The sequence below is a fragment of the Python bivittatus genome, unplaced genomic scaffold (assembly GCF_059951505.1).
Source record: "Python bivittatus isolate LINGU-HERP-01145 unplaced genomic scaffold, Pbiv_v1 ctg000330_np1212, whole genome shotgun sequence".
Classification (NCBI taxonomy): Eukaryota; Metazoa; Chordata; class Lepidosauria; order Squamata; family Pythonidae; genus Python; species Python bivittatus.
In genome coordinates, this window is record NW_028277058.1 from 33,102,891 (window position 1) to 33,235,541 (window position 132,651).

Sequence of the window (132,651 nt, forward strand, 5' to 3'; positions counted from 1 at the left end):
GGGAAGCCACATTTCTCACCCTTCCTTGCAAGAATGCAACTGCCAGAGCCAGTTCTCTCCAGGTGCAAACTGCTTGCAGGGGAAGCGACTTTGCTGCCTGCACGGCCCCCTTGCAGGAATGCTGCAGCATTGAAGCTGCAGCAGGGGCTGTAGAGGGAGCACCGGTAAATTGGTGCATCAAGATGACATGTTTCTAGTAGATGTCTGAAAGCCTGCTGGACACATGTTTGGTTCTGCAGGGGGCAGGCAGCTGTGTCATAAGGAAGGGCCTCCCCAGGCAGCAATTCTGTGATAAGATGGATCTTCCATGCGGGAAGTGGGTCGTTTTTGTGCTGGGAGAACTGGCACTTGCCCCCCCCCTTTCTATATATCACCTGGACATTACAGTAAACATGTTAAGACCATGGTGTGTGGTTATTATGGCAATCAGGAGACTTTGAACATCCATCTATAGCAGCCTCAGCCTGGAATGTGATATTAAGCAGAGTGATTTGACCCAGCCCCTTCAAAACCACTTCCGTTCGCTCAGTTAGGGAACCTGCTAGAATGCAGTCTGGTTGGATCAGTAGATGTGCTGATTAGAAATGGGCTACAGTTCAAACAGCTGCATTGGGTTGTTGGAGAGGGAGGATGGATCCTCATGGACTAGAGGCACCCTAACTCCCTCCCCCAATTATTGTATATTGCTCTTGTACAAGCCCCCCACCCTTGTACTTTTTGTCTTTTCTTGCTTTCTGTATTTGTTGATCGGCTAATGGCTGTAATGAACTGAAAGTGAACAGAATATACTACATTTCATCAGCATAATACATTTAATCACCCTATACTGCAGTGTAATGCACTACACAACTCTGTATTACAGTGTAAAATACAACATTATGCTATATTTCAATTTAATAGACTACATTATAATAATTGAATACTGGTATACACAAAACAGAATAATCGTTATACATCAAATAGATATTTAACATAAGCTGCTTTCCTCAAGTAGAGGAGGCTCCAGGCATTAGAAAACAAGAATTCAGCAATACAGATGCTTTTATTTTGAAATAAGTAGAATAGTTATGACTGGCCTAACAAAAAAGGTTAGCATGCACCCCTTTTCTAGCATGCATATTTGGGAAACATGCAGTGCCTAAATGTGCCATGTTTCATCTATTTCTATCAAGGACATGGCTGTCCCCAATGTTCCCGATGCAATAAATTAGGGATATGAACAGTATAGTATGTTACTTATAGTCTTGTTAACACGGATAGATGTACTGAAGTGCTTATTTTGAAGGATGACCAGTTTAATTGATAATGATATGGCAAGAGATAAATTGCTGCAACTTTTGTCCACAGTCAGGTTGCTGTCCAGCTACAGGACCTGGTTCAGGCTGTCTTCTGTTGCCCTTTAGTCCAATGACTGTGAATTCACACAAAAAGAGTGTATTGCTGGGCAACCATTCAGAGGAGAGTCATCTTTGAACAACACAGCTTTGAAAAATGTGACGGTAAACTACCTTTTAATTTGATTGGGAAATGCACAGAAGCCTTTTTCTGGTGTATTTAACTCTGCTTTCCAAATGCTTCCTTTATCCAGTATTATGAAACGCCATCAGTTAATTGATGATACAGTGAGTCTAAGAAAATATTCCACAAATGGACAAAAATCAGTTCTCCATCCTAATTGTTCAGAAGTGCTTGATTAACAATTGTTTTTAATTGTTAATGAAACACTAGCATCTTGTCCCAATAGATCAGGAGAGATGATTTCAATTCTGCATATCAAGCCTGGAAAGTGAGAAAAGGGATCCCTGGAAAAACTAGGGGCAGGCACAGGGAAGGAACTGCTAAAATATTGAGCAATTATCTCCCAGTTGTAATCACACTGATTCAAACAAGTATGTTTTCCAAGCTGATATGCATAGATTCAAAGTCCTTGCCCTCCTTTATTTAGGATTTTAAAAAAACAACCGGCACCACTCGATAAATAAACCCCAAAGAGATAGGCAAGTTGCAATGTCCCTGGCAAGGCTGTTGTTATTTGCACAAGAGCTGTGCAGTTCGTCTGGCAAAAGCAAGGGCTCATTTTAGAAGTGAATCCTAGTAGATCACCATCTTTCAATCACAAGCTCCTTTGCTAATTAGCTGATAATTAGCAAAGGAGCTTGTGCAAATTTAGACCTAGTCTTTCATCTTTCCAGGAAAGAAAGTTAAGCAAGTAGGAAGAATTCTGCTGAACTAGCCCAAGAGTTCTTGTAGTTCAGCCCTTCTAAACTGGTATTTTCCAGTTGTGTTGGGATTGCCATTCTAGAAGGACAATTCTGGGAAATGTCATTTCAACGCAATTATAGGTCACAGGTCAGGAAAGGCTAGTTTAGTTCAATATCCTTTTTCTGATAAAAGTCCACAAGAGTACATGAGCATAACAACTGTTCTTTACTGGTTGTTTCTCTCTGGGTGTTAAGAGGATACTGTTACATTAACATGGAAATGTCTTTTAGCCATTTCAGCCCCAAAGCAGATGATTCTGTTGCTCAGCCTATCTTAGATAAATGTACTTGGGTAGTGATTCTGATGTCTAAAATGTTGAGAAAAAAAGTACATTTTTAAAAATCCTCTACACATATAATTTCTAAATTTCTATCCTATTCTACTCTGTAATATAAAGGCTTTGCTTAGCTTTTCCTACCCATAAAATGTTCCACCTCCTTTCTAATCGTTTTAGCTGTTCTTTTCTGAATTTTTTTCTTAGCTGAATGATTGCATTTGTTATTATCCAGCTGGATTGTTTTCCAGCTGGGTGATTTCAACTATTCACAACATTATTCTCACACATGCACACACACACACAGGCACACAATGTGTTTGTGTTGCCTATTCACCAAGATATTTTTGGAGTGCTCAGCCATTATTTGAATATTCCTAATAATTAGATGTGATCTACAAACTTGGCTATCTCATTGTTCTTCCATGAACTTTAGTCATTTATGAATAAATGGAACAGCAGAGATTCCAGTACAGATCACTGGGGGATTTTAAACCTTTCCCACGCTGTATGAAATATTATTACTGCTTCCTGGATGGTTTCAATATCCTTTTATTGTGCAATTCCCTATTTCATTCATGGAATTTTATAAGCCCAAGACAAACAAGCCCTTTGTTTTTCTGCCACATTTGCCATCTTCTTTCTCTTCAGAGAAAATCTGTTAAGGAAGAAAAGGTAGAATTGTTTTACCCATTTTTTCCTTTGCTAGTGCTAGGAGCTGTGTGGCTGGATACTTTGCTGCCTTCTAATCAGGAGGTAGCACATAAGAGATGGTTATTTCATTCCATGACTCCTACTTTCATGCAAACATTTTTAGTAAGGATCAGAAGCTCTTCTCAAAAGTCTAAGAATATCAGAAACTGTTGTGATACACTGAGATCATCAGAGAGGGCAGGGCCAAATTTTTCAGCCCATGTTTTGGTTTTTCTAAAAATGAAATTGCCACATTAAATCTAGTACAAACTAACACTCTTATTTTGTTTTTAAAAACCTGAAATCACAAAGCTGAATTCCAGTGGTATGATCTTGGGAGGGAGGCCACAGAAAAAGCAGTCTGTCCACACGCAGCCAGTGAGTTGATCATCTCTGAAATAGATCATGGGTACTAGGCCATCTTATTTTGGTGATGCTCAAATAATCTTAAAATAATAAGAGAGTGCTGCTTATTTTTCACCATAAAGTCATGTTCTAATGCTTACATGAGCTATGGTTTAGTGAGTGAAATGATACAAGATCTGAAATAGAGACTCATCAGAATCTTTATTAAGCTAATGCTCCTGGTTTTATATATGGGGAATAGATGATAGTTGCAGTAGTACTAATCAAACATATATTTATGATGTAGTGAAGTCCAAGAAAAATGGCTGAAGAAACCAGTACCAAAGAGAAGGAACTCCTGCCAGGGCATGGAGTGTCTGCTAATCTGTTGGGAATACATTATGTGCTAGAGTTTCCTAGTGCAAAAATTGAGATAATATAACCCATAGTACTGTGAGAAATGTGAATTTTCTGTTACTCCAGGGGATACTGTGATGGCCAGCTTAGACTCAGAAGAATCCGAGATGGAGGAAGTTGCTCAAGGTGTCTCGGACCAACACCAGCCTCAGGGGGAGCCTAGCAATCAGGCACATGTGGCTGACATGGTCAAGGAGCATTTGAGACAACTGCAGGCAGCTAAAGAGGAGGGGCTGGATCCATGCCACTTCCTCCCAGCCTTAGAGCACATAGGGCTGAGGGTAGAGCAGAAGAGAGGAGATCTCTGAGTCCTCTTGGAAGGCAAGAGTGTTCCTTCCCTGGACAGCCTACATATGGTGCAGGGTCCATTTAAGAGCCATTGTTGCTCAGCAGTTCTCCATTGGAAACAACTGGTCCACTTGCTAGAACTCTATGCATTTGCCTCCTGAACCTTCTACTGGTTCACTCTTGCTGCATCATGTGCTGGGAAGTTCTAGCCTGATGAGGGAGCCTGACAAGAGCAGAACTACTGAAACAAACCTGAGGATGCGTGACTATGTTAATGCAAGGTGTGCCTCAGAATTTTGCACTGGGCAAGAGGATGTACATATTAAAATGATCATTATTTTGTTTTGTTTTTTACATGTATGTGACAGATTATAGGTATATACAGAATTTGAACGGTTGGGTTCTTGGTGTTCTCTAAAGGGAAGAAACAATACCCTAATCAAGAAACCATCACGTAGCAAGCCACAACCCCACCAAGACTTGCAGGTCAAGCTACTATATATAAGAAGTCAGCAAACCCCTTTCTCCCTTGCACTGATGATGTTATCTAGCCTGGTAATGAAACATCAGCATGAAAACAACCAAACTCAGAGAGCACCAAGGACCAACAGTTCAACCCTGAGCTACAGATATTCTCTTCTATTAAAATATGAGCTCTATGCTCTGGGCTACTCATTCAAAAGATGGAAAGATCCATTTAAAATAGATAAACCAGAAATATATTATTTTGCAAGGGAAATGCATGGTAAATGCTAATTAACTTGATCAAATCGTTAGAATTTTATTTCTTACCAGGTTCGTTTCTGAGCCAGGATCAAAGAGACAACAGGCAGTTGCATGAAATTAAGTTCTTTATTCTTCACTCAAAAGCAAAAGTGATGACAATAAGCTGTTAAGTGGGTAGCCGCACAGGACCCCCTCCCCTCAGCACAATATATACGTTCCATTCAGCTCCTCCTTTAGAATACCAGCCCTTACTCAACCACTCATTTCCCACCTTAGCATCATTCCATATTAGGAACTTCCCTCTTTCTTTTCCAGGCCCCCTTGACTGTTAGCTAAACACCCTTTTTCTAGGAAGACACTATCCTTGGAATGTACACTTTATCTTGTTTCTATAGTGGAAAAAGGCCTCCAAGCTTACAAACTTGAAGAAAAGAATAAAACAGGATTCAGAAATCCTTAATGGAAGTCTAAATGCTTCAATACTAAATATAAGAATATATATATGTGTGTGTAAATACAAAATATGAAATATATTTGTATGTATTTATATAAAATCTATCAAAACAGTGCTACTAAGCTTCATGGTTTTGTTAAAAAGCATAATTAAATGGTAATCTTCAATTTTTTTAAAAAAACAACAACAAAGGAAGACAAGTGAAGCACCAAACCATGTACCCAAAATTCCTTCACCTGGAGGACTGCTGCCAATTTGCATACTGTAATTTAGCTTATGAATGAAATTTGCATTCAAATAATATGAGCATGACATCAGGAAGACAAGCTACTCATTTTACTTACGTCAGAAAGTTTAAGGCAGGTTAAGAACCACAAGAAAAAAATCAAGCAGTCGTTGAGACTATTGTTTTGCAGAGCACTCACCAATTTCTTCTGCCAAGATGTTTAAATATTCTAATGCTGTCTTTGAAAAATACAGCAAAATGCAAGCATCCTGCATTTCAGTCCTGCACTGCATCACTCACACAAGAAATGGAAAGTATACCAGAAGAATTCAGCAAGACTGTGCAATACAATGTGCAAGAATCAAGTATCCAGTGCCCTAAATCAGAAACGACTTCGATAATAAGCAAATCAAAGATCCATTTGATCCAACATTCTGCTTATAACTGCAGTGAGACAGTAACTTTGACGCTTACAAGCAGGACATTACAAGCCCTCCCATCTTTTGTTCCCAAGAATTATCCTTTTTCTCAATTGACAAGTTCCATTTATTTTTGCTTAATCTAGCCCTTCCAGCCTGGAGCTGGAGTGAAATGTTTTGTGTTTCCCTAACCCATGTATCTGCTATCTAGAATCATGCTCCTATTTCTGTTATAAGCACTGCAACATGAAGCAGAAAGCCTGTCAGCCACAAGCACACTTTTAAATAGAAAATGCGATTGTAGAGCCTCAGATTTTGCTTTTTTAATAGTTTTGACAACTAAACTATTAATCTTTTCAACTAATTTATTCTTATGATAGAGGCAATTACACCCTTAGAAATGTACAAGCATTTTTTTTTAAAAAAATGGATACTTAATAAGAGTTCTGAAATCCATATTTAGATGAGTAATTGCATAGTTATTCAGATGCTGACAAGCCTTGGCAAAAGACACTGGGTGTTTCGTGGCACCTATGTAATAAATATTCCCTTGTCCTGCTGCAGTGGCATCAAGGAGGTGTAAAACAATTCCAAGAAGCATGGCCAGAAGCAAACCATGGGGGCTGTTGGTCACCAGAATTCCACTAAAGAACGAGGCAAACAGATACATTCATATTCCAAGGGTTTTCTGGGAACAGTCCAGTGGTTATTAGGAGCAGGAGCAAGGGTAGAAACTGACCCACCAGATGTACTTCTCTGTTGGCCCTGAACCTTCCTTCACCTGTGATCCTTGAGCTGGGTGTTGCTTCGGTCTCAACCTCTGAATCAGGCATTGTTCCAAACCTGGAAAAGCAGCTTTTGATGGATTTGGACTGCTGGCTTCAAACTTGGGCTACCTGAAGTTGGTCACTGTCCCAGAGCAAAGATGAAGACTCTTGCCAGTGGAGGCATAGCATTTATTTATATTCTTTAACATATCATAGGAATTGAGGAAAGAGGGATTTGTACTGAGATTTTCCATCCCTCATTCATTAGAAGAGAGAGAAATGAACATAATTTAGCGAAGGATCATTCATAGAACACAAACAGAGAAATGTGTGTGCATGCTACACATCTTCAATCGTACTATGTACATACATAATCCCCCCCCAAAAAACATTGAGTATATTTTTATTACCTTTGTTAAAATTGAGATTTCATTAAAAAAAACCCTGCACAAATCAAAGATGCATCAAACAAGCAATATAATTATATGCATTAGAAAACAGAAATGATGCTATATGATATGGCAAAATAGGGAGGAGATGTGAATGAAAAAGTAGAAGATGAAAAGTTTCTTACTTCTGTAAGTCATTCACACTAATGCCTTCACTCTCTTGATCAGTCTTCCAAGCCTGGCATCATCCTCCAGTTGTGCTGGGAAACTGCAGTTCCGCCATATCTGGAAAAGGTTGCCAGACTGGGGAAGGCTGATCTAGATATGCTCCACAGAATCCTGATGCAGAGAAAGTCCAGAATTACAACAACGTAAGGCCATTTGAGACATTAGTAACCTGCTCAATTATGTTACCCTAGTATTTCTGTTGTAAACAATTATCAGACCCAGGGAAGGATCAGAGTTCTATGTCAGAACATTTGCTATATATTCAGAAAACATCAGGTTTTTCTGGCATATTTAAGTCAGATTGAAAACCTGTCTGAATTTCTGGAATGCTGAAAGACAGTTTAGCAGTCAGACTTACTCAAAAACAGCCCCCTCGTGTTATCATTTCCCAATAATGAAAAAAATCAGCAGCAACCGAGGAACTGCCTTTTTCAGCTTTTTCTCTCCTGCTCTTTGTCATCTGGGAAAGCCATCGGTGGCCTCACCAAGAGACATTTTTTGGTGTAGTGTCTCTTACCCTGCCAAGTTATCAATACTTTGGGTGACTTGCATTTTTAAGTCAGTAGTCAAGAACTTTCTTTTCGGGCAGGACTTTTTCAGTTGGATGTAGCTTTATTTTCAGATGTGCTTTCATCTAATCCTAATCAAATACTTTATTTCTCCTTATTGTGATTACACTGGTATTTAATGTTCATTTTTTGAGAGGAGTTTTAGAAAGGAGGATATAAATCACCAAATAAGTAAATCTGTTGGCTGGGAAATAGGAATACTTGCCTTGTTGAGAGCTGTTATTCGGCATGTTGTGCTGTGGAGGTACTGGTTGTGCTACTCATAGGTATGGTTTAATGTGGGACTTTGGCGCGGATGTCCAAGGCCTCACCACTTATCCAGTATATCTACAAATCACCCTTTTTTCCCCTTTTGCCTCAATGGTGCTCTGAACAAGTAATTTTCAATTTTCTGTTCATTTATTTCTGCACTGTCTTCCCTTCCAAATGTAACTGCATATTTTTTTTTTTTTTTTTGGTGACTCCAAGTGAATGCTTACTCCTAGCGACTCCCTGGATAAGCCCCTACACACTGCGTCATGTTAAAAAGTTGTATCTCAGGAACAAGAGTGTGTTCTCTTCCCTAGAGTGAAGGTATCTCCCTTATAAAGGCTTTAAAAAGGAGGTATTTTATTCCTTGGACATCTGTACATCCCCATAGTATCCAATACTAGTCCTTCCCAAGGCTGTTACACCTGGAGATGTTAGCCATTGTCAGGATTGTAGCAATTCCTATTCAGGTTAGCACAAACCAAGTAGAACTATAACACTGGAAATAACTATTTTAAGTTTAAAGAGCAGTTGTTTGGGAGGATTGTGAATTGCCCAGTCAGGGTATCATCAATTGCTGTTGTTGACATCTATCATGGGCATCTCAGGGGACGAATGAGGGCATGTTCATGATGATGTCATCAAATGTCATGATGCAAGTATGTAGTTGCATGATTATGTCATTGTGGGTTGTTACAGATATTGCTGCCACCTATTGTAATAACATGAACTAAGGGGAAAAATTGCTGGTGTAGAGTTTAGTTTGGGTGTTTTTTAAGGTTTGGGTTAAGGAGAATTGACCAAAAAAAAGATAACTTGGGTTTATTTGAATTAATATTTGGTCTTCTCATAATTCAATAATTGGTCTGCTCACATGTTCTGGTGCTATAAAAAAACCCATTTCTTATGGTTCACTCAGTGGAGTTTAAAAATATTGTTCTTTGTAGAAGGCACTGTATTCTTCCTATTCTGTGGAGGATAGAAACAATCTCAAGAAATTTAATTTATGTCTTATGAAATCAATGGCAAATACAAAAGAATTTTATGAACGTGCTCATTAAAAAATAAAAATAAATGCTGGGTAAATCTCTGCTTTCCATTGCATCTGTGGATATTCTCTACAGTTCTTTCAAGAAATTGGGACAATTTTGCATTTTTATTTTGCTCACTTTTTCAACAGCCAAACCTCATTGCGCCGCCCATAGGGTTTCATGGGGGGATCGTAACCATTGCAAAAATAGAAGTCTTTGTGGAAGGTTCCCGCATTTCCTAAAGCAGAAGTTAGCTTGGCGGCATAATTCACATAGTCTGCTTCTTTTGCATAGCCTCCAAATTGCCTATGAAGAAAAAAAGAACAAAAAAGCCACAGTTCAAGCCATGTTTGAATGAATCCCAGGGAGATGAATCTGAAAATGAAACTATCAGAGGTGACAGTATTTGCAGTATTTGACAGGAAAAATGAGTGAACGACTGAAAGTTATCTGTAAGTAGTGAAAAAATTAGAGCAAGCAGATTAATTTGTGCACCTTAATAAAATTTTTACTGAAGGTGGAAAAATGTTAAGATATGCAAATGCTGGTAGAAAGATAGTGGGTAGTAGGTAGACTTTGCAAGGAATGAACATTTCTTGCAAGAAGCAAAAATGGTTGTGTATAAGAGATGCTTCTGGACACTTTGTTACATGGAAGTTAGGTATATCAGGAGAATCAAAAAAAAGTAGGCTGAAGTGAGAATGGAGTACTTAAGAAATGAGTATATTATAACAAGAACAGATAAGATCAGGAATTAATGAGTGCTGAATGCATGTAGGTTGAATGTACGTAGGCTGTCAATGACCAATACAAAATAAGTATTTAGAGGTGATATGGTCATATAGATGGAATGAATAGGGATTGAACCACAAAACAAATACACAAAGGAAGAGTGAATGGATTGAGAGGAAGGCCAAGCATACTGTGATTGGATAGGATTGATGAGATCCTGAAAGAGAATTGTGAGAAGTTCCAAGAAAAAAATCCAAAGCATTAATCAGTGTAGGAATGTGGTAGAAACAAGGAAGATAGAAACTTATAGATAAATAGTAAGTTGCTTGGTGTAGGCTAGATTTGCTTATACACTGAAACCTTATTTCAATGGACCTTTTGAGGGGCGGGGATATGCCTTAGTCCAAAATGTCAATTAAATACAAAAGTAGGCTGTAGTGGTGATTCGTGTCAATTGTATAAGGACATTGTTACACAAATGAGATAAATTACTGTGGATGTTGTAAAATTAAAGTAAAATTAATATCAATTATTGGGGGGGGGTGTCCAGAAAGAAATTTGTTCCATTGCATCCAAAGTTTGCTAAATGGCATCTGTTAAATTGAGGCGTCACTATATTTCTACTTGAAGATGTTAACCACTAAAGCACTGAAGATGTTACCTAGCCGGGTAATGAAACGTTTGCAAGAAAAGAACCAAGCTCAGAGAACCCCAAGGACTCCACAGTTCAACCCTGAGCTATACATATTCATCTCTATTATTATTTATTTTTCGTTTCCTGCATTTTTCTTAATGTTGCTTACCCCATAAAGGACTAGTGTAATATGCAGGTATGCATGAATGTCTGAATCCAAAACATTTCTCCTCAACTAAAAGTGGCAGGCAGAATTCATTCAAGTTCTCTTAGCTTGCTTCAGAGAAATCCCTACATTAGGAGTGGTAGCCTATCCATTCTCAAGACCTTTATTTGGGTTGTTTCACATGTCTTCCATTTCACTTCATGGCTCCACAGAATCTGAAATAGCCCAAGTTCAAGATCCAGTTTGATCCAATGCACGCCCCTGATACTGGGTCTTAATTTTGTTGCATTGTCAGCATATATAATATCTTACAGAATTATATTAGCAAAATTAAAATTAAAATTTTAAAACACAACCTCTTGCCTCAATTAACTTAAAAGCTAATGTTTCAACAGTATAGCTATCATTCCCATTGAACCCTTGCATCCATTAGAACCATGCCTTGATGCACAGATATTGTCTTTTCAAATATTCAGCAGCTGTTATAAAATTAAAACTATGTTTTTGTGTTGTGCTAATAAGAAAATGCTTTGCACCACTACATGGTGAAATAAGCATTCAGGACAACTCATTGACCTAAAATCAACTATGAATATAATTTGCTGAACATTAAAAATTAACAAAGATAATAAAATCTAAAGTATTCTTAGAAAACCTTGTGCTCCCCAGTTGTTCAATCCCCAGAGGCCCCAGTAGGCAAGGTCACTAGCTTTGTCGGCAGAGGATGATAAATTTGATGTTCAGTACATCTGGGGAGCACCAATTTAAGAGACGTTAATTGCAGCCATGGACAAATTTACTAAGTCCTTCACTCACAACTCGTTCAAAGAAACTTACGTAGAGTAAACAGCCATTTCTTCTCTTTCTTCAACCTGGATGCTCTCATCAGTCGGTGAAGGTGGGTTGTCCTGGAACTGGCTTGGAATCCGTAGCAGGACTTTCACTTTGTGCTGCAGTGACCCGTCCTCTGCAGGAAACACTGTGCTACACACTGGAGCCATCATCCCCATGCCAGCTCCTTAGAGTAAACATAAATAATTGGTTCTACTTCATTGAGAAACAAAATGATGTTCACCTCTAAAGATGTTTTTAAGTGTTGCAAATATATAGTTAAGCAGCTGGGTTATAAAGAGAGTCATGAAAAGTCACCTTGATTATTGCTTCCTCCAACATATTTAAGAAGCTTCAGCACTGCTTCACGTAAGGCCTCGTCAAAAGGCTTTCCAGTGAGCTCAACAGTGGCAAACTTCCCACCTTCATATGTCCTCTCCTCATAGGCTACCTCATCCTAGTATCACAAGAGATTTAAAAAAAAAAAAAAGACCAATTGATGCAATTGCTATAAATATTCATAAGAAAAGGGCAGCTCATTGCAACAAGCAATATATCATATAGGTTGACTACTTACCTGAGGACTAGAAAACCCTTCAAGAAAGATAATGAATTATCCACAAACAGGTTTACTATTCAAAGTGTAGTTTTGAAAAATAAATCCCATTTAACCTTTACCCCACCCCAACCATAACATCATTCTCCATGTGATATTCTATAATTATTGAATGGTCAGAGAGTAAGGCAAGCAATAACCAGCCAAGATGTCTGTTCTAGCCTGATTCCCACCCCCTGCCCCAAGGCTCTTGCCACCAACTGTCCAATGGGTGGTATAAGGTGCTATAATAATTGCAGTGTAAATATTTATACAACCTAAATGTAAACAAATTAAAGAATGAGATAAGCACATGCAATAAGTAAAGGCTGCCATTAAGCAAACAGGAAAACTACATATTCACAACACAACATCCACTAAGAAGTAGAGAAATGGCCCCAATCACTCTAAGACTGAACTCAGGGAATAAGTGTCAGAAATTTTGTATATAACTGAGAAACAAAAGTGAGATATTAGCATGTGCAGTCAGAAGTTTGCAAAAATACCTCTTAACTGTGTAAAAAGAAAATCTGTAGCAGTACTCCAATGTATTACAAGCCAATGAGGAATGAGCTTGAGGAACGAGCTTGCTTATTTGCCACAACACAGTTAACTGGGAAAAAATGTAATCAATGGGACAGATGTGGAATTGAGTATCCGAGAGAAGGCCATGGCTGATGGCTGGCAGGCATACAAAAAAGGAATGGCCCCATTGCTGCATGTTTGACTGTTTTCTTTATTTGCATATGTACATACAGATCTCCTTTATGAAAATGTTTATTATTTCAGTTATCCTTTTTATTCACTCTGATATTGTTTGTGAAATAAGGTGTTTGAAGCTGCATTCCAAATCCCAATGAGGCCATTCTATTGCCCTCCTCCACACAGCTTGGCAAAGGCTGCTGGTATGGTAGAGCACATACTTTGCAAGGAGAATAACCCTGCAAGTGACTGGGCACCCCTCATTCATTCAGGCAAGTGATAGCAAGTGCTTCCCTTCTCCCCACTCAACCAGGCAGCCCATACACAAATCCCAGATGCCTGAGCAAACAGGCAGGAGAATCCACAATTATTTTAAATGCAAGTACCTACACCAGGGATGATCCACAGGCCCTCCCTCTGGACCAGAGAGCACAAAGGCTTTGGCATTTTGGGCATCCTGGCTGGGGGTGGGAGGGGAATTGTGTCTAAGCCCTGCCTCCCCTTCTCCATTTGAAAAACCCTTGCCTGGGGATGAAGGGGAGAGAGAGTTAGGAGTTGAGAAAGGACTCTCTGGAGGAGACCAAGGAGGAAGAAGACCTCTGAAAGATCTAAGCAAGATGGAGAATGGAAATAGCCACATGGTTTCACTGAGCTACTTTAGGAGAAGCAGAGAGAGAACCAATACTCAGGCAGAACTGTGGTACGGATGAATCTGAACTTATCTGAGACTGGAAGTGAGGGCAGCTGTGACTTGCAACTGCCACTGAACTGGTGTCTTCAGTAGGTTACCAAGCAGAAATGCAATCACAAAGAATGCCAAAGTAATTACAGCCAATTGAGACCAGGCCTATATTATATTACATTACATTATATTACATTTATTATATTGTTATAACTTTTTAAAAATATGCTAAGTAGCCTTGCAGATTATGTATTTTATTTGCTTTTATTATTTAAATGCTATGTGTAACCAGTATAGTATCGATTGGTTTGCCAGCTGCTGCTGTCTAAGCAGAGTTGTCATTGTTCCAGAAAAACCCAGCTGGAATGGTAGCATTTGACAAAAAGTCTTTTAGGCTCAGTCTCATGGGACATTTTCCTGGGGAGGACTGAGAATCTGCTAAAGAAGAATGAAGAAAGAAGACGGACAAATCTTAAGAACTACGCTGATCTGAACACAGAAATCATGGGAATAAACAATCCTTCTCTCATTGTTTAACAATGACAGTCTATTACTGCTGTATATTGTGTCTGGGGCTTTGTTTCATTTTAGCATCTTGCATCAAACCAGTCATTATTGTAAACCATGGTTTTGACCATGCCAAATCATAGTTCAGTGAACTATATCACCCAAACAGTGAACCAGTATGGTTTACTGGCAAACGTGCTAAGTTTGTATCCAGGGATGACTTGAGCTCACTAAATTGTATTATTACATTCAGAGTAATGTAAGACGTAACACTGAACTCTGATGGATCAGATGTAAAGTCCAACTTGTCCAGAACAGCTTCCTGCAATGGCCAATCAGACAAACTCAGCTGTGAAAGCAAACAAGTTCTTACCTCTCTGTAGCTCAACAAGGAGGGGCCTGCACTATGTTTATTGGTGACCCCTTACGGATTTTTTGTGTAAAAAAAGAAAAAAAATGAACTTGTGGTTTATGGTTTTGATTAGATAGTATAGATTATAGAAAGAAGATAAAAATCATGATGTAATTTTAGAGAGAGAGGTCAGTTTATAACTATACTTATAACTACTGTAAAGAAGATTGGAGGCCACTTCTTTATATCTTTTTTCTATTTTTCCGCTACTCTTTTTCTTTTTGCACCTTTTATTTTTTAATGTTTTCCTTTCCCTTTTTTGCTCTATTTTAGTTTGTATTAGTCTTATTCTTGGTTTAAATTTTTCAATATAATTATATGTTTTAAAAAAACAAACAGCAAGGGACATGCAGCCCTTGGAGCTCATAAGCTTGTACTGCGAAACTTTGGCAACAATGTTTTTCAGCAGCACAATTTTGGGCCATTCTTTTAACAGCGGCTGAAAACAATTTGTATTAAGCCTTAAGTAGAGGTGAAAGTTTTGGCCCTGTCCCTGTGAATCCTTAAATAAAAACAAGTAACAAAGAGAGAGAGATTTAAGTATGGCTGTGAAAAGATTTCTCAGCCCTGCTATAGCTTCTTTCCTGAAGCACGGTCATGTTGGCACTAGCACAACAGATAGGAGAAACATGGCTGGAAAGCGGTATTATGTAATTATAAGCCCAGAGTCATGGATGGGGGAAAGGTCACCACTCCTCACCCATGCCTCCCTTTTTCTCCTATGAGTAGGTTCACAACTCCATGCAATTAAGGCAGATTTTTAGTACACAGATGGAACCCCTGTTCCATTTCATTCTCATCTATTTTACAGGTCTATTTTAGGCACTAAACAAACCATTCTAAACTCCTTAGGGAAAGGTGGAATACACATTTGACACCTATATGGTAGATTTAGAACACACAGATTCATGATGAGTACTAGGAGAAAACACTAGCAGCTGTGAAACGGCAAGTGATCTGCCTTCTTCCTTTCACAGAAAGAAAATGTAAGATTCTGACTAGCATATAGGCTGCTTGTTTTCATATCACGTGCCTGTCAGTGCAAGGAGTGGGTTGTGCATGTATTATTCTTCAGTCTGTAATTAATTTCATGCAAGAAAGAAAATGTTCACATTATATACAACTGGGAGCTATAAAGGATTTAAGATATGCTGCTTGCTATGTAATGTAAAATACCTCCAAAAATTGCAAGGTCTCTCGGCAGGTAATTTTGCATCTTCATCCTGGGCCAAATGGGATATGTGGTAGAAGTTGTGACCCTGTGTCAGGAGGCCATAAGGGTCAAGATGAAGAGAAAGAGATTGAGGCTCAACTCAGGGAAGACAGAGTAGTTGTTGATTGTGCAGACCATGGATTCCAGGATGGCACCAACTTGAGCTTTACAAGGGTTGTGCTCCCCCTGAAAGAGGTAGCCTGCTATCTAGAGTTCTCCACTCATACTCCTGTTAGAAGATCAAGTGGAAGCCATAGCCAGGAAAGCTTTGCCCAGTTCTGAATGGTGCACCAATTACAGCCTTTCTTGGAATGGGAGATGCTATCAATGGTTACTCATGCTCTTGACACCCTACATTTGGACCACTATACAGTAACTCACTCAACAAAGGTCTGCCCTTGAAGACTGCCCCAAATTTCAGCTACTGTATACAGAATAGTTACTCACATGCTAATAGGGAAAACCCATTACTGCCATATTACAGTACTACAGCAGTGTGCACTGGTTGCTGGTTGGTGTCCAAATGCAATTCAAGTTGCCAGTTAGAGTCGAAGGCTTTCACGGCCAGCATACGATGGCTGGTGTGGGTCTTCCGGGCTGTGTGGCCGTGTTCTGGAAGTTTTGTTTCCTAACGTTTCACCAGCACCTGTGACCGGCATCTTCAGAGTGCAGGAGCACAGACAGGAGCAGTTCTCTCTGTGCCCAGGGTGATGTGACCCTTTTGTGGGTATTTATAGAGATCGAGGATTGGGGGGGTTGGGTTACTGAGTGGCTGCTTGTTTTGGTGTCTGAATCTGTGTGTATCTTCCTGGGAATTAGGCAGGGTTTTTTCTTCTATTGATTTGTAAACAAGGGGCTGCTGGGGATGATTAGCAAGTTCATTGTGTGAACTGTTCACACACGTCCTGGTGGTTGAGCTGACAGGAGCTGAGTTTGTTGACCTTTTGCAGGCTTTATTTTTCAGGATTGGTAGCCAGGTTTTGTTGATTTTTAAACTCTCCTCTTTTTTACTGAAATTGAGATTCACAACCACCAGCACAGTTTCAATAAAAAAGAGGAGAGTCTAAAAATCAACAAAATCTGGCTACCAATCCTGAAAAATACAGCCTGCAAAAGGTCAACAAACTCAGCTCAACCACCAGGACGTGTGAACAGTTCACACAATGAACTTGCTAATCACCCCCAGCAGCCCCTCGTTAACAATTCAATAGAAGAAAAAACCCTGCCTAATCCCCAGGAAGATACACACAGATTCAGACACCAAAACAAGCAGCCACTCAGTAACCCAACCCCCCCACCCCCAATCCCCCCCTCAGATAGGGCCACATCACCCTGGGCACAGAGAGAACTGCTCCTGTCTGTGCTCCTGCACTCTGAAGATGCTGGCCACAGGTGCTGGCAAAATGTTAGGAAACAAAACTTCCAGAAAACGGCCACACAGCCCAGAAGACCCACACTAGCCATTGCCAGTTATAACTTATATGGCTTGGGGTCTGATTATCTTCAGGAGTACCTATTCCAAGTAGAATCAAACAGCTCAAGATTTGTCGGCAGAGGATGCATGTTAAAAGCACGCACACACACACACATACACTTTGCCCTGTGAGGTACAACACAAGGAAGGTTGGAACCAAGCATTCTCTGCTGGCCTCCCTTTATGGAATAGTTTCCCCCACATGAGAATAGCACTTGATTTTTCAGAAATGGTTGAAGAGTTAGTCCTTTGGGGACTGAGGACAGTATTAAGTATGTTATCCTGGGATGAGATATGAGCGTGGTAATAATTGGATTATTGTATTTATTGTGTTATTTTTGTATGTTTAAATGATATGAATTTTTATTGGTTACTTATAATTCTATCTGATGATGATAATCCTATTTACTACAGATCCTTCAATTCTGTTTGTTTGATTGAGGTAGTATAGAAGCCCAAGTATAAGTTTTCTACAAATAAATAAATTGCACCATCTCCAGCCAACATGACCCTGCTGATCAGAGATGATAGCTCTCTTCAAAACATTTGGATGGTATCAGACTCAGTTTGACTGAATTAGGGGATAGAACAACATTTCTCCTTAATAGGCAGCAATAGGAAATATTGATCATTCTAGCAGTCACTCATTTATTAAACTACCGCTTGCTTAATCACATTTGGTTAAGCCACAATTGACTGGGTTTGCATCACACACCACATGACAAGGCGGATGAATGAAGCCCCCAGGTGGTCACTCCTTCCTGGCCCTCCTTCTGGGACGCTCCACTTCCTTGTCCAGTTGTGTAGGCCAGGGTTCCTCAACCTGGGCAACTTTAAGACGGGTGGACTTCAAGTTGAAGTCCACCCGTCTTAAAGTTGCCCAGGTTGAGGAACCGTGGTGTAGGCGGCGAAACCAATTCCTGCGGCCCTAAGTAGACCCCGCCCTCTTTCCTACCTTCTCCCCCTTGTTCAGGACTCGGCAGGGCCAAGTCTCCGCTGTCCCAAAAATGGAATTTCTGATCATTCCAAACATGCTGAACAGCTGTGACGGATAATCCCCTCGGCAGGAACCAGCACTCCGCGGCCGACTGCGTTTCTCGCGTTTCCGCGCAAAGAGGCGAAGGGAGCGCAGCCCTCAGCTCCGCCCTTCCTGCGCCCAGCAGCTGCAGGTCCCGGCGAGGGAAGGGCGAAGAGGGGAGGGCACCGAGCAGCAGCGGCTGGATAAGCCGATCTGGACCGGAGGACGAACAGCGCAGCCGCCGGTTTCGCTGTTCCTGCAGAGACCAGGAGGTTGCGCCAGGCAAAAGGAGGAAGGCATTTGGGCGGGATTTTTGTTGTTGGGGAGAGGAAAAGGAGAAGCAAAGCTTTACTTCTGTGCCGCTATCAGCAGTTCGAAGGGCAGGAATAAAAGCGACGAAGCTTTCCCCATGAGTCGTAGAAGAAGTTTCCTGCTCGGTGGAACGAAGTACAGCAGGAGCATTTAAAAAAAAAAAAAAAGTTGCTTGCGAAACAAGAGCTGCTAGTGTTAGAAAATGGCAACACGCAACAGCGTGGGATGGGTAGAAACGAATTTATTTTGCTGCAGTCATGTAATCAGGTGTTGTAGCCAGACCTCTAACGCCAGTGGCTTCTTCTGATCTAATGATATGTGACTGTTCCGTGTGATCCGTGGGTAGGTGCACATTAGATTTAATGTGCATTTTAAAACGGGTCTGTGATGTAGCTCAAAAGCATCATGTTTTGTTCCATAACTTCTTTCCATTGCATGAAGTAGATAAAATAGTTTCTATTGTTTAAAATGCTATCTGAGCATCCCTTCCCTTCTGTACTCTCATCAGAATGGAAGTCAACTGTTTGACAGACCATAAGTGTAAACAGAATTTATTGTCATAGTTTCCTATTAAGAATATAAACAGAACTTTGGTCCAAGACAGTTGTTTCTCTGGCAGATAACTTAATACAATGTACATCAGTTAACCTTGACCCTCTAAATATATTGTATTATAATTCCTATTACCTCCAACCAGTATTGTTGGGTGTGATGGGAACTGTAGTTGAAGGGCACCAGGTTGGGGAAAACTGGCCTATGCTGTGATTCTGCAGAGTGTCAGGCTGGATAGGAGTTGGAGATGCCAAGGGCTGAACCTTGGATTTCCTGCAGTTCTTATTCCATATTACTTGAGTCATTTTGTAATGGATAAAGTATCAAGAAGTAGCTATAATTATGCCGCTGAGTTTACCAAAACTCATACTTAGACCTTAAAGCAGAAATCTGATTCCAAGACTTTCTTCTAAAGCCTGGTTGGTTGGTTGGTTTTTTTTTCAACAAAGGGACAGGAGAAGACTTTAAAGCAATTTGGTCAATTTGGGGGGCAGATTTTTTGGAGTTGTATTATTTATGATACAATTTTCCAGGCCTTTTTGTTCATGTTGTCAGCTCTGTTATAGATGTGTATGTATTAGTGTGTGTATCAGTGTATTCTTTCAATTAACTCAAAATAGTACAGTAGGTACAATACATACATAAAGTCAGTGACACCAGCCTCCTAAGGCAGCTGATAGAAGTTTAAGTTTGCTTACTTTGAACATAAAACATATTCAGAGTTATGCCAGAGTGGATTATGCAGTGGTATCAAGAGTGATGGAGAAGGCAGCGGATGTAGCTGCAGGTCAAGCATCAGAAGGGAAGTTTAATTGCATCACTCAACCCTTTGGAGAGGGTTGGGGGTGGAAAATTCTTAAGAAATGTGATCTTCTCTAGAAAAGAGAAAATTGCCTGAATTACTTGAAGCTGCTCACCAGCCCTTGGCTAGCTCATGAATAGTCCCAAGCAACAATTAAAGCAACTGTGCAAAATAAGAGTTTCCATATGAGATGGTCTCTTTCACATCTAAATTCTGAATCAAGTAAATTTAAATGCCACACTGAAAGTATCTCCAGAGAAATAGAATGAGCAGAGTTCATTTAAAGTTTTAAATATGTTTTAAGCTTCTGATGATTGACTATACAGGTAGTCCTTGCTTAACAACCATTCATTTAGTGACCATTTAAAGTTACAACAGCACTAAAAAAGTGACTTATGACCGGTGCCCGAAGTTGCAACTGTCGCAGTGCCCCTGCAGTCATGTGATCATGATCCAGGGGTTTGGCAGCCAGCTCACACTTATGATGATTGCAGCATCCCAGGGTCATGTGTTCACCATTTGCGATCTTCCCAGCCGGCTTCTGGCAAGCAAAATCAATGGAGAACCATGTGTTTCACTTAACGACCACAAACTCAACAATCGCGGTGATTTGCTTAACAGCTGCTGCAAAAAGTCATAAAATTGGGTCCAATCATGTGACCATTCACCTAATGATTGCATTGCTTAATGACCTAAATTCCAGTCCCAATTGTGGTTGTTAAGTGAGGGTTACCTGTAAAACAAATTCTCCAAGCAGCAGCAGGTGGAGACACTGTTGTTCACATCCTCCTGAATGAGTGCTGGGGAAATGGGTCTGTGCAGATCTTCAGTGGAGTGTCTTGATTCAATAAAGTTTTAATCATTCACACAAATCTTAAAATCATTGAAGCGTGTTGAAGGTGCCCAGTTTAATTCTATGCATTAAATTACTTCGTTGGTTAGATGGCCTTTTTTTACTTCTACTTTAGTCCACTCCTGGCTTTGGCTGAATCTACTATAGTGCTGTAACCACTTCCATATCTGGGCAAAGCTGTAGGTGAGGGAGGATTGACTTTTGTGACAACTCTCTAAAATTGATATGATTAGCTGGACCTGCTTTTCCAGAGCATACTTGCGGCAGGACTTGCTTTTATTTGTTCTGACCCTTATATCCTCCTAGCTAGAATTTATTCAGGCAGATTTGTTTGGAGAGAAAGAAAGAGATTGTTGTGGTTTTTTGGTTGTTTCTGTTTGGCTGTTGAGTTGCTTTTGTGATCCTCAACCGTCCCCCAAATCCTATTTATATCTTCATTTTTCTGACACGTATACCCCTTTACTTTGCAAGTGTTTTGATTGTCTCAGCTTTTTCAATTGCTTTTAATTCTCATCCCCCCCCCAAATAAAATAAAATTCTCTAAATGGAGGGAGTTGTGAATAAATAGTTCTGAGATTGTCTGTTTGCTGTCAGACTTATTTATTTATAATTTAGATTTAGATGACTCAACTCAGTTGGTCTGCTCCAGTAACATGGGCCACCTTCTAGTTCATTCACTCTTTCTTGCCATGTGTCTGTGTACTCACTACTCCCAATGTGGTACCTTCTTTTTTCTTCAGGCCCTCCTCTTTCCTTCTGTGTTCCTCTTTTTTCTGGCTTTCATGGAAAGCTCTCTGTGCCATATCTGGGTGATTTTCACCTTTTCTGATGAATCTTAAAAAAGAAATGCTGGCTTCCCATACTTACACCTTCTCTTCTAGCAAGAAACATGCCTGCATTTACAAAAGATGTAATTAGCATGCTCCTCAGGTAAATACTTAAACCTGGCAGATAAACTTCACTGTTATGTCAAGGTACATCATTTCAACAGATACTAAGACTGACTTGTTTGTTCCCTCTCCCTTGCAAAACTCCCTAATTTTTGTTTGTTCTGTTGCTTCTTGTTCTGGTTGAAAGCTGTCCTCTTTCCAAAGAGTGTTAGCTAAGAATGAGCTGCTAGCTGAGGAACTTGCTAATCATCTGATCAGTGAATCAGCTGCAACTATAAGCTCCCTCCTCAGACATATGTTCAACATACAAAAGTATACTTCTTCAGCCAGAAAACTACACAGTCCCACACAATCAGCCAAACATTCCTCCCCAAGGCTCAGCAGATCAGCTTCACAACTGTCTGGTTCCTTTGCAAAACTCCTCTGCCCTCTTTTTGCTCCTTCTTCTCACAGCAACCAACTCTCTATTCTCTTTCTAAAGAATGCTGACTTTTAGAATTATTTTTTTAACTTGAATCTCAAAGCAAATCAAGATCAAATCAGTAATCTTGAAGTAATGAATTGAACTCTGACACATCCAAAGTCTGAATCTGAATTGGATCAGGGCTGGTATGCACAGCTTATGTGTACTGAAAACTCAACAGTAAAAGTGTTTACTCAAAAAGTGGGAAAGGAGACTTCTTGAGACTTCACAGGCTACATGGGCCAGCCCTGAAGACTGGAGATTTCTGTTTATGTTCTGTAGACATGGGACTTAACAGGATTGAATTTAGCTAGATATGAAGGCATAGGGCTGAAAACAACAGTTGAAGCGGAAGGAGGAATTATTTTTCAAATAACAAGAAATCACATGTTACAAAGCACTCATGAGGAGAAGCATCTTCAGTGAATCAGCATTAAACCTATGTCCTTTTAGCCAGTCTTTTATTGTGTGGTTTCCTAAGAATCTCAGGAATTGCTAGTCTTCTTCCTTCATGAAAAATAAGCTAATCCCTCTGAGCTCGCCTCCGTGCATGTGTCCTCTTCACTGCTAGCCTTTGCAGCTGGAGGTTACTGAGCTTCTGACTCCTCCCGGCCTTGTAGCGGATAGGAAGCAGAGTCCTGCTCATGATGCTGAGCTTCTCGTTCAGCTCAGCCAGTCTTGTCTTTATTGAATTCACTTGTTTCAGGAGATTTTCAATGGCTTCTGAAGCAGGCCGGAGGCTGCAGATTAAAAAAAAAGGTCATGAAGTGCTCTACAGACCATATTCAACTTAAACCATAGCAATCTGTTGACAAGCAATGGCATACTGCAGCCAAGTGTATGTCACAATTTATGATAAAGCATCAATGTGGTAAGGGCAGCCTTCCCCAACTTGGTACTCTTCAGATATGGTGGACTGTAATTTCTGCCATTCCCAGCCAGCACAGCACTTTGACGTTTTAGATACGGAGATGAAATCCAACACCTCTGGATTACTAGTTGGTTTTTGATAGGAAAAACTTCCAAGCTTTTTGCTGGTTAGGTTAACCATACTTCCTTCCTCTGAGGTCCACCAAAGCTCACACTGGCTGGGTCCTTTGATTTGTACCAGATTTAGACATCTTTAACACTGAGAAAGCAAGAAAATCTTTTGAAAGGCGGGCAACATTGTGCATTAAACTTACTTTAGAAGCATGATATAGGCAAATATTTCAAATATTACAGGTTAATATACAACCATATACTAGTCTACAAAATCTTTTGATACTGAAGCACAAGACACATTAACTGACAAAAGATGAAATCCCTAAATAATATTGTGTATATGAGCGTGACACCTGATGTTTTACACTGTCCATGACATTTTACAGAGTAGCCTACAATCCAAATTCAGCAGTAAAGATGTCTAAACTACCAACAATGCAAAAAAATTCAACACTGCAGAGTTATGTCATGAACTGCAGATACATATATTAGTATAAAGCGTTAGAGTTAGAAGCTCATGATGATAAAATGGAAAAAGCACATTCTTCTCCTTCATATGATTAGTATTAGTCATCTGAAACAATTCTCAAAATGGTAATAACTGATAGAGGGTTATTTGAATAATATAGACTAACAGTATTTTAACTGCCATTCTTCTGATGTTTATTTTAAAGAACAAGCAAAAAGAAAAAAATATGTTGATATTTTCCTAAGGATCACAATTGCCTGAAGTAGTGTCTGATAAAAAAAATATTTTACGGTTCAATTCTATCCGTGTTTATATAAATGCCTACCTACTGATTTCAACCAGCCTGGGTAATGGTATAGTCAGTGTCTGTGTGCAAGGGCATGTGAGAGAAAAAGAAAGGGAGAGGGAGAAACTTGTGCTGAATGCATTTCTAATCTTTGGAAAATGGATTAGAATAGGCATTTTATTATGTATTTAGCATGACATTTAAAATCCTTTAGAGACTCCTGTACACTTAGTTACCACTTTGCATTCACTTTAAGAGCATCTTTTACACAGTGGAGCATTTCATGCTTACAACTGGCACCATAAATGTTTCAGAATATAAGCAAATAGCACTCATCTTTTCCAACATTAAAAATCCCATCTCTGTTATTTAAAAAGAGTTAAGTTCAATAATTTATTTGCTGTAAATAGGAACCAATCCTCCTCTTTCCTCCTCATATAACCTGCATCCCATCCTACCTACCCTACCATACTATCTCTGTTTCTATTTTTCTCAGAATTTTTGTGCAGCTACTCTTGAATTATGAACAAAAATGTCTTGCCTTCTGGCGGATGGACCCCCTCGCCCCCTGATCTTTACAGGTCTAATTCACTTGTTAAGCTGAAGTCTCACTATCCAAGCCAGCTTAGATTTATCTATAGGAGATGCAGCCTGAGCCTTCCTGCATTTACCCGGAAGTAAGTGCGATGAGTTCAAAAGAACTGTCTTGCTTCCTCAGTCCTGTGCCTATTCTCTTGTAAGCAAATCTTACAGAGGTCAGTGTAATTCTAAATATCATAGCACACATTTCTATAATAGCATTACATCTGTTATTTTTATTGCAAGAAAACACATATGCACATACACACACTAACTACGGAGTATTGTAGTTCCAGCAAAAGAAATGATATTGAAGACTGTAACTCATTTTGTCCGCATGGAGGTACATATGAGTGAAATGTGTCTTGGGCAAGTGGAAAGTGAGGCCTAGCACAGAAACAAAAATCCGAGCTTCTCATATATGGAGGAGCCACTGACAGCCTCTGACAGCCAATGGCAAGAAAAGGCAAGAGCTGCAGTTCAGCAGCAACCAGTGGGCCGCAGGATCCCCACAGCTACATTAGTCCAATCTTCCCCACAGAAGGGCAGACTTTACAGAACAATCTGCCGTCTTCTTATTCTTACCTAGATAATTCTGGCAGCAGGGTGTCAGGGTGACTCAACAAAGAGAACTTTATTTGCCAAAAGATGCTGTTCCCCCACTTCTCCAACAGGCGTGTGATGCTCTTGGTCCCTTGAACGTTGACCTTGTCAGCTACAGTATCAGAATTGACATGACAGTGCAGGAAAACAATACTCAGAAACAAAATAGTTTTCTTATCAGCTATCAATACACAGCTGCCTTTATGGATTAAAGAACAGACATAAATAGTGCAGTCTGCATAGAAGCAATACATTCTATTGCTTATGGCCAATACGGGGAAGGGACGGGGGAGCGAAGAATGCCAGATGAGATCTAGGCCTTTAACTTGACCTGGTGTGTCTCTTGTCTGTAATTGTCTTCATGTCTATGTGTGAGTTTGCTTTCAGTTTCATAAGATTAGCTTTTTAGAAAGATTTTCTAGACTTTATAGAGATGTGGGCGGCTGATAGACCACAAATCATGCACTGACCACAGCCTCTCTTCTGTACTCCTTCAGACTTCCCAGTTTGTCCTGCTGGTTTCTGGGGGCAAGAGTTCCTGCCAAGTTTTGGAAGGAAGTAAGGGGAAATAGATATGTCAAACCTGCATTAGGCTTTAATTTCATTGAAAATGTTCACAGCCCCACCAAAACCCCTCACAAACCACACAGAACAAGTCCCCCGATTGATGCTTTATTGCCACCATTTAGAAACCTACTAGCATTTAATTTTTTACTACAATTATGAATTTTGACTACTTCTGAAATATCACTACCACTATTTTTTAAATATTGTCTTAATATGCATGCTCTTAAACATTGCTAAGTTTAAATTCCAGTTTAAAAATCAGTGTAATATTATGCTTGGATTATATTTTGATATGCAGTGCTAATTTCTTTATGCTTACTGTTGTTGTTAGTCTGATTCTTGGAAAAGTGGGAACTATGACTGCATATAGAGATAGGATAAGTTAAGTGAGGTAACCAGAAGCTGGGGCTACAGAAAAACAGGTTTGTTTGTTTTTTTAGCCCCTCCCCAACACTTAGGTTTTTATCTTTAGTGCTCCAGTATGTTCCAGCACTGCTATCTCAATGTCTGCATAAAAGAGGCAGAAAAAAGCTGGCCCAATGAGATAGTCTGTACTTCATTGCTGGAGACGAGGAGTCCACATATTTCAAAGAACAGAAATGGAAGAGAACCAAAGTCCTGATTCGATACTTTCAAAAGTGCTACATAAGCATGGATGGGAATGCCTGAGCCTCTAACCTTGCAAACCTATACAGTATTTTAATCAGAAGAAACTATTCAGTGGGGCTTGTACTCAAATGAATGTGGTGGATTGTGCCTAAAATACTAAATAGTGAAAATATATCCCAGTAATAATTGCACTCATTCAGTTGCAAGATACTGGGGATATTGATTGATTGATTGATTGATTGATTGAATTTAGACACCGCCCATCTCACCAGAAAGTGACCATGTGATATCCCAGAAGAGGAATGGAAATCTATTGAGGAAAGGCAACTGTTTCAGAAAAAACAGTAACAAAAACAAAAAATAATGCTGGGGCAGTGGCTTAACTGTTATTGTAATTATCCTATGAGAACTTTCAACATTGCATTAAAATAGCGCCGGGAAGAGAAATTCTTTGGATCCCCCCCCCCCCACCATCTGTTTCAGTCTGATAAAAGAAAACTTGATTTACAGATTATTTCAAAGGAGCATTTTGGAGAAATACTCATTGCTGATGTAGTTTTTTGGCACTTATTTGATGAGGGACCCAGAAAGTGATTAAATACCCTGCCATTCTCTGTACAATTGTCTTTCCAGATTCTGCAGTCAGCTTCCCTTCATTTCTAAGGGAAGGTATAATGAAATATTTCTTTCATTGTGGTCCAGTGAGTGTGAGACATGCTCTTGAGAAATTGTTGGAGTTCTTATTTCCCCTGGAGAACTTTGGAGAAATTGACCACCCACGTTTGGTGGAAAGTTTTGAAAGGCTGTGTGTGCCCCTCATATTACATTCTAGAGTTGTGCAAATCAGGTCAAATCTCATTTGAATGATGGATCTCTGAATTGAATTGTTGAATCAAGTTGATCCAGTCTGAAAAGCTGATTTGATCTGGGAAAAGCCTTTGTGTGCAGGAGAAAAGGCTGTTAAATTGGCAGATAAATTCAACTTGATTCATCTGTTTTATCTGACCTGATTATATGATTTGGAAAGCTGATTCAATTTAGAGGTTATATTATATTGTTACTATGTATTATATTGTTATAATCCCAGAGGTATATGGGTAACATTTTCATCTTGCATTTATTTGTAGTTCAGCTTCCTGTACTCAGATTATAAACACAGTGGAGTCATTCAGTACCTTACAAAAACATTCATATTTGTACTAATACAGAGCCATCTGTGCTCATGAGTTCTTTAGAGAGTTAAACAGGCAAAGACAGATAAGTTCCCACCCTCAAGAATGTGACTCATCTAATGTTCCCCAGTTGCTCCTTTCTTGCCTTACTTGTACCACTTACCTCCTTCTCTGTAGTCCCACTCCTGAATCTGATCTAGAAACTCCTTCTTACAAAGGCTGCTGGGCAGGGAGTGGAAGAGGAGGAGAAGTGGGAGAACACCAAGGATGGGCTTGGTCAGGGTTTTCATCTTCTAGGTCAAGAAAATATAATCCAATTCTGAGTTTCCTTTTTTTAAAAAAAGAAAAGAAAAGAAAGCAAGCTAATTCAAAGAAGCAGAAATAACACCATATACAGTCCTTGCTAGGCCATACAGTTATAGTCAACAGATGAGGAATTTTATTTCTGGATATTTTTTGCCTTTGGAAAAGTAGCAAGTTGTAGAGATGATTTCTACTTGATACGTTAAAGAGAGAAAGAATGAAACTCCCCTAAAATCTACTACATGATGCCAGATGTAATTTCTCCGAGCCCCATAATTTTGCCCAGGTTTGGTGAAATTTGATCTTACTGGATCAAGGTCATTAGACGATTCACATATTAGTAACATAGCAATCCCATTTGTTCTGTTAGTCCTCACAAATATGGCTCTAAACAAGATGCATGAGGCTCAAATTCAATTTAATTCATTTTATTTGATTTGGTATTGCCATCCACTCCAGAAGACTGCTAGGTTGTTGGCAACATCCTTTTTTAATGAAAATATTTGGTTAAAAATAGGAAAAGCACACTTTCCATTTAAAATAAAAGCTGGCTAAATAAATATTTGCTTATGATATAAATAAATAATTTTATTGCAACAAATATACTTAAGAAAGAATGTTCAACATTTACTTTGGAGCAGATACTGCCGCGTTTCATATTATTTTGGAACTGCTTAAATTCTAACTATCAAGTAAAAAGTCCTATTTTATTGTTATAATATGAATGTTTCTAGAATAATATATCAGTTCATCAGAGGGGAAGTTGTTTATTTTTTCACTGAAACAGATTTGTATAGTAAATCAGTCAGCCTGAGGTGTCTATTGGCTAAAGTAAAAAAATCCCACAACTGTATACTTTCTTTATCTCTACAGTACTATTGATGTTAGTGTAAGAAAGAGAAGAAATTTTTCCAAGTTCATTTGTTTGGGCTGTTTCCAACGAAAACTAATTTAGTGAATGCCACAGCATACATAGCTAAAGCAACACCATCTATGACCAAGAAAGAGATATCAGCAGGCTTGGGGGAACCCCTGAGATTTGCAGAAGAATATATAAAAAAAGACTTCCCCAACTTTTTCCTAAAACAGGAAATGACTTGAAATCAACGCTCTGCTAAAATTTTCCTTCCAGGATTCTTCGCCCGGGAAACAGGTTTTAGTCTCATTGTCAGAGTGCATGAGAAATTTGAATTTCTCTTGGTGAAATTTTTGAGCTTATTTTATTATTGGAGACAGTAGAGGTTGCTACTGCTGGTGTTTTTTATTTTTTGTTGTACATCTTTCCATCGCTCTGAAGCCTTTTTGGCTGGGTCAATTTTTAAAAGTCCCTTAGGAGTCCAGTCTTCCCCTGAAGCAGAGGACGCTAAGGAAGCTGTGGATTGCTGGAGAGATAGTTGTAGAGTGAAAGACAAGACATTCAGAGGTACCCCATGTCCTCCCCTTAACTAAAAAGGGCAAGCATATTACGCTCCAGCCTTGAGAATTTCACTGTCATTCTCAGTGACTCACTGACCTATATAGAGAGAGCAGGATAAATTTCCAAACTGACAAAACTGGAAACAGCCCAAAGTTCACTAGATGTGGGATAAGGAATATTTTAGGAGAAAGAGCTGAAAATGGAAGGAGGGGGAACAAAAATGAAGTGCTTGGAAATCCTTCCATATTGTTACATTTTGTTGCAGATCTTAGTAGTTTCTTCCCATTCCTTAACTTCCTCGGAGCCAATACAGCAATCTGTGCCCTAATAAAGAACTAATACAATTGCAGAGGAAGGTTGATTCTTCCCTATTTCTTCCCAGTTGACACAATTATTAGATTGGAAGGCAAAGTGCCAACCATCTCTAATCCTATCCTGGTTGACTGATTCACTGCAGTGAGTCAAGGACTAGAATTTGAGAGAAGTGAGTCAAAACCCAGCATTCTCAGGCTAGAGCTGGCAGTTACCTCTACACCAAAAAAACTGCTCACTTTCAAGGTCACCAAGCACAACAAAGAACTGAGGAGCACAGTCTGGGATAGATTTTTTGTACTGATGTCACAATGATGTACACAAGTATGTAAGAGATGGAGCTTGCATTATGAAATAGCGTCTTTCACTGTGGGAAGAAGCCAGTTCCCTTCAAAATCAGGATGTCCTTAAGCACTCAACTATATTGTAATAATAAATCCCAGATGATCTTTTGCTGTTTTTTCCTCAACGGATTAACACAACTGTGCTTGTGAAAATGGCTACTGATCATTCTGCATCTCACATTTGACTTCTATTGAGCTGGGTGCATGGCACAGCCGATCACAGCAGGTGGCAGCACCCAGCCAACCTTGGCCATTTTGAAAAAGGTGAGCAGGGCTGGACCTGGTTATACTTAAATAAGAACTATGAAGAAATCCCCAGACTTTAGGCTACACTGGGAAGTTAGAAAAACACCCCAGAAGAAGACAATGGCAAACCACTTCTGTATTGATGCCAAAACAGCTAGATGGTTAGGTGTGTTCATGTAGATTCCAGGAGTTGAGCTGTGGCCCATTTTGCATTACTATGGCTATCTGATGATTGCTACAATACGGCTTCTAAAAGTCAGTAAGCAGTTGTGCTAAATTGCAGAGGATTAAAAAAAAACAAAAAACAAAAAACAGTACTCTCAGTTATTACTGGCAATCATTCACAAGGTTTGTATCATTATTAGCTAAGTTCTCACATGAGAAATGAAAAAGTAGGTATTTCATGTAGAATTCATGTGTCAGTTGCTTATGGTAAGTTTTAGATTATCCTTCCAATGATTTTCATTACCTTATTACCTAGAAATCATCATCGGCTCTCTTCTGTATACTCTTAGGAATTATTGGGAATTGACTCAATATGAATAACAGTGAGCACATCTCCAAATTTAAAGCACGCTGTTCTCTGATATTCATTTCTAGCTATCAGGTAACCATCAGTAATATCATAATTAAGCACATCTTTTAAAAGATGAAACCTTTTATTTAAATACAGAAGAATGGACAGCCTGTTTTGGGTTAAGGGTCTTGTGGAATGTGTCAGAGGCCTCATGTAGGTGAGGAAGGGGAAAATGGATGTGGTCAAACCAAATTTGGGAATATTAAAAGTAAAAAAATATCAGTTGATTCCCTTAACCTAATATCTCCATTTTATGCACCCCTAAACCCACTAGGTTGAATTGTAAGTTATGTATCAAAAATCAGTAGAAGCTGAGAAGGGGGTTGGAAAGTGCAGTTGTGGTTTAAGATGATTTAATGCTTAATGGAACATTATAATTTATTTCATGCTTCCCCATCCCACAAGTGCATGGTGGAAGTTTGACATTTTTTAAATTATTGATGTTATACCTCTCTGTTATTGTGACATTTTGCCATCAACACTTGCATCCTCTTCTCCCCAGCCTTTAGAATATACTCATGCCTCAAATTTACAATAAGTAATACAGCACAATAAGTAAAAAGGAAAGAAGTAATTAAGGGGCACTGGGTTCAAAAAGAAAAGGGCTGTTCTGCGTTTGCATGGTGTTTTGTGGATTGCATTCACAAAAGAAGCAAGTGGAATCAGCACAAAAACATATATTAGGTTTTAACTTTGGGTGATTATACCTGGTCCTGGGCTTCTACACACCTCTTATACAATATTTGAAAAATCTGAAAAGACTCAACTTAATACATTAATTGTAGAGAAAAGAAACAGAAGGAACAGCTTGTTCAAAAGAGCAACAAAATACACAGAACAATCCTAAATCACAATTACTAGAGAGTAAGCCCCACTGAACATAGTGTGAGCTCATTCTTCTGAGTAAATATGCAAAGGATTGTATATTTACTGATTTGTAAATTTACATTTGTATAAAGATGTTGTCCTCTCCTTCCATGTTACTTTCTTATTAAATTTGTGAGCATCTCTAGCACATGAAATATAGACAGGCTCACTGGTTCTCTACAAGCTGCTGAAGTTTTTTCTTAATGTAACTGTTGTACTATATTTCACTAGTAATATCCTTAGTGACTTCCTCTGAAAATTATTAATAATTGAAAATTCTCCTTTCTAAATAAACAGCTATCCCTATTTATATTAAATTGGTAATGAAAATGCCTGGTTATTTTCTCCCCGTAGAGACAGACCCAAATCTGCTTTATCAAAAGCCTGAAATTTTCTAGGTCAAATATATGAAAGTAGAGGCAATCTAACAGCTCCCATCCCTTACTGACTCAGTCCTATGAGATTAAGTATCTTGGATCTTTGTTCACAGAGGATATAAAAGGCAGAAATAAACTCCCTTGTATATGAAAAAATCCAATCTTCTTGACTGTAGGTTCTATAAAATGTAAATTGTGAAAATTGAAACAAAAATTCCACATGTTGTATTTTCAGCATCTTGTAAAACCAATCTCTCTCCCCAATTTCTTTGTAACAACACACTTTCAATATCTACTGATTCTAATATACTGTCATACCTGATTAGGTAATTGTGTTTAGATTAATATACTATTTTCCTTCTTTATTGTTCATAATTTAAGATTGGAGACTTTTTAAAAAAATGTGTTTGTCTTTCAGACAGCAGGTGTTGGTACAATAAATTTATTATTGCTCAGAATATCTTATTTTCTCCCATCTAGTCTTCTTCAGATAGTTGAGTGTGACTCCATTTATGACATCACAAAGAGAGGCATAGGAGACCAGCAGTTAGAGCATGTAAATCCACTGAAATGGAGCTGTCCAGCAAAATTCCAAGCTGTGTTGGCAAAAAATAGTGATATAAGGAACTTCCTTACTGAACTTACCATCAGCATCTGAAATGGAAGGGCTAAGAAATTTTAAAACAAACTTGACTTGCCATTCCCTTTCAAATAAAGCTACTAGATTTATTGTAGTTACAAATTTCTCTACCTTCAGTATGACATTTTTTTCAAGTCCTGATGATACAAAAAATTGAAAACATTAATTAGAGAGCCAGGAAGGAAAGATGGTAGTTGGTATTCCCATGTAAACTGAACTTCACAGCTTAGTGGTACCTCGAGTTACGAATTTAATCCGTTCCGTGACTCTGGTTGCAACTCGAATTGGTCACAACACAAGGCAAATTTTCCCATAAGGCTCAATGTAATTACCGTTAATCTGTTCTGGCGTGGAGGACAGGGAGGTGGCTATTGCTTGGAGGGAGAGTCAGGGGCGGAAAAATGGCCGCGGACCACGTGTCAGGGGCGGAAAATGGCCGCGGACCACGTGTCGGGCGGAAAATGGCCGCGGACCACGTGTCACAGGAGGGAAAATGGCCGCGGATCCGGTTCGTAACTCGAGGTGGTTCGCAACACGAGGTAAATTTTTGGGGCCGGAGCTGGTCGTAACATGAAAAATTCATAAGCAGAGGCGTTCGTAACTCGAGGTACCACTGTATTTGAATGGGGCCTGAGTGAGAGGATGCCCTTCAGGCTGCCAAGGGGCTCTCTTCTCAGATCCTAGGCTCTTGCAGTGGGCAGGATAATGGTGGAAGATCTAGAGATGGCATAAGAGACCCATCAGGAACTATTGGTTCCCTCGTCTTCTGTGGCAGGGTGTCAACTAAGGTTAACTCTCTCCAAGTTACCATGGATCTTGCTATCACACAGCATAAACACATGCTCTGTGTTTACCTTGAATATATAAAGAATATACAAAGAATGGCATGGAGCTAATTTTCAATGTTTCAAATATCCTAAAATAGCTGTTGTCCCTGATTTGTACAAGCTTTTCAGATATACCTTTACAACCTTTTTAAAAACTATCCTGGAACCAAACCAATTCATATTTATCTAAACTATTGACAGTAATAGAGTTGTTTATCTTCTTCACTGACCTAAAATTATGTTCTGTTTCCAGCTAGCAAGATAAAAACAGAAATAGAAAAAGCAAAGGTGACAAAGGGAGTGCAAATGTTGTGGTCTTTAATTAATTAATTAAACTCATTATCCAGGTCATTGTGTTGGTTTATCATTTGTATTTCCACTTTGATTTTCAAAGCTTTAACCAACTTTTTTTACATATCCAGTAGAAAGTCCTTATCTGGGTCATTCTCTTGGCTTGTCATTTGTGTTTCCACTTTAGCTGCCTTCTCTGTCTTATAATCCACACTTCTTTATTATTATCCAATGTTTCTGGTTCTAATATTTCTGCATCAGGCCAAATTTGTTTCCCCTCTGTCACTTCATCAACATCTTTTAGACATAGTATCCATAGAAGCAGACATCATTGCTGACATTGTAGTTACTAATTTCTGGCCCCATTCTTTGAAAATCTCCTGGAGGATTTCAAATGTTATAACGTTTTGTGTCACTTTGTAAATCTCCCTACTAATCAAAAACCAAAGGCAAGGTTCATTTTCTTTTTCCTTTTCTTTCTGGAGTCTTTAGTCCCCTCTAGAGTCCAATTTGTGAAATCACAAAGTCTCAAATTTCTGTTATGACTTTCAGATAGACAAAATATTTGGTTCCCACAAAAAGCTGTTTATTTTATTAAATTTATTAAAGTCTCAATATTCCAAATTTGTCTGGACCCTTAATTTGTTTGTAACTTTCTTGGATCAAAGTCTTATTTAGCTTTTTGCCCTTTATTTCCAATTCTTTAAATTCTTAAACTTATGGTTTATTTTTCTTTTGTTCAAGAAGGAAGGTAAACTCACCAGGTGGCTTTTCAGACTTGTCATTTTGAAGGGCTCTGATAGCTTTAGAGATAAGATAGTTAAATAGACAATTTCCAAAAGTGATTAGAAAATAAGGTTAGTGAACCCAGTGTCCTTTAAAAGGCTCCGCCATGGTTGTGAGTATGATGGCTGATCGCTTTGTCTCCCGGTGCTCAAACCCATGGAAGACCACTGTCCTGTGGTCTCCTCCTGAGGAGCAGCCATCAAGAGCACATCTGGATAATCTCCTATCCTCTCCTTGTCCAGAGAGATTCTGAAGAATTGGTCTACTTGCCAGTTCTTCAGTCTTTGCCGTGGTTGTTGCCTCTACTTTTTCACAAGCTTAGTTCACCATGCCTCACCCAGAAGTCTGGGCACCATCATTTCCAGAGGCCTTCCCCTCACCTTAATGAGGGCATTTTCTCCTTTGCAATGAGCAACTGAATTAGCAATTTCTTGCTCCAGAAGTACAAATGCTCTGGAAGGTCCCTTAACCAGCATGATATTCACAATCAGCAAAAACAGATAAAGTCCTGCAGTCTGATTGAAATATGAATGGACCTATGACAAGAATTACTCAACTGCAATAGATACATTCTAGGATGAGCTGCTTGTTTCTCAAAGAATCATTTCAGGCAGCAGTAATGTTGGTTAATTCTGTGAAATGGATATCTTGCTTGTTTGCCTGCTATGTATTATTTTTTTGTTACATTCTTCTTTTAAACATGTCATTTTAAATAGGTTTTCTCTGTCTCTGTGAAGGAGGCTTCTCTTCTACCTTATTTTTAGGTAGCTTCTTGAGCTTAGTGTATTATCTGCAGTAGAGGAAGGTGCTACTGTTGGTGCTGACTTCTCTTAGGCATCTTACCATCACTCTGAAGGCTCCCTGGCTGCACATATATCCCATTCTGAGCAAGCCTTGATATCTTGCTTTGGGACTTAATGGAAATGTGGGAACCCAGGGAGGTAACAGACCAATGGAAAGATGACTGAAGAATAAAAGAGTCTCAGTCTCTCTCTCTCTCTCTCTCTCTTTATTATAACTGGATGAGTGCTGCACTCCCACACGTCCAACCATGCATTAGCATTCTTGTCTCCTTCAAATAAATTATAAATGCAAATTCTCCTTCATCAAATTGAAGGAGAAATAATAGGGGGAAAGCTGTGCATTAGTTTTAATTAAATGTTAGTTGTTGAGATCTATCTGATGGAAAGATGGGATAAACACTTTTATTAGATATACATGGATGCTTATTCTGTCCTCATAATACAGCCAGAAATAATCAGTCAGAAATAATTGACATCAGTTGCCTCTCTCTTTTAGCATGGATCTGGGGTCTCTAAAATACTCCCTAAAGGAGTCTGCAGTTATGCTTCCCTTATCTCTGTTTTTCTAATCTCTCTGCTCACAAGCTACTAGTTTATTGCTTTACCCCATGTGATAAAAAAGCAATTCCTGATATGCCTTCATCTTCCAACATGTATTTGAATTATGCTTGCAGATAACCTGAATTTTAGGCTCTGTCACGTGCAGTCAGTTTTTCACATTCTTCTCCAATCACCTTTCCTTGTTGGCTTTCAACATTTGCTCCCCAAGACACTACATTTGCAATAAGTATTAATTTTCTGTATGGAGGATAAACACATCTGACAAGGAGATGATGCTGTGTGCATTTGACTAAAATCCTGCATCAAGAAGATACACTGGGCCCCTCCCTCAGCGTCAGCCTCCTGCACGATTCTGCAGCTGCAGATAGTCAAGGTTATTAGGTCCCATTGCCGAATATGACTTTGTCTCTGAGAGGCCACTACCTTCTCTAGCTTGATGAGAACATCCTGTATTTAATATAAATGTGTGAAGTGAGCTCTGCTTTTATTGCCATTGATTGTATTTATTGAAGGGAAAAAAATTCTCAGGAAAATGTGATAGTGTCATGGAAAAGAGCTACATATCTTTAACCAGATTCTGACTTACTCAGCAAAGTACAGTATATTCTGATATTGTTGATATTCAAACTACAGGTAGTCCCCAGTTTAAGAACACGTTCCGTTCCCAAGGTCTGTCCTTAAGTCGAATTTGTATGTAAGCCGTAACAGTATTATTGTATAATACTGTATAAGTAGTATTGTGTAATTAACTGGAACCATTGTGTATTTAACTTGAATCATTGTGCATTTAACTTGAATTTTGCTATAGTAGGCTCCATTCCTAACTATGGGTCATCTGTAACCTGGGCATTCTTAACCCAGGGACTCCCTTTATGAATGTTTAACACCAAACTACCCATTTTCTTTTTGGGAAGGCCATAATCTTTCTACAAGAATTTGGAGATGAGTGTTTGAAAATAGCATCCACAATTGCTTTTGCTGCGAAAGCATCAGTCATTCTTACAACGCCTGTACCATTAAAACTCCTTACAGCATATTTATTAAATATTCCCATTTAGAACAACTGCACAAAATTCAGCATGAACAAGAACCAATCCTTACAAATTTGACTTCTGCTATATTGCAGATATGTTGCATGGTGATTCTATAAATATGTACATTACAGCTTTTAATGAATATGGTATTTGATAGCCATAGCACAAAGGTGGACAAACTGAATTCCCACGCCACAAGGGTTCTCAGAAAAATTTGAGTGTGGCCTTGGGTGGGGTAGGGGTTGCCATAATACTTCATTTATTAATGTAACAGATGGTTCTATAGCTGAGGATAGATTTGAACCCAGGTCTCCTGGGCCCTAGTGCAATAATTGGCCTCAGTTGCACACCATTATCATATTCACAAGCATTCTTAGTAGTTGGCGATATAATAAACTAAATAAATAAATAAATGTGTGTGGGTGTCTGTGGATGTGTTTAAGCTTGTGCTGCATGTACTCAGTTTGCAGATAGAAATGGTAGTTTTTGGGCTTTCAAACAAAACTGAGACAACTCTTTATATATTTCAGTCATAAAGAATGTTTCACTGATAGTATTTGATACAATATAATTATAGATGTATCTCATCATCTGATTGCATATTAATTTATGTACTTAATTTAGTTGCAGTGAGTACAAAATACAATGGTGCCTTTTAGTTTTCCTGCTATATTTATTGCTTCTTAGGCTGCAATCCTATGCACAGTTTCCTAGGAGTGAATGTTAATTGATAGTTGCCTTTCATTATAAATGCTTTTATTTTTAGATTTGGGAAATGGACTTCCTTACATGAAATGAAGAAAAAGAGAGGAAATTTAAATAAATTAAAGTTAAATAAATAAAATAAATTCTGGTAAACGTAAGAAGCAATAAGATTCAGGCTTCTACAACTTATGTATTATTGAGTATATGTTGATAAACAATAAGTTGCTTTGGAAGAAATAAATAAATGGCTGCAATGAGTTAAACTTTATGATTGTTGTCCTACAGACATGTCCCAACAGATGTATAGTTATTTTATAACCTAGATAAGCAGTTTATATATGTCCAGAATCTAAATGCTTACGTATACAACAACTACGCAGAGATTCTCTCTCTCCCTCTCTCCAAGCACTGGAGCTACTGTCACATTTGTAAAGAAGCACATATACTTTCACATTTGCACAACTAGACCCATTCAGAGAACTCATAGAATGATTACATGTCACATAATACCCATTGCATATTGGACATATACATTATTTCCTGGCTAAGGAAAGCATGTGAGTAAAAGTTACCTGGACTTCACAGGACAATGCTCTCAAGAAGTCTCTGTTTGCTCTTCTCCTCTCTCACAGACACCCTTCTATCCTCAGCTGGTAAGTGACGTATCCTATTACGTACAACTGTACTCCTTATTCCACACGTTTCTCCAAACTGTGTTTAGAGCTTCTTCCAACTTCTCCTTTCTCAGCCTCCCACCTCATCCATTCAAGCTGAACATCTCTCCCCCAGTACAGGGGAATAGTAGAGAACTGCAAATATCACTAACAGGCACTTTTCAAACTCGCTTCTCCTGTCCAGCACTACCTTCTGATTCATCTTTCTATTTCCCGTTATATCCCCACAATCATTTGGCAACCACAATAATGATATAACCCCACTTGCTTTCCACAGTAGTTTCTACTACTCTGTTGTTTTCCTTTGTGGAAGACAGAATTTCTAGCCAGCCATGAATCCGTTCCCCAGGATGATCCTGCTGTTTGCCAAATTAATTCTTCGTTGATTACTTCATTCAGGACACATTAGGCCAAACCTTTTTTTTTTGTCAAAGTAAATAAGGAAAGTAAGGGTGTTTCTGTTTTTTGCTTCTTTTTTTGGTCATGCATTCCCTTACTCTCAGAGTTCCTGGACTGTCAAATTAAACAAAACCAGACTTACTCAATGGTTTCATAACAGCACAATCCTAAACATGTTTACTTAGGATTAAGTACTATGGAATTCAATGAAACTGCAGTGAAAGAACTTCCAAAGAAATATATGGTATGACAAGAAGGGGTTTTAGTGGCTGAGCCTCTGTATTCTTGTTCATCTTTCAAAAGTGAACTGGCAATTAAGAGGTTCCATAGAATAAGTCCTATATATCAGTCCTTTATTTATCAGTCCTTTAAGGTAGGCAAGGTTAGAAAACAGAAGTCATTAGGAGTCCTGAAATGTACTTTAATGTTGTTAAAGTATTGCAACAGAAGTAACAATACTTACAACAATAAGTATTGCAACAGAATCTTGAAAAACTGTCAGAGCTGTTCTCTGCTTCAACATATACCAAACCCAATCAAAGTGGAGTTGTTTAGAATTTCTATTCATGCTTTACTTTCCTAGGACTCAAGTCTATTTTCTGTAATGGCTTGGCACTCCTCTCCTTCTCTGAGTCAAACCTACCTTCACACTACCTTCCACAAGAGAGGTCTGGCAGCTCATCATGGGCAATAGACAAGTCTGAGATGGAAGATTTAAGTTGTTGGAATGCCCACCCCCTATTGCCAAGCAACACCAACTAGAGAGACTGAGGTGGCAGGAAGCAAGGAGTCTTCATGCTGGTGTTCATTGTCCAGCAAATCTGAAGACAATTCATGGAGATGGTGCTTGCATGGATGATTCAGATGGCATTGCTAGACCAGTTGTGATGCATGTAGTACTTCCCAGGGATAGACATTCCAGTGAATTAAATATTAATGCCTCCCCTTCTTACATCTAGAATAATAAAAAAAACCCACTCCACCTTGTATTCCTCTTCCCTGTCTAAGAAACTTGACAGGGGAGGAGAAGGTGCTGAATATGAGGGACATCTGCTCTCACCCTTGGCCACCAGAACCCTCGGAACAAAAGATGCAACCTGAACATTCCCTGATGTCCTCCTATTTTAGTATTATGGCAACATTACAATATATTTTCCCTGAGAGGAAGAGGACCATATAAGTGACCATAAATGGTCACTCAACCTACTACAACACAACCAACACAAGCTAGGAAAAGGATAACATTGCCATAGATCAGAAACATCTCAGAAACTACCAACAGACTATTACAACCACATGGCATCTCTGTAGCACACAAACCAAAGCCCTCCAAAACATCTTAAGCAACCCAAAAGACCCAGTAGCCCAAGAAGAAAAAACAGGAGTAATCTACAACATACAGTGTAAGGACTGTAACAACCACTATGTAGGACAGACAGGCAGAAGGCTTGCAGAGCACATCCATGAACACCAACCAGCAGTCAGAAGACATGATGAAAACTCCTTAATCTCACAACACATGGACAGACTTAACCATAGTTTTAACTGGGAAACTGTCAGCATCTTAGACCAAGCTAAATCCAAAAATGCGAGGGAATTCCTGGAAGCTTGGTATTCAGACAAGGCAGCCATCAACAGGCACATAGAGATAAACAACATCTACACACTATTCAAAAGAGACAATAAAAAGGAAAACAAAAGACCAGAACATCTCCTCACCAGCAATCATCACCTAGATAAGCAGAGATTAACCCCAAGATTATCACCAGACATACAATCAGCAGTAAACAATACCCTTATCAAGGAACTACCAGAGGGAAAAAATAAAACAAAATGAAACCCACACCCCCACCAACACTGGCAGGGCATGCCACTGTATATAAACTGAGAGCAAACCTCATTCCATTCTAGCACTGAAGATGTTACCTAGCTGGGTAATGAAACGTTTGCAAGAAAACAGCCAAGCTCAGAGAACTCCAGGGACTCCACAGTTCAACCCTGAGCTACACATATTCTCTTCTATTGAAATCCCCTCATCTCATTGTTGGGATGCTGCTTTAATTATCAGCAACTCTTTGATGAAGATACAATAATTCCCATCAGCTGGGAGAAAGTAAGGTGAGGTAAGAGGGCCTTCTCCCTTTCCACTGAAGCCTGGAGGAGAATAGCTTCCAAAGCAGAGTTCATGGTATCAGTTTGCACAACAAATGGGGATCTGGATGTCTAAATAGTGGCTTGGATGAAAAGAGACTCAAGTCCTGAAAGGTGTTTTGCTCTGGCGTGGACATTTAAATTGACATCCTTAGTTAAAACGTGTGTACTGCCAAATCAGGGATGATGCTTCTATAAGAACTGGCAACGGCCAGAACGTTTTGGAGATCTTTAACATAGGTGCCTGCATGTAAGTATGGAACAAACCTTTATAGGATCCATCTGCACATTGTTTATAGAGATAAATAGTCTGAGAAAGATAAAAAGCACATTTTTCCAACTTGGCATACTGTTTGTTTTCATGTAGGTGCTGTATCCCATTCCTTACATCAATCAAACATAGAGAAGGGTGATCCAAAAAAAATCTGAATGTCACCCAGATAAATTACTACATAATTGTCCAAAATATCAGAGAATATCTCATTCATTAATCTGAACATGGCAGGGCAGGTAAATACACTACACGGCATTACTGTACATCCAAATTTGCCATATCAGCTCTCAAAGCTGTTAAGTATTCATGTCCCTCTTTCATCCAAATGAAATTGTAAGTTCCTCCAATTTAATGAAAATGCATTCTTTCTGAGGTGATCCAGCAGATCTGAAATAAGAAGCAATGGGTAGTGGGTAATGGGCCCTAATAGTCACAGAGTTTAGAAGCCTATAATCATGGACAGGTCTCAAAGAAAAATAATCTTTCTTTTTATAAAAAATAAGTGTGGAGATGCAAGAGGGAAAGAAAGGTGAATGAATCCTTTCTTCAGACTGTGATACAGAAATTATTTTAAAGTGGCTAATTTTTGAGTAGAAGTGGAATATTGCCTTTTGACTGAGATCTGGGCTCCAAGTATTAAATTGACAGTACAGTCAAATGCCTGATTATGAGCTAAGGTAGCTGCTTCCTCTTCCCCCAAAACATCATCCCCCCCAAAATCTGCATCATCTGAAAAACCTGCATGAAAAATATTCATAATAAGAAAGGAGCTTCAGGCAGCAGTATAGGAGGGAGGAAAGGAAAAGAGCTGGACACCTGCAAATGATGCTGTTGACCACTCATCCTATTTTCAGAGATACTTCTGGGGTTCTTCACAATAATTTTGGGAGTTTATACCTTGAATCATTTTGTATCATCCATAAACTTGGCCAACTCACTGTTTACCCCTGAGTCAAGATCTGCTGGATAGTTGTACTGATTGCTTAATAACAGCTCAATGTCAGCCTCACTAGGTAGACCAGACCACGAAATGAACTCCACAGGAAAGCTAAAACTACTTTCATTGAGATTGGCTAAAATAAGAGAATCTTGCAAGTCGGATTGTGCTGTACCTGCTCCTCCTCCTTATAGTTCAGTGAATTAGGGAAGCATCTACCTGAGCCACTTTCAAATGTTATCTCTTTGTCTGGACTTCTAGCCCCTTGACGCACATCACCATTCCCTCCTCAACACACATACCCAGATGCAAGATCCCTGTGTCCTAAACAGAAATGCTGGAAGAACAGAGAAGACCCAGGACTTTCCCTTTCATTCTAACAATCTGCTTTATATTTCTGGTTTCTGCTGCCATTTGGCAGAGTGGGAACCAAATGACCTTAATCAGAATTGCTGAAAAGAAAGAGGAAACCACATGACTTTCCTGGTTTTCCCAGCAATCTTGCTTCAGACGGCTAGGTTCACACTGCCATTTGGTAGACACATTTGGCTGTTGGGAAGCACGCATTATCACTCTAGAGACTGTTCCCAGAGCGATCAATCTTTCCACTTTCACAACTGAGCTGATGGATGAGGTTCCAGGGACATCTCCTGTGGTGGGCTTCTGAAGCAGTCTCCAAGAGCCACAAGTAGCCTGAGGAATTAGTATTAAAAAAGTAACGTATAAGATCAGAACAGCATTAAAAGCAGCTTCCAAACCCATGATTGTCAAGATGCATTCCCTGCTTAATGGGAAACAGCAATTCTTGCTGCCAAAACAAAAACCAAGAAAAACAAATTGTTTTAAAAGAAGTTCAAACAATAATCTATATCAAATGGGTTTCTTGCCATTGTTTTCGTCTGAGAAGGGCAAACACTGTGCAGTTTTCTTCATCGCCATTCAGCAAAATGAAATTCCTGGAAACATCTAAAACCTGAACAAGTGAGATAAGGAACACTTAATAAAGCTGTGATGGCAGAAGGTTTCACACTGAACAGCAATTCCTATACTTCTAAGATTTACCCATGTGAAGCATTTGTTGTTAAGGAAGTATGAATTTTGAAATAGCATTGGCCAGACGCATGACTGAAAATATGGAAAAGAATAATTAGCAGCAGTATTTAAATAGCTTGTCATTATCCAGTATGTTTTCAATGAACAAATATGATTAAATTTGGGAGATCCTGCAATAGTAATGCCATCATTTTGATGTTATCTAATATATCTTGGGCAATGTGCTACAAACCCATAGCTTTACACAAATTAACACAAGGATCTGGTCTTGGGACATAATCCCCAAATCATTAGCCAGCTGGCAAAAATCTCAGACTGCAGAAGTCGTTTATTTCTCAAGATTGGATAGACTTTTGAAGGTTCTTTTGAAGAGAGTTTTGTACTCAGGGAAAATTGGGAAAGAATTGCTCCATCTTTTGTAAATAAAAAGGTGGAAAAATCCTTTGATGTCAGATTTTTCTATGCTTCATTCATTCAGTATAATGTGTGGAGAATAATATACAATATTCACATACTCTAGATTCTGTTGTTTGGGGCCTATCCCTATACTGAGGCACTGAAGCCAGAGAAAACTGGTTCATGTCAGCTTTGCTGGAACAAAATAAGAACTCCAGGAAATTATCAAAGAGCAAAACAGTCTAATTTGGAATCAACATTTGAAAAAATATTATTACAAATAATTCCTATGTGACTTTAAAAATGCAGAGATAGCAAGTCTTGTGATATCTTAATAATCAACAAATGAATTATGATACAAATTTTTCTGTATAAGGAAGATCTAGGAACAATTTGTAATAAAAGTAAACATCATCCCAACAGCCTTTACTTAGAAATAGGTTTCATAATATTCTGTATACTTTAACAAGGGCAGTTTACATAGTATGCTTTATTTATTTTACTACTTCAGTTTATATGATTGACTACTTGATATGCAACTCTGGATATCTAACAGTTCATTAGAAAACAAATAACCATAATAATAGCAAAACAATTAGAACAATATACCATGCATGAATGATTCATAAATATACTATCACATCATCAAAGAGGGGTTCACCCAACAGCTTAGATGTTCTCCCTAACCTGCGGGGAAGAACAGGTTTTCACCCCCTTATGAAAGGTCAGCAGGGTCAGGGCCATCTGAATCGTAGGGGATAGGAAGTTCCATACAGCAGGTGTTATGACAGAGAAGGCATGCTTCCTGGGTCCCATCAGATGATATTGTTTGATAGAAGGGATCCAGAGTATGCCCATCCTATCATATCTCATGGGACAGGCAAAAATAATCAGAGATTGACAGTCCTGCAAATAACTGGCTCTGTGTCATGAAAAGCTTTATAGGTGATAACCTATCATCTTGAATTCCATTTGGAAGCCCACTGGCAGCCAGTGTAGCTTACGAAGTAGAGGTATTATTACATGGATATACAGAGACACCTTTGTAACTACCCACACTGCTGCAATCTGCAGCTTCGGAATGGTTTTGAAGGGGTAGCCCCATGTGCATTGCAATAATCCAGATGGAAAGTGAACAAAGCAGGAGTGACATGGATCAGAAACACAGGTGGTCAAACTAAGGATCCCAAGTATTCTGTCCATTTCCTTGGGACCAGCAGGCTCAACCTCGTCCCATGCTCCAGTCAATTTCACCAGACATGCACAGTTGGAGTCCAGGTAAGAGTGGATCTGAGCAACTTTATCTGTCAGATGCCTTGAATATTCTTCACAAGGACCCTGAAGTCTGCTTCTGGACTTCCAGGGGAGGCATAGCAAACTGAAAACATCTCTGCGAAAGCAGAGCCAACGACTGTGGCAAAGACTGAAGAACCAGTGAGTAGACTGGTTCTTCAGACACTCTCCAGATAAGGACAGGATGGGAGATCACCCACATGTGCTCCAGACGGCTGCTCTTTATGAAGAGACTACAGATTGCTGTCTTCCGTGGGTTTGGGTGCCAGGAGACGAAGGGATTAGCCATCTTTCCTGCAACCACAGCAGAGCCTTTTAAAAGACATTAAGTTTGCAAGCCTCACTTTCCAATCACTTTCAGAAATTGCCTATTAACCATCTTAAAGTTATTAGAGACTCTTGGAATGACACATTTGAAAAGTTACCAGGTGAGTTTAGCTTCAACTTAAAGAAAAATTAATTACAAGCTTAAGTACTTAAATAATTTGAAATAAACAGCAAAAAGCTAAATAAGATTTTGATCTAGGAAAGTTACAAATGGATTAAGGATCCAGCTAAATTTGGAATATTGACTTTTACCATAAGATTTTAGAGTTAACTATAAAGAATAAATAGCTTTTCATGGGAATCAGAATTATTTTGGCTACCTTGGCTCATAACAAAGATAAGTGACTTTATGATTTTAGAAACTGGACATCAGAGGGGACTACAGATTCTAAGTAGAAGAAAAAAAATACAAGCCTGCTTTTGTTGTCGGTTAGTACTTGGACGTACAAAATGATACAGTATCATAACATTGGAAATATTAAAGGAGATCTTTGATAAACAGAGCCAGAGATTAGTAGCTACAATATCAACAGTGTCAGTAATGATGTCTGATTCTGGATAGATTATGTCCAAAAGATGTTAATGAGGGAATGACAGATTTGGACCAATTTAGTCTAACAAGACAGAGGAAATACTGAAAGTGGAACTGCAAATGACAGGCCAAGAGAATAGTTTGGAAAAGGACACTTTATTGGATATACAAAAGAAACTGGCTAACGTTTTAAAAATTAAAGGGGAAATACAAATGACAAACCAAGAGAATGACCTGGAAAATGTTTTCTTATTGGTTCTAGAAATGAGGCTTGTTAAACCATTAAAGAAGTCTGTGTGATGGGATAAAGAAGAATTGAAGAGAAATCAAGTTCTATGACAATATTTGAATGAACTAAAGATTAAGAGTGTTAGAAGTAAAAGGAAGAAGTATAAACTTGGTTTATTTGATCAAGGTTAAAATAAGACTCAGCTCCAGATCATGTCACCACTGCCTGAGACAAAAATCAGATCAAATGTGTGACCTTCACTGTGCATTGGGCCCTCAATGATTTGAGTCAGGTTCACAGTTGCCATAGTGATCATGCAGACCTGATCCCTTCAGACTCCATACAGAGAGAAGGCAGGTTGAAATCTCTCAGTACCATAAATCTAAGTAACTCCCTCACCAACCCAGCCATAGAGTTGAGCAGCTCCATCAGGGAAGATGCTAAGCAGCAAAAATAGTATAGCAGTAGCAGTGGCAGCAGCGGCAGCCCTACCTGATCTCTAGAACCCAATTTCACAGACAGGGTTTCATATCTGTTTATCTGCAGAGCAGCACCCCTGAAAGCCACAAGAGGCAGGATGACAATAGACACACCCCTGCCTCTACCCTGGGATTGTGGCTGATCCCACACACAAAAATCAGGTGAGCATATTTCTGACAGGGGCATTCCCTGCCCCCCTTCCCGTACCCATCCATGTCTTGGTAATGCATTCAAGGCCCTCTCATCCAAGATTAAGTCACTGATGAGGGAGGCCTTATTACCGGCTGACCTGGGATGTGGTAGCAGCAGCTGGAAGCTGCAGTCATATACAACAGGGCACGGGAAGGAGCCCAGGGGCTGGAATGTAGTATCAGCCTAAGCCATTGAAAAGAAGCTGAAAATCTTTCTGCCCAGCCATCCTGGAGGCCCTCAATGTTGTTCCCTACAGCAGCTGCTGGAGCCTCCCTCCATGTCTGCCAGTGGGGCAAACAGCATCCAGAGATTCTCTGAACCCACTCCAGTGTCTACACAGCTCCTGCAACATGCTTTAACAACAAACTATTGTCACTATTCCATCCTGGCACCATTGTGAAAAAGAAAGGTTTTTTTGAGCAGGTCAGATCATTGTTATACTATTTCTCCAGAGAGCAAAAGAAACCTGAACAAGAACTTGCCCCTTGGCAAGGACAGCTAAGCTGTTAATACAGGTCACATTTAACACAACGTGCATTCACTAACTTGCCTGCTCTGTAGTTTGTTTGTTTTTAAATGGGCATTACAGTGTCATTACTCCCTTTGAAAAGCTATTTGTGATCCAGGTCAAAAAGATGGCATCACGCATATTCCCACAGATCGTTTCAGATCAGGGTCAGCTTTGTTCTGCAGGCTGTAGAGGTTGCTAACGGGAGCCAAAGTCTACCTTGGCTGCAAATCAAAATTATGTTGAATATTGAGGCATTAATGTTTATATAGCTGGGACTACAAATATTGATGATGCTATTTGCAGAGTCAAAAATGTTGGTGCCAAGAAGAGGTGCACCACAATTCCTCAAGGGAAAGGACGAAGCAACAAATTCCAGTCACAGAAAAACATCCTGAACCTGAGTGTAACTTCTGAGCGGAAATGCCAACGGAGAATCCTGATTGCAAAGCTCATTTTCTTTCTCCTATCCGGCTGCTGGCTAGGGACCAATACACTTGAAAGGTGTTTCCTCTAAAGATGCCATCCTAAGGGCCCTATTGTCCCCCACTTTCTAGCCTTCTGCCCCCCCATGAATTAAAATACAACTCCCATAGCTCCCCAAATGGGAACTGTAGTCCCAATATATTACAGGGAGAGGTGTTCTGTTTGGCCTGGCTCTCTCTGCAGGGAAGCAGGATAAAATAATCAGACCGCGAAATAGCAAAACACTTGTTGCCAACTCTTGTCTCTTTCAATGCCTGCCAACTGTCTTTTCCGAAGGAAGGGAACCTGCAAACTGAAATCCTTTGACTGAAAACTCTGATTTATTAGAGTTACTGGGGTGGGGGGGTGGGGGTAGGGAGTGGGAGTCCTGGTGCAAAACTATGCACCAACTGAATATTAATTATCTTTCAGAGTCCCACTTCCAATATTAGCAAAGTTTGGCCACATCTCTTTAGTGCCCGAGCTGGAAAGGATGCTGCAAAGAATTGGTACCCAGCATTTTAGGGTAAGCTGAAGCGGATCACTTGAATCATATCATACGATCCAGCTACGTAGAACAACAAAATATCTTACGCTGACCCCTTAAGGCGCTCTCAGCTGTAAAATATATACAGTTGCAAAGCAAATTACAAACGCAGACTGTCGGCTGTGTTCCCATCTGCGTAATTTTCGTGCAAACACACTAAAGATCATTAACACCTTAACTCCGGCTGTCCGCAAAACTACACTTCCCAGGAGGCAGAAGAGCTGAGCGCATGCGCGTCTTCTATCGCCAGCATGGCTACGGTGCTGTCACGGGCGCTGAAGCTGCCAGGTAGGGGTCTTGACTTGCAGCGCGTCAAACGCGGGTAGGAAATGCGGGGGGTGGGGGGTGGATAAGGATGACACATCTGGACTATGCAGGGCTGGGGCGTTTTAGACCCAGATTTCTTAGTCCGGCAGAGCATCCGGGTCCCATCTGGGGAAGAGACCGACCAACCTCCTCCGCTCGTATATCCGGGTCCCAGCAGGTGCCTCTTATCTCTGACCATGAAAAAGAGAGATGGGTGGATTGAATGAATAAGGATCATAATAGGGGGTCGGGTGGAGAGGCGAGTGAGATAAGCCTTGTCTATCTTTGTTAAGCGTTTGTGGATGCATAGTACAGTGACGGTGCAGAGATGACCCACTTCTTTTGCCGGGAGGAAGGCTTAAGCGTTGCCGACCTTGATGGCAGAAGAAACCGAGGCAGGGCTGGTCCCAGGGAAAGTGATGGGGCGAAGCTTTGAGATAGAGGAGTGAATAGGTACTGTCTTGTCTTGCTGCTGCAAAAGAGATGGGAAATAGGTCTGCCTGTTTGTGCAATCTGCGTTCCCAAGAACAATTTGGATCAGTGTTGCTATCCAGCATTTTTGTAAATATTGATATTTCACTATGAATAACTTGTTTTGGAAGTTGAGAAATTATTTGAGAACACAATAGACAGTGATAATGAGAGCTGGATACTTTCTGACTATGATATTATGTCATAAATCACCTTCAATTTTAATTCAATTTAAATGGAATTTCAAGGGGTTTAAATAGTGTTTTTTTGTTTGTGAATACTTTGTTTTTCTACTACTACTTAGCAGAAAAGGGGAAAAAAGCAGAGTAGATAGAATAATTGTACAATCCTTGTTTATTGGAAGTGGTAACAGCTGTCTATTTGGAATCTGTCCAGTTGTTAGCGAAAGTGCTGGGCGGATTGTGGTTGATTTAACTGTGAGCTTTTGTCATCTCTTTAAACTTCAGGAGATATACCTGTAATTAAGAAAGTCTTATTTTAAACTTTTCATGGTTGAGTCAGGTTGTATATCAAGCTGTGCGCCAAGGTCAATGAATAAAACATTTCTTTCTACAGCTTGGCATATGTTGCCCAGGATTTTCTGTTGGGCCAGTCACACAACTTAATTTGCTTGTCTTTTTTGCATTTTAATAGGTCTAAAGCTTGTAGCCTTGCAGAAAGACGCCTAGAAAAATATTTTCTATGGGAGGTGGAGAAATCCAATAAAATAAATAAATAAATAAATTTAGAGTGAATTGAACAGTGAGCTGTGCTCTCCTTCTTAGGAAACTGGGAAATTCTGGAAAATTAATTGAAAGATTCCAGTTCAGTGCAGATTGAACAGGTGCATTAAGGCACATAAATTGATTTGGGGAGTGAGAGCCAGAGAAATTCCAGACAAAAATGAGAACATACATCTAAGAAGCTAACTTTTTCTTTTGCGTGTTAACATCTTGCTGTTAGCTAAACATTTGGAATATTCTTCTAACTTGTTGTTTGTAACTAGGGAAAGAAAACCAAGTATCCTGTAGCAATGTAAAGAGAGCCAGTTTGGTGTAGTAGTTAAAAGCACCAGGCTAGAAACAGACTGAGTTCTAGTCCTGCCTTAGACACAAAGCTGGCTGGGTGACTCTGGGCCAGTCTCTCTTTCTCAGCCCTAGGAAAAAGCAGACAGTGGCAACCACTTCCAAAATCTTGCCAAGAAAACTGCAGTGACCTGTCCAAGCAGTTGCTGGGAGTCAAGGCTGACTTGAATGCAAAAAAAAAAAAAAAAAAAAGCAGTGTAAGTTGAAGAGGAGAAAGGCCTGTCACCTGTTTCGCTGGAACTGGATTAATAAGCTGGTTGGCTCCAAATTCTCCTTTTCCTTTCTCTTGTTTGTTCTGGCATGAATCTGCAAAGTCCGGGAAAGGGAGAACCCTGGAGGATGGAGGTACTGCGCTCCTGATTGGGAATTCTCTCAGCTGCTTAGCCACTCAGTAGGAAACCTTGTTCATTAGGAAAGAAGCCACGTTTCCTTTTTTTCCAGCATTTTTTTCTCCTTTCTATCAAATGCAGCCTTGTCTCCCTAGATATTAGCTTTTTTTCTTATGGAAGTTAATTAATACAATCATGCAGTGATTGTCCCATAGTTTCCTCTTTTTCCCAGGAACTGAAAGTATTTAGCTCCAGTTAAGTTTGCATAGTATATTTTTCTTAGAATTTGATATTATTTGTTAGATTTTTGTTACTGACATTTTAAAATGTATTTTTAAAATTCTTACTGCTATTTTAATCTCTGTAAACAGTAAAAGATTCATGGGGATTTAGGTAGTAGATAAATGGCATAAAATTAAAAACAAGCAAACAAACAAATAGTAGGGGTCCATAACATTTTCGGGGCAGTGGAAATGTGACAGTCCCATGGCTGCCACAGAAGTAAGTTACACAATATTCAGGTATCAGAAAACAAAGTAGTGAGGCTGTTCCTGCTGCAATATCTCTGTCTTCAGGTAATGTTAATCTTTCTTGGTAGTAAAGATGATGCCTTAAGAGGGACCTTTGTTTTGCAATAGACTAACTTCTCACTTAATTTTGTTTTAGTTAAAAGGGTATTTAAACACAACTGTGGAGTCCTTGGGGTTCTCTGAGCTTTTCCTGCAAACGTTTCATTACCCGGCTAGGTAACATCTTCAGTGCTGGAATGGGCTGGGGTTTGCTCTTTGTTTATATACTCTTGCATGCCCTGCCAGTGTTGGTGGGGGTTTTGTTTTGTTCCTCTGGTAGTTCCTTGATTAGGGTATTGTTTGCTGCTTGCTTGTGTGCCCTGTGGTAACCTCTGCTTATCTTGGTGATAATTGCTGGTGAGGAGCAAGGCATGCAAGAGTATATAAACAGAGAGCAAACCCCAGCCCATTCCAGCTCTGAAGATGTTACCTAGCCGGGTAATGAAATGTTTGGAGGAAAAAAACCAAGCTCAGAGAACCCCAAGGACTCCACAGTTCAACCCCAAGCTACACATATTCGCCTCCATTGGAAACACAACTTTAGATGAAGCATGGAGTCTGGTGGGCCACTGAGTGCCACTGAGCACTTTGGCAAACATAGGTGCTATTTTTTGGATCCAGGCTTTAGAAATTATTTTTGTGTGGGTTTGTCAGTTTTACACTGCCTATCCAAAGCAGGCAAGAGAAAATGACAATTCAGTTGTTTGGTGAAATTGACATTATGATTGTGTGAGTGTGTTACTGTGTTTTTTTTTTAAAAAAGTATTACAGTAACAGAAGGTATAATGCTGCTTGCTGTAGTAAACTGTTAGATGTTGTTCATGGAACGATAAAGTGTGATCTCAAGCATATTTATTGAGAAGTAAATCACACTGTAATAAATGCTTACTTCCAGGTAATATGCATTGGGTTGCACTGATAATAGTCATTTAACATTTCTCTCTATTTGAGCTATGGAGTCAAAATGATTTGTTAATCCTTTTTGTATTTTGAACACTGGTATTTCTTTAGGAAAACTCTGAAAAATATTGCTTTGATAAATTTATAGTTCTAGGCCTCAGCCTATAAAATCAAATGGGTTGAAATTATCGTGGCGTCTTCATTGGACATGGGGAAAAAAGCTTATTCTAGTGTGATTCTTCATAATCAACCAAGTACAGTGGCAAATTGAAATACAGTGATCAAAGAAAGTTGTTTGAGATGCTATTTCGTTACATAAACAAATATTAAACTGATTAGTTAATGAAAAAAGATGAAATAGGCAATTACATAAGAAAATTAGGCAATTTTTAATTATTGTGCTTTGAAAGCAGGTGAGAGAATTTTTTTAACTTCTTGACCAAAAAGATGGTTAAGAGGACAGAACTTTGGCATGCACAGGTTAACCATGAAGGAACAACACAGTAGCTTCATAGAAAATTGTTTCTCATTATAGAAATGAAGGCGTTAAAAGAAATTAGGTAAATCCCATACCCCTGTTTCTTAGAAAAACTCTGCCTATATTGAAATTTTGAAATATAGACAGGCTTTTTCTTCTGTCTAACAGTGTCATGTCTGTGCTGCAAGCATGCCCGTTTGTGATGAACTGGAATGGAGGAAGGGGGGTGAAAACGGTGCTCTCGTCTCCAGAGCAACGCTCTGGAGATAAGCGGAGAAAGCTGGTGCATCCCTAAACATTCCAGAAGATAGTAGAGAGTTGTGCCTGGGAACTACTGGTCAGTCTGAAAAGATTTCTGTAAACAGGTGCTGGCAAATAAACGTTGCTGGTTGAACCTGCATGGTCTCCAGGAGTTCTTTGGGCTAGGCCTGACATCGTTGTCTTATCTAATGAATTACCTCCCTTTCTTTTAGACCATTTTTAGAGGGCCTGAAAATGCCACAGGTTCTTTAATTACCCATGCCTATCAACCATGGTTAATTCTCACTTTCCATCTATCTTCTCAGGTAAGAAGAGTCCAGACCTTGGGGAATATGACCCTCTCACTCAGGCTGACAGTGATGAGAGCGAAGATGACCTGGTCCTCAATTTGCAGAAGAATGGTGGAGTTAAAAATGGGAAAAGTCCCCTAGGGGAAGTGCAGGATGTGGACTCAGATGTGGAAGCTGGGATAGCCAAGCAGCATCTCTCGGAGGGTATGACAGAAGAGTACCCAAATGAAATGACCAATAGTTTGGAGCAGAAGACAGCCAGTTCTTTGATGCCTTATTTGCGCACAGCCATCTTTTTATTCACTGTGGTTATCTCCATGATCCTTGTGCTGGTGTGTGCTTTTCTCATTCCTTGTCCACCAAGAGACTTGCATAATACTTGGATTCACAACCTAGGTCAAGTGGCAGGTAAGAAACATCTGGAAATACAACATCTACCTTAGATTATGAAATGTATACTCCAGCAGGAAAGATATTGAGAGTTTTGGTTGAAATTATAAATAGCTTTAAGTTAATATTTGTCCATCATCCATAACAGAAGATGCCTATAGGTTGAAATATCAATCAAGAGTGAGTAGAAGATGGAAAAGCAAAATTTTGGATCAGTAGATGAAGTGGAACTTCCTGCAGTTTTTCCCACTAATGTTCTATCAGATAGCCAATATGATGTAATGGTTAGACTGTCACAATACATCTAAGAAGGTTCAGGTTAAAATTGCCACTCCATGGAACTCATGGATGAGTATGGCTAATCAAAGCAATGTACAGTAATCTATCTCACAAGGTTGCTGAAAGGATAACAATAAGTATAGGGATAATGCACAAAGTACTCGGAGGAAAGGCAGGAGATCAAGTTAATTTAAGGCTTTCCCAAACTTTAAGGCTCGTAGACATTAAAACTTGCAAAGGTGGGTTCTACCAAAAATGAATGCCAGAAGGGAAGTGGACTCTATTACATCTGTATAGAAAAGGATTGTCAAAAATAGCATTTTGTTGGAGATGTAATAAGGACAATGCCTCTTTAAAGCATATGTTTTTACAGTGTCCTATACTTACCAAATTTGGGGAGAAAGTAGTAGACTATATGAATATGATTGTGCAACAAAAGCTAAAATTTTCAGAGGATAGTATTCTTTTGAACTATATACCTAATACATGGAATTTGACATTTGGACAATGTAAATGGATTCTCTGGGCCCTTACTATGGCCAAAACACTGATACTGCAGCACTGGAAAGATAAATGTATGGCTCCATTTATTCAATGGATTGAAGACCTGATTGCGCTTGCCACTTATGAGTGGACTACCTATAGATGTAGACTTTGTATGCACAAGTATAATGAAATATGGGACTCATTTATACAAAATACAGTAGGTTAGAAAAATGATAGTCATAAAAATCTATTACAAATATATATATATATATATATATATAAAAAAATTTTATTTATTTATTTTCAAATTTGTATGCTGCCCATCTCCCCCAATGGGTGACTCTGGGCGGCTCACAATAATAAAAAAGAAAAAACATAGGACTCTCCAGACATAGACATAATCTATAAATAGTTAAAAAACATATAAAAATGGCCTAAAAACCTCCTATAATTTGGCCCTAAAAACCTGTAAGATGCTGGGGGGGGACAACCCCTCACCCCACCAGCCATCTCCACAGGTGCGGGCCCCCCTCTGGCCCCCAGGCCTTCTGGCAGAGCCAGGATTTGATCTCTTTCCTGAAAGCCATGAGGGAGGGGGCACACACACGCACACACACACACATATACTTGAATAATATTTGTATTAGATAAGTAAATATAGAATTGAAATTATTTATTATGATATATTAACATTTTTTCCTCTTTGTTGTACTTTTTTCACGTTTTTGTTAAATCACTTTTATGAGGGTTTTTTGTAATTAAAAAAAATGCCAGAAGGGAAGTGAATAATCTCAATCTGTGTTGTGAGGGGTTGGCTAACCCCCCAAAAATAATTGTACACAAAACTGTATAAAAAGAGATCGGATCAAAACCCAAACATTAGTCTTCTAAACGCACACATACACATATATACACAAAAAGATATAAAACCCACAACACCTCCCCAAAACCATAACTCCCTGATATAAAATATATCTAGTTATATTTTATTTGTACCATATTGAAAATTTTATTTCAATTTAATAAAAGCTATCTTAGGTTGTACCCAATTAAGCAATTGTATTATAGTCCCAAATTCCACAAACAAAACACGTTAAACCTTATTTTTAAACCAGTTACATAAACATACCTCTTTGTTTAATTCTGTGGTAATTACACTATTCAAAGATTTATTTTCTTTGATTTTGAGTATAGCAGTTACATATATGTTGGACCAAATGTTCTATCCAACTGAACATCAGTGTCTTTTAATGGCTAGATAATTAATGTGAATGTGTGTATCTTTGAGTCATACGTGGGAATGTTAACTGAATTTGACCTTTGGACAGAGAAATAAAACTGGGGGCTTAAATTTAAGCAAGTCTGCCATTCCAGGAAACAAAATAATTATCTATCTTTATTTCTTAATTTGCTTAACTTGTTTCACTACCTATTTCTGTAGCTGGAGATGCCATTTTTAAATGCTATTTTTTATATCTTTGGATCTGTTTGTTGCCCACTTCAGAATTATATGGAAATGGTATAACTACTTTGATATTTACTATAGTACACTTATCTGCAAGGAGCTGTTATGTTCTAGAGTAAAGAGCAGGTATTTGTAGTATCTTGTAACCACAGCATGATAGGAAGCAATCCTCAAAATAGTTTTACTTCAGTAACTGATCTTTGACTGCTATTGCTTAGATTCCAGTTTTAAGTTTGAGCTAGTCCTAACATCATTTTTTCCCCACTTTCTCTTTTCCTCATATTGAAATGTTGTAGAACTTATGCAAGGTACATACTGTACTTGGATTTATTAGGTTACCTGAACTCTCCCTTATATTTGTAGCAATTCATGGTAGTAGTGACACTGAGTTTCAGGATGGGGGCCAAAATGTGTTATAGCCCTCTCAGGAACGTAGCTGTGTGAGAGGTTAGCTCAAGTGAATTGATTAAAATGGTCCATAAGTATGTCTGAATGGCTAAGCTACAGAAAGTAGTGGGATCACATCTACCACAAGTTTTTTATGATAGCTGTATCAATAGCCATCCTGAATATGCTTAGGATGGATGGGAAATGCATTCTAGAAAAGTAACTTATTCCACTTTATTCTTCAGATGGAGTGCTGTTTCCACCAGAACTTTTTGATGTAAATAATGATGGTCTCCCTGATGTCTTGCTCTCCTTCACAGCTTTGAAAAATGCTAGCGTACTGGGTAAGTATGCAGATCCTAATAGCTAATTTCAGAATTGAGAGCACAACTCAATTGTAGCATGCTAGCAACCTGCAAACCCAACCTTTTCTGTAACTCCCTTGCCTGCAAGGTACATGGACACAATTTCTCCATATCTGGAGGACAGCTTTTAAACAAAGTATTTAGAGTCTTCGATGTCTTACTGCACAATCACTTGCTTTAAAAGGGAAAAGGAAAGCAAGCACATACACATTAGCCTTATACCTGTATGGTCATTGTCCAGGGTGCAGTCCAAATTGTCTCTTTTGTTCCTGTGAAATTCACATACAAAGAGCTGCATGTGGCCCCCAAGTTTTAGTATGGCTGCCAGGTCCTCCTGAACTTTTTGGCACATACTGCATGAAAGAGGGTAGGATAACTGGAGATGGTAGTGGTAGAATAAACATATGAAAAGTTAGATTGGGTATTAGAAAGATTGGTACCTCCCCACCTGAAACATTTCACACAATCCGTAGGCGGCTCTCAACCCCTAAAAGCTTGTGCACCTCTGACAGATTAGCACAGGAGACTCCCTGGGGCTTTGCGGGAGATAGTGCAGAAAAGGATTACCCAAATGTGACAAGAGGCTAACACTTTGAGGAACTGCTATAACCTTTGCAGCTTTATAGTTCAGAAAAAAAAGGTGGTAGGCTGTTTAAAATTGTGTAAGTTCCCTACCCTACAAATTATTATTTGGGTACATTTTTGCTGTTGTCTCACTTACGATTTACAAATGTTTTCCCCAAATGGTCTGCATCACATGGTGTACTTCCAAAGTGTAGGCTGCTAGTGCTACATTGTGTTGTTTCTGTAGTGCTATGAAAGACGGTGTCTTAACCGATAGAGGAATTGATAGCAAACCCTGGGAACTTGAAAATGGAAGACAGCACTGTCAGGGTTTTATTCCAGTTGGTTTGGTAAATGTTTGAGGAATGAGGCTGGCCGATACAGGCAACATCTTTTTAATTTGGACTGGGGGAGAATGGAGTGGTGAATAACAGGCTAAGCCATTTTACTAAAGGAAACAGCTCCATTCTTGTACTTGCCTTATGTTAGCTTGATATGGTACTTTATAATTCAAGGGTCACTTTTGTGTAGCTTGTAAAGTATGGACATTCAAGAATTTTAGAATAGAAGAGGGGAAAAGGGTTGTCATTTCAGGCCTTTGCTTCACTTAAAGAGGGAGAGATGGGTGGAGGGTGAAAGAGTAATGAATGCAGGTTCATTACAACGGGGCCACTAGTCTCATTCCCCAGGTTTTTGCATAACATCTAGATGCAAGTCTTTGAACAGAGGGTTGTATATATGTTTAGCTGAATATTTTCACTTCAGATCTTATTCCCAATGTGTTGGGGGTGCACATGGGAGAATAGCAGAATGGTGACTTGGGAGCAGGTCCCGAACATTTGGCCCATCTCTTTCTCCATGCATTCTTGGGACAAGTGAAGTACCGAACAGAAGGGAGAGCAACTACAAAGTAACACAATGCATCGAAAGAGAAGGAACTGAAATGTGTGGTATCATTGCATTTAAATTACAGTTGTCTGAATATAGAGGCTAGAAGTTAGAGGCATTAAGTGGGGGAAGGTTGATGCAGAAAACGGCTGATTTTATCTTGTGCTAAGAAATGGCTTGCTTTACCACCATATGTTGAATCAACTACAATTGGTTGGGTTCACATATTGTACTATAATATAGGCACACAGGTTTTCTCCATCAAGAGCCATTTTGGGCCATTGAGCTTGAAGGGGCTGAAAGCAATGGGTAGTACAAGAAAAAACAAACCTAAATTGATTTCATTTTATTTACATTTAGATAAAATTAATTGTAATTGATACAAGTATGCTAATGTATTTCCTCTTTGTAACTTTTCTCTTTGGACACATTACAAATTCCAATTTGGTAACAAGTTTGAAGATTTCTGAGGATTACACCCAAGACTTTTGGCCTCAAGTTGTACACCTTTGTACTATGCCTCAAAACATGATTTGCAATCCATAGTATTATATTCAGATGGCATAGTAAATCAGACACATGCATCATTATCATTTAATCTGATATGTGAACCCAACTATTGTGAGTTTTTAAAAAACAAGACCCTTCGTTGGATAGGGCTTTGGCCAGGTAATTGGGGTAGGGAAAAGCATATGCATGGAAAACAATCTGTGCTACCTTTTAGATCTTGAGTAAGAAATATTGAAGCTCTATTTCGTTTATATGATTCTTCAATATGATGCATGTTTAAACACTCCTAACATATACTCTTCAATAAAGAGAACATGGTCAAGTAACAAAGGAGAGAAAACTGAAATAAATCTTGTTCTGACTGATGTGTTAGAGGGTTTTCAAGGAGGATTATTTCTTGGGCCTTGGATGCTAACCTAAGAATAAAGAAGTTCTTTTTTTCAATTGTCCCATAATTAACACAGTGGAGGTGAGCTCTGTTGATAATGAAGCTCAAGCTCAGATACTTTGGTCACTTAATGTGAAGAGAGATCTCTTTGGAGAAGACCCTGATGCTGGGAAAGATTGAAGGCAAAAGGAGAAGAGGACGGCAGAGGATGAGATGATTAGATAGCATCACTGAAGCAATGAGCATGAAACTGAGCAAACTCAGGGAGGCAGTGAAGGACAGGAAGGCCTGGCACGATATGGTTCATGGGGTCACAAAGAGTCGGACACGACTTAACGACTAAACAACAACAACAGCAAGCTCTGAAAACAAAGTGAAGTTTACAAACTGCTGCATACTGGAAAAACTTGGAAATGCTCAGTTCCATCTTGCGTGTACTTATAACAGAATCAGTGTGCTTAGGATAGCAGCCTGAAGCTGTGATCCTTTGTGGATATATCCAGGAGGTGAATCCCATTGCAGGACTGATTTCTGAGGAAATAGTTTAGGATTAGGCTGTTAAATGGACATTAGGATTGAATTAATCAGTTGAATTAATTAGTTTACTGGGATGTGTTGCAATGTATTCTTGGAAAAATTTGAAAGCAGCAGAAACCTCCACAACAGTTTTCCCCTTTTCATTACAGAAAGATCAATTTACTTCTTTTATGTTTGTTGTCAGGTGTCTCCACGCCATGGGTAACTATAATGGCACTTTCAGGTATGAATGGCAGCATCTTGTGGTCCAGTCATGTTAAAGAAGAGATTCTGAGTGTGCAATGTAAGAATTTAGACTCTGTATTCTCAGCAGAGCCTGTCTGCCTTGTTACTGGGACCTCTACATTCCTCAGTCTTCTGAGTGCCTCATCAGGTAAGTTGAACTGGTGCAGCTAATAACGCACACTGTTGAAAATGAGGAGGAGTTTGGTACCACCTTTTCTGACTTAACATGTTATTAGAAGGAATAAGTTTTTGTGAGCTGCAGTTCACTTCAACAAATGCATAGAGTGGTTAAATTGATGTAGAATTTTACAGGGTTAGGGGGAAGGGAGGGGAAGACAAGTTGTTTATGCAAATACAGGTTACATGTGAATCGGATTACAATTATTAATTGATAAGGTACTTAAAAACTCATTGTGTTTGTTTAGACTTTTGAGATGGGCAGAAACATTTGATGTATGAGAGTTCAGCAATCTCTCAATCATGCTATTAAAATTTCATTTTTTCAAAATGGTCTCTTTGAGAGGGGTTAAATTGGTCAACAGAGCTACGAGGTGAAGCTATGTGTGTGTGTGGTTGCTGCTTAGATGCAACTGCTGATTGAAAGCTAGTAAATGGAATTTTGATAAGATGGAATTGTTGTAGAATTAAGGGAATCATAGCGGGTGGCATCACATTTCTGCTGAAGGAATGAGTGCCTAGTCTGGAAGTACTTCTTAATTCTACCTATTGCTGATGGTTTGTGACCATGGATTATTTCCACAAAGAGTCATTATGACAGTTTAACCAGGAGAATGTCACATTTTAGATTACTGTGAAGAAGCCATGGGAAATAATGCTGAGTCAAAGCTGATCTACACATGTTTCACTAAAGCATACCGTGATTAAATAAGGCATGCATTATGCTGGTGAAATACTTGTAAGCTGTAGTAAGTCGAAGGGGAATGCAGAAGATCAGAGTTCTAAGATTTTTTTCAGAGCAACTTATTGGAATATCAGAGCAGCTGACAGAACTTCCTTTCTCAGGTGTGAATAAGGAGATGACCAAGATTTACAGATGATGAATAAAAAAGGCAATAATGTTTTTTCTTTTTCTTTGATGGTATTCCTACTAGCAGTTTAAGTGGTAACACCTCATTGTAAGATAGTTTGCATTCGGGATCAAATCTAAAAATTGTATTTCAGTTCAGGTGAGGTCTTATTAAAATGTAATAGTTTACAAGTTGAACCTAAGCCATTAGTAATAAGCACCACTGAATCCAGATTTACTTCTTGGTAATCATGCCTAGTATTTTGGATATGCCTCATATGCTGAGATCATTTCAGTGGTTTCTTTGGTTTAGAATGCCTGTATTAGGGTGGAATTTTTAACTGATGGGATATTTAGTTTAGATAATAGCAAAAAAGCCCTTCCTTAAGACATGGTTTTGGTTTCTTCCTAGGGGAAAGTTAAGTGTAAGACTTATTATGATAAGGTCTTGCACTTCTGATGGATAACTACTATGGTCAAGATGGCAACCAGTTCAGCGCAGTGTATCTTTTCTTGCCTTGCAGAAGTCTTTGCTAATCTGAACTGGCAGACAGACAGAATTTTTCCCTTGGAAAGCCTTTGGTCATTTATTCAGTGTGAAGTGCATAGGAAGTTGGCCTTTTGTTAGATCAAACTATTGTCTATATCATTTAGTATTGTTTACTCGGAATGATAGCAGTTCTTCAGGATCTGAAGGGCAAGTGATACTGTAGAGCAGTGTTTCTCAACCTCAGCGACTTGAAGATGGGTGGACTTCAACTCCCCAAAGTCCCAGATACTGGCTGGGGAATTCTGGGAGTTGAAATCCACCCGTCTTCAAATTGCTGAGGTTAAGAAACTCTGCTGAGGAATGATATAACTGGGAATTAGAAGGTGGCAGTTCAGTCTTTGGTTTTTTCCTCCCTAAACCCTAGGGATTTGTTGCTAATAAGTGATACCAGTACTGGGTTAATGGGCAATGATCTGATTCCCTGTTGGATAGCTTCTTTTGTTTCCATCACCTGATCTTTCAGATGAGTGGTGTCAAAGGTGTGCTGTGCCACTGAATTGTCAACCTTTATTCTTCAGGGTTAACCTTATGGATTGCTTTCAAAATAAATAATGTAATCTTCAAGGCTTGATAACTTCATGTAAGACACAGTTTTGGAATCAGGCACATTATTGAGAAATTTGTAAAGTGACAAATGTTTTGCAGGTCAAACCATGTGTCACATCTTGTTCAAACCCCAATACAGACAAATCTCTTGAAATCCAAAGTAGATTCAGAAAAGATTTCATTTTTTGGAGGATACATGTAGCTCTAAGCAAAGCAGTGCTAAAACTAAAGCCCGCGTAATTTTCCCTCTACTTTTACCCCCATAGTCCCCCCCTCATTCTAGGTGCCACTTTTGTGCATTCCTAACCCTGATAACACGTCTTCTTCCTGGCCTTCAATCTTCCTCCGGCTCTGTCTTCTTTCACTTCCCCCCCTCACCGCTGAGAATGGCAGAATCAAAGCAAGCTAAGAAAACATTCCCTAAAATCAAAGTATACAAATGGTATTTACTATACTAATAAAACAGTCCTCTAGTTGATATATATCTTGATTGCTGTGGGTTCTGACACCATGTTTTACTCTCCCTCCCGCCAACTTCCCCACCCTCCCCCTCAAAAAAAAAAAAAGGTAGAAAAAGAGATTACAGTGCTGTGAAAAGATGTTCAGTTCCCTTTACATAGGAAAGCCTGTATCTAAGATACCTTAATGAACAACTCTCTGATACTTCTCACTATGCAGTCAGGAACTTGGGATGGGAGGATTTTATCTTGTTTCCTATCAAGATAAGGAGGAAGACGTGGTAGTAGTGATTGGATAGTTGAGCAAGAAGGGTGGAGCAAGAATTTGCCAGTAGGCTGAAGCTATGCATTATTATGAAAACCAGGTATTTTATAGTGCTGTGGGCATTATTTCAATATTGCAGCTTGCTACAACCTAGCGCTGTAGATGTATGAAGACTGCACATTCCCAAATTCCCAGAAAGCATGGTCAAATCAATGAGGACTGGGAATTCTGGGAGGTTTTCTTTCCCCTATAGTTTTCTCTTTCTTTTTTCTCAGTTTGTGTTTTATAAATCTTTACTAAAATAAACAATCAAGTAGAAAAGCAGGAAAAAGAAGGTAAGAAAAACAAAAAAGGAAAAAAAGAAAAGAGATTTATAAGCAATATAAAATTAATAAAAAATTGAAATGTCATTAGATTAATGGTGTATATTAAACTAACATATATCAATTTAAGACTTCAGAACAATTTAATTTAATTAATTTGGGCATCAACCGACTCCAAATATACTCTGAGTAGTATACAATAAAACTAACACTATGAAAATAAAATACAGTAATTATGAAAAACATAAAAAAGAAATAAACAACAAGAACTGATGGTGGATCAGGCTATCCATACCCACATACAATCTGACAGTATAGCCAGTATAATATGAATCATATGTCAGAATGAAAAGCTAACAAAAGTTTCTGCCTAATCTAAAAATTATATCCTTATTTCATGAATCAAAACCAACAAACACCCTAATATAATAAAATCTTATGTTAAAAAAAACCTAAACTCTGGTTGTGATACATATTCATATGCAGAATTGTAATCCATAAATTGTTTCCAACAAGTTAAATTCTACATCAGGTTTATTTTTCAGTTATGAGGTTATTTTTGACATTTATGCATACTCCCACAACTTAGCTTGCCATTTTTCTATAGAGGGAGTTATATATCACTTCCAATAAAAGGCACAGAATGTCTTGGCAGCTGTTGTCAGGCATACAGCCAACTCAGTATATTTTGTGGGAATATAAGGTTTGGTAATGTTTAACAGAAAAATGTCTGGCTGGTAAGAGAATCTTTAAAAATTGTTTCATTTTGTAATAAATCATCTTTCAGAACTGTTGTGCTTTGCAACTTTGTCCCCAAATATGAACAAACGATCCAAGATAGAGGTTTCCAAACTTTTTCAGTTCAAGGTATCCCTAGCGGTTCCCAAACTGTGCCCAGCAGCACTAAGAGTTCTGTTTATTAAGTAGTAAAATAAACCGTGGCATTCCTGTGGGTTTGCTGCGGCAGCCCTGGGGCACTGCAGTGCACGATTTGGGAACCATGGATCTGACCTGATTAATGCATTTCCAACATTTTTTAGAAAATAAATTATTGGAGTTGCAATCCTAACACACCTGGAAGGTGCTAGGTTGAGTATTCGATAGATGTGACCAACTTTTGGTTGAAATCTGCTCAACTGCTTTCTCCTTCCACCCCACCACCGGTCAAGCTCTGTAAGCCTTCTGTAAACTCTAACCAGTTTGTAAGCTGCTGTATTGCTGATACAGATTTTATTGTATATCATCCTTTAGGGAAGCCAGTTTGGACCTTTGATTCATCCCAGTTTCCTAATGGAATCTTGGCTGCTCCAGCTGTTATTATACCTGATGTGGATGGAGATCGGGTCAGCGATTTGGTGGTCTTGACCATTGGAAAAACACAGGTAGGGTTCCTTTCCCAAACCTGTGGCAGGAAGGAGGGAGATCTGAACACACTATTTTCTTATAGTTTATTCCAGTCTTTCCCAACTGGGTATCCAAGATATTTAGAGAGCACCAGATTAGGCAAGGCTAGAATAAATGCCTAATGAATGACTTCCACAATGCGCCAGCCTCCTTTTCTGAAGCAGAAAAATGTAAAAAGTACTTTTGTTAATAGGGAAACTGCTGTAATAAGCTATGCTCAACACTCCCCATACCATCTGACCCTCAGATAGGTTGATTAAATAAGGATCTTGATAACATTTAGCAGGATGCAGCTAGAAAAACAAAAACATTTTTCATTCAATTTTGCTGGATAGAATGAGATTGGACTTCCATCTTCACATTCCCTATAACTTTTTTTTCATATAGCCAGAGTTAAGCTTTATCCTGGTATCGGGTAAAACTGGAAACCCCGTGGGAGGACCTGTGAAGTACAGTATCAGCAGAAGTGGAAAACTGATTGGTCCACAAACTTATATCACGAGCCACGGAGCAGTCTACATCCTGTTTGGCTTTGGTAAAATGTCTAATTGCTTTCTTATTCTTATTTCTAAATAAGAAATAACCCTGGCAGCATCACCTTGGTCCTGATGATGAGAGTTTCATGGGTTTCACCTTCAGGATATTCGTTTAATTTATAAACTGCCAACATGATATGAAACGTAGCGATTTACATTCCTAAAGGATATCTAGTTGGCTTGGTGGTGAAAAATGAAATCACTATGGGCATGACTTTTTGTAAAAGCTGACCATATCCAGTACCTTTTTACAAGTAACCAACCCCTTTTATTTAATATATACTGCATAACCAGCACAGTATCTATCCCTTAGAAAGGTACTAATTCCCTTCACATAAACAAATGGGTTAAAATTAACAACAACAACAACTATCCCAGGTCCTTGGGAAAGACTCGATAGGTGGATAAAAATGCCAAATCCGGTCTAAACATCTGGCTGACTCCGACCAACAGTAATAATAATTTGGACAATATGTTACATTATTACCACTGCAAAAGGTCTTATAGGAGTATTTTATATGTGCTAGAAATGTGTCTTGAACCATGCCTTGACCTGTAGTGCAAAAGCAGCTCATGTGTTCACTAAGGGAGTCCAGGCCTTGCCATGTCTTTTCTGGGGAAGCATGACGACTAGATAGAAAGGTTTCTAAGGGAAAGATACACTGATCCATTGTAAAGACTCCAAGATCCACTGAACAGAAATCTGGTTATTATACAACAGCTAGAATTTTTGGCTGTGTACTTGTAACGGTCCTCATTGTGGATGGGATGTCCCTACTGCAACCTGAATGCCTTTAGTTTTCTAGCTCCTGAGTGATTTCAGACCCGCTTTATCAAAACACAACAGAATGTTAGACTTTGCATTTCCTTTCTGTTTAGGTCGGGTCTATGCGGTTGCCTTACGGGATATCTTTGCTCAGGCCAGAAATCATGATAATTTCCCCCCATTGCTGCAGCAAGAAGAACCAGAGTGGGAGAAACACAGATCAGTCAATTTGTTAGAGTTCATTGATATTTACAGGTGGGACACTATCTTTTCTCTACAGTGAAGTTTGTGAATCACTGAGTCTGTATCACATGCATGAATCTTCAGCTGGATAAAGATTCAAGAAATGAGCATGATGATATAGTTTTTTTAAATGGTTGCAACTGTTCAAAGGCATGTTTTCCCTTTCATTGTGTAGACCATTGAGGTTGACTGTCAAACTGTCTTTATTGTTGTGATCCAAGTCCAGAATATGTATAAAACTAAGACTAAACTAAAACTGCAATTGGGCAAGACCAGTGCAGAGTGCACTAAAAGCATAAGCACTAAACGTGAACAATGTAAAACTATACAAAACAGAACAAGTAAAAAACAGCAAAAACCAACTAAGAACATAAAAACCCGAGCCATAAAGTAGCTGAAATTAGCCCTAAATCTAGTGGTGGTAACTAATAAACAGTAAGAACTATCTAATTTGAAAATGGAGATTAACATTTAGAGGTTAAACCTTAGAATTAAAGGGCTGGGGAATAGGAATATCTGTTTAAGATTAAACTGCTTATAATATTTATGAGTCTGGGCACAGACACCTCTATAACACCAGTAGGGTGGTTGTGCATGAAGATATGTATACCTAATGCCATTTCAGGTCCTGGATAAGTATGTAGGGCTGTGAAGCCTAGGACTCTATCGACATCCTGAAGTTGGCACAGAATTAACTGCAGGCTGCATGAATGTAAATAATGGTCTGCTTAGGCCTGACTTAGAGTCTGTCAGGGTCTGCTGTGTTCGCTCTGCTGCTGCACCGAATTTTGCATTGCGATCAGTAATAACAGGGAGGTTGACTGTCATGCAGCATTGAACATTTGACATGCTGCCTCTTTGCTTTCTCTCAAGGTACAGACCTGGGGCCTTAGCCACACATAGCCTCTGAAAGCTTTGAATGCAGCCCTCAGAACTCCCCCCAAAGTGATTGCTGAATTCTAATGTGTAACCTGGCAGAAGGGAACATTGTTCGAGACATGGGCTGTAATCATATTAATTGCTTTTAGTTAGTTTAATCTAATTTAATGAAATTAAATCAGTTGGATTTTCCTGTTAGGCCTGTTTTCTGAAAGAAAAACAACAACAGGTATCTAAAACACTTGCATACTCTCGATTTATTCCTTAGCAAAGTGCAGGGCTGTTGCCAAACCCTACCCCAAACAAAATTTATATTGGAATTAGTTTTTGTTATTCTGTTTGAATTATGCTGCAATAATTCTGGCAGGCTTACTGAAGTCTGATGTGTTTCTCACAAACTCCCAGCAACACACCAATTGTTTAGATGTTGCCCCAGACTACCTATAGAGCCTTCTCCTTTATATCAATTTAACAAGCAATCCAAATCTTGGTTTGATAGGGATTTGCCTCAGTAGTTACCTGCAATCAGTAATCCTAGCTTAGAAGAATGCTTGCACGGTAATAACTCTCCTTCACATGAAATCTTTTTTCTATTAAAAAAGGGTTGTAAGAGGTTGCATAAATGTCTGGCTCAGGTGCTCTCTCTCAGCCTGACATACCCAGCATGATTGTTGTGAGGAGAAAATTAGGAGACTCCAAGGATAGAAACCACAAGGACAGAAAAATGACAACATACATCCAGTGATGTTGCAATATAAACTGCACCCTTTTGTACTTGTGTTCCAATATTGGATCCAAGTACTGTATGTCAGTTGCAAGATTTGCATTGCGTTGTTATGATGCACATTTTGTCGCTTCCCCCTTCTGCAGATGCCCTGCCTCCGAATATGCCACCTTGAACTTTCAAAGAGAAATTGTCCTTTTTATTCACCTGATTTTGTTGACCAACATGCTGGTATTTGCAGGGTTATGGATACTTTGTGCTTACCTGCGTATGTACTCTTTAAAGAATCCTTGATGCACTGCAGAAGGGATTACGTCAATTGTAGACTTGAGTACTGTTTGAACAAAAAATGTTAGCAAAGAATCCATGCGTGGAATTATTCAGGCCAAAAGTTATAAATGTATGAAGTGTAACAGTGTAAATTGGAGCTAACTGAAATTCATTGGGTCAGATTGATTTTTGACTGGGAGATTTCAAGTGGCAAATTTCTTTCCAGAAACCTTCTGAGGAATGGTGTTATTCATCCTGCATATCTTCTTAACTTCCCTTATTTTTTTTTTCTATTTGCTTTGAATGTTGGTTGATCCAAAAGTTGATGGTAGCCCAATTTCTAGAATATGCATTATTCATACAAAGCACCCAGAAACATTGGGTTAATTTTAATTTCTTAAGATCTTTGACTGAGGTTGACGTGGATCTTGTTTGCAATCCAGGCTACAGAATTTATAGTAGAGATGTCATTAAGGAACTCTTTAGAAACTGTTCTGGGCCTTATTCTATCTGGTTTCATCAGCTAGTACCTTAAAATAACATCCAGCTGGATGGTAGCACTAACCCAGCCTTGGCTAATCTTGAAAAGCTAAGCTGAGTCAGACCTGGAGAGACCACCAGAAAGTTCTAGGCTTATTCAATATATATTGAAAAAAACACATTGGAAGAAAAAAATGGGAAACCTTTTTTGGTTTCTGTACTGCTGCCAAGTTAACAATGTGTCCATGACCAGGAAGGCAGTAGGATTCAAGCTATACTAGAAAGATAATTTACATTACTGTACTTTGTTACCTCTTGTTTGCTCTTTGTATCCTGCAGTGGTGGTGTTACATTCCTACAGGCAGTGAAATCTCCTGATAGCAACTGCAGTGACCTTTTGATTACCACTGAACATGGTTTGACTTTACTGCGAGGTCAGGATTTGGAACAGCGTTGGAATCTAGAACAGACGGATATTGACAGGTTACTGGGTTTGGGGGAGTGTGGCCATTTCTGCTTCTCCTTATGTGTAATGGCAGATTAGTGCAGAGCAATTCTTGTTAGTATTAATCTATAGCAGCTTCCTCTCAGCTGTGGAATGTTTTTCTCTTAAATCAACTTTCCTTAATCTGGTTAGACTGGCTAGCAAGTGTGGGAGTTGGCATTCGGTGCATCTAGCGGGTCACCAGGTTGGGGCTGGGTGATCTAACCTTGTGAAGAGGCATTGGAGAACATCTCTGAGCAACTGAAAACTGATATATTCATCTGAACGTTTGATGGCTGTTTTTTTTTAAATTATTCCAATAATATAGTGTTCCTATTTGTAATAAGTCTTAAGTTGACTCTCAAAAATCAAAATAAGTTAAAAAGTAGAGGAAAATAATTACTGCATCATCATCTGTAAATATTATGGAAGTTGTTTGGCTTGTTTTCATTATTACCCTGATGCTAGATGAACAGGTAAATCTTTGGTTTATGCCAAAAGCTTACTAGATGTGGTGTCAGCCCTAATTAGATGAGAAATGATATGACACACATTTAAAATAAGTTACCTATGACTATGATAATATTTATGACCCTGCAATTGAAACAAGAAGCTTTGTATTACTGGCAGCATTGAAAGAGGTTTTGGTTTGAAGTGCCCAAGTCCAAAGGGCGGTGGTGGGCTGGGGAAATCCTACTCACGTTAAAAGGATGCACAGAAGGGTCATGAGGGCTGGCTGTTCTTGTATTACTTGCATGCACAAGACTCATCCCCATGCACTATACTGAATAGGGGCCTAATGGACATAAAGGACATAAAGCTTCAATTGAAGTGGAAACCTAGGCGAATCAGATTCTACTTGAGTGGGAAAAAATGCTACTAGAAAATTTCAGGATGTGGCTAGGGCCCAGAATCAATTCTTATTTTTCTTTTGACCTTCCTCTGATTTAACAACTACTGGTCTCCTGGCTAGGAGAGCAGATTCAGTGGACAGTCTGAATTTTTTTGACAAAGCCTGGGCTTGTAGAAATGCAGATGTGCTCCAATGAAGGAAAAGTTACTTCTCCATGCATGGACATAAGATGCTTCCTTTGTCCACTTTTCAGTCTGACTGCATTCTTCATTTTTGCAGCCAGCCTTGCCCAGGGTACTTCAATGATGATCAAACTTTGGACTTCATGCTTCAGGCACAGCATGGAAACATCTCTAGAAAGGTGCATTCACTGCTTTCTTACAGTACGATCCTGTGTATTCTAACTATTCAGGCAGATAGCTCCAAAGTAAGCATTTATAGCACTTTTCCTCAACCCAGTGCTGGTTGGAAATTCTGGAAGTTGTAGTCCAATATTTCTGGAAGGCACCAGATTGGGAAAGATTGGCGTAGCTGCCCAATGTGCTCCCTTACATTTGATCCATTGTGTCAAGCAGTATCAGTTGAATTCTAATTGAAGATAAGCCAGATGACCCACCCCTGGTATTTTGGATTTTAATTCCTACAAGTTGTGGTTAGTAAAGTTAGTGGCAGCATATTGCAGAATGTGTAGTCCATGCCATTTAAATGTGTCTGTTGAGACAGCCATGACCTTTCCCCTAAGCAGTGGCCACAACAAGTTGACTACGACTGTCATGCGATCTTTCATTCCTGAGAGTGAAGGGCCAAGCTAGACATTAAAGGCATCCTGGCATTTAATGTGCATCTCTTAAGAGTGGTAATTAAAGGGACCACAGCAGATATGGAAAGAGTGTTTAATCCTTTCTTTCTGTTCTGCAATCCTAATGAAAGCTCTTTTTTAGTGTAGCCCTTTTTACCCTAGTTTACTACATGCAGGAAACTTTATATATGAGAAAAGCACTTGACATTTGGATAGCTTGGAGCTTAGCTGCCTTGTTTGTAATAATGCCCAGAAAACCTCTTGATTCCACTTCTCCCTGCATCCCCCCTGAAGTTTTATCTTGCTAATTCTGGGTTTCTCTGTTTTCAGATGCTGGTTGTGGATGGTAAGTCAGGGCTACCAGTTTGGAGCTATGAGCTGCCGTATCACATGAGAAAATCAGATGCACTGTCAGTGCTGACTTTGGACAAAAAATCTGTTTTTCTTTTCTGGGCTAATGAGAAGCAATCTGTCTTCAAAAGTTTGGTGAGTGTGGAGCTCTTCAGTTTGGAGGAGGCTATTTGCCCTGAAACTGCACTATCTAATTCTTTATGTTTGGGAACAAGCTGCAGTTATATAAGGGCATGAAAAACATTTTGCTCATTTTATCTTCTTTTTCTGTTTTTATGTGTTTCCGGGACTTTGAAACAATATTTTTGGGGGAAATTATTTCTATTTCTGTGAATGTTTTCCTGGTCTAGTTCTTTATTTAAATACACAATGTCTGTCATCAGCCTGAATCAAAGACTTCTTCACTGAAAGTTATGGACCATAATCTACCATGCTGTGTAGATTGGATTGGTAGATAGAGGGATTTTTTATTTTCCTGCCTAGGGCTGAGAGAGAGGGACTGGCCCAAAGTCACCCAGCCGGCCTACAGGAGGACTAGATCCTTGTGTCTCCCTACTCCTAGTCTACTACCTTAACCATTACATCCATCTCTCTCTTTCTCCCCCCACACGTATCTGTACAGTTTAAGAACAACTTCCTTTGGCAACATGCATCTTCCTTAGTGCAGTATAGCAGCTGTTGATGCAAAACCCAGAGCATTATGCATTTAACAGCAGTTTGAAATAAAAGTGTTTAAAGGCCAGTAAGGGTATGTGGGTGTGCATCTTTTTCTAGGAAAGGAATTCCACATGGGGCTTCTATTTCTCTTGTACCTGCCGGTCTGAAATGTCTTAATAGCAGGTCTACAAGCAGGGCCAGAGTAATATAGATACAGACAATCCTTAAATATATTAGTCTCAGATTATGAGATTATAAGAATCTAAACTGGATTTGATAGCAAATTCCATTTCTGAGTAGGCAAGCTATTAATTCCCATGTATCCTAGTTAGCAAAGCCACTGGCAAGAATTATGGAAGCTACAGTCCAAACCATCTGAAAACATCCCTCTCATTAAAATCTCAGACCAGCTGTTTTGAAAAGGGTTATTATTACTTTTCCATATCTGGAATGTTGATTATTTTTCAAATGCTAGCCAGTTCTATAAAACTTAAAAAATCAAAGTGGCCTTGAGCTGGACCTGTTTGTCAGATCACACATGTTGGAAGATGTAGCCATATTTGTTTTGAACCTGTGTTCAACCTGGCATGCTGTGGAATCACTGCTGTCCTAGATATAAAAGAAGCTAGGGAACTCACCTTACTTTTTAGGTGAATTCTTTAGCAATTACAAGAACTTGAAGGTCTTTGGAAACAACAGTATTCATGCTTTCATCTGTCTTTTAGTAAAGGGGCTTATTACTCTGTCAGTGAGCAGTAGTTGTAATATTTATTACTGCAATGCAGCATTGAGCAACTTGAAATAATCTTCATGCCAAGCTTGCATAAACAACCTTTAGTCAGCTCAGCCAAGCTATAGGAGCTACACACAGTAAAAGAGAAGGTATAATATTGACCAAACTCTTAATGCTGTGTCTGATAAATCCACACAGGCATTACATATATAAGGAACTGAATAAAATATATTTAATAAACTTGAAGGGCTAGCATAGTAGTAGAGAAACTCAGTTATGCTGGTACTCATATGTTACTCTTGTGTTTCTCTCTTCTCTTCATAATGACTCTTCTTCACCCTGTCTGTGCTTTTCCTCCACTGATAACACATAATCACTAGAATACCTGAAATGAGAAGAAAACTGTAGAAGGTTAAAAAGCAACCTTTTTTGATTATTGTTTTCATTTTAGTTTCCTTCATATCACATGACTCTTACTGGACTGTTAACTTCCATGAGGCAATACAAACAAACATATAAAATGCAGTCCTGATTCTGCATTAACCTATGGACTTGGGCAAACCACTGCTTTCCCTCCCCTCCTCTTCTCCTGGAAGGGGAAAAAAATAATTTAAAAAATGAAAAAGAAAAAGGCTGACTCTCAAGAATTTCCTCAAGGAACACTGAGAATTATAGTGAATGTTGGCCATTTAACTTGGGAGCAATACTGAGGTTAGTGGAGGAGGCAGCAAGATGAAATAGTGATAACTGACATGCATACGCAGACTGATTTTAATGGGAATTTGAAGATGGTAATAACTGGAATTGTTGATGTCCTGACTGCTGTTTGGCCATTAGAAGCTCTTCTCCCCTGCCATCCATGTTGCTTTAGTCCCTTTTTATTACAATAGGCAATGTTGTGCCCTCCAGATGTTTTACAGTATAGCTGTCATCACCCTTCACCACTGGCCATGCTGGCTCGGGCTATGGAAATTGGTCTCAGATGTCTAGTTTAATTCCATTGAAAGGTGTAGGATGAATTAAGCAGGGGCCCTTTATGACTGCTACTGTTGTCGCTGCTGTTTTAGGAACCCAGGCCAAGGATTCACCATCTTTATCTTCTTCATCCTACTTTCCCTTCGGTCCTTTTGGACTTGAGTAATACGACAGACCCAGTGATTGCTTCATCCAGTGAGTATGCAAGGGAAAATGGAAAAAGAAAAGCCAAGGATGCTTAAATAAACGCTGAAAGCTGTCCTAGTTCGTGATGGCTAATCACGGCTCAATTCCCTTTTTTGCTAGGCTGTTTGTAGCACTTAAGCCTCTTAGTTAAATATTGATCTTTCCTTCCAATGCACAAGGCAGCTCATTATTTGCATATTTTCATTAAATTGGCCTTGGCTGTCAAGGATCTAAAATACAGAAGGTGTGTTTTTCTTGGCATCTTGTATTCTTCTAATGAAATTGGCTGCATCTTTTCTTTATGGGTGTTAAATGTTTTGTTGCAATTACAATTTCTGCCGTTGTAAACGTGCTAAGATTTCAGAATTATTTGTTTTTGCTTGTTTGTAATTGTACAACCAGAAATGCTGTATGTGATTGTAACCTTGAATCAGTTCTGCAGAGCTATTTGTATTCATAGCTGTTTCGGACCACTGATCACTGTGCCTAGCTTTTAGCTATAACTAGAAGCCAAACCTGAATTCATTTAAGAACAGCTAATAGAAATTAGCTTTATGAATCTGAATGTGATTTATTGTTTAGTAGTCACTGGTTGTTGTTTTTGTTCCCCTTTGCATCTGTTAGTTGGAATAAATGATCTTCAAAAAGATGCCTTTTATATTACTGTGACAACGAGTCCCACTTCTGAACACCAGCCAGGGGTTCTCTCCGTTAGTAAGCTCCGCCTGCGGTGGGCTTTGATGACCCAGAGCCGGGACATACCTCTGAAAGACACAGATCCCAAAATCAATCATGGGGAACTGAGACGGATTCTTTCCAGGATCAAATTTATTGATTTTGCTCAGAAGGTGAGATTCTTTGGGGGTTAAAAATGTGCATGTAAGAGGGAGGAGAATTGATTTGGCTGTTCTATTGAAGAGGAAGCAAAACTAATGTTCTGGTAAATTGCAGAATAAGAGAGTCAAGAAACTGCAAAGCCGCATGATTTCTTTGTTTTGATTTGGGAAGAAGGGCCTTGATCATGCTCTGATTCCACAGTGGCTCACTTATATTATCTGGAGAATGCTTAAGTGAGGCCTCAAATAAGCCATTGCAGATTAAAGTTTAATGTTTTGATTTGTCTCCCCCTCATATAGAGGTTAACTCTCTTAACTTGGAATGTGGCATAGTAGCTAAATTTAGGCAATGCGGATTTTTATGTTTTTTAGTTTGATTACTTTCTGTAAAAATACAGATGGGAACTGAATGCAAAGCCTCTGATAGATGAACTGCTTCCATTTTCACCTTTAAATATACCCCAAACTTTAAAAAAATGGCCCAAATTTCTCCCCTACAATTTAGTATTGTGCTTTTGGGATCAAAAAGTGAAAATAAGAGTCCGACTGGACATTGAGACCTTTGGAGGTGAATAAATCCTGTATCCACTGGTCACCTGACCAACTCCTCAGATGCACAAAAAAAGACCAACAATTTTCAGTGGCATCACAGCTGCTATGTGGGAATGTGGTTGAGACTCCCTGGCCAATTGCCTTTATCTATCCCTTCTACAGAGCATTTGCATATATTACAGGATTGCTACAATCTCTGAAACGGAAATCTGTTTCTTCAAAAAAGAAAAGAAAGAAAAAAAGTAGTAGATAAACTCCATTAAATGGAATTTGCTTTCTTCTCTTAATTCAGATTGAAATTTCAAATACGGTTAGTGGTATTCTCTGCCAAGAGCAGGCTCATTCTGTAGCCTGTTGTGACCTTTGATGCAGGAGAACTGCATGTGTCCCAGACAGACAGGTCCCAGACAGGTTCAAAGAGATTTATATAGTTCACATATTATTGTAAGCCATTATGTGTTTGGTTTGGGCTTAATACAATATGTGAATTAAAATTACTGCAATTTGTGTATTACAGTTTATACATTAGTCTGATGTGAGAACCTAGCTAATCATGAATTATTCAACAAACCGTGCTTAACTAAAATCTTGATACTGACTGCTCTGGCTGACTTGATATGGTTGGTGTTTCATCTTCCCTTCTCCCTTGCACCCAACATGCTGTTGCTGTTAATTGTGCCTTGCATAAATACAATTCCAGAAGCCAGACCTGGTATATCTGACACTTTCTCTTCTCCTTCTTTTCCCTACCTCAGTTCTAGCCATGTATCTCAGGTGTTCTGAGTGACAAAAATATATGGAGCTCCATATCTACAACTAAGCTGGTCAGTCAGACTTTGGGACAATTTCAGTTAATGAAGAATGGGGACTGAAAACCCAGATGTTTTAGCACTGGGGAAGCTGAACTGTTCATCCTTAAGTATCCTGACTTGAAGGAAAGCTGCTTGTCCCTTCCTTTGCTATTACATGGTTACATACTTCTTTCCAGGTGGACTGAATGTGTGTATTTAAACAGGGATATTGGGGTATGTGTGTATAAATAGATTGTCATCTTAATTTATGAAGTATATCAGGAAGTTCCTATTTATATTGTAGAAGGATTTAAGTTCCTATTTATATTGTAGAGGTATTTCAGTGTATTCTGCCTTTTGCCACTATTCCCTTGGCTGGCACCCTTCACTCTTTGAGTTCCTTCAGCTCTTTTACCTCCTTTTGTTTTAGAGTTACTCTTTTTTCCCATTCAGTCATTCCTATCTTCCATAATCCACAGTGAATGATGTTATATGTTCTAGTGCTGCTTGACTGCATGCATGCATCCATTCATTCAGAGCCAGATGGGATTTATTGCCACTGATAGTGAGGCCAGTGACTATCAGATCTCTCAAATGAGTCTAGAATCAGCCTATCCAAATTATAGGGGAGTTCTGTGTAACCAATGGGTAAGATGTTTGTTGCAATGCTCTTGTATTATTGACTACTTAAATAGTGATCAGGCACACTCAAAGAAACAGCATGATAGATGCATTTGGTGTTAGTATTACACAAGCTTTGGTATTACCTCCTAAAATAGAACTTGTCTATCATTAAATATGGTGATGATGATTGTACCATCTTCTCATAATGTATGTTCTCAGTTTTGCTTTGAAGTATTAAAAAAACTCAATTCTGACAGAAGATGCAATTGAAGCTTTTTCATAAGAACACGAGAGCCCTAATGGATAAGACCAAAGATCTGTTTAATCTAGCATCCTATTCTGGCTGAACATCTGCCTTTAGGAAACTCACTAGCCATTTCCCACTCATGTTCCCCAATAGCTGTTTCTCGATACACATTTTTGTGACTCCATTGCTTACATTCCTCCTCTAAGGGAACTGTCAGTTTATTCCTGGATCAGGGCTACTGCCTTGGCAACGTAAGGGGAAGTTTCTCATACTGGATTGAATTGAAGATCTGTACATAGCCCCTTTCAAATGTCTTTCTTCATCAGCTTTTATCCTGATAGTAGTCCTGAGGCAGTGCCTCACTCTGCTGCTCCCTTTTTATTTGTGTCTGTTGGAGAGGAGCTTGGCTCAATGTTAGCACAATTTATAGCGCTTGTCTTCCTCACTGCCACCTCCTGGGCCTTTCTGGTTTTTCAGATAAGTTTAAACAAGTAAGACAGTCTTCCTCAATTTGGTGTCCTTCAGCTTGGTTGGACTGCAACTCCCATTACTCTCAGTTTAAGGCCCTGCTGCATAGGAGTAGCAGTCTAATACAACCATAATGTGTGTGTCATCAGTGTTTTGAGTGTGTCCCTCTGGCTGCTTCACACGGCAGTTTGATGTATCTGAAAGGCACCAAGTTGGGGAAAGCAGTATCCATGTTGCTTCCAGAGTTTCTGTAACAGGGAACAATCTTGTGTTGCTTAACCCTTGTTGGCAAATTCTGAAAACTACTTGAAATGATGACATGCACCCTGAGTTTCTCCTTTTAGCTCAGATTTGATTTGTGCCATTTGGTGCTTCTGAGCCTTCTGTGATTGTTTTTTCCCCCCTGTATCCCCTATGCACTTTAAAGAAAAGGCTTGTCTGTATGTTGTTTCGAACTATAAACCTTAACAGAAGAAATAAATATGTACAGCATATCTCTGTGTCAGCTGAGTTTTTTGGCTTCTCTGAACCAACTGAAGGTGGGTCTTGAAAAGAATAAAATTAGAGTCCTCAGTCTGTCAGCAGATAAAAGTGCCATGGGAAGCTGCTGTGGGAATATGCTCATACCATCTGTGATCATATACAGCCTTCTGCCTAGAATAGAACTCATAGGAAACCTTTCTTTTTGTCTCTGGGGTGAAATCAGATTTATGGAATATTGATAGTTTACCCATGACACAATGCTTATTGGGCTTTCAGTTAATCATAAAGCTATTCTTCTTAATAAGGCTTGAAAGTTTATACGTTCGTTCTTTAAATCCCAACAAAGTTTGATGAAGTGCAGGACATATGGAGTGAAGACAAAGAGTAGCTAAATGTACCATTTAGGAAAATCAATCCATACTACTCAGTCACCATGCATCTTATGTGAGAAAAGTCCAGTCTGGGACTTCTGTCGTGGGATAAAATGTCAGTGCCAATCAGAACATGAGTCTTACCAACTTCAGGTCATTTCATGCCATTAGCAAGTCCTGAGGCTGTTTTGCTCCTGTTTTGCTAGAATGAAATGGAAACATGTTTACAGGCCAGTATATTATCTAATCTCCTGCATTTGTGATGGGATTTTATAAATGCTGGATTCTCCCTCCACTAAGTAAATAACATGAGAGGGAAACTTGGACTTTAAATATTCACATTTCTCCCAGTTCTATCTGAATAGAGCACCCCATGCCTATTACCAGTGAAAAGCTGTAGCCAGCCAGCATAGTCTAGCTTTTCTAAGCCAGATGTTCCCATATGTCAAGTTAAAGTACTCCTTACTAGTTGGCCCAAAATTCAGCCCTTGCTGTCTCTGGTGAAGCATTGCCTTGACTCCTGTGCCTCCTGGCAGATGACAACAACCAGAAGGCTGTCAGCTGAAAAAGGCTTGCCTGCTCTGAAATATATCGAAGTTCTGTTTGGGGTATATTGAATGTACCTTTAAGGAACCTGGAAGAAAATCTGCCCCAGCACACAGCTGACCTTGGTGTATTCTCCAAAGCTAAGCAGGGACAAATCTCCTTAGTGTTTAGTTGAGAGATCACCAGGAAATAGACTAGACTGGGAAGTTAAAAAAAAAACAAAACATTCTGGAAACAGTTTCCATATCACTGCCGTATTTCAAAAGCCATTTTGAGGTAGAGTTGTGGATTCCATTTGCCGCTTGTATGCCCACGCCTGCCTGTGTGAGACTCTTGGTGGTTTCTTCTGTCTGGGGGAAAGAGCATGGGAACGTGTTACTGCCTAAGCTGTTTTGCTTTGATGTTCAAAGGTCCTATTTTTATCAGAAACAACAACAACAAAAACAACAGCCCCAAAAGCAAGCTGTTTCTTACCTTACCTGTGAATGCTGACCTAAAAGCAGAACCCTTGGGGCATGGAAGGCTGAGTCAGTGTTTCCAGGCAAACTGGAAATAGATTATGTTGTTTTCCATGAATGTTAGTTAATGCTTATACCACATCCCTGATTTGTTGCCAGTGTCACTGGAATGATATTAATTTATGCACTTTTAGATCAATCTGTAATGAAGGTTGTCTGTTGGGGCACTCCCTCACAGTCACATTTAATGTACTTTCCTCCCATACTTGAGTTGGAAAGAAAGTAGGTCAATCCAGATTGTGCTGCTCCCCACAACCTACCTTGACTGTGCAGCAGCAACAAGACCAGTCAGTGTTGCTGCCATCCCACAAAGGACATGGGGTAGTTTCAGGGGCAGTAAGTGGTGGATTCCCTGCTAATCCTTTCCCCTCCCCAGTCAGTTCACCCACTTGTGGGAAAACCAACCACCACTCATTCTCCTGACACTGTGGTGGAGGGTTAGGGCTGTAAGCCATCATGTTTTATTACTGATTTGCCTTTTTAGTATTCACTGCATATTCACAAAGCAGACCACCCACTAAGCTGGATAATGCTCTGAATGGGGTCTTGGCGGAGCTGGTGTGCGATGGGATCTCCTGCTTTAGGCCCCCAGAAGTAAATGAACAACAACAAAAATCAAATTAAGTAAAACAAAATAGTTATCCTGGTAAGAAGGCTGCCCACCCAAAGAGTGATTTCACAAGAGAAGGGAGCAAGGAAAGTCGTAAGAGTAGATGAATTCACTTCTTGCCTGTGCTGCTTGCTATGTCTTCTCTCTACTTTTCCCCACCACCAAGTAGATCAGCCTGAAGATTGAGAAACAAATTGCAGACTCTCACTCATACCGGCAGCAATTTGGACTGGAATCATTTGAAAATCCTCTCTCCCTGGATCCTACTGAAGATTGGTGCTGTGCTGCAGAAATTCTGAAAAAGGGAGGACGAGGCATCTGTCCCTTCCTAGTGACACAGCACAGGACTGTTGGAAAAGAGAAATATAACCTTTTCCTCTTCCTAGCAAAAATACTAAGGACTACTAATAGTAATGAAGAAGTAATGATCTGCAGCATAATTGTAGAAAGAGGGAAGCATGGGGATCCAGTGATCTCTGAAGATGTGCTCATACAACATACACTCATATGTATAGCCTGTGACTGCTGACTACCATATACAGTTCTCAGGGCTGGAAAGGTGACTCATCCTAAGCAAGAAATGGAGACCCTGATGTTTCTGAGCTACAATTCCTGACATCGTTTATCACTGGTCATATTGGCTGGTGTTGCTAGGATCTGTAATTCAGCAAATCTCTGGCAATTGACAGATTCCCTGACATTACTATGGAATTCACAAATCACCGATAAGAAATCCTGAACTGAAAAAAGCAGGTAACCTCTTCAGCAATACAGAGAACTGGAAAGAACAAAATATCTGAGTATATTCTTCAAAGGACTGAAATCCAGTTGGAGTAAAAAAAGCCTGGATTAGTTCAGGCATCAGTGCCTTAAATGTGTATGGAATGGAATGTATAAGCATCAGACTTGCCATATCCTTGAGATACCTGGACCCCTGGAAAAAACATTATCTAGGTCCTGGGTAAGGTATTAAGAGCACATCACTCTTGTGGACAACCTGTGGCATGACTGGGACAGAAGAACTACAACTGATCTTGCTAAACGTCTTGATACTATTGATCATGGTATCTTACTGGACCACCTTCAAGGAGTGGGAGTGGGAACCACTGTTTTGCAGTGGATTTTCTCCTTCCTAAAAGGGAGTTCTAGTCAGTGATAGTGGGAGGGGAGAGGTCATGTTCCTAGGCTTCTCCATTAGAGGGTGCAACAGTATTCAACATTGCCTCCTTTCCTATTAAAATCTATATGAAGCACTGGGTGAGGTGATCCATCAACATGTTGGCGGGTATTATCAGTCTGTAGATGATACTCTTGTACCTCTCAGCCCCATGTAAGACAGGAGATGTGGTAGAACTGGTTCCTGTTAGGGTTTGGATGGGGTAAACAGGCTCAGATTTAACCACAGCAAGATGGAATGCTACAGGTCTGGAAGCCTTGTGATACCAGACGTATTCCACCTTTGGCCCTAGATAGGTTTGCACTGCATTATTTGTAATTTGGGATTCATAATTTTGGGGTCCTTTTCGATTTACAGCTTCTGCTTGAAGAGCAAGTGGCATCTGTGGCTAGGAGGGGACTTTGCACATTTCCATCTAGAGTGCTAGTTACAGGCTTTTCTGGATCAGGGCACCCTGATCACATTCACTTTGCCTTAGTTACCTCTCATTTGGACTACTGCAATGCACTCCACAATGCCCCTGAAGACACCCCCCACCCCCCCCAGGAGCTTCAATTTGTCCAGAATGCAGTGGCTCATCTAGCAATGGAAACCTGTCTGTTTTGGAGAGACTTGGGTTAGACTGGTGATGAGGGGATTGGTATTGCTATGGATTGGATGTTGTGACTGTCCTTCAAGGTATGGTTGTTTTGTTTCTGTTCAGCTTATAATGGTTATTTTTTTTTCTGTTATAAGCTGCTTTAGGCCTTGTTGGGTTGAGTGGCATATAAACTGTACTAAACAAACAAACAAACAAACATAAAACTTACCTGTGTTACTTGGATAGATGTGGAAGGAAACTCCATGCTGTATTAGCAAGATAGCTAAGTGTGTACCTCTGTTCAACAGGTACATCTGTGGCTACTATATCTGACCCAATTGTTCACTCCAGTATATGCAAACTTTCAAACAAAGAAACAAATAAAATATATGTCCTCAAGAAGATTCCTAGAAGTTTTATCAGGATTCGGGTTAAAATTTCCTTACTCAGACACTACTCATAATGTCTATGATGTTCGAAACAAGGCTGGCTAACATTTTTTTTTACAGTTTTATGCACTGAAACCAAATTAGGATAGGATACTTTTACTTGTAATTGTTAAAAATGAGAACAGAAAAACCCAGAAATCTCAGAATCAAAAATGTAATCCAGCATATTACACCACTAGAAGTTCTCCAATGGAAAAGGGCCAAATAATATACCATGTTGCTGCAGAATTGCACCTATCCCCAAAGATTCCCTGGTCCAAAAGCAGTAATGGCCATTTCCTGTTTTATCTAACCTCAGTATGAATATCCCCTGGCAATTGATTTGCCATGTCTCCATGATCTTCCCCTCAAGCCCGTGTGTAAGATAGCCTTACATTGTCCTTAGCTGTACGAGTGTTAAAAGCAGTGTTTTCTTCTTAAGATAACAGCAACCAGGGGCAGTTCTATGATATGTCAAATGGGATACCCTACCCCACCCATGCTATTGGTGATAGCAATCAGAAGACTGTTGGAGTAGAATTAGCCCAGGGCCTATGGGTGCTTCAGGGCGGTGCATGCATGACTCCCAGTCACTGAGCAAAGAGTTGGGGAGGTGCCTGGAGCATGCATATGGTATGGCCAAAAAAGACAAGATGGTGGCCATGATGGAGTGGTCAAAGCTCTGCCTATTTTTTATGTGTGTCCTAGATACAACACATAAAAACAGATGGAGCTTCAATCTCACTGTCATTGCCGACATCTTGACTTTTTTTTACCATTCCCTGCAGATATTCCTGGGAGGTGTTAGTTTTTGAAAGAGACCTACTTTTCTGTTTCAGAAGAGTGTTGTTTTTCCATAATCCTAAATCTCTGCAAGCCGCTGAACAGCTGATCAGGGGACTAGCAGAGATGTGCCAGGTTTTCAACATGCCAAACCTCCACAACTCCCTAGTTGCTTGGCTGTTTTGCTTAATTAAAACCAAAGAGAGAGAGAGTGAGAGAGACAAAGAGAGAGAGAGAGAGATTGAGGAAGGGGACAATTTATTAGGGGTTCTACTTCTCTCTCTAAATCAGCACTAATTAATATCATCCAAGGGAGATCATTCAAGTCAATCTGCCAGGATGTTGCATTCATCAGAAGGACTTAAAAGGCCATTTGTTCCAGTTCTTTCAACTGTCAGCCTGTGTGTCCTTTACAGCAAACATCACAAGAAGTTAAACAGATTTGTTTGCAGTAAGATTTAAAGGGTGCCTAATTGACACACAGTGAAGTTGCACAAAGAAATCAGATTTCAGATGTCAGACTTTGCCCCATCCCTGTGTTATTGTATGGCAGATGTTTCCTGTCAGCTGGTAATGTTGAGAAGCAGGGATGGGTAGCAAAGTCAGAAGGGGTCAACCAATGGCTTTGTTTAACACCCTGCAGACACTCAACCAGCACTGCGTCATGTGGCTGCCAGCCAGAACAGAGACTCTGGAGGCAGGTTAGGAATTGGCAGTGGGGACCACAGATTTCATGCCAGGATATTTTTCTGCCAACTCAAGGATAGTAGATAGTATTTCAACTCAGCAGTGAGAAAGGTCCAAGACTTTTATGTCTGCCTCTCTCTCTGGCAGAGGTGAATATTCAGTGAAGCCATGGCATTTCTCATATACAGTAGAAGAAACCATAATGATCAAATGTCTCTAAAGGTACAGGAAGGAAATGTCAGTTCTTATACAACAAGTTGGACTATAACTGCCATCCCTCTTAGCCAATGTAGAGGTATATTACATTTTACACTCTTTAACATTTCTTTTTTAAAAATATTTTATTAGAATTTTTCAGTACAATAAAAGTATAAAAAATTAAAAGAATAAGAAAAAATATAGAAAGAAAAAAGAAGTGAAAAAAAGAAAGAAAACATAGAATTATGACTTCTGCCCTTCTTTCTATCAAGTAATTGCCATCTTATTTTTTTCTCCTTCCTCTTTGACCGTTTTTAATCCCCAAATCCGTAAATTATTAGTTTAGTCTTTATTTCTTTCAACAAAATGTCCAGTCTTTTAAAAAAGTCTTTATTGTTTTTTTCCTGACAATGCTAGTCAGCTTTGCCATTTCTGCAGGTTCCATCAATTTTATAATCCAACCTTCTACTATGGGTATCAACATTTCTAGAGTGACTTATCTTTTTCCACTTTTTAAGCAAACATGCATGTATTTATTTTATTTAAATATAGTATATTCTGCCCTTCCCAAGCTTAAAACTAATTTCAGTTCATTTTACTTTGTCCATAGGTTATAGGAGAAATGCAAAGATAGAATGGTTTGAGTAGATAAATCCCAGCATCCTAGTGCCTTATGTTTCCTGTTGAAGGGGATCAGGATATATTGCTAATATTGTGGCTGCACCCACTGAGAACTTGGCAGGATAACAGCTGCTGCTGGCAATCTCTCAGCTGGAGATAGATGGAATAAGGCCCTGAAATGATGTATTCCAGGACCAGGGAGGATCTGGCTTTGGATCCAAACCACCCCTTTCCCCTAGAGGGGCCCAATTTAGACATGTAAACACTAGCCTAGAACTGACCTTGCTAATGCTTAGCTCCACCTACCATTGTTTTCAATGATAGAGGAATTAAAGTATGAAAAAGTAAAGTCCTCCAAGACAACTTCCTGCACTTTCACTGAAAGCAAGGTGAAACAATAGGGTTTGTGATATGGTAATAGGTACCGTACAAACCCCACCTAGGCTTGTTCGGTTATAATTAGTTCCATTTCAACCCTATTAAAAGCAATATGAAATACTTAGCATGGCTTAATTTCCATTTATTTTCGTGAGAATTGTATCATTCATATTGGTTCCAAGCACACATCTGCATAAAAGCGATGATGAATCAGAAGGTCAAAACGTGTACCGTAACATCTTTGTGCAAATGATTCAGTTATATAATTTGCATCTGACATAAATACTAAGGGACATTGTTTGCATCATGACATTGTGACGTATGTTTCATCAGTACACCCCCACCCTGTGGACAGTAACAAAAAATGACACCATAAGGACTAATAAATTAATTATAAGGATCTTTGGACTACAGACTACCTTGTAAGTGACAAGCCCAAGAGCACCCAGTAAATTTCATGACAGCATTGGAATGTGAACATAGGGTCTCCCTGGTCTTAGCACTCCCCTGTGTCTTATGACAGTCTGACTCTCACATGCTTCCAAAATTCATTATGATGGTGGAACGTACTGTTATCTAAACTCTCCTCTAAGAGTTGAAAAGTTCTGGAGTGAGCTTGGACCCTGGTTTGGTTTCTTTTGGAAGCTGATGAATTGTGACATTTTGTCATATTTAAATCTATTACCAAATATGTAAGTGCTACAGTTTGAACAGTCCAACTGACAGTGTTCGTTGTTCTCACAAATGCTCTCCAGGAATAGTCAACCAGCATTTATTAATGGATGGAGATCAGTGCCAAGCTATTTGTCCCTTTCTTAATATTTTCCAAACTGCAGTGTACTTTTTCATGAATAGGCATAAATAGGGGTAGAGTATGGCATGTCTTCATTGTCAAATATTTCCTAGGCATTCAGTTTATTTTCTGTAAGAGAAACAAAGGAAGGAGAGAAGGAGACAAGGCCACCTTCGCAGGATAAATAAAAGGTCTCCAGCTCAACTTCTGGCTTATTCATCCTTCTGTTATGCAACAGTCCCCAGTTTTACTTGCACAATCTCTCTCTCTCTCTCTCTCTCTCTCTCTCTTTCTGTCAGTAAACCATGAGAACTGAAAGACAGTTTGGAGAGAAAGGCTGGAGAATCAAGAATAATGCTACTGTGCAATATCTTTCTGCCTGGAAGGTCTTAAAAATCACAAGAGCCACCTCAGCTTTGGATTATGTCTGACTAGACAAATCCAAAGACGTTACATGGATATTGCCTTTTTCTTAGTGATGGATAGTATCACCCTCCCCAGAGCTGGTAGAGAAAGGTGGTGATGATTGATCGATGATGCACCAATGGCCATTTTCCATGATGGATGGTAAAGTTATTGGTGTCAGGTTTAGCCCAAGGAACTCCAAGAGACAATGCAAAATCAGTTCAGCTATGTTTATTAGCTACAACCTCTAGCAAGAACCTTCCGAGACTGAAACCCCAGCTCCCAAGCCAGCCAGCCACAACACCGTTAATTCCTCAGGGAGGTGCCAGCCTTATCCTCTTGTAGTTCCCACGCTCTTTTGGTGAACTAAGAAAACGCTTATCTCCCTGAGCCTGGCCTTCATAATTCCATTCCATCACAATTGGCAATCTAACATGCATGGCATACTGCCTATTTGTAGACCCCATTGACTGAGTAGATAGGAACAAGAGCCCCTGCTACTGATGAAATTACCACTTCCTCTGGTTCAAGGATTGGCTGGGGAATTCTGGAAGTTGAAGTCCACACATCTTAAAGATGCTGAGGTTGAGAAACAGTGCCCTAAGGGGTCAGGGTCCATTTGTAAGGTGATTATAGGAGGTGGCCTAAGCATCTGAAAAACCAAGGTGCTTATTTTTACCTTAGTTATAATCAGTCTTTTCAAACATTTGCAGTGTTGGATTGTTTAAAACTGTCAAATGGCAGTATATTCAGTTAAAACTTCTTCTGACTATATAGTTTGGTTTGGATGCATAAACAGCATTTGTAATTCTTCTTTTGTTAGAATTATTGGAAAAAGCTTTCAGTGTTTCTAAAAGTATAGTTTCTTTTTATAGATAGTTGGAGTGTTTTACCAAGGTAGATACTGGCAATTTAGAAGAAAAAAGGAAAAAAATTGGACTATTCTTTTTTTTAAAAAATTCAGTGGGTTAATATATTAAAAAGTGTTAAATACCTTTTGATCTTAACATGTGCTTAATCCAACAAAGATTCTCTTAAAAGAGAAGGGGTGTACTGCACTCTTCAAGCAAAGTTTAGTAAAGACGGGATTTCATTCCCAAAATGTTGGAAGTGTAAAATGATAGAAAAGGCATTGATACATATATGTTGGGTCTACTCCATTATGACTGCTTTTTGGTTCAATATTAATACATATGTTAATATGGTCCTGGAAAGAGAAATATAATTCAAAGATTTAAAAGTACTAATTGGAATGTAATGTCTTATGAAAATCCATGGATTCAGGTGTGGATTGTAGCTAAAAAATTAGTCTTACTTCAATGAAAAGTCTCTCTCACACTTGATTTTAAAGTTTGGACTGATGAAATGTGTTGACTCTCGATCTGTGAATTTGGTATTGATACAGAAGAAGGTTTGACCAATACTTCTCATTAATGTATTCTATTATGCGTGTGTGCTGTCTCTGTCTTTCTCTATTTCTGTTCCGTTTATGCTGTAGTCTCTTTTTCTTTATTATAAGCAATAAAAAATAATTTGAAAAGTACCCATTTTGCATCTTAAAACTCAGTCCTAGAAAAGTGAGGAGAGGTTGAAATGGATGGTGGCAGTTACTTGTCCTAACAGTAGGTGTCAATCTCTCCTCACAATCTCTTCTTTTGGCGAGAGAATGAGAGAGTGAGAAGGGGAAAAAAACCCCACAACAACAACCTTATACTACTGGTTTAGAAAATCTCTGTCTCAGGTAGGCCTGACATTTCTTTCCATATTTTAATTAAGGGGGAAAAAGTGCTCATATCATTTTTTTCTTTGGATGTTTTTGATTCTTCATGTCACTGCAGTACAGAATTTTCTTAGAATTTCATTCTAGAATTTTTTTAACATCAAGGAAATAAAGTTCTGCTATATTGTCTAATTGGGTCTATAGAGAACAGGTTTATACAGTTATACCTGTTTATGCGTCACCCATTTTTAAAGCTTTGTGGTATTTGATTTTCTCAATTTTCTTTTGGCAAGAAAGCCCAAATCCTTTTCAGATGATTGGGCCTACACCTTGCCTCACCCAATTCCTTTTAGTTTCATCTCATGTTGCTTTGCAGTTTATGAAATTTATCCTTTCCAAAATGATCCCTTGACATGTGAATATATAGATTCAAATACACTGTTTATCCCTTTTCATATATAATAATGCAATGAATGGATATACCTTGATCATTTCTTTTTACATGAGAAATAGGGCAGGAAATTGCAGAACAAAAGGTTAACATCCAAAGGCTACTTTTTTTACAGAATCATTTTTAAACACAATAATAACTTAGAAACCTTAAAACTTCATGTCTCCTAGTTTGAATGGGGAACTTCCTATTCTCCTGATCTTAAATAGTGGATAAATATTTGAACTGGGAAGTTGTTGATATTAATGAAAGTGATAATAAAAGAACTAATATTTACCATGCTGTAAGTATCTGTAGCACCAACGTTAATACTGGAGTCTGGGTTTGCACTGCCTTTATCACATCTAAAAAGCCTGCTCAGATGGCTGTTGCTACAGCTAATTCTTTGGTTCCCCACATTTTACTTTTTGAACAATTATCCCCAACTCCTTGGCACTACAACTCCCATAATTATTCTCTCATTCTGGGAATTGTAGTTGAAAGGCTGCCCTGGGCTTTCAATTAGAAGCTGGCATTGCAAACAACAAAAGATCCTCTGCGGGTCCCTCAATCATTTCATTTACTGTATGGACTGGGAGGAGGTGGCCAACTCAGAGGACCTGATCTAGAAATAATGTAGGGACTGGGTCTGCTAAATTCACAATTCATAGCAGTGGCTTAAAGAAGTCTTTCTTGTCCTAGCCAGCTAAGGCACAAATCATGAAGTAAAGCAATACTCTACCAGTGTCTCTCAAAGATGCCACAGATCGTCACAGCTTCATATACAGCTTTCCACTCAGGTGTATATAAAATTTCTCAGGGGGGAATTTTTCAGTAGCCTTGAGAAGAGGGGAAGGGGTTAGTTCAGAACAATAAAAACACCATGAGAGAGAAAGTTAAAGGCACAGGCTGATAATTCTGGAACTGGCCTCCCAGCTCACCAGGTACAACTCTGTTGCCTCCAACTTTCAGGTTCTCTACTGGACTCTTTGGTTAAATATATCTTAGAGAAAAAAACAGTCCTTTTATTTATTGACATCTAGAAGAAAGGATACCTACCAGCATAGCAAACAAGCCCAATCCTTTCAAAACCAGCAACAGACTGTAAATGATGGATTTTCCCCTCTTCTTTTTGGCTTGAGTGCAAAGTAATTTCACCTAGACTATAATCTTTATTTGGCTCTTTAATTCTTCTTAGGTGATAAACTTCAGATGTGCATTTCTAGCTTGAAACTACTTTTTCAAATGGAAAAATACAGTTAGGTTTTACAGATTTGAGAGTATGAAAGACATCCACTTTAGAGATCTTGAAACTGGAAATGACTCAATGGGAACTAAAAAGCTCCAGATTCAAAGTGCATAATCCAGAGGGACAGTTCAATATCATTTCTCCGGTTGATTCAACCAGATCCCTGAAATGGGAGCTGCATAAGGGATTATTAGATTGGATTGCACCATGAAAGATGATTCCACTTTTCTTGCACAATCATCCTACCTTGCTTCAGGAATCTTAGAAAAGTTTCAGGTGATCTCATTCTCCCTGTTTTACCTAACTGTAAAACTATATATAATTTTTTTGGAAAAAGAATCTACTAAGAAGAAAAAACAGTAAAGAAGCACAATCCCTTTGGATGGGTAATATTAGGAGCTTTCTGTCTGGAAGCAGTCAAAGATTTAATTTATTGGGAAATCCCATCTCAGAGGCACCCCTATCCCTTGAAAAGTACAGTCCAGTTTATTCACTTGTGTGAAGAAACATTAAAAAAGAGTTTTAAAAGAACGCTATATTTTTATAATACATATTACTGAATCCTGTGAGATCTTAATTCTAATAATTAAGAGATATTTAATACATTAATATATAATAAAATAAATTTATATTAAGTAATATAATAAATTGAATGAAATAAATGAAATATAACAGTGCAGATTAAATTATACTAAGAAAGCAAATTCACACCCATGCATATTTATCAGCATCATGTGAATGTTTGAAAGTGAAATCCATTTCTCTCTCTTTTTCTTGCAAAACATTTAACTCAGAAATTGTTTTAGAGGAAAGCCAGTGGTCTCCAAATCTCTAGATATTTGATTTTTTTTTTCATGGCTTAATAAATTCATTCCAAATTATGCCTCAAAAGCAACAGCATTTCCACTTTTTTCAAAATAAGATGAATCTCAATTTAAAAGCACTTTTAAAATGAATTAATACAAAATAAACTCTTGCTAGCTTTGCTTGTGCAGATTATGAGAAATTAATGGCAGCAGGAAAAAAAAATAATCTAACGCCTGGAGCTGCTTTCAGTTGAACTGAATGAGACATTAGGCTCTGCGTCCTCCATATTGCAACATTTTGTTTTTAATAGTTTATGTATTTTTTTTTTTTTGCTGGAAAAATATAAGACTATCTAAAATAAAAAGATAAAATGTAGCAAAAACATCAAGGCCCTCAACATGGTGTTTTCCATATGTGTTAGACTTAAATTTCCATAATCAGACATCAGAGGGGAGGTGGCTGCATCTTGCTGGAACATCTGGCACCCAGTAGCTATGGACTCTTCCTTGTGGCCATGTTAACATACTATTCACTGGTCCTTGAACCAGTGAACCAGAGCCAGTATGCTGCCTCTGTTACTAAGCCTTATTCTACCATAGCAGTGAAGGCAGCAAATGGTGTGATCTTTACTTAGTTATGACAGCCTATGTTAAGACAAGGGATTGGTGGATTCCCCTAGTTTTTCCCATCCCACTAAGAACCACTTATCAAAGGGAAAGCAATCAGCAATCACTCTCCCTAATTTGGGATGGGGCAAGAATTGTCAGATATAGTCACCTATCAGTTGCCTGACTAGCAGGTAGTAGACATTAAATAGGGCCAGTTGTTGAAGTAGAAGGAATTCTCCCTGTACCCCTCACAACTGCTCTTCTGCAATTGTTAAACATGTTGAAAAATAGCCTGGCTGACAGGTAAACAGAACCGGGGGGGGGGAGGGGGGGATGTCAGGAGAAAGCAGAAGAGAGTGACTGAAAATGAGTAAGCTCCATCCCCGAGTAGTGCTGCAAAGGAATGCTGGTTCTGGCAGAAAGTGACCAAGGCATTCGGATCTTATCTCATAGCCAGTGGCAATTGCTGGGTGAGCACGTAGTGGAATTTCAGATCTGTGTAATTGTGATTGGTGCATGTGTTAATAGAACAGTCATTGCAGTGGCACCTCATACAGCCAAAGCCACAATGGAATGGGAAAAATTGTGCCTGCCCCCACACCAAGGGGGGTAAGTAACCATGTTGTGTTGCATGACAGTTGCAGCTGAATGAGACTGGAGCCTGTTCAGGGCAATAGCTGTAGCACTCTTGTGTGAATCCTCAGAGGTAATAAAAAGAAAAAGAGGAAAAAAACCCACAGCCACGTAAAACCTCTTGTTGGCAGGAAACAACCTTTGACCAAGTGGTCAGAGAAGCATGCTAGAACATATCCATAGCAAAATTGTAACAGAAGAGGCAAATATTACTTTAAATCCGAAGCAATTTAAGTTGATGCTAAGCTGCCTCAGGGAACGGCTGGAGATGAGATGAAGGCACCATCATGAGGTCATGGCAGAAAAAAGCAGTTACTGGTGAATGTCTGTGCTGTGGTTAATGGGATCTATGGCTTACTTAAGGCCACCTGGTGAATGCAGCAATGAAGGGGGATTGTAACAAGCGATTTTGCTAGCTTATTTGCCAATCACATAGTCTTCTAACATAGCATGTTAGGTAAACCAGAAAGATGTTATCTAGCTAGCTGAAAAGAACTTTTGATCTCAGGAACGTAAAAGTACAGGGAGGATAAAGACATAATTAGTCTTCCCTTATCAGACAGTTTGCTTTGGTTGTACTGATATACATCAGAGTGCTCTTAACAGAAAAATACCTTTCTTAAAAAAAATATTTTTTTGAGTTTTTTGGGGTTTTTTTGAGGGGTGGCAGGGAGTAAAATGTTTGGTGCTAACAAAAAGATCAGTTGTAGTGAAATGGGTCATATGCTTCCAGTTATATATGGCAAAAGAAACTTACCGCTTTAAAACTTCAGATTAATAGACCTTAGTGAAGATGATGTTCCTTCCTTATTTTCTCCCCTTAGACCAGAGGTTCTCAAACTGTGGATTGGGAGAATATTGGTGGGGGGGGGGGGGTTTCATACTTGTTTCCATATTGCCTGGATGCTGGTGGCCTTCTTCAAGCCACTGATGCTGAACCAGGCTGTGTGGGATTCAGGTGGATCCAGGTCCCAAGGATCCCCTTCAATGGCTTTTGCATTCACAGCAACAGATACTGCAACAATCTTAGCTATTCATGAGCACCACCCAAGATAATCAAGCCAGATCAAGGTGTTCTTGCCTAATCTTGAGTGTCTTGATCTGATGGCCTTAAAAATCCACATCATTTCTGGGGGTTGTTAGGCTGGTCCTGGCACTGCTCCATGTCTGGTCCAGACAGTCCAAGTCTGTGTCTCTTCTAATTCTTACAAAACGATGACGGGGAGTGGCAGTGGCAGTGGGAGACCAGTTCAACTGCTGCTCAGAGCAAATTGGAGCTATTACATGAACAGTTGGAACAAAGGCCCTGGCCCCAGGATTGAGTTCTGATAGAGTTTCAGTTTTGGTGTGCTATTCTGACTTGTCCAGGATGAGCAGGAACCTTATCAGAATGTAGTTTAACAGTTTTATTTGGTATGTGCAGGTATGTTATTAAGCTCATTATTTTATATGACATGACGTTAGCCCTTCGAGGTAGTCCAGACAGAAGCACAGCCAGAAGTATTGGCACTATCTTTATAGTAAGGTAAACAGAATCTGGCAAGACTGAAAGTATTTTTCCCCTCCTCTCTTTTTAGTCTCCAGAAAACTAGGGAGGGTTCCTTCTGAAGTGCTTCACATACTTCCCCCCCCCCCCCCCCGCAGACTGAGCTGCCTCTTTTCAGACCATTGTCTAGGCTGCAGGTCTTCCTTCTGTCTCCCAATGTCATTCCCACATACCATCACACATGGCAACATAAAGCCTGAGAACAACCAGAAGATAGAGTGCAAATCAGAAATTTACCAAGAACAAGGGGGAAGACCCTGATTTCCTTGAACATGTGTTTCAGTAACATTCATTGTGGATGTGTTCTTCTTCTGGTTGTGCTGGACTACAACCCCCATAACCCTCAGCTAACATGGACTTTGATCTTACTGACTATGGACTATAGAAATTGAAATCCAGTACATCTAGAGGACATCATGTTCACACAGATTGGACAATGCTAATAGCAATTGTTGGCTATCCAGATAGTTCTAGTTAAATTCTCTTAGGGATGACAAACTGCAATTTAGAGCTGAACTATGGTGCTTAATGTTTCAGTAATAAAAAAAACTGAAATAACATTACTTCTCAGCATAACAGAATTATGATGCCATTCACTCCATATACTATTAGATGTTTTGAGAGCATTTATTGGTAGTTTTAGTCTGAGCAAAGAAGCAAATCAGATTCTAAAGGCCCTACAGAGTTAAAATCTATGTATTGTCGAAGGCTTTCACAGCCGGCATACAATGTGGGTCTTCTGGGCTGTGTGGTCGTGTTCTGGAAGTTTTGTTTCCTAACGTTTCGCCAGCACCTGTGACCGGCATCTTCAGAGTGCAGGAGCACAGACAGGAGCAGTTCTCTCTGTGCCCAGGGTGATGTGGCCCTATCTGAGGGGGGGATTGGGGGTGGGGGGGTTGGGTTACTGAGTGGCTGCTTGTTTTGGTGTCTGAATCTGTGTGTATCTTCCTGGGGATTAGGCAGGGTTTTTTCTTCTATTGAATTGTTAACAAGGGGCTGCTGGGGGTGATTAGCAAGTTCATTGTGTGAACTGTTCACACGTCCTGGTGGTTGAGCTGAGTTTGTTGACCTTTTGCAGGCTGTATTTTTCAGGATTGGTAGCCAGGTTTTGTTGATTTTTAGACTCTCCTCTTTTTTATTGAAACTGTGCTGGTGTTTGTGAATCTCAATGGCTTCCCGGTATAGCCTGGTATAGTGGCTGCTGGTGTTGTCCAGTATCTCTGTGTTTTCAAATAGGAATATTTGAAAGATTCACAAACACCAGCACAGTTTCAATAAAAAAGAGGAGAGTCTAAAAATCAACAAAACCTGGCTACCAATCCTGAAAAATACAGCCTGCAAAAGGTCAACAAACTCAGCTCAACCACCAGGACGTGTGAACAGTTCACACAATGAACTTGCTAATCACCCCCAGCAGCCCCTCGTTAACAATTCAATAGAAGAAAAAACCCTGCCTAATCCCCAGGAAGATACACACAGATTCAGACACCAAAACAAGCAGCCACTCAGTAACCCAACCCCCCCAATCCCCCTTCCCCCCCTCAGATCTCTATAAATACCCACAAAAGGGTCACATCACCCTGGGCACAGAGAGAACTGCTCCTGTCTGTGCTCCTGCACTCTGAAGATGCCGGTCACAGGTGCTGGCGAAACATTAGGAAACAAAACTTCCAGAACACAGCCACACAGCCCGGAAGACCCACACCAGCCAGAGTTAACATCATTTAATAGATGTTTTCTCAAGGAATTTCTAGGATTGTAGCTCTTAGAGGTGGTATGGAGTAAAGGGTTTGTGGGAACACCAGAATCTCTCAGGATAAATATTCATCCAAGTTGCAATTCCCGTGGTTTTTTGAAGGACATCAGAATTATTCATCATTAAAATAAAAATGAACATTTTCCTATAAACATTGATAATTGCAGAAAGATGAGTCCTGCGACTGGCATTCTTGGGCTGTCATAGTTCCTCTTGAGAATATCTCAATTACTTGAAGAAGCATTGCCAAATATGTTGTGTTCATTAAGAATGACCTATGCTCAAATCTTCATTTGGCCAAAAAACTCACCTGTGAAGTTAATAATTATCCACACAGCCTAATCTTTCACTTGAAGTTGTTGCTATTATAATAAAATGAAGAGACATCCCAAAAGCCAAGGTGGGATATGAATGCCATAATAAAAAGTGCTTAAAAATGTATCACAGTCTTCAAATTGATAGCTTTCCCCCAGAAACCTCGAACTCCAGGAACTATAGATTATTTATAATTATTTTTTATTTGTTACAATTGTTTGTATGTAGTCTGCATGAGCAATTTTAATTTTAAAGGGTTTTAAAGAGTTGTGCAGGATCATCTTGTTTAAGCCCAAATCAGGGGTAGGTTATCTAAATTAGGCAGCAACTAGTTCCTGATTACACGTTTTCTGATTAGGAACCATCATGGTTAGGAAAGGATGCCTTCTGAAGGGACCTATAAATAGAAATAGCAGCGGCAATCTTGTTTAAATAAAGACTTGTGTTTATATAACTTCTGCCTGGAATGGATACAAACTCCGCTTGAAACATTCCTGATGCTACATAAATGGCTGTGGGATAGTATTTAATGTCTAAAATCATCTCACAAACACAATATTTTTCCTACCCAACTTTTAACATGACACAATGCTTACCACAGATCTACTGGTCAAGGAGCATCCAGTTCAGATCTCTGTAATTCTGCTAATTTTGTGGAGTTTATCTTCCTAAAAAGAACACGTAAGGACTTAAAGAGTCCGCAGATATATGGGCCATCAGTCCACTTTCACATTTCACTTAATGTGATCTATTCACCTTAATGTGATTTATTCAACAAAGACAAGCTAGCACCTGACTGCATATCAGAGAAACCCTTCCTAGAACAGCCTTCCCCAAGCTGGTGTCTTTCTGACAAGTTGGACATCATTTCTCATAAACCCTCAGATTTCCCAAATTCTGCTCTACAAAATAAGTTAAGACCCCTCCTGGGGAAACTAGAATCACTTGGCCTTCTGTGCTCTGAACAAACTGGCATATACATAATCACATAACATATTTATTTTCTGGTTGAGGTATTTGTTCATGATGGAATAATAAATGTTCTCCCAATTTAAATACTTCAGACCACATTAATCTAAGAAGCATTTTGATCTATGTCTCTTCTTTTAATCTCTGTGATTTTAAGTATTTTTTGTTCATTGCCCATGAAATGGTTTTGGGTATCACAAAAATAGTGGAATTGGATGCTTCAATGTCCAAAGCAACTTTGTACCTTAAACGTAAATCTGATGTAGAATTTAATTCAAACTGGAAACCATTTTTGGACTGTAACTCAATTCATGGATTTGTACATCATTCAAAATTTGAGTTTTTCTATGTATAGAGTCAATATTTCAATATTATGGGATATTTAAAACAGAACAGTTTGGACAACAGTTGTGGAAGTTATCTATTGTAGCTTATAATTTTATTTAGTGATTTATCTTGTATTTACCATAGTTCTTCATATTAATCTTTGCTTAAAGTTTAATAGTGATTTTTAATCATTAAAAGGAATATATTAACTCATTCATCATAATTAACTAATGATATACCAAAAATCTATAACCACCTTGACATTTTTAGGTCCCTTGTTTACTAATTTGTGCTTTACTCTTTTATTCTTTTTATCTGTCTTCTATTTGTGTTTGTTTATACATTTTCTCTAAAAAATTTAATAAAATTAAAGAGGAATCAGAAACATTTTCTGGATTACATTGCTAACTGGCAGGAGAAAAAAAAACTTGCTCTGCCTGTTCTTGTGCCTTTAGCATGAGATGTTTCAACATTTTTTCTACCAATTATCATTTAGGAGTATGATTCACTCTGTGAACGTTTTTATTGGCTTTCAAAATGTATTGCCCCTTATTCTTTCAAGATTTGTTGGATAGAACATTTGGAGTATTTACATGGTGAAACAAAATGGGTGCTTGTTCATTTACCCTGCTCTTCTGGGATTGTGTGGTGAGGAAATCAGAAAAACAGATTTTCCTTTTTTAGCCATTAGGTGGGAGTGAATGTCTAAAGAAACAATTGAAAACAAGCATCAACCGAGGACACCGTTCCTTGCACACTTATCTGGGATTAAACTTTATAGAAGGTCTGAGTCTCAACAAACATGCAAAAGATAACAGTGATGCTGATTTCTTGAGCTATTAGAAGACTCTGGTCAGAGCTCAAAACTCTGAATAACAGACATGTGTTGATATAATATCCTTGGTTATTTTGGGTGAGGGAGGGAGTCAAGAATGTAGCTGTTAAGAATAAAACAAGACTGGGTTATCTAGATTGCCAGATGATTAGTACTGGTTCTCCTAAACTATCCTACACAGTTTCAAGTAGAAGAGTACATTCTGACCTATTTTGTCAAGCTTAAACATGATTCCTGTCACTTAACTTTTTGTAGGGCTCCTATGAGTTTAAAAGGCTATACTTGATGCTGTTCGTCTTCTGAAAGAGGTACTTAACTCTGCAAAGAAAAGCTCTGTGTATGACAGTAACAGTTGTGGAGGTTATCATGTATGATGACCTATACCTGGGATAAGCATGAGGAAAGGCACAGACATACAAAGGAACAGGCAAACTAAAGCCTCCTGATGACCCTGGAGAGAAAAGAGACAGATTACAGAAAGCAGACTGTTGCCTTTTCTTTGGTGTAAAGGGAGGCAGTATATGGGCACAATAAATACCATTGTACCAATAGAAGTGGATATGTGTAGCTCAGGGTTGAATTGTGGAGTCCTTAGGGTTCTCTGAGCTTGGTTGTTTTCTTGCAAACGTTTCATTACCTGGCTAGGTAACATCTTCAGTGCTAGAATGGGATGGAGTTTGCTCTCTGTTTATATATTGTGGCATGCCCTGCCAGTGCTGGTGGGGGTGGGGGTTTTGTTTTGTTCTATTTTTTTCTCTGGTAGTTCCTTGATTAAGGTATTGTTTACTGCTTGTATGTCTGGTGGTTGTCTTGGCGTTAATCTCTGCTTATCTGGGTGATGATTGCTGGTGAGGAAATGTTCTGGTCTTTTGTTTTCCTTTCTTTTGTCTCTTTAGAATAGTGTGTAGATGTTGTTTATCTCTACTTGCCTGTTGATGGCTGCCTTGTCTGAATACCAAGCTTCCAAGAATTCTCTTGAATTTTTGGATTTAGCTTGGTCTAAGATGCTGACAGTTTCCCAGTTAAAACTATGGTTAAGTCTGTCCATGTGTTGTGAGATTAAGGAGTTTTCATCATGTCTTCTGACTGCTAGTTGGTGTTCATGGATGCGCTCTGCAAGCCTTCTGCCTGTCTGTCCTACATAGTGATTGTTACAGTCCTTACACTGTATGTTGTAGATTACTCCTGTTTTTAATTCTTGGGCTACTAGGTTTTTCAGTTTGCTTAAGATGTTTTGGAGGGCTTTAGTTGGTTTGTGTGCTATGGAGATGCCATGTGGCTGTAATAGTCTGTTGGTAGTTTCTGAGACGTTTCTGATGTATGGCGGTGTTATCCTTTTCATAGCTTGTGTTGGTTGTGTTGTAGTAGGTTGAGTGGTCAGGCACTTTTTGATAAAGTTGCATGGGTATCCATTTTGTTGGAAGATGTTGTATAGGTGGTCTGTTTCTTTTTTCTGCTGTTCTGGGTTGCTGCAATGCATTTGTGCTCGTTTGAATAATGTTCTTACACAGCTCCTCTTGTGGGAGGTAGGATTGTTACTTTGGTAATGGAGAACTTGATTAGTGTGGGTTGTCTTCTGATAGACTTGGGTTTCTAATTTGCTGATGAGGATATCTGGAAAGGTAGTGTGTTGTTGTTTTCTTCCTCTCTGGTGAATTTTATTCCTTTGAAGATGTTGTTGATGGTTTCATGTGTCTTCTCTAGTTGTTCCTTTTTTATTATAACAAAGGTGTCATCTACATACTGGATCCATACTTTGGGTTGTATGTGTGGTTTCTAGGTGTTGCATTACAATCTCTGCGATGAGTCCTGACAGTGGTGATCCCATGGGTGTGCCTCTGATTTGTTGGTATATTTGTCCATCAAACTGAAAATAGGTAGTGAGGCAGAGGTTGATGAGGTCCATGATTCTGGGTATTTTGATCTGGGTGTATTTGGTTAGGCCAGGTGTGTTGTGTAGTACTGCTAATATGAATTCTTTCGCTAGTTCCGGGTTTATGGATGTAAAGAGTGCTGTGACATCAAATGAGACCATAATTTCATCTTCATCTTTGTGTACATCTTTGATTTTCTGAAGGCACTGTAGTGAGGAGTTGATAGAATATTCACTGTTCTCTGTGAGATATCCAAGCTTTTTTGTCAGTTCTTTCGCTATGTTGTATGTTGAAGTCCCTGGTAAAGGTACAATTGGTCAGAGAGGTATGCCAGGCTTGTGTGTTTTTGGTTGACCATAGAAATGTGGGAGGATGGGTCCACTGCTTTTCATCCACCACTGCTCCTCTTTTGTGATCTGGTCTTTCTTGGTTAGGTTGTTAAGTGTTTTCTTGATTAGGTTGTCTAGTTTCTGTATTGGGTTGGTGTTAAGTGGGATGTAGGTTTCTTTGTCCTCTAATAACTTTTTGGCTTTTTGCAAGTATTGTGATTTATCCATAATAACTATGGTTTGGCCTTTGTCTGCTGAGAGGATGATGATGGTTTGGTCCTTCCTTAGGCTATTGAGGGCTGCTCTGTCCTCTACTTTGAGTTGGTGCTGATACTGTGTTCTTCTGATCTGTGGTATGATTGTCTCCCTTATGTTTTCTTGGGTCTCAGTCATTTTAAATGCTGCTTCTAAGGCTGCATAGAATTCTAGCTGATTAGCATTATCCATGTTATACTTGAGGCCTTTCTGGAGGATATTGTGTTCTGCAGTGGATAGTGGTCGGCTGGACATGTTGATTACCCATTCTGGTTCAGGCGCCTCTTTGTTTCTGGGGTTTAGTACCATTTACCATTTAGTACCAAATACCATAGTTTATGGCACATGGTGTTAGTATTTGTCATTAGGGTTAGAGTCCTGTTAGTTAGTTAGTAGAGAAGAATGTAGAGGTGCTGGGATAGCCATAGTAAGGTAATCCCACAGTATTGTCAGGCATTACATTCCGGGCTGTACATGTCATAGTAGGATTTACATTGCTTTCTTTATCATTTCTATGTAACATTTCTGGGGTATATGACCCATAACCTTGCTTAGTTTGGGGCTCTTTGGCATTCTTTTGGCCAGGAGCCAAAAGTGATCACTGGAATTGTGTGTGCCAACAAACGATACAGTACGTTGTTGCATCAATGCTTTGGTTCCTTATTTAAAGTGGGCATTTTTCCCACAATGCAGTGAAGAATATGGTGGCTGAACATTATAAGAATGACTTGGTAAGCTGTATCACCAAAAAGGAGCAGCTACGACCCTTTGGTTTTTTTCTGTCCATATCGATGGACCTGAGAGATTGGTTTCTTTTGCTTAGGTAAACAAAGAGAAAACCATCAGCCAAGAGAGGATAAAACTTGAACTCTCCCTGGTGGAAGTTTGCATTACAACTGTGGCAGCAAGACATTTTGAGAAGGGGCTGTCAGGAAGAAAATTAAAGTGAATCCAGAGGGATAGCCATGATGCAGCAAAAGTAGTGATGACTGATATGGCTCTTTAAATATTAAATCTTTATGATGGTATAAATCAGGAGCTCCAGGAAATGGTATGCATCTACTGTATGTATACTCATAGGGGTGGGGCAACTTGGGAGGGCTGGGAGCTGTATCCAGTTCATTAGGCATGTCCTCACTTTTTAGCTGCTCAACAGTGCTGGGGGTTGTAACAGTTTCCAAAGACAGTTAGAGTCTTGTAATACCCTTAAAGATGAACCCATTTATGACACAGTAGTATAAACTTTGGTGAACTGCAATCCATCAGACCTTTCTGATGAAATGGACCAAATCCATGAAAGCTGGTGCCTTCTTAGATGTGTTGGCAGCAAAATATAAGACTCCTTGTCATTAATGAGAATGTTGAGAATGAAGGTGGGATGGAAGTATAACAAAAGAGGGAGGAAATAAAGAGAAGCTGCAGATTGCAGTCAGGATTTCCATCCTTTTGAAAACGCCCAGGCCTTGGGGACAAGGTGATTGTAGAGCCCCCTTTTTGTTTTGTTGTGGTCTGGCCTGCTTTTTGATTTTCTGCTCTTCTGGTTGGTTGTATTCTTTTATATGTTGGTTTTTAATTGTTAGCTGTCCAGTCATTTGGGAGTTGGGTGGCCTAAACATTTAATAAAAATAAAGAAATAAACTCTTGTCCATATATCTATGGATTGTAAACCTAGTAATAATGTAAAAGATAGTACTATAAAGTCATTGTATACAACATATCTCAAAAGTGGATGTATGAAGGGCAAAGAGTGGAATAATAGCAGCAGGACCCAGCCTTGTCTCATCTATGTTCAGGACAGAATTGTCAACTGGTTGTGAACCCACCCATTTTGTTTGGTTGGTGGCCCTTTGGCTATGCAGAGACAGCAAGAGAAAAAAAAATTGTTGAATAAGAGGCCCACCTAGACAGAATCTTGTTTTCCACCATGGCCAGCTAAATAACATTGTAAAGCCATGGGCACATGACACAAATGATGCAATATACACAGCTGTATCAGATTTATTTATTAATTAAATGTATATGTCTGCAACTCTGGGCAGACATGATGTAAGTAATCAATGGTGTCATTTGCATGATAATATCATGACAGTGTGTCATCATTCTGATGTCATCATGACATGTTTTGAATGGCACTGTACAAAGCCAAAAAGCACAGACTGTGAAGCAATACCTGTTAATTGTTTGAAGACCAGGTGGCAGCTATGTCTGGGGATTGGGAGAGAGCTTTGTACAGTTGTGTCTTATGCACCAATTATACCCATTGCTGGACTGGGGGCCTTCTAATGGTCCCTCATGCCTTAGTCACCTCCCAATTAGACTACTGCAATGTGGTCTATATAGGGCTGCCCTTGAAGACCATCCGGAAGATTCAGCTGGTCCAGAATGCAGTGGTATGTATAGCTATGGGCACATCTTGCTTTGCCCATGTAACACTGCTACTCTGCAAGCTGCACTGACTCCCAGTAGGCTTCCAGGTATGATTCAAGGTGCTGGTTATCAGTTCTAAAGCACTACGTGTCATAGGCCCAGGTTACTTGCGGGACTGCCTTTTCCCACAAATGTCTGCCTACTCCATATGCTTCCACAGAGAGGGCATGCTCTAGGTTCTTTTAATCTTGTCATGTTATGCGACCTAGGAAGTGTACCTTTTCTCTGGCTGCCCCTGTTCTCTGGAATGATCTCCCTTCCCAGCTCTGCTCACCTTTAAGAAAGCTGTTCTATATTGTATATATGTTAACATAATATAGTTTGATTTGTTTGTGTTTTGTTGTTATAGAGCATCCAGAGTCACATTGTTTGAGTTAAGCAGCCTTATAAATCTAGTTAATAAAGAAATAAATAAAATCAGTCAGCACTGACTCTTAGTGACCACATAGATAGACTTTCCCTAGGATAATCTGTGCCCAATCTGCCTCTTCATGTCTTGCAATGGTGTACCCATCACCACTGTTATTGAGTCCATCTACCTTGCTGCTGATTGTCCTCTTTTATTCTTTCCTGCCACCTTTTCCAGCATGATAGACTTCTCAAGAAAGCTGGTCTTCACACAATATGCCTAAAATATTATAATTTGAGCCTGTCATTTATGACTGAGAACTCTGGATTACTCTGTTCTATGATCCATTTGTTTGCTTTCTTGGCTATCTGTGGTATTCTCAGGAGTCTTCTTCAATAGCAAAATTCAAAACCCTCTATATTCTTTCTATCCTGCTTCTTAAACTTTTGCTTCCATAGAGTGTCACAGGGAAAATCATGGTGTGAATAATTTTGTTCTTTGTAGATATAGACATGTCATAGTATCTGAGTATTGTAGGTATAGGCACATCCTGGCATCTGAATATTGCTTCCAAGGCCTTCATTGCTACTCCACCAAGTGCTAGTCTGTGGTGTATTTCTTAATTGGTGGTTCCTTTACTGTTCGCAGTCAATCCTAAAAAATCCTATCTTCGCTGTCAATTTTAAGGTTGGTTCTTGTACCCATTGTCATTACTTTGGTCTTTTTTATAGTTAATCTGGTCCCACTGTGCTTCTTGATTTTCATTAGTAGAGATTACAGATTATTTGCATTTTCAGCTTTCAGAGTAATGTCATCAGCATAGCACAGGTTATTGATTGTTTGTTCCTCCAATTTAAAACCACACTTCTCTTCTTCCAATTCAGGCTCCCTTATATATATATTGGGCATTGGATGAGCCTAAGCATCATTTTGCTAGGATGTGAAAATAAGGATATTGGATGATAGTTTGCACAGTCTGTTAAGTCTTCTTTCTTTGATATTGGTATAGACTGGCCTTTTCCAATTTCTTGCCCACTGTGTCATTTTCCATGTTTACTAGCATTGTTTGGTAAGAACCTTTACTGATTCTTCTGCTGTTGCTTGCCCTATTTTTATAGATATTCCATCAGTTCCTGTGACTAATGACCAGATGATCTAACTTCATCTTCTACTAGAGGTTCTTATAAATAGGCAAAATCTTTTAAGACATCTTGGCTGCTGCTATCACTATTGTACAGAATTTCAGTATACTTCTTCCATCTTTGTTTGATCTTCTTTAAACCAGTTAATAACTATCTATTGACATCTTTTAGCATACCAAACTGGAACCACCTTCAGAGGTTGGAAATCTTTTGGAAGACTTCCCTTGTTTTTCCACGTCTGTTTCCATCGTTGATATCTTTATAGATGCTGTTGTAATATTGCTTCTAGTCTGTTCTAACAGCTCTCTGAAATTAGTGAAGTTCCTTCCTGTGACTTTTGTCTTTCTTGGCTTTGGCGTCTCTTCTCTTCTTGGCAGTTTCCATAGTTTGTTCTGACATCCAGTTTGCTTTTGTCTGTTTCTTGATGTGTGGCGGTCTTTTTTCACATTCCTCCATAACAACATTTTTGATTTCATGCCGTTGTTCCTCTACAGTAGTTTCCTATAATGCTGTTCAGGATTTCAAAGCAATTCCTGGTGTTCTCCTTGAAAGTGGAGATCCCAATCCCATATCCAAAGTGGGATGCAAAGATGGCAGAAATCCTCTAAGTTATCTGCCCTTTGTTGAAATGGCTGTGGGAGGAAAAAAGCATATTTATGTATGTTTTTATTTATTTAGTCATTCATTTAATTTGTATGGACACCCATCTCACTACAAGTGACTCTGGGCAATGAACAATCATAAAACAAATTAAAACAAGTTACCATGACATTACAAAAATTAAAGTAGATGCAGCAGCCAAGGAGGATGTTATAATCCATGGTTGTTAACACAGCCAGGAGATGGAACTCTTCACACACTTGGGGCCCTAGGCCCAGGCATATAACAGGGTTTTTAGAACCTTACAAAGGCCAGGAAGGTCGGGGCCATCCTGTTATCCAGAGGGAGGATGTTCCAATAGGCGGGCTCTATGGCAGAAAAAGCACATTTCCTGGCCCCGCCAGTCAGCATTCCCTGGCCAGCAGGACTTGGAGCATGCCCATCCTGCCAGACCAGATTGAACAGGTAGAAACAAATGGAAAAAGACAGTCCCTCAGGTAACCTGGTCCCAAGCCATGAAGGGCTTTAAAGGTGGTGACCAGCATCTTGAATTGCACCTGGAAGCACACTGGCAACCAGTGCAGCTCACAGAATAGTGGTGTTACATGTGCTGAATAATCAACAACATTTATTACCCATGCAGCTGCATTCTTCACCAGTTGAAACTTTGGAATACTCTTCAAGGACAGCCCCATGTAGAACGCATTGCAGTAATCCAGACAGGCAGTCACAAGGGCATGAGTGACAGTGAGCAGGGCCTCCCAGTCCAGGAATGGGTGCAACTGGTGCACAACCCGAAGGGTGCAAAGGCCCTCAGCCACGACTGCCCCCTGCTGTTCCAGAAGAAGCCATGAGTCCAAGAGGATCCCCAGATTGCACACAGGGTCTATCTGAAGCAGTGCTACCTCATCCAAGACCAAAGATGGAAAATCCTTAGCACTGGAAGTTCCAAACACCCAAAGCCACTTAGTCTCGCTTGGGTTGAGCTGAAGCCTGTTGCTCCCCATCCGGGTCCCCACAGCCTTCAGGCACTGGGACAGGACATTCACGGCATCACTTAGGCAGTCTGGGGTAGAGATATAAAGCTGGGTATCATCAGCATACTGGTGATACCTCACCCCAAACTGTCAGACCACCTCATCCATTGGCCTCATGTAGATGTTAAACAGGAGAGGAGAAAGGACTGAGCCCTGAGGCACTCCACAGAGTAGGGGCTGTGGGTTGGACCTCTCTCCTCCTATCAACACTGACTGGAACCAGCCCTGGAAGAAGGAGGAGAACCAACACAAACTCAGTGCCACCCACCCCCAACTCCCATCTTCAGTCCACCTCTCTGGAAGTCCAATCTTCCAATCCAGGTGCATTGATCGTGCTCTTGGATGACCTCTGTCAGGAGCAGGATTTGGGTAGTGCATCTATCCTTGCTCTTCTTGACCTCTCAGTGGCTTTTGAAACCATTGATCGTGGTATCCCTCTGGAAGTCCAATCTTCCAGAAGGATACCACGATCAATGGTTTCAAAAGCCACTGAGAGGTCAAGAAGAGCAAGGATAGATGCACTACCCAAATCCTGCTCCTGACAGAGGTCATCCAAGAGCACGATCAATGCCATCTCAGTCCCATACTCTGACCTGAATTCTGACTGAAATGAGTCCAAATAAACTGTTTCATTCAGAGTCCTCTGAAACATTCATATATTTTTAAAGACAGTCATGTATATTTAGCAAGTACATTTTTTTTTTAAAGGGGTCTGGATTTATTCCCAGTACGGTATTTTTTTATATTCTACAAATGCCTATGAAGCCTATATGGGGCCCAACATTATTCTTGGAAAATGATGATACTAGAGGCTGATGCTTTGTTTTTCAATATACCAACTTTCTGTTTATTTTCTTATTAAGAGCCTAAAAAGGTGGGGCAGTGAGCCTGGTAATCACCAGTGGAAATATCTGCAGGCAAACGTGTGCCCACGTTGCTTCTTCTTAGAGAAAAGAGGGAGGATGTTTGCTTTCTCTACTGTGGCCTTCCTCAAACGGGTGCCTTCTAGATGTGCCTGGAAATTCTGAGGGCACACTTCAAAACATCCAAGTTGATGTCACGTGGGGGCTTCAAACATTGGGATCCTTCCCCTCAAGCACGTACTAACTTTCTTCAAGGTTGCTGCAGGAGAAGAAATCATTAATTTCTTCCTACTTGCCTGATACAATCCCAATAATTACTAGCCTTCTCAGCTGATCTCACTTGCCTTTGAGAAAGCCTATGTGTTAATGGCAAAGTCACCCTTAAAGTTATATCTAGTTCCACCTTCAGCAGTTTGAAGCCCATTTGTCACCTTTTGCAATCGGTGAGGGTTGCTTCTGTTCCCCTTTTTTAAAAAGGAAGCAACTTGGCCTTTTGCACTGAGTTACTGACAGTGTAAATACCATAAGCACTGCAAAGCACCATGTAGTTTTTTGTTTTTGGTCAAGAAAAGCCTTGGTAGCAGCAGTGGCAGAGCTGAATTTTATTTACATGATCAAGGTCCTGTTTCATGCACTCTATAATACCCTCAGGGATAATTGCAACATGCTATTTCCTCTAAGGCAATGGCTCACATACTTAGTCTGCTTGTTCCTAGAGAAAATGATTTCATTTTTCTCCTATTTCTCGCCAGCGATTTGCTCATGTTTGGAAACGAAAAAGGGCTTTGAAATGTCGGCTTCACTTCAGAAAACCATTTTTTCTTGCTTTCTTAATAGATTCCATGACTCCAGTCATTATGAGGCCATAGGCTATCATGTTTCTGAGATGACAGGAGTCTCGGGGCTTCTATCTTCGGCAAAGAAAAATCACAGCATGCTTTAAGGGCACTTGGTTTGGAAATTAGGACAACATCAGAACATCAGAAATTACATTTGGCTAGCAGACCAATGGCTACTAATAACAAAGGGTATGAATTATCTCAAGATCAGTGAAAGCATGAATATCTGTTGCTATGGGGTATGTGTGGGAGGAGGAATTAAACTCTTGGCTTGTCTGTGGTGCGAGATTCACCAAAGCAACTGACTGGCTGCTGTGGAAAGCAGGATACTGGAAAAGAGGAGCCCTTGGCTTCTCTTATGCTTTTAAGATAATAACTATTGCTAGCTGTTCCTCCCCCTGCAGTGATCAGCATCTGGCAATCTGAGAAATTCCACCCATGAACATGGCTTTGTTTATGGCGCATCTGAGGAACTATGTACAACCTTTTCCTGCCCTGCCATGTGCAACCAGCAGGCAAGATGAGCAGGGTTTTCCCAAGACACGGTGAAGGACAAGATGGCACCCTTTCTTTCTGATAGGTCTTTACACTGAACCTCAGTTAAACATTGAGAATAGATCTGAATGTGAGGACATCAAACTTCCTTTTAGGATGCCCAGGGTGGGTTTAGTAGCACACAAGTCTGCCCTCTGATTTCATTTATTCCTATATATCAAGAGTCAAAACATTACTCCCAGCAGTTGACACCTTTAAAACAAAGCAAGACTAAAATAGAATATAATATTAATAAAATAAAAATAATATCACAATATTAGTTCAAGGCACTAAAGTGCAATGGTGACTATTCATTCCTCAAATGCCCTTTGAAAGATTGTGGACTTAAGTCGCTTTTGGGAGACTAACAACAAGGGTGCTAGCCTAACTTCCAAAGGGACAGAATTTCATAAAGGGCGCGCAACTGAAAAACATTGCCTGTGAGCACTGGCCCCTCTGATCTCATAAATTTTGGATACCCTTAACAGATCCTGGTGTGAAATGATGTGTGGCTTAGGAAGAATGATTTAGTGGGGGACTGTCACTGCCATGTTCGTAGAGAACACAGTCTTTGCCACTCTCTTGAAGCTTCTACTGTATTCTGCTTAATTGTATGGCTGCCCTGAAGAAGAGGGTCTTTGAGAGATAAGGAAGAGCCACTCTTAATTTTAATGCAATCATGAAACATGCTCAATCAGCGCAGAGTGGACTCTCCATCTCTCTTGTCCACAGCTCAGAGGAGAAGCAAAGAAATAACAAAGCACACTATCACTGAGGCTGCTGCAGCTGACTCGCCTGAAAATGGACTTGTGTGTAAGGCCTTTGAGAACAATCATCCAAGAGAGCGAGAATGAATATTTGCAACCAAGATTGTATTCACCAGATTTCATGGGTTCATTTATCAAAACAAGCCTGTACTTTGAGCTGATTTGTAAACCTAAAAAAATGCACTTTTTCCCAAGCTGCAATCTGAAACTGCACTGAATCTGATGTCTTTTCACCACACTGTGTAATAATTGCCACTTCATTTCAAGTGCTCTCTACTCCTCTTACTTGAACTAACCTATCCATCTGAAGAGATTTCCATGCACTCGCATGTCTCTGTGCACATTAATCAATGGCTCTTTCTTTGTATCTCTTTCAAGCTCCAAGCTTGCCATGTAACACAGTGTTCCTGATGCAGTCATTGTTTCTTTGTATTTCCCTGCCACAAGAAAGTTTCCAAAAGGAAATGCCTTCTTTCTTTGCTGTTCCAGGCCTGTGTCATTTTTGAGTTAGGAGCACCAGAGAAAAGGAAACAGAGACTTCTGGGAATTATTGTGCAGAGTTCATATTTGCATAACAAGCAATTGCAGAGCTACCTCCCCCTGTATTAGGCACTACTAAAATGGCTCCAAAGGAGAGCTCCTCATGATGGCAGAAAAGCCTTGCTTTAATTTCTTCCATGCAAGCTGAAATTGTTTCTTTGGCTCCCTGAAGTTCCCATATCCTCCAGGAGCAGAGACTGCATTTTTATGAGGGCAAAGGACTTAACTTAACCTGGAGGTATTTCAACTCTTGATGTTTAAATTTCCTATGAGAAATGAAAGGGTAGGATCTAGTATGATCACTACTAGACCCCCAAAATCCAGCAACCAGAGCCAGGTGCTAAATAAAGGCAACAGAATACATCTGGCAAATAAGAGGTAACATTAGAAGTTCCTGAGCAGACGGGACGTGGAATGCACCCTTCTTGGACAAACAGCTCATCAGCACAATATTTTGCTTATCAGTTATGACTATTTGAGTGCATTCTCAAGAGCTCCAAAGGTTGAAGGAATTGGGGAACAAGTAGTTTTGTACATTTCAAATCATTTGCAAAGAGAGTATTCTTAGAAGTATATTGGAAGGAAAGCAAGGGCCGAGTGGATGAGAATCCAGTAACCGGTGATTGACATAGTAATATGAGTTTCTCAGGTTACGGTTAGTTTGGCTTTGAAGCCTTCAAAATTAGTGGGAGTATTCTTGAAAAAGTCAGAGGTACTAACTTTATGCAGAGATCTTTTGCAATTAATATCAAATATTCACACGATATGGTCTACTTTGTTCTTCCAATCATTGTGAAAATCGTCATGTAGACAATGACCAAGATGGGGTAAGCAGGGATGTATGACATGTGACTTTCCAGATGTTCTAGAGTTTCAACTCTTCTCAGCCTTAATCAGTATGGTCAATGTTGAAGGATGATGGGAGTTGTATCTGAAAGTCCACCCATTGGAACAACTTAAAACAACCTGTGAATGATAGATTCCTGCTTTAGCCCCTGTGTCCCAATTGGACATCTGTAAAAATTGTTTGCAAACATTCAGACTATGCTGAAATTGTTGCAACAGTGTACTAAGATTGGCTTTGGAGGGCAAGTCTGCATACCTCAAATGAAACATCAAAATCATACCTTGTTCTAGTACAGAGCTCTTGCTCTGTCTTTCTTTCTTTGTCTACTCAGATATGAGAGACAGAACATGGCAACTATTCAGAATATGTCTAACGTGGCTGCCTTACATTGTTTCCTGATGATATAGCTGCCCTTGATTTACAGCCAAATATTCCATTCCCCTGCAAAGCAGCACAAAGCTGTACCTGCTAACTAAAGGAATCATTTCCATTGGCCAGCATCAAGCTAAAGCATTAAACTGTGCCAATGTTAAACCCCAGAGGTTTAAATCTAGCACAGAAAGCCTGGAATTTATTGTACCACCATTTATCTATGAAACACTTAGGACTGTTCTTTCATTCTGAGTATTAATAGGCAGGAAGATCCAAAGCAGGATTAATGTTGCTAAAATATATTCTTCTCTTGTGCAAGCAACCCAGGTATTTACCTCTGCCCTACCCAGAGCTTCCTCTTTATTAGTCTCAACAGAAACACACCCTAGTGACCCCTGGAGCAAGTGAGGAATGCCAGAGTAGATTAACAGCAGTACTGAAGCGGCAATCATGCATGTAATCCTCAAAGGAACATACAACTGTTTCTTTATGTTGTGTGGAAAGTGCAGAGAAATGAATGCTGAAGCTGAAGTTGTCCACACAACATAAGCTATTGAAATCTGAAGTGAAAATGGCACCAGGATCTCTAACGGTAGAGAGGACTTTATAAGAGCAGATACTGAAGAAGAAGATTGAAAAAAAAGTGCATCTCTCACTTTGAGTGATATAGCTTTTACATAATAAAATGGATGAAGATTAGAGTAGGCGGTAAGGATTGGTAATGTTGGGCGCTGCCAAACCTGTTTTATTAGAGGACCCATTACTGACCTCAGAAGCTCCCTCTTCTTGTCTATTGCATCTCCTTCCCTGAGTCCCCACAGCTATCTTCTGGGAAAAACATTAAAAGCCAAAGGGAATGAGCAGATGAAATAGTGCCAGTCATTTCTATTCCTACCCAGAAGTGTGATGGGAATTAAATGGAGGCAAAGAAGAAATTGATGCAAAAGGACAGATAGAGGGAGCAAGTCCCACTAAGATCCCAGGAAGTCCTACTGACAGAAGTTGTGCTAGCTTTAGCATTCTAGCAGACACGTTCTTCCTCGATGCATGGAAGGAGTTGAGATGGCAGGAAAGGAAATGAGGATCTCATTTTCAACTGGTCCAACAATAACTCTTTTGCCTGTTAGTCTATATTAGGTTTAAAGGTCTAAAACAGAAACCCATGCACATTCCAAGCTGAGAATCTGAGTCTTTCCTGCATATATAGGCCTATATTGGCTGAGAAAGGTTTTTTTTTTTTTTTAAGTTCAGAGATAAGATTTTGTGAAAGATTCCTTTCACATGCACATGTGCAACAACATAGACTAGGGTGTCACTGGATGTGCACCTGATTCAGCTGTCATTGTGATATTGTGGATAACATGTGGTAGCCCCAGATTGTCTCGTGGCCTTTTCAGAAGAATCTCAATAAGCAGTACAGTGCAGTGTGGGCATACACATCTAGAAACACATGCTTTCAGCCTTGGACACTGAAACAATTTTCTTGTGTTCTGAGGGAACTATTTCTAAGATAATTCCCTTACTGTTAAGGAAACCACCTGCCTTCCTATTTTTCTACAACTAATTTCCAAGAGGTCTTTCTCATGCAAAGTACCAAGCTAGTTAACATAATTGCAATTCATATTCCCTAAACATCAGGTCATAAAATTCATTTTGGTGGTGCAGCATGAGCACCCTCATCTCCAGGGAGAATCCCAGAGCAGGATCATGGCACTTGGATTAGCTGGAGGGTTTCCTTTCCTCCTCTTTCTGGGGCATCACTGACTATCATAGCAGTGGATGCAGGTATACGAACAAGGCATTAGTTTTGTCAAGCACTTCTGTTCCAGCACAGTGGATTGCAAAATCAGTATTTGTATTATATAAAATAGTAAGCTCACTGAGTGTGCTTATTTCCTTGTGGTTGGGCTAAGTGCAATGGCAGTCATGCAACGAGCAATTGCATAGATTTAAGAGAGAGAGAGAGAGAGAGAGAGACAAACAGACAGACAGACAGACATGAGGACTGAATTCAGATCAGGCTTTAGTGCTCCCCCCAACCCCCACTGCACTTCTCATCAAAATTAGAGGGGAGGGTTTGCTTGGTGTTTGGCATTCATTTTCATCTGAAGTTGTATGCATGTATGTATGTATGTATGTATGTATGTATGTATGTATTCAAGCTGGACACCACCTGACTCCAATCAATTCCGAGCAGCTCACAGCATGAAAATGAAGACAGCAAGATGACCTTCCTTTTATTGCATGACTGCCAGATTCAATCCAGGAATACCCCAAGAGTGAAGGGTTACAGAGCCCACTCTCACATCCTGATCTGGATGCCCACCCTGCCATCCTGCAGTGTTCTATGGTTTATTTCTTAACAGCTATTTATGAGGTTGCTTGAAAGTATCTGTCTACCTTGATCTTGATTTTCTCTCACACTGAAAAGATTTACAAGAAATATTTATGCCAAGTACATTTTTCAAGCACTGAAATTTAACTTGGCCTCTGCAGATTACAGCTTTACTATGAAAAGGGAAGCCAAGATTATCTTATCTCCACCAAGACAAAAGAGCGGTAGACACTTTGTTTCTTCCACCCATGTTTATCTGTAAGAGTACTTTTCTTGCATAAAGTTCAAATAACTTGCAACAAAAGTGCAAGAATATAAACTACTAGTTTACAATTTATCACACCCATGTTGGCAAGGTACAGCAAACTGCCACCAATGGGTGCAGTTTCAAGCAGGGTGGAGATTTGATCTCACAGAACTAGTATTTGTCTAAATGTGATATGGGACACTCCTATATGTCTCCAGGAGTACCTACCCACGTGATTTGATATGGAAATCAGATGTCTGATTTTCCAATAATTTCCTTTATTTTAATTGACCTTTGTTCCAAAGAGTATAGGACAGACTTAGCCGATAGGATACCCTAAGATGTGTTGATTTATTTGTTTGTTCAATTTATACTCTACCTTTCTACTCCATTGGATACCTCAGAATTCACAGCTAACCCAGCCGACAATATTGGCAACTGGGAATTATAGGAATTTAAAGCCAGACTGGGGAAAATTGATATAGTAAGTTCCACCATTCCCACCTCCAAATAGTATCCAGACTGCACAGCAGAAGAAATGCCATGATCGTTGGATATTTCTAGGCAAATGGCTTCTAGCACAACTGTGCAAAGAACACCTTGCAACCTTTCTGTCTTTTTCTGTTTAATTTTATTTATTTATTTAACCAATTCATATAGCTGATATAATGGATTTAATGGGTTTTTCATTTTGTTTCATTTTGGAAAGGAAATGATGGAAGAAATAATAGGAAAACTCAAAAGGCTCAGCAGTGGAAAATGCACACAGTGCCAACCACTAAATGAATGAAGTAAAAACAACTTGGCACAACAGAACCCTCCTCTAGTTTGGGAACACCCTTCATTTTTCTACATTTAATGCAGTATCTTGTAGGTCAGGGTTCCTCAACCTTGGCAACCTTAAGACAGATGGACTTCAACTCCCAGAATTCCCCAGCCAGCAAGGCTGGCTGGGGAATTCTGGGAATTGAGGTCCACCAGTCTTAAAGTTGACAAGGTTGAAGAACCCTGTTGTAGGTAATGAGTAGTTTTTTAAAAAAAAATTATGTAGAGAGACATACACTCATGATAACATGTCTTCATGTTGAATGTTTGGATTTTATCGTTTTATTAATCTGGAGAAATTTCAGAAACATTCCAAAAAAGTTTTAAACTCAGGATGAAATATTTTGTATAGTATATATAGAATGTATACTACCATCCACACAGGTGCAAAATGATTGAACATGTCCCTCAAATTGGAGAGGTCCATTTTGAGATGTTCAAAGGATTAGTTAGTGCTTGCTTAACTCTTTTAAATGTTACCTTTCTTTTTGCTGAAATTTACTGATGTGAGGAACGCCTTTCTACCTCTGGAATATCATTGCTCTGGCCAGCTCCCTTTCCCTTTCCCTTTCCCTTTCCCTTCCTTTTGAATAGTTTAACAAAAAGAAAAATTTCGAGTCTGAAAATTCACCATTTAGTTAATCTTCAGGCACTATAGCTCTTTTTGGAAAGAAATCATGCCAGCTCAATCATTTGACTGGAAAATGAGCATAGCAAGAAAGCAAAACATTGTGGTTGATTTTTTTCCTGCTGTAACTTTGTTTCAAACTGAGACATCCAATGCACATGGAAGAACCACTTTTGCTCTTTCAGGTTGCCGCTTTAATGCTCTTAAGACTGTTTCCCTCATTATGTTTCCCTCTTTGCCTTGCTCAGTGTGTGGAGAAGCAGTCAGATGTTAACCCTCATTCTTCTTTCAAATAAGCAGCAGTTAAGCACATGACAAGTTTCCAGGCCCTTTGCCAGATGCACATCTTAAAAGAGTCTCATTTCAGCATTTGTAACTAATGTATATATTTCTGAGTATATGAGCGAGGATAGGGTAACGCAAGGCAGAAGGGTCTTTTGGAATGAAATTAACTAAAACAAAAAGTGATCTATGAAGTAATGTAGGGATGTGGTGGAAGAAAAGATGTTTTGCACCATAGTAAATCTATAGAAATACATAGTGGAACATACACTAGATTTTTCAAAATTCCCTTTCTAATTTTTTTAATCTCATGTCTTTAATTTCTTTGCATTACTATTTCTTGCTCCTTTTCTATACTTTGCATGAAGTTTCCTGAAAGGGAATAGTGTGATGGGTTCACAGTATTGCAAATATAATTACAAACTTTGAGCCAGTTAAAATGTTGCCCAGTCTCCTTGAAAACGTGATGACCTTCTACACATTTGAACCCATGAAAATGAGATACTGTACATAAGTTCTATACAAGCAGATGGAAAAATATATGCAGTGCATTCTTCCAAGGCCCTACCTTCTGCTCCCAGACCCAATTTCTTTAAGTTGTCAATCCTGCCATTAGGCCTCCATTCTACTATTTATTAATACATATGATTTTATCCGCACCTTGTTCTGGAGGCACTTTAGGCAGTTTACAGATGTTTAAAAACATAGTAAAAACAACCGTAATGAAACAATAATAAATTACAACAATACATTATAAATTAAATATTCCATTAATGCATTGACTAATATACAGTAGGTGCCAAGGCTTCACAACTAACCCCTGTAGGCCTCTAGAAGAACCAGGTTTTTACCAGCTTCCAGAAGGTCATGAGAGTAGGGGCCATCTTTCCTTCTGGGGGCAGGCTGTTCCATTAGGAGAGGAGCGCTTCCACAGAGAATGCCTGCACTGGGCCTCCCCCCACCAAACCCCCTGGCAGATGGGAACCCTCCCTGGATGTCTGGGTTAGGTGGCAGAAACTACCTGGGAAGGCAATCAGCTACCCAGGCCTTGAGTCATATAGAATTTTAGGTATAGTCATTAGCACCTTGAATTGCACTTGAAACTATATTGATAACTGATGCAGCTCCCACAACAAGCAATGTGACAGTATTGCAGTAAGCATCCAGGCCATTCCATTCTGCACAGCTGAAGTTTCTTGGAGGCCTTTAAAGACAACCCATGTTGAGCTAATTACAGTAATCTAACTGAAAGATAGCAAGGACTTGAGTGACCATCTTCAGGGTGTCTTGTTTCTATCTTCTCCTTAAGTAGGGGTCAAGAATCCAGGAAAATCCCCAAGTTGTGAGTCTTCTTTCTCTGGAAAGTATAGTTCCATCAAGACTCAAAGTTGGTACAACCCTAGAACTGATAGGTTTCTTAATTAAAGCAACTCCATCTTACTTGGATTGAATCTGAACATGTTTTTCTCTATCCAGCTTCTGTCCTTACAGTCTTCAGGCACTGAATCAAGGCCTCCACTGCATCTCTCACTGAGGCCAGGGTACAGATGTACAACTGAGTATCATCACTATGTAGATGCTACCTTACCCTAAACAAATGGCTAACCTCTCCCAATGGCTTCATGTATGGCAGCCCTTTGAGGTAGTCTAGATAGGAAACCAAAACTGTGAGTACTAATGCTACCTTTATTGTCAGGTTACAGTAATAGAGTCTTGCAAGTCTGAAAGCCCTTCTACCCTCCCCTGACTTTACTTTCCAGAGAACTAGGCAGGGTCCCTTCTGAGATGCTTTCTCCACCCTCATCCCTCCGTTGGACTCAGATTTCATTTATCAGACTACGTCTAGCTGCGGCTTTTTCTACTGTCTCCTAAGGTTATTCTCACAGGCCATTACAGGTAGATGCTAAATAGGACAGAGAAAAAACTGAGCCCTGGGGCACCCTGCTAATGGAGTGCCTTTAGGTCTCCCCTCTCTCCCCCACTTGGACCACTTCTCTCAGGTAGGAGCAGAACCACCATAAAATAGCACCTTCATTGCCTGATGCTCACAAAGAGCCCAGAAGGATACATGATCGACAGTATTAAAAGCTGCAAAGAGATCTAGGAGGACAAGGATGGTCACATTCTCTCCTTCCAAGTCTACCATAGGTCATCCCTGAGAGCAATCAGTATGGTTTCTGTCCGATGTCCCCCATCTGAAATCAAACTGTCATGGGTCTAGATAATTAGTATTGTCTAGAGCAGTCTAAAATGATAGGCCCACGACATTCTCAACAACCCTTCCTAAAACTATGTGTACTTCACTTATTTTCTTTGCTGATTATCCAATGCAAATACTTCTTGAACCAGGGTAAATTAGTAGAATTAGGGTAAATTAGTTGTACTTAGTTCCTCTTGAAATCAATGCAACGTAAATCATGAGCAACAAACTGACTAATGCAATTAAGTTGTGGAATGGACCTGATGACCTTTAAAATACCTTCCAATTCACATTACATGTCTGGATCCACTTTGACTGTTATGCCAGTTGCTCATCCTTATAAATTGATGTCACACATCTATTTAAATGTCTAAGGGACCCTGTTTGGAGTGGCCATGTTGAAGTTACTGAATAAAAGTTAATCCATCACCCTTAGAAATCCATAGGCCTAAACTGAGGACATTTCAAATAAAAAAAATGGTGAATAATATTTTGAATGATAGCTTTTAAAACAAATGTTATTTTATCAAGCAGTTAAAGCAGCCTGGCCAATATCGTGCAGTAGTTAAGAATGGGTTTGGCAATATAATTGCACCCCCTTCTTTCAGTTTTTAATTGAAAGCTTTCTCCATTACGTGACCTCTTCTATTCTATAATCTCCTCTGAGATACTCACCTGGTATTGTTGTTCTAGCGCTGGGACAACATTTCTAATTTACTACTGCATTTATTTATTTTTGCCTAATGTTATATCTGTTGCTTCATTGTTATTTTCATGTGATGTTTGTAAGCTGCTTTTAAAAATGGCTTTACACTGAAGAAAAGGTTTAGTTTATAATAACTATAACTGTATTACATAATGAAAGATACTTTTGAAATTATTTTGACCCTTTTCTCATTGCCATTTATACTGGGACCTGTCAGCCCTTCAATGCACATTAAAAAAAACAAGCAGAGCTTAAATTACATTTCATGACCACCATTTTGACTTTTTTTGACCACACCCAGTGGACACGTCTGACCAAACCAGCTTTGATCATGCATCATTAGCTTCTCAGGGAAACTAGCAATACACACCACTGGCTATTTATCAGCTAATCAGCTTCCTTAAAATATCTCCCCCCCCTTCATCTGGTTAACCGCAGATAGAGACAGTCATGCCCTTGTTTTGAAATAGTGAGTTCTGAGTTAATACTAATGATCCTTAGTGTTTCACATCTGTAGAGAAATCCTTCCAAGATAAAATTATCTTCTAACATTGCAGTCCCATCCAGTTCAGCTGCTCTTATTCCAAGGAGAGTAGATATAGGATTGCAGCCAATTTCTACAATAGTTACTTGCTTTGTTTGGTTTAACACACGTACTCCATATAAAAAATGGGGATGCAGACATCTTTCACAAAAAAGACATTTCTTTTCTATGGCCCCAGTTTCATCATGTAGGGATGCATTTCAGCTATTGAACCAATACAGAGAAATTACACCTTGCACAATGATCCTGGGCATACCTGATAATAACATTCCCCTGTATGAGGATAGCATATGTAAAAGCAATCTAAAGAAATTCTACTAGACTCAACAGTATTAAATAAGTTAGGATTCAGTGAAGGAACACTGACTCCAAAAATTCCCTGGATAATGTCCTTGGCAGGTCTTTTTGTTTAGGCTATGCATGAGTTTGATCTAAATGCACTGGTTTTATGGCAGGCTGTTCTTAGCAGCTCTGTTCCCCCCACTCCTTGCTCAAGTTTTTTTTTTAATGAGTCACAGCATTTAAAAAGTTCATTTGGACAGGGATACCGTAGATTGGATTTCAAAGGGAGAAACATCCTAAGAAATTCTTCAAATCTAAATGACCTCCAGATGTGAACATTTTCTCCTCCCAATCCAGATTTGGAACAGGGGATGCCTGGAGTGCAAATATCTGGACAGCTACTAGATACCAGCCAAGAGTTAGGGTTTTCTGTATCTCTTTGCTGCCTTCTGTAATACGAAGAAAATAAAAATTGACCTTCACTGCAATTGGGGAAAAGGGGGAAGAGACACAGAATCAAAAATGAGATGCTGTGGAAAAAAATGAACTATTTGGAAACATTTCAGAGTATGCACCATTTCTAAAATAATATTCCCCCTCTCTCCCTTCTCTTCTACAAAATCAGAGCATCTGATTCAGTCTTACATTCTGAAATTCCTCCTGGGATATCTGACAAAGAGACAGAAAGCCAACAATCATTGTGAAGCTGAAATTATCTTTGGCAGCAACTGCTATGTTCATCATGCATTTTTAAAATGAATTTTCCTGTTTAACTACTATCAAATAGATATTGCATATGTTTTACTGATTTTATTTATTTACTAAACATTTAAACTGCCCAATAGCCAAAGCTCTCTCTGGGCAGTTTCGATAAAACACACTAAAAATATAGTTTGAATAAAAACGTATGCCATAAAGTTAAATAAAATGCAAACACCATATAAACTAGGCAGGGGCAAGGCAGTCATTCAAAATCTAAAGCAATACGGATTAAAATACAATTACTGTAAAATACATACACACACACACATGTATTTGGGGAAAGAAAAAGCTCTCTCCCCAAGGACTGATTGCCTCCAGAGGCACTGAAAATTACCACCAGCCTATAAGCAAGACCAAATAAGTAAAATGTTTCTGGCTGATACAGCAAGACATATTGGGAGCATTGTATGAATGTATGTAACATCCTTATACTGTCTGTACCATAAGTGGCAATGGCTCCTCGGGATCTTAGAGATCTTTCCAGATTCCACAGATGTATTTGCCAGGTTGCCAGGGTCAATTAGACCTTTTATCTGGTGAATTGCTGCTTCAATGCCAAATGAAAAATGACTCATCCTAATTCTAGTTGGAATCCCCTGGAAGCAGTGAGATCATGGGAGGTCAATAGACATGTCGGAATTGCCTCTCTCCTGCATCTGGGACTTGGGACAAAGGTGAGAGCTTATCATTCATGTGTGTCTGATGCCCAACTGACATCAGGTACAATTGTTCTCTTTTCCCAGAACAGAGAAGGTCCAGAGTCTATGAAAACCAAAGATTTTATCTAGCTATCAAAGCCAGTCAAACTGTATAGCACCTAACGTTTCCCTATCTGGGTTATCTTTAATGCTGTGATTAAGCATAGGACTTTCTCATGCAAAATGTATTTTGTACTACTGAGTGAATGAATGAATGAATGAATGAATGAATGAATGAATGAATGATACGAGTTTTGAGTTTACAATGGTCATCATAAAGTTGGGATAATAATTTATTCCAGGCTATGGTATGAATTTGGTTTGCAACATTAAGGATATACAGTATGATGCTACACAAATGTACATTATTTATTTAATTGGGGGTGAGGGGGTGGGAGAGTTAATAACCTATTCATGAAACATCATAACATTTTATTTTATTTTTACTGAAATCATGAATGACAAGTAGAGAGAAGAGTTGTATTACTTGAAATGTCAGTAGGAACTCCTCCTCTTTGGCCCAGAAGAAAATGTGAAAGCATCTCAGGCATGCAGTTACCTTAGGTGTTCCTGATCTATGCATTTCTCTCACACCCAACCCTTCTTTCCAGTCCATTCCTCCTCTCATCTGTGTGCACAGCTCTTCTGTCAACAAAAAAGTTAGTCATTTCAATGGTGGAATAGCTGTTACACTTACAGATGGAAACCACAAGTAATGCAAACACATTGACCAAAATAATACATTGACAGATCAATTCACTCAGCATGGAAAACTGCCCAGCATACCTCCATCCTCCCATTTCTCAGCCTTCCTTTTACTCCTGAAGACGATCAGGGTGTAATATAGAAACAGCTGTGGAAAACATAACTTGCAAGCTTCCATTCTGCATACTTTTTTAGGGAACAGCAGCTCTCTCAGCAATCTTATTACAGCCAGCTGGCCTACTGTCCTGTTCTTCTCTTGCCTATCCATCTGTTTCTTGCTGATACTGTTCCTCCATGTCTAGGTCCTGATAAAATCTGCCCTGATCCTGCTTTCTCCTTCTTTCCAAGCTCTCACTATCAGTTGCTCCTTCTGCTCCTCCTTCTTTCTGTTCTACTCAACATGTAGCTTGTCTCACTCTCTTTATCCCATCTTCTTAACTTACCTTCTTTCTTTTATAGCTGACAGTTCCTTTTAAGTCTTCTAGAAACCTTTTGCCCAGATTCTACATATCCTTTGTAGAGATTCCAAAAGCCTACAGTTTCTTGGACAGTTTGTTTGCAAACACAGTTGCTAGCTTCATAATCTTCCTTACGTATGGGGCATTCCAACCCAGAACTGACATGTTCTTCTATTATATGTTTTGTTGGAAGGGCTTGAGTCTGTTCATAGCCTGCAGCAGGTGGCCCAGTGTTTTCAAACTATTTGAATTGCTGAGTAATAATGGCATCCAAGCCATTGACACCCCAATCATAGTCTATGGGATATGAATGCAGGAGTCTAACATATTAGGTGAACATAGCTAATAGTTAGTCTGTTAATTGTAGTAAAGCAAACAATGGCTTAGTAAGCTGTTTGAACAGTATTATTCTCTCTGAACCATGTTGCTGTTTCCTTCCTTGTTATGTGTTTCTAACCCCATTTTAAAACATTCAAAGTAATTTCTGTTAAATTTGCAGCCCTTGGGAATATGTCTTTGTCTATTTCTTTCAACACTGTGCCATGTGAGTAGGATGTCTGATATACAGTACTGTGCAAAGGTTTTAGGCAGGTGTGAAAAAATGCTGTAAAGCAAGAATGTTTTCAAAAATATATATTGTTTGTTATGTTTATCAATTTACAAAATGCAAAGGGAGCAAACAGAAGAAAAATCTAAATCAAATCAATATTTGGTGTGACTACCCTTTGGCTTCAAACCAGCATCAGTTCTTACACTTGCACACTTTGTACACATGCACAAAGTCAGGGATCTTGAAGGATTAGAGTCAGGTGTATGATTAACCAATTATACCAAGCAGGTGCTAATGATCATCAATTTCATATGTAGGTTGAAACACAGTCATTAACTGAAACAGAAACAGCTGTGTAGGAGGCTTAAAATTGGGTGAGGAACAGCCAAACTCTGCTGCTAAGGTGAGGTTGTGGAAGACAGTTTCATGTCACAGGTCATACACCATGGCAAGACTGAGCACAGCAACAAGACACAAGGTAGTTCTACTGTATCAGCAAGGTCTTTCCCAGGCAAACATTTCAAAGCAGACTGGGGTTTCAAGATGTGCTGTTCAAGCTCTTTTGAAGAAGCACAAAGAAATGGGCAACATTGAGGACTGTAGACACAGTGGGTGGACAAGGAAACTTAATGCAGCAGATGAAAGACACATCATGCTTACTTCCCTTCAACATCAAAAGATGTCCAGCAGTGCCATTAGCACAGAACTGGTGGAAACCAGTGGGACCCAGGTATACCCATCTACTGTCTGCAGAAGTCTGACCAGAAGTGGTCTTCATGGAAGAATTGTGGCCCAAAAGCCATAGCTCTGACGTGGAAACAAGGCTAAGTGACTCAACTATGCATGAAAATATAGGAACTGGGGTGCAGAAAAATGGCAGCAGGTGTTTTGGACTGATGAGTCAAAATTTGAAATATTTGGCTATAGCAGGAGACAGTTTGTTCACCGAAGGGCTGGAGAGTGGTACAGTAATGAGTGTCTGTAGGCAACAGTGAAGCATGGTGGAGGTTCCTTGCACGTTTGGGGCTACATTTCTGCAAATGGAGTTGGAGATTTGGTCAGGATCAATGGTGTCCTCAATGCTGAGAAATACAGGCAGATACTTATCCCTCATGCCATACCATCAGGGAGGTGTGTGATTGGCCCCAGATTTATTCTGCAGCAGGACAACCCCAAGCATACAGCCAATGTCATTCAGAACTCTCTTCAGTGTAAAGAAGAACAAGGAGTCCTGGAAGTAATGGTTTGGCCCCCACAGAGCCCTGATCTCAACATCATTGAGTCTGTCTGGGATTACACGAAGAGACAGAAGGATTTGAGGCAGCCTACATCCACAGGAGATCTGGGGTTAGTTTGGAACAACCTACCTCCCGAATTCCTTCAAAAACTCTGTGCAAGTGTACCTAGAACAATTGATGTTGTTTTGAAGGCAAAGGGCGGTCACACCAAATATTGATTTGGTTTGGGTTTCTCTTCTGTTTGCTCACTTTGCATTTTGTAAATTGATAAACATAAACAATTACAATATATATTTTTGAAAGCATTCTTACTTTACAGCATTTTTTCACACCTGCCTAAAACAGTACTGTAATTGTTTCATATCAAAAAAGAAACTGAGAAATTCTGCCTTTGGTTTGAAAAAATAATTTTTAGCGTCAGGTTTCTATTAGTACAGGTATGGGGAGCCAAAGATCCTTCAAAAGACCTGTAAGAGACATACATCCTTCAAACAGCTACCCTAGAGTCATATTTATGTATTAGTAGAGGAACACATTTTAATTCATGAAAGAAACTTTAGTTGATTAGCTACACCAACTGAGACATTAAACCCTCCAGCTAGAGTTACTATCCTATGTTCTATGGTGCCTTATAATAACTTTATTTTATGATATTTCTATGGCTAGTATCATTTAAAAGTTCAGAAATTACAGAAAATCTAGCCTGAATATATTCAGTCATAAGGTAAGTGGGATCAGTTTCATAATTGCAGTTTTCCCCCTTTTATCACCACATTGCCTGCTCCACTTCTGCCACATGCCCCAATATATGCTAAAGTTGAAAAACACTGCACTCATTCCTGTAATCATGTGATCTGAATACATCTGGAAAACAAAACATATATACAGTGGTGTTTGGTATGAACTAAGAATGATGTGAGGACTGAGATAAGCTGCAAACATACTGACAAAGTCATAACAGTATAGTAATCATATTATATAAAGTAATCACATCTTATTAAGCAAACATCTGCTTTTATAATAGGTCTCTCCTTTTCCAACTTCCAAACTCTCCTCCTACTAAAATATCTGTTTCACATTATTTTCCCCAGTAAAACTGCTTGCATATTTCTATGCTGAATCTCAAACAATCATTTCCTGACCATATGGCCATAAAATAGAGCGACAATATAGTACAAAAAAATCAGGAAAAGAAAACTGTCTACAAATGAAGATGAGGAAAAGATGCTGTAATCCTCAATATATTGGCCACAATTGTGCACTACTCTACTTTATATATATAGAGAGAAATTTGAAGTATATTTTTCTGGCAGCAATTCCTAGATCAAGTTTAAAATTGGCTCAAATAACTCTCCTGCCCCCTCTTTAATGGTAGCAAAAGAGGCAGAATAATATAGCACACTAGTCAGCTGTGAATATGAGTTGGGGCTAATATCGATAATCGCCATGAAATCTGAGGCCAGCCTCTCTCTCTTAGTCTCCCTCCCCACCCATTTGCAATTAAGTCAGCAATACAGGCTTGTAAGGATTCTCCAAGAGGATGTCTATGTGAAGTGCTTTGACTATCCCATTTTCATTTTTTAAGAAAAGAGTGTTCCTCTCTTTTAAACTCTCTTTCCAAGAAACTTCACAGACAATGAAATGTTGCTTTCTTCTACTGTGTTCTAAAACAGTGGGCAGCATCGTGGTTTCTGAAGACTTTTTTTACTCGCTTGAAAATTTCATTCCTTGCTAGTCAAAAGAATGCCTTCATTATATGCTGGTCACAAAACTCCATATGATGCTGGAAAGCAAAACACCAACCCAAGGAAGTGTAACATATTCTGCCCCATTTAAGGCTGAACAACCTGAGTATTTCTGCTACATTGATCTGTCCACTTTTGGAGTGAGATGTCACATCTGACATTTTTTTCTGCAGTTTTTACAATTAAACATTTGTAGAAAAAGTCACCAGGCTAGCTCTAGCAAGCAGACAGTAAATGTGCTTATTTTGAAAACATATGAAGTGGCTATGGCTTTTCTTTCATCTTGCATTATTACGATTAGTTGTCGTGTTACTGTTATTTTTTAAAAAAAGAATAGCTCTTATAGTATGCCAGGTTCTTTGCAAGCTAGAAGATTTTCCTTCTTAGTTGCTTCTTGGAATGGTTTTGTGATCATGCAGTATCATGGTGTCACATGGCCATTCCAAGAAACATTTACTCTTCACAGAGTGGTACTGCCATACATAAACAAGTAAACAAACACATATTTGAGTTAAAGAAAGGTGGGAAAGACCCCAGCTATTTCATATATTTTAGAAAGTACAATCCCTGTCTGTTTTACTGGAGATTTTCTTTTTCTGGGGAAGGATGGATGTTATCTGGATTTTGTGCCACCTGATAAAATTTGGAATGAAATATTCATAGTTGCTCCCAGCAGGATATGTAGTGGATTTTATTCCTGCTCCCATGATTATAATGCCAGCTCCACTGATTTATAACCTTTCCTTAACTGGGTGCTTTCCAGGTGGAGTTCAGTTGCCATAGCCCCCTGGTGCATCCAGTGGTACTAAACCAGGACAGCTAGCTTAAAAGCATCTCTTTTCCACATCTGTCAGTATTGCGTGTGTTTGTTTATTAATAAATCTGTTCTTCTTTATGTCCTAAATTCATATACAAAATGTTATTAAAAATATCTGCACAAAAGTTTTTGTCTAAATACATTTTGAAATATACCTGTTGGTTTCATTGATAAACCCTGATGTACAGTACATAAGAACTGTCTTCTTATGAAAATTCAGTGAAAATACATTGATGTACAGGGTTTGTTGTTTAGATTGGATTTTTAATGGATTATTTATTTAACTATTTATGGGGGGATTTTTAATTGTTGATGGGGTTTCTGATTTTAATTGTGAGCCTCCCAGAGTCACCCGTTGGGGGGAGATGGGCGGCATACAAATTTAATAATAAATAAATAAATAAATAAATAAAATCATCCATAAAAAAATCTGGAATTTATTTATAAAAAATCATGTATTTATTTTTACATGTTCAAACTTCAGCCACCTTCAAAGTACTCTCCGTTTGATGCAATACACCTATCGAGATGTTTTTTTCCACTGCTCAAAACAGGTTTTGAACTCGTTGATTTTTATACCTTTTAGTGCTTCTACCGTTTTTTGTTTCACCTCCTCCACATGGGCAAAACGTTTCCCTTTAAGGACTATTTTTCATCCAGGGAAACAAGAAAAAGTCGCACAGGGCGAAATCGGGTGAATAGGGAGGGTGGGGCACAAGGGTCATGCCATTTTTGGTCAAAAGCTGCTGAACACTCAGTGCGGTGTGTGCAGGTGCAGATGCATGGTCATGGTGGAAGAACCAGTCACCTGTTTGCCACAATTCGGGACATTTCTTCCGCACATCGTGATGCAACCTTCTCAAAACTTCCAGATAAAAACTTTGGTTGACCGTTTCACCTGGAGGAACAAATTCTGAGTGCACAATCCCCCTCATATCAAAGAAACAGATGATCATTGTTTTCACATTCAACTTCACTTGTGCTTTTTTGGGTCGTGGGGATGTGGCAGTTTTCCATCGGCTGGATTGCTGTTTCGTTTCGGGGTTGTAGGCGTAGAACCAAGATTCCTCTCTGGTTATGACTTTCAAAAAATAATCAGGGTCAGCCTCCAACTGCTCCTTCAAAGCATGGCACACAGTTAAGCAATTGTTTCTTTGTTCAGGCGTGAGCAAGCGAGGCACGAATCACCCATCACGAAATAGGCAAACACGTTGAAAGAGTGTCTAAAAAAAAACTCACTGAAGCCCAACACAGCCTCTCACAACAACCCAGCTGGTACGCTGATGTAGATGGGTTCCTAGAACACTCACCTAGCAGGGGAAGCCTGTACTACAAGGGGCCCGCCCTCCAGAAGATAATTCTGGGGTTTTTTTGGTCCCCCCTGGTATGACTATAAATAGGTAGACATATTTTTTCCACATGCATACATTTATAAAAATAAGTATTTATAAGTATCAGGACATATTGCTGTCATGTTTGCAAAGATCTGATTCTTTCAAGTTTGCCAATAAATGTCCAGTTTAAGTGAATAGGCTAATATGTACATTGTAGATGGACTTTCTGTGTTGGGAAGTCTGTGACTGTTGTGTAATTCCAATACAATCAACTCTTGGACATAGTCTTCTTTAATTCTAAGTGCATATCTTTTGCAACACTTCTAGCTGATGAATCTCAGGGTTTTAGTTAAAAACAAAGAAAATTCTCCATGTTTAAAATCTGCTTGCACTGATCTACAATGATTAGCAACCCTGCAGGGGTTTAAACAAGGAATTTCCTCAGGCATTGCCAAGAGTAGTACCTAGGATCTTCTCAGCATGCAAAGTATGTATTCTGACATGGAACCACCATCCTTTATTTGAACAGCACATCAGAATAAATACAACTTTCTTGATTATTACTTGTGAAAAAGATTGAAAGATTACCCAACCTCCTCTTACCCAGCAATGCATGACATCAATGATACTAATCTACCTGGCGTGTGTGTTTTGACTGGATGACAATTTATATACTTTCATGAAACCATGTATGAATGAAGAAAGACTGGTAGGCTCAGCATCTTTCTAAATTTTAAATTTTCAAAAGGAGTTTTATTTGTCCAGTGTGTAATAGTTGATAAAATGTCAACCCCAAATTTTTAGAAGGTAAAAATTACATTTCTAAATTATGAGATGAAAGGATACCCGTGAAGATTCTTTTTAATTATAGACTATATTTAAATTCTTTTGTTCTCTGGCCATAGTCTACCTATTAGACTGAATGTTTTCCAAGAAAATTGAAACTGTCTTCTTATGAAAATGATTAGGCATTAAAATAAGAGTTGGGATGACCAGTAGTGAAGGGTGATGGAAGCTATAGTCCAATAACATTTGGAAGATCAGTCATTAAAAGTGCCTCTTCTAAAGGCAAACCATCGTGTGTCTTGAATTAGTTCCTCCTGAAGTTGCAAATGAACTGCTCCAGTTTTCTAGCTATAGAAAGCCCAGTGGATGATAATTATGAGCTCTACGTTCAGGTTAGTGAAAAAGGTAAGTAAATACATGGGTTAGAACTGTGTACCAGTTATTTTTAATTAATGTTTTAGAAATCTCTGGCAAAGGGATTAGCATGATATTGTTATTAACAAACAGTGGGAAAACAATATATGTTGTCTCTGATTCTCTTTTTCTTGAATGGGAAAGATGGTTTTTTTGAACCCCAATCCCCCCATAGATGAGGAAGTAGCTGGCATTCAGCTATGGACCTGCAGAAAAGCACCTGGTTTATATTTTTTTAAAGGCCATCATGTGGAATAGTAACAACAAAATAAGAAACATAGAAAAATGTAGGCTGTTTTGTGTGCTGAGGTGGCATTTCTTTAAAATGATAAATGTAGGTGCTACTAAGTAGGGCCTTAACACTGTCTGTCTTTACAGACTCAGGGCCAAGATCCACATGAGGGTGGCATGGTTCCTTCACATATGTAGATCAGAGTATTTCATTGTCAACAATGGGTAGGAGACTGTGTATCTATTAGAACTGAATATAAAGAAAGGTGCCCCCATTGAACAGAGCCAATTTCTTACAGGGTATTTTGGCTGAAGGGCAAGTCAGTTTCATCCTTTCCTGAGTCCCTGACAGATAAAGGGAGATGGCTCCAACTTTGGCGTGGACTTGATGTGCGTGAGCTGCTTTAAGTAAACATTTGGTTTAAATGTTTGAAAAGCATGTAGTCTACCTGGCTTTCATGATGGAAAAAGAATAATCAAGAGCCTAAACTGAGATCAGTTCAGAATGTTGTCCAACACCCTAACAAACCAACAAAGCAGAAAGAATGTGTGCAGATCCACATTGGAAGTATTATTGAGGTACAACTAGGTATTAGGTGCACAGAAAACTCAGGGGCATTACCTGTGAATTGAATCAAGTTTGTCATAGAGTAGATGGAGATGTCTGATATCCCACTGATTTCAACTGATCTATGTGTGACTAAGTCTGAGTTTGATCATCCAGAGCCGTCTGGGGGTTGGGTGACCTAGAAATATGACCATTCATTTAATTTATAATTTAATTTATTTTAATTTAATTTAATTTAACACTTAATTAAATTTATTAAAGTAATGACTATTGCATTTAAATTAAATGTTATACATATGCATGCAACTAATAACCTCAGCTCCTGAACTCAAGTTTCCATTTATTTTTGTTGCATGCTTAAAGCTGCTTTAGATACTTCTTCCTTTTGCCATTTGTGTACAGTATGCTTTGTTGATTCCAATTTCTCTTGCTGGTTCCAAGGCTCACAAGTAATGATGTACAAAATGGTTTGTATTCAAACCTGTTCAAATTCAAAGTGCCCCATTCTGAGTATGAAACAGTTGTTTTGCATAAGAAACATTGAAAATATTTTGAGCATGAAATATTTCAAATGATTGAAACATCTCATTCTGAGTGTGAAACAAGGATTTTTCATTTGAAGTACCCCATCCTGAGTGTAAATCTATTTCACACTCAAATTGGGGCATTTCAAATTTAAAACAGTTCATATTTTGACTGGCAATTCAACGTACTGTCTGCCACTTATAAAGCTGTTCATGGCATAGGGCCTGGTTATCTGGGGCACCACCTATCTCCAATTGTTTCTGCCACCTGGTACATTCGGGCAGAGTGGGTGTGCTCCAGATTCCTTAAATTAAATGTTGTCATCTTGTGGGACTGAGGAAGCATGCCTTCTCTGTCATGACCCCTGCCCTCTGGAACAGCATCCCCCCAGAGATATGGATGGCACCCACTCTCCTGGAATTCTGGAAAGCTCTGAAGACCTGGCACCATTCCCAGGCCTGGGGTTAATATGGTGGATACATATTGGTAGGGTCCTTTTGTGTTTTTGTACCGTTGTTCTACTTGTTTTAGTCCAGGCTGCTTGTTTATCTGGGTTTTAACTATTTTGATTGTTTTATTGTTTTTTGGATTTTGTAAGCTGCTCAGAGTCTGGTTATAGAACTGGGGGAGGAACAGGTTTTGAGAAAAGAAACCTTTCAGAATCCTATTGAATGTGGACAGTTTGCCAAATATCTCTCTGTGTGGGTTGTCCAATGATTCTGTCATGGTAGTCCTCAGACCAAAGACCAGTTACTAGGGCTGTGCAATGTTTTATTTTTGAAGGCAAAGAGGTGAACCGGAGTGTAAATATAGCATCTCTACAACTCCTTAGACCAAATATATCTTTTCCCAAGACTGAGGACAGCTATAGAAGGCAGTTGCATTAACCTTGGAAATAATACAACTGCTTTAAGGGACTCCAAAATACCTTTTTTCCTTCAAATCTGAAACACTGCACAGTCCATCACTTATATTCACAGTGCACAAAAATGATACAGACGTGATGGTAAACCTACTTTTAGCTTGGAAAGAATGAGTCATTTGGGGGGAAAATGTAACACATTCCACACTACAAATCTGGAACACTGTCTCCCCTTCCCTCTATGGCATCAATGGAACCTCTTATATGTAGCCCTGCTGGTTTATGCATGACAAATTCAGTTCATCACAATGTTCTGAAGGACATCACATGTTCCTGTAAAACGCCATAGATATCACATGGATATCTTCAGATCTTGTGCCTGCTTTATAAATAATAATAAAACAGTACTTCAACCTCCAGTGATGCACCTCCTTCCCAAAAAGCCTTTGTGTTTCACAGTTTCTGGACTTCTGTGAACAAGAGTTGACTGTTTGCAGCAGTTCCAAAGAATCACCAGACAGCTATTGAACATTTTCTCTCTTTAGCTGCTATTTCTCCATTTTTAAAGCAGGACCAGAAGGACCCAATTTTCATAGAAAATATAGACAGCAGCACAAAGCAGAGATTTGGTCTTTCTTCAAGCCCCTGATTTTCCCATCCCAATTCTACCCTTTCTCGGACCCACATTTCCTTCAGAGTAGTTGCTAAGGGAGATTGAAAAATGCGGTAAGGGAACAATAAAGAGTCCTTATGATTTCCTGACCCTGCTCAGCAAAAGACATGTAATGACCAGGATCTGATGATATGTGATGAAAAAGAGGTAGAGCATGTCATTTTACCATGCATATGAACTCAGCTCTCTTTCCCCCCGGTTTATGTAGCTGTGACAAATGAAGGTACAATGAGCCATACAGCATCCAGGCAAATATATATTAGCGTGACAAGCTGTAACATGATTGGGCAGTTACCCTGGATGTAAAGGGCAAGGCTTGTATTTTCTGCAACTGTATTGATTTTCCTGTCAAATAGCTTGCATTCTTGTATCCAGGCTGCCATTTATTGCCATCTCAGAATTAAATAATGAGGACAGGTTTCACATAGTGTGAACATACCTGCTTGGTAACTTGGGGAAGAGAGAGTTGAAAAGCTGATCTCTTTCAACTGGTGTCTGGGAGAAGCTGATCAAATTAAACAAAGTTAATGAAGGGTTTGCGTACATTTATCTGCCCAAGGTTTAAACTAATTCTAGGAACAATTGATAGCTCTGCATAGGAATTTCTAGTGTTAAGACCTTGTGCTGAATCAGATTTCCAGGAAGAGATAAAAAAGGCTTTAAGGCTTATTTCTTTTTCTTTTTTATAATTTTTTATAATTTTTTATAATTTTAATTAATTATAAAACTTATTAAAGAAGTTTTCAACAGAATAAAAACAATACAAATTTTGAATTAAAGAGAAGAAGAATAAGGAAAAGTAGTAAGAAAGTGAAGAAGAAATAAAGCAAAAGAAATAGAAAAGAAAGAAAAAAGTAATAAAGAAATGGCTTCTGATCTTCTTAGCAACAGTTGTAAGTGCGTTTATATTTTACCCTCTCTAAGGTTACATCATAATTTCTTGCTTTCCATAATCTACCGTTCCTAATCATCAAATCCATAAATCATCAGTTATTTTTTTTCTTTTTTCAGCAAAAGCTTTATGGCTTATTTCTTAAGCACAACGTTGTCATTCTAAATGGTATGTTTCCCCTCCAAAATATGGATTTCATTGTAATAACCACCTGATGACAAGTGATAATCAGTGATAGACATTGGATCCTCCCTGCTGATTCCTTTACCTTCCAGTTCAGATCTGCATACTACCTCAAGGGTGCTACAATACTTCTACCCAAGGGCAGTTCATCCCTGAAGATGATCTATGAAGACAGAGTTGAGAGATCTTCGATTTGTTGTGCTCACTGTGCCTACATAATGGCAGGGGACCAGAGTTAGTCAGACATCCTCATTGGAAGATATTATTGTTAGACAGTTCTGCAGGCTGAGTGGAATATTGGGAATGACTATGCTAAGAATTATTACTGGACCCTGAACTGCCCATCCTAAATAGTCTCAAATTTTACAATGGACATTTGAGGGTCTAGTAACAATGCTTAGCATAGTTACCAGCATTAATGAGGTATTACATCTAAAATAATTGTAATGTATAAGGAACCCTTCATTTATGAACAATTGTGGCTTTCTGAGGCTGAGTTGGATGGTTACACAACTGCTTTGGAAGCCCTACTGCCCTTTGCCCCAAGCTACAAAATGTCCTTGGCTAATCCTCATGCCACATCACAGAAAAGCCTCCTGAAGTTCCCAGTTCAGTTTGAGTCACTTTACAAGCACTGTTTGCTACTGCTGCTGTAATTATTATCATTTTGCGTATATCCCAGAGGGTACACAAGGTGACTTCATAGGAATCTCACTCAACTTTGTAAAGACAAAGGTGAATTGATACAGGGCAACTTGGCTGTTTTGGGGATCTAGAATTCTATCTGTCTGATATTTTTATGCCTTTCGGCCCATGGGGCCCTCATGGAAATAAACAATTAAAACAACAACAACAAATGTAAATTAAACATGAGCAATGGAATTCAATGAAATCTCTGAGAATTCCAGTCATAGCCTTTGGAAAGTGTGGATATTGGCATATAATTGCATTTTGTCTCAGGTACAGTGGTTTCTTTTACTTGTATCCCACCTTTGTTTATTTGTTTCCCACCAGAAGCTCAAGGCATCATTGGTAGTACCCCTCCTCCATTTTCCCCCACAACAACAACCTGGGGGAGTAGGTTGGATTGAGAGATCGTAATTGGTTCAAAGTTACCCAGTGAGTTTTTGTGGCAGCATGTGGACTTGATTTTAGGCTTCCTTTCTCATAGTCCAGCATCTTAACCATCACACCACACTGACCTACTTCTTCTCCATCCCTACAGCAGGGTCCATGCCCACATTGCTCATACCCTATCTGGAGTCATGACAACTGGACTTCTTTTCTTTTTGGTTTGATACGTTTCAGTGCTTGTCCAAGCAGCTTCTTCAGTCTAGAAAGTTGGTTAGGGGGGACCCCATATATGTCTTCCAGGGTGGCTGTGTTTCTCACTGACATGATGGGTTGTTGAAAGGACAATAGGAGAGTGATTAGTAGAGTCTTTGGGATGTGGATGTCTTACTCCTAATCCCTCGCTCATCCCCAAGGGGATCGTTAAGTGCTGCCTCCCCGGTGAACTTGTGAAGTGGTCTTAATCTTCCTGGGGACTGATGAAAGAGCAGCATGAAAAATGGGACACAAGTTGTGTCTGAGGCCTACTGAGGGAAGGATTTTCCACTTTGGCATAAATGGATTCCTTCACTCTGCGCTCAAACCACCTATCTTCTCTGTCCAAAATGTGAACATTATTGTTCTCAAATGAGTGTCCTTTTTCCTTCAGATGAAGGTAAACTGCTAATTCTGGTCCTGTGTTGTTGCTCCTCCTGTGCTGGGCCATCCTCTTGTGTAAAGGCTGTTTGGTTTCTCCAATGTAGAGCTCTGAACACTCCTCACTGCACTGGATTGCATATACTACATTGTTCTTATGTTTTGGTGTGTTTCGTGCTGCTCTTTCATCAAGCTGTTGAACAAGCACTGAAACGTATCAAACCAGAAAGAAAAGAAGTCCAGTTGCCATGACTCAATCTCCAGATAATTCCACCTGGGTGACTGAGAATCTTCATCAACATACTGTATGCTCATACCCTAGTACTCATCTTTCTTGCTGGTTGGTATGGCTTGGTTCCCTGTAGCTTCTCTAAGGAGATCAAGTATCACTTGTATGTGCTCTCCCACTGGGCAGGTTTTATGATTGGATGTAAATAGCAAATGAAGATGCAGCAGTGGCAGGGGGAAGAAAGAAGTGAGTTCACTCCTGGAGATGGTTTCTCAAAACATCTTGCCTAAGGTTCCAAATCTGGAGCCAGTAGGGAACAATTATGGCCTAGGGTTTGGGTGGCAGACTTCAATCCACCAGATCAGTGCCTTGTGTAAGCGTATCCCTTCTGAGATTGAAGATATGAGCTGGAGTCACAGTGTTCTCACAGAACTCTATGATGGGCACACCCTGAAATTGGATAACTTGACATTCCAAGAAGCCAAA

General features: G+C 39.3%; 3 protein-coding genes across 4 annotated transcripts; 1 reads left to right on the forward strand and 2 right to left on the reverse strand.

Moving 5' to 3' along the window:
• Positions 1-8,416: 8,416 nt before the first annotated feature.
• On the reverse strand, positions 8,417-18,471 carry HEBP1 (heme binding protein 1). Its single transcript, XM_007423208.4, has 4 exons — positions 18,241-18,471; positions 12,019-12,157; positions 11,707-11,887; positions 8,417-9,643 (listed from the first exon to the last, which is right to left on the reverse strand). The coding sequence occupies exons 1-4, from the start codon at positions 18,316-18,318 to the stop codon at positions 9,472-9,474; spliced, it is 570 nt and encodes a 189-aa protein (XP_007423270.1). The 5' UTR covers positions 18,319-18,471; the 3' UTR covers positions 8,417-9,471.
• Positions 18,472-18,642: 171 nt separating this feature from the next.
• On the reverse strand, positions 18,643-38,548 carry LOC148215942 (uncharacterized). Of its 2 annotated transcripts, none has more exons than XM_088141943.1 (4): positions 38,107-38,548; positions 27,608-27,737; positions 25,079-25,208; positions 18,643-22,915 (listed from the first exon to the last, which is right to left on the reverse strand). In XM_088141943.1, exons 2-4 carry the CDS (start codon positions 27,732-27,734, stop codon positions 22,699-22,701), a joined length of 474 nt encoding a protein of 157 aa, XP_087998069.1. In that variant the 5' UTR covers positions 27,735-27,737; positions 38,107-38,548; the 3' UTR covers positions 18,643-22,698. The 2 variants fall into 2 exon arrangements, with proteins under 2 accessions (XP_087998069.1, XP_087998068.1); XM_088141942.1 differs by having other exon boundaries at positions 27,608-27,772; positions 38,107-38,546.
• A 9,590-nt stretch (positions 38,549-48,138) lies between these two features.
• FAM234B (family with sequence similarity 234 member B) lies at positions 48,139-76,685 on the forward strand. The gene is made up of 13 exons (XM_007423209.4): positions 48,139-48,279; positions 52,696-53,088; positions 55,933-56,031; positions 59,124-59,312; positions 63,585-63,715; positions 64,125-64,272; positions 65,153-65,294; positions 67,975-68,118; positions 69,252-69,333; positions 70,102-70,257; positions 72,580-72,682; positions 73,298-73,521; positions 74,817-76,685. Exons 1-13 carry the CDS (start codon positions 48,243-48,245, stop codon positions 74,820-74,822), a joined length of 1,854 nt encoding a protein of 617 aa, XP_007423271.1. The 5' UTR covers positions 48,139-48,242; the 3' UTR covers positions 74,823-76,685.
• Positions 76,686-132,651: the final 55,966 nt, after the last annotated feature.

Coding starts and splice junctions, on each gene's coding strand:
- HEBP1 (XM_007423208.4), bottom strand. CDS start 18,318: ATGTTTGGAATGATCAGAAATTCCATTTTTGGGACAGCGGAGACTTGG. Junction 12,158..18,240: donor TCCTGAACAAGGGGGAGAAG/GTAGGAAAGAGG, acceptor TTGTGATACTAG/GATGAGGTAGCCTATGAGGA. Junction 9,644..11,706: donor GAAATGGCTGTTTACTCTAC/GTAAGTTTCTTT, acceptor TTTTCTTCATAG/GCAATTTGGAGGCTATGCAA.
- LOC148215942 (XM_088141943.1), bottom strand. CDS start 27,734: ATGAAAACCCTGACCAAGCCCATCCTTGGTGTTCTCCCACTTCTCCTC. Junction 25,209..27,607: donor GTGGGACTACAGAGAAGGAG/GTAAGTGGTACA, acceptor CTGATACTGTAG/CTGACAAGGTCAACGTTCAA. Junction 22,916..25,078: donor CTGCTGCCAGAATTATCTAG/GTAAGAATAAGA, acceptor TTTAATCTGCAG/CCTCCGGCCTGCTTCAGAAG.
- FAM234B (XM_007423209.4), top strand. CDS start 48,243: ATGGCTACGGTGCTGTCACGGGCGCTGAAGCTGCCAG. Junction 56,032..59,123: donor GAAAAATGCTAGCGTACTGG/GTAAGTATGCAG, acceptor GTTTGTTGTCAG/GTGTCTCCACGCCATGGGTA. Junction 59,313..63,584: donor TCTTCTGAGTGCCTCATCAG/GTAAGTTGAACT, acceptor ATCATCCTTTAG/GGAAGCCAGTTTGGACCTTT.